A 144,179-nucleotide genomic window follows, 5' to 3' on the forward strand; every position below is an offset into this window, starting at 1 on the left:
AGAGCGTACCTCTAGCTTCTGAGTCTGGGGCGTAGGTAGTAGGCGAGAAGATGGGCACCTAGAGGGGCTGAGGCCAACGTCACCTGCTTTCCCAGGCCCGGGTCTGTTAACACTCTCAACTGCATTAGTGTTGGTAGTTTCTAGAAAGTTCTACAATCATGTATGCTACAAAATGTCTCACATCTTTTCTGGTCCCCTTTAAAGTGAAATGATAGTTATTTTTGCAACCCGTTCCAACTTTCTCAGGCCCTTTCTCGTGTTGCAAAGTAGAGAAAAGAAGAGACGGAAGACCAGGGCTGCAAGGACGTCTTTATTGTTCCTGGGAGGGAGCAGTATACAGAGCCACAGTGCAGTCACTGAGCTTGTTAAAAATATCTCAATAAATAAAACAAATAAGCAACATATACACTGAAACAGAAAAAAAAAAAAAAAAAAGGTTAGCTGAGCAAATCATGGAGAAAGAGAAAGGGGAGAAGTGAGAAGAATTCCAGGCTTCCTTGAGACAATCATGCAGGGGCTTGGGGGTGGGAAGGAAGCACGAGGTTCTTTTTCTGAGAGCCTTGGTCCAGTTTAAACAGAATTGTACAGGAAGGCATTTCTGGCTTATTTTTTAAAATATACACTAAAAAAAGGCACTTAGAGGGAAATACAAATCCAAAATCCTTGTAAAATGTGTTCCTGAATTTAGCGATTTTCAGAAAGAATAAATCCCCGCCCCCTCAAAACATTAAAAAAATAAAACCCAGGCCTGGGTCTGTTCCCACCCTCAAACAGTGGCGAGGATGGCAATGAACATGTCACCGGCAAGAAGGACCATGAGCGCCACTTCCTCTGCGGGGACCGTCTCGGGGAGGGGGCCGTGCGGTCCGGGGTCTGTCGCTGTGCCCTGGTCTAGGCACCGTGCTGGAGCACTGAGAGGGGGGGCTTCCCGGAGGTCATTCGGGTTTCAGAAGTTACAGACTCGGATGCACCCCAGTTCCACGTGCGCTCAGCTCCGCGGGACAGTCTGGAAAACAAGGTAGAGGGAGGTTGAGAAGCCGCTGCATGGCTCGGTGTCTGGGGACCGCCCTCCTTCAGGGGCCCCCAGACGGGACGGGGCAGGTGCGAGCCGCTCTGAACACCCGTCTCCTCCCTGTCCGCCCTGGCAGAAGCTGGACAGGTGAGCAGTAGTCAGGGCCACTGGGCACCTGCAGGCCGTTGCCCCCAGGGACCCAGGCCAGGCCTGGAGCTCCCCCTCCCCTCCCCACCTCCGCCCTCTCCGGCTGCACGCAGACCCAGAGGGCCGGATCTCCTGTCTCCTGTGCCCACCAAAGCCTTGCCCCCCAAGGTGCCCTGCAGGGCGGTGCTGCCCCCATGGGTGAGCCGCTCCCGAGTGGAGCTTCCACGGAGAAGAGCAGTCCCCCATGGAAGGGGAAGGGGTGCTGGGGTGAGGCGGCTGCAGGGCTTTGGGACAGCGGTGCGAGCAAAGCCAGCTGTGGAGGGCTGGGGGTGAGGACGCGGAGTAATGGGACGGCCGCTGGGCAGGAGCTGTCAGAGGGGATGAATTTCTACAGCTGTGCTTTTGAAAAAACTACAGATTCACAGACAAACGCAAAACAAAAATGTACAGGGAGGTCGCATGCACCTCTCACCTGGTTTCCCCCACTGGTATCACCTTGCACTAGTCTAGTGAAGCATCACAAACAGAAGAGGGACCTCGGCACAGTACGAGGGCTTATTCACACCTCACTCGTGTGTGTGTGTGTGTGTGTGTGTGTGTGTGTGTGTGTGTGTTGGGGTGGAAGGAGGTTGTACCAGTGGTGTGTGTGTGTGTGTGTGTGTGTGTGTTGGGGGTGGAAGGAGGTCATACCAGGTGTGTGTATGTGTGTGTGCGTGTGTGTGTCTGTGCGCCAGGCAATTTCATCACCTGTGGATTCTGGCACCCTCCACTGCGATCAAGATACACAACTGTCGAATCCCCAGCCCCACGAGGCCCCGGAGCTCATGGAATTGATCCATAAAGCGCAGGTGGGTCGATCAAAATGCAGCTCTGGGGCCAGCTTCCAGCCGCCGTCTCCAGAGCCCCTCACCCCCATCTCCACCACCTCCCGCAGGACCTGGCCAGTGAGGCTCCCAGGAAGCAATTCCAGCGACAAAGGCCACGCTCTACCAGAAACACCCCTGCCTTCCCACTGGGAGGTCTGGTCGAGGAGTGAAGCTTGCTGCTGACGGGGAGGAGGGGGACCAAGTGATGTGGCAGAGGGAGGGGCATGTGCCGGCGGACCCAGCGGGCAGGGCTCCTGCAACTCAGGACCTCACAGGCTGCCATCTGCGCCCACAGGCTTGCTGGAGAAAATGTGCTGGAGAGAAGATCCAGGCCAGGGTGTCCGACCACCAGACTACAGAGTGAGTGTCGCAGCCGCCGTAAGCCAAGGTCATAAGTCTCCGCAGTGGGGACGGTGGGAGGGCCCCGGGGATACCACTGGGCACGAGCACCTGGCCAAGGACCTCGCGCTGGAAAGGTCCCACGCGTGGATGCTGAAGGGCCTGGGGGCGAGCACAGTGGGCCCCTCACCTCACTCCAAGGAGGCAGCTCGTGGCTGGGGCAGCTGCTGGCCTGTCGCCTGCTGTTCTGGGGCCGTGGACTGCTGATTGCCCAATCCTGCAGGACCCAGTGCTACAGCACACCCAGCCAGCTTGCAGCCAATCCCGCATTTACAGCGTGTGTGCGTGTGTGTGTGGGTGTGTGTGGGTGTGTGGCCTGACGCCACTGGGCAGGGGCAGCTGGAGGTATGTGCCTTGACCTCCTGCGCCCCCAGCTGCCTCCCCGTGGAACCCTGAGCTCCACACTAAAGCCCAGCTGCTCAGGGAACTCTAGAAACCTTTACTGCATCAAGACAAAGCTCTGCAAAAGCGAAGACACATTTTCCCTAAAACTCCAGTGTGTGGAAACACACGTGCACTTCTTTGTTTTCCAAGTTCAGAGCACTCCAAATACGTAAGCCTTTTTAAGTGGTCCTGGGCAGAAAGTCAAAGGCTGCTCTCTCTTGGAGAACGTGGTTGTAATTAGACAATTAATAAGGGGGGCAGCTAGAGAAAGCTAAATGGAAGCCTTCCTCAGTGGGAGGAAATGATTACAGCAGTTTTTGATATATGAGCTGCGCCAGCCCTCCGGGGGGAAATACAGCACCATCCGTGGAAAGCCAGGAACGACAGGGCCGCCCCCAGGAGCGCAGGTTTCAGGGTTCACGCCACATGCCTGCGGGGCCCAGGGCTTGGGCAGGAGCGAGCGGCAGGTTCCTTAGTCTTTCTGACCGAGAGCCTTCGGGGCCGGCCGCCTTGATGTCACCCTGACCCCAGCTGTGTCTGCTGACATGGGCGGCGTTCTCAGCCACAAATGAAAAACAGCTGGGGCCCCGACAGCCTCCCGCGTGTGAGAGCCACCTGAAACCGTGTGCGTGTGTCCTGTACACAGTTCACTCTGCATCTGTCTGCCCGGCCAGGAAGGGGGGGCAGGCAGAGAGGCCGGGCAGCGGCTGGACTGAGAGGGTGGCCGTCCGCCTCTCTCACCCACACCGGACCATTGGGCACTGAGAAGCAACAGAGGGTCTTATTCGAATCTGTATCCCTAGGGTCTGACACAGGGAGGGGCACATCAACAAAGCTCTCCAGAAAGTGAGGTAGGGGCGGGCTTAAGAGGGAAGCATTCATTTTAAGGCCTTCCATCCATTCACTGATTCACCCACCCATCCATCCATCCACCCACCATCCTTCCATCTATCCCTCCATCCACCCTTCCTTCCTTCCTCCCTCCCTTCTTCTCTCCCTCCCTCCCTCCCTTCCTTCCCTCACTTCTTCCTTCTTTCTTTCCACCCATCCATCCATCCCTCCATCCACCATCCTTCCTCCCTCCCTCCCTTCTTCCCTTCCTTCTTTCTATTTACCCTCCATCCATCTACCCACCCTTCCTTCCATCTATCCCCCCCATCCACCCTTCCATCTATCCATCCATCCATCCATCCACCTATCCATCTATCTTCCCAACATGTACTGAGCATCTTTCATGTGCCAGGAATGCTGTTAGCTGTTTAAAAAGCCCAGAGGTGAATCAGAGAAATCTAGCAGGGGAGGAGTAACATGTTTATAAACAACTAGAGCTCAGGGTAGACAGTGACAACTTTTTTAGAGGAAGTGCAGCTAAGACTCTGCAACCAGAAGGGAAGGGGAAAAGTACCTTGGACTTGGTCGGGCTGCCAAAAGAAAGTAGGGTGAGCAATAAGGGTGGAGGGAGATGATCACAGATGTGAAATCTCTCCTAGTCAGATACAGCACACGCATGCACACATGCGCACACCTGAGGCTTTGCCAGTGGAGACTGGGGGGCAGAAGGGGCGGATCAGGAGGCCAGGAGCTGTTCACAGAAGCCCGGGGGCGTGGCCACGGTCCCCAGCACAGAGCAGACATCCAGGGCGCTGTGCCAGCTCTCACTGCCCCTTCAGCATGAAAAGTGGAGGCATCTTTGCCTCCACAGGCCCCTGGCACTGCCCAGCTCACTTGAAGGGGCTCTTCCTGTCAGGCTGCCCTTGCTGCCCCCTGCTGCCCCCTTCCTCCCGCTCACTACGCCTAAAACAAAGACCCTCGACACCTGGGCTCCCGGGTACACTGTGCAGGGGCGGGGGTGGAACGTGCCAGGGGGAGATGAGCAGTAATGGACCCAGGGGTGGAGAGCTGACAGTTGCCACCTTCCCTGGTGGGTCTCACCCATTCTGCACGGGCCAGCCCCCCTCCCTCTTGGGCATTTGTCCTGCACTGTTTTTCAACGGGGGCCCTCTGTCCCCTGGCCGAGCCTGCCCACAGCCTCCTGACCGTTTGAACACAGTTCCCAAGAATGGTTTGGAGGGACAGAACCAACTTCGTATCACCAACAAAACGTGCCGTAAATACGAGTAGAAAACAAGTGATGATTCGCGTCAGGCAACTGAGGACCACAGTGGGGAACCTGCCGAGCTAAGCACCACACAAACAGCCCAGTGAATGGGGATCCACCTTTCAAAACAGCAGAAATGATTATCTTGGGAGAAGCCAGAGGAGAGTGTGTGGATAAAATGAGAATGTGCTGTTTGGAAAGAGCATGAACAACCAGGAGATGGGAAAAGGGCTCTTGGAAATCACAAAAAGAATATTAGTAGACATTTTTTTTTAAATAATAGAAGCAAAATAGCAAAAGAGACACTGATGAAAAACCATTAATGAACTGGAGACTGACTCATGGAATCTCCCGGCATCTGAGCAAAAAGACAAGGTATGTGGAAAGGAGGAAGCGGACGCGGTCACAGGAGGGATATCGACGGAAGAGTCCCCACGCTCAAGAACGATCGAGGGTTTCAGATTAAAAGGAACACCGAGTTCTGGAAAGGAAACCCAACAAGACAAGCAACCGAGCCACATCACAAAGTTCTGGATTCTAAGACTACAGAAAACCTCCTACAGGCTTCCAGACATAAAAAGAAACAAAAAAGAACCAGACTGGGGTGACTTCCCCTGTGCTCATACCACCTGCTAACTGACAATCCCAGGACGCAAAGAGTTTCTATGGAGAAGAACGGCGTCCCCGGAGCTCTGTTCCCCAAGAATCCACGGACCCCGTGGGGAGGGAAAGAAACATGAGGCATTTAAGACCTCAGGAAATACACCTATCAGGTCCCGCTTCCGGGAAACACTACTAGGAAACGTCTTCCATCAGGTGAGAAGTAGCTTGGGCTCTGTCTCTGCAGGCATGGCAACAAATGATCTAACAACCCCCCCACCGCAAACCAGACAAACAGGTAAGACGCTTGTGGCCAGCGCTCTTTCTGTCCCAAGAGGGCAGGGCGCTATTCTTCCCCAGCTGGGTCCCCAGGGTCTGGAGCAGCGCCTGGCACACAGTAGGTGCTCAGTAAATACCTGCTGAAAGAGGGACGGCAATGAGGAGGTCAGACAGACAGCAGAGGTGAAGGTCAGCCAGGTGACCAGGAGCTCCAGGCTCCCTGTAGCGCCCGCGCTCGCTAACGCACTCGGTCTCCCGTGCGTTCTAAGCGTCTGCCCCTCAAGACCAGCAGGGTCGCCAACACACGGAAGCTTGTGAGAAACGCAGACGGCAGGACTCGCCCGGAACTGAGGAATCAGCACCTGCACTCTGGCAAAATCCCCGTTCTTCGGAGATGCCCCCCGAGCAGGAAGAAGTGGGTGATCGTGCGCAGCCTACATCATCCGCATCCCTGTTCAGAGACGTGAACCGCGGCTGAGATGGGCTGTGGCTGCCAGGGGCACGTGGCTGGAGAAACAAGGATTCCAGCTTCAGGATGCTCCCTGCTGGGGGCGGGGCCCCGCCGGCAGCCAGGCCCTGAGGCTGTGCCAGCCGCTACACTCCTGCCTGAGAGCCCCAGACACAGAGACCCCCCCGGGGCCCGCCCGGGACACGCAGTGGACACAGCTGTGCAGCCAGCCCGCGTCCAGCTCGTCTGGCTGCACCTCGGTGATCACCCACCTGAATGCGAGGGCAGCAGGGGTGCCAGCGACAGCCCCCGCAGGGAGTCTGGGAAGGATCACCCACTCAGCCGGACGGGTTTTCTTCTTCCCTCTGGGCAGGGGATTTGAAGAGACCACGGGGCACTGGGTGCAGGCAGGTGCTGGACGCCTCCCTGCTGCCTGCTGGCCTGGCCGGGATGGGCAGTGCCAGTGGGTGGCCAGAACAAAGCTCATTCCCCCAGAGCCGCTTGCCCCGAGGCTGTTTCTGTGACAAATGTTTGTGCAGGGACGGGAGGAAAGAGCGGTTTTGCTTTCGTTGGAGAGAAGGCGAAGCTTTGAGCAGCGAGCTCCAATCAGGCCTGGATAACGGGGAAAGCACGTCAACAGGACGCCCTCCCTTAGGGACCAGCGGCCGAGGCCTGCCGGGGCAGGTGCCAGGCTCACCTGGGCGATCGGAGAGGCGGGGGTCCAGCTGCCCCTGCACATGCGGGCCCTCTGTCGTCCCAGTTCAGGGCCCCTCCCTCCCTGTGGCCCCTGGGCACCTCTCCTGGCTGTGAGCCGGGCCTGGAAGCCCCGAGGGGCAGCAGGGTAGAGAACTGGCAATGCCAAACGACAAAATGGACCCCGTCCCAATGACTATTTGGGAATCCACTTCTAAAACCTAGAACGGCAGGAGGGAGCCCCGAGGGAGCCTGGAGCCATCCTCCCGTAGGCTGGACTCTATTAAGTGCAACTTGATTTTCAAAGGAGAAGTTTAAGGACATATCCCTGTGGGGCGAAGGAGGGACAGACAAAAGGCAAACTGCTTCCTCTCCCAGCAAATGTAAAGCAGAAAGCACTGGGCTTGTGAGATTGTTGCGTTTTTACAAGGTTCCTCCGGACGGCTGTCCCACCTCCCTCCCTCGCCCGGTCCTTCCCTCCCCCTTCGGAGTCCCTGCCCTTTAAGGGGCTGTAAGTGGTCCCTGAACCAAGCAGCGGCTGGGAAGGCAGGACACTCTGGCCTCTCTTTACAGGCCCCTGGGCCCTTTGTTAAAGAGTGGGACAGAAGCTGCAGCCATGTGAGTCTCATTAGGCCAGTGAGAGGCAAGGAGGTGGCAAATGGGGCCAGAGTTAAGACCCGGAGCTTCTCTGCCGGAGGTGGCCCGTCCCTCCTGGACAGTCCTGCTTTCCCAGGAACGGCTGGGTGGGAGGTATCCCACCACCATACCACAAGGCTCCCAGGACCCCCAGCGGGTGGAGGGGCTTCTGCTGCCCTGCGGGGATGCCTGAGCCACTGCCTGCTCCTCTCGGCTCTGCCGGGACCTCAAAGATTCCAGGACCTGCGCGTTCAGCTCGAGTGTGACATTCAGGACTGCTGCCCGGACACCGGCGCAGGCTGTGGGTTCCAGAGGGGCCGTTCCCGTCTGTGCTGGAGCCACCGACGCCCCCTGTGTGTGTCCCAGACAAGCCCCCTGCTTGCAGACGCCACCTGCCAGGGGCCCCTGCCCTGTTCAGGGTCTGGGGTCAGTGGAAGGGTGAGGAGGGTGGGGACAGGTGGCCCCTCTCTCCAGGCTCCGCGACTCAGACGTCTGACCCCAGCCAGCCCGCCATGTGTGAGAAAGCGGAATCCTCCTTGGAATGACCGCGTTTATGACGCCAGGACTTTTCTGTGGTTCCCTGGCGGCTTGCAGCGCAGCTGTTGGCCTCGCTCCTGCAGGGGACGGGGAACTTCACGTCCACTTAGAAGTGGAAACAGCGCTCTCTCCCCCTCCCTCCCTCCCTCTCTCTGTCTCTCCCCCGGCCCCGGCTTGCGCTTGGCTTCAGTGACTCAGGCTATGTCTGCAGTGACCTGTCTGCCATGGGGAAGTGGCCCTGAGAACAGGCTGGGAGGGGGCATGCTTGCCTCTGGGCGTCCAGGCGGGTCCCTCCTACTTGGTGCCTCCCAATGAATGTCACTGCCTGGAGACAGCGCCCTGCAGAGCCCACCCCCCGCAGCCCGAGACTCCCCAGGGCCCGCCCTGCTCAGTTCCCAGGGGAGCTGCGACAGGAAGGCCCGGGGTTCCCGCAGACCCATCCTCAGCCCTGCCGCGGAGGGAGACCGTCCCATTTCTTCTCCATGAGTCACGAGACACGAGACGCTGCAAAGGGTCCTCCCACGTTGCAGAGACAGTGAGGGCGAGCAGTCCCGAGTAACCAGAGACGAGGAGGATACAGCCTCTTCCGGGTCCACAGGCCTCCAAACCCGGGAACTAGTTTAACCGGTGAATTATGATTTCTCCAGATGTCACTACATTCAGCTTCCAAATAAAACTCCCGAGTGTTAGAGGGTGGCGTAAACAGTCACCCTGCAGGCGCCCCATTTCAGGCTGGAGGTGCAGGAAGTGCCTTTAAGGATGGCCCATCCAATGACATCATTTCGGAGGTGAGGAGACGGGGGCCTGGGGTTGGGGAAGACTTATCCCAAGTCACCAGGCAGGTGCAGATTCACCAGCAGAACTCAGGCCAGCTAAGCCCTGGGCCGGAAATCCCTCCTCTCCCACGACCGACTCCATGCCCACAACACCCTTCACTCGGGTCCAAACCTGGGGGCACCGAGTGAATAAATGTCTCTGCACATTTGACAAAGGAGTATCTGAAGACACAAGGGTCCCAGTGACGGCAGCACCAGCTCGAGAGGATATTAACTGAAGGTTTTCTGGCATCAGGCATCCTGCTGGACGTTGGCATGTAAGGATGAGGAGGACCTGCTCCCTTGTCCTCAACCAGTTCATAGTTCACTTGGGGACAGACAATAAAATAAATTATTACAACAAACATGCAATGTGTGCTAATGAATGTATAATATAGGTACGTAAAGGTCTACAATTATTTTACTTTAAAATACAAACAAATATTATAAATACAAATGATTATAGCAAAATATCAGAAATGTTACAATAAAAGTATTAAAAGGCACATAATAAAAGCACAGAGAATGTAATGATTAAGTTTCCAGGGCTTCGGGGAGCTCTTCACGGGATCAGGGGCTGGCGCTGGGTCTTCAAGGAGTGTGGTCCTGGGCGGGAAGGGGCAAGGGCCCCGTGGGCAGAGGCGAGGGGGCACAGGCACACGCGAGGTGGGCTGGAGGAAGGTGAGGATTTGGGGGTAATGGTGAAGGCAACTTTTGGGGGGGCCGAGATGGGCAGGACCCACAGAGCAGTGGGGAGGCAATGAAAGGGGTAATAAGGAGTGCACCGCACAATGAGCTGGGCTTTCCCGAGATAACGGTGGGGCGGCCCCAAGGATGCCAGGACGCGGAGACCGCGGCGGGGCCTGGGTGGGGCGGCCCCCCCTTGTGGTCCAGGAGGAAAGGGCTGAGGACCCTGGGGAGACGCAGCAGCGCTGGAGAATCAGCAAGAGGTGAGCGGTGACCGAGGGTCCAGCTCGGGCAACAGGAGGGGTCGTGACCCCAGGGACTAAATAGGGGTCACGAGAGAAGGTGCTTTTGTGGGGAAATAAGGCGAGTGCTGGTCGGGCTGAGTTCTCAGTGCTTTCGTGACACCATGAAGGCTAAGTTCACTCAGCAGGATGTGTGGCTTGGAACCCCAGAAGAGGGTTGGGGGCTTCAGATTTATGAGCAAGACTCTCCCCTTGGAAGGGATGAGGGTACCTTGCTGTGCTAGGATTTGGACCCAGGCCTCTGGATCCCAAACCTGGGCCTCATTCTCCATCTCTGAGCCTCCTGTCGGGGGCAGAACTGGGGGTTGCAGGCCTTTAGGGTCACACTTTCAGGGGAGGTGGGGAGGCTGAGCGGGGACCATCTAGAAGAGGCCGGAGGAGCTGGCCGGTAGCGCCCCATGCTGGCCGGAGGACTGCATCGCAGGGGAGAGCTCCGACCTGCCCCTGGCCATGGGGGCGGTCAGCAGGTGACCTTGGGGAGGGCAGGTCCAGTGCAGTGGGGACTGGGCTGGCTGCGAGCAGTCTTCTGCACGTTTGGAGCACAGAAAGCATGCCGGGAACTGGCTTCCTACATGGATTCTGCCCTCATTTCCACGTCTTCAACATAAACACACCCAGGCCTGGAGAGGCTGCAAACCCGTCGGGTCACAGAGCAGAGGAGCGAGAGCTGGGAATGAAACCCAGACTCCCGCTGTCTCCAGAGCGTGCCACCCCATCTCTCACGGGGGAGCACGGCCTGGAAAATGCGAAAGAACATTTCCCGCAAATGATGAAACATGGGGGATAGAAACACTGTTTCCAGGAATGCATCGGCGGTGAGGATGACCTCTGCCTGACTTCTGCCAGCTTTTAGTTCCCCGATTAATCTCAGAAAAGTAGGCAATTTTTAAAATGCAAAATGGTTTACAGAAATAACTGCACCTAAATCTATTTTATTGGGCCCTCTTTTTTCCAACCACCCAGAAAAAAAATATGCTACTTTTGAAATATTATGCATATAGGTGTGCACATCCAGAAGAATGCAAAAACCTTACTAAGAATCCTACTATGACCCAATCCCCGGTCCTGCCCATCTCTGGGAACCCTGATTTTGGCAGCCTCTTGAGATATGGGATTGATTTTGACAAACCAACAGCACCCAGGGGTCCCTGGCGGGAGGATGTTCTTCTAGGCACAGGGATATGCCAGCTTTCCGGAGACCAGCCAGGGGCTGGGCTAACCCACCCCTTCGGCAAGGCCTTTTGCTTCCCAAGCTCTGGATTCAGTTACTTTTAGCCCATTTCCTAGTCTCAAACCTCAGCACCACCTGAGTAAAACTTATCTCTGTTGGGAAACATCATACTCAGAAATTGACCAGCCCACACTCAAGCGTGGAAGGGCCTCAGGGGTTCGGGTAAAACTAGCTCATAGAAACAGGACGGGGTGAGTGAGCGACCCCCAGCTGGACCGGCCACACGGCTGTGAGCGGCCAGGGCTGAGGTGGGAAAGCACTGACCCTCCTGGTGGAGGCCAGCCCCGGGGTCCCGAGGAAAGGTGTGCGCAGTGGGCTTGGGGTGGGTTCCACGGGAGCAAGTCAACACCCCGGCACGTGGTGAAATCAAACTGAACGTGCGTGTTTAACGGCCGATGAGAGCTGAAGGGGAAGGGGAGTGAATGGACGGTCCACTTAGGAGGTAAATGGCAGAGAGACGGTAAGCGGTCCACGAACAAGCCCGGCTGTTAAACGTCACCTCTCGCACTTGCAGGAATCCAGCTCCTCCCGCACAGCCTGGCTCTCTGCCCCCAGCGGTCACCAACTCCAACCGAAGGACATCCGGTGGGCCCCAGGACAGGCGCTCAGGTGTCTCAGGGCAAACGCAGAGAGAACTCGGCGTTCCTAGACCGGCCACCCCTCCCAGGCAGCCCGCAGGCCCCGCCCGCCAGCTCCCGGCCCCAGCGAGAGGGCGACCCCCGGCCTGTGGCTCCTGTGTGTCTTCCCGCTGGGCTTCCACGTGCTGCCACAACCACGGCCTCCTGCTGGCGGGTGAAGCCGGCACCCTCCTCGCTCACCCCGTAGACCTGCCCGGGGAAGGACATCTGATGGACTCTCCTCTCGCCCCCAGCTGACACCTGGGGGCCCTCAAGCCCCAGGGGCAGCAGACACAGAAACAGAAGTCAAGTTCACGCCAGCAAGCCCCGAGGTAAGTCTGTGAAGAATCTCGTACAGATGCTCCGGCTCCTGGCAGCGAGGGAGTGGGGTCCCGGGGGCATTAACAGGGGGGTCTGCTGTCAGCCGAAGAGGATCAACCGGGGGTCCCCATCCACCGGATAAGGTCAATGTTACCCTGATGATCTTCAAAGCACCTGGAGTTGGTGTCGCCTCTGGAAAAAGTGTTAGATATTTCCTCCTAAAAAAGGCATCCATCACTCTCCTTCCAACGAAGAGCTGTAATTCCCAACCATTTGCTTTTGAGATTCAAACTTCTAATTTCGCAATACACAAATCTAAGGGCTCCTTTGTCTGCACTGAACCTAGAAGGACCTGTGAATGTGGGCGATAGACTCTGTTCTTTTTAATTGACATACAGTTGATTTACAATGTTCTGTTAGTTTCTGGTATACAGCAAACTGGTCATCCCATAATACACATATATATTCTTTATATATATATCTACTCTTTTTCAGATTCTTTTCCATTATAGGTTATTACAAGATACTGAATATCGTTCCTTGTGCTATGCAGTAGGTCCTTGTTTATCTATTTTATACATAGTAGTGCGTATCTGTTAATCCCAAACTCCTAATTTATCCCTCCTCCCCGACCCTGCTTGCCCCTTTGGTAACCGTAAGTTTGTTTTCTGTGTCTGTGAGTCTGTTTCTGTTTTGTAAATAAGTTCATTTGTCTCATTTGTTTTAGATTCCACATACAGGTGCTATCACATAATATTTGTCTTTCTCTGTCTGACTTCACTTACTATCTCTTATCAGCCCACTGGTAACCACCCCGTGCCGACTGACCCTGGGGACTGAGCAGTCCAGTCTGGGAAGGGCAGGTCTTGGGGGACAGGTGCTCTCAGGGGCCTCCTTGGCCTTGGCTTCCATGCGAGAGTTTAGAGTCACGCCCTCATCCCAGACGGCTCTCAGCCCCCAGGGCCAAGTAAAGAGATACACAAATACTTTCATTATTGCTCGATTTTTAAAAATCCAAATTTCCTGGATTGAAATCCCACATGTATAAATTATAGCAGGCTCAAATAAATTATAGCAGACTCAAATAAATCTTACGAAATGTATTGTGTTTTCAAACTGTTTTTGAGTAGGAAAAAAGAAAACCCTGAATTATTCTGTATTTTCCCACACAGCCACAGAAGATGGCACGAATGAGAAGTGACCGACCGTGTGTGTACGTGCATTTCTGGAAGCAAACCTCAGTGGGACCCCATGTCCTAGATGGTGCGGTGACACAATGTGTCCCCTCTTTTCTACAGGCTTCGTGGAACCACTGGCTCTTCGGAGCCCCCTCCTAAGCTGGGGGCTGCCGGAGCAAAGCATCTGAGAGCAAACAAAGCCCCTCCCTGGATGTCCGGACAGGGAGGCGCTGACCTCTGCCCCGGGGCTGTGACCAGGCCTGACGCTGGGACGTCCTGCAGAGGCGGTGCTGCCCAGCATCGCTGAGCCTGCAGCCTGGGCCCGTCTCCCCTGTCTATAAAGTGGGCTGGTTCTACCTGCCCCAGGTGAGTGAGCACCTGGCACGTAAGGGATGCTCCCCTTGTGCTGAGAAATCCATGGGGGGGACGTTACAAATGAGGCCACTGGCGCTCAGGGACGGAATCCTGTTCCGTGTCACACGTACCGGCTTCCCTGGGGTTTGGGATGACGGTGCACCGCAGGCTGAGAGACTCAAGTAGCCTGACTTTACGGTACAAATACAAACAGAGTTTTCTTTGAAATGCGGCCGCTCAACAACTAGCATCTATCGCGCACACAGCGTGCGTTGGAGCTCTGCTCTAGACCCGGCAGGCGGGATGGACGGGGCAGAGCAGGGCCGAGGGGCTTCAGGGCCTTTGGTACTTAGACAGTATGTGTGTTTGTGTGTATACACACATGCCATCATATCCCATATACCTGTGTATATATGTACCACATATACACACCCCCCCACACACATGTATGAATATCATGTACAAACACTCAGACGCACAACGCCGCACCCTTCTCTAAGGAGGGTCACCTCTGTCCTGAGTTCGCTGCAGTCGTTAACTACTGAATTCACAGTTTGGGGGTAGAGGTGATGCAGTCCCATTGGTCCAAACGGGCCCATCACACGGAAGTCGGCATGAATTCGGGGCAGAGTTCGATCAGACCCCGCTACTCTCCTGGGCGTGACTGCTCAGTGCAGCTCCACGGCTCCAGGAGTTCTGGGGACGGCTGAGCACTGGAGAGCAGATGCAGAAGAGCCTCTTTGCACCCTGGAACCTGCCCAAGGAGACAGGACTCCCTCTTCTTAAAAGAACGTTTTCAATCACTCAAGTGCCAAGACTTCCCTTCTCTTCCTTTCTGGAAGAATCAGCCTGACAGTCAGTCGTGCAAATCACAGATGCCCATGTGACAAGCAGAGCTGTGTATTTCCCAAATATCCCGCTGTATTTTTGCATTGATTGCAACAATACTCCTGAGTTTGAACGCCGGAAACGACTACTTTAATTAGAAAGATAACAGCGCTAAGACCCAGAGACAGGGGATGAGACCTTGGAGTTATGACCAAAGCAGGGTAGCTGAAGTCTGAATATTTGCTATCACATTTCTGACCAAAGCAAAGGCTACACTCCTTAAGCGGGAATCTCCCTTGCATAATCTGCCCATTTTTAATGCATTTATTTACCATTTGGTCTCCAGCTTAACATCCTATAGTAATTTCTTTTGCCGAGACAGACCCATGAACATGGAAAGCAGTGTTGATGTCAATGTTTATAAAGGGATTCGGCAGCTACTTTAAATCTTAGATCCAGCAATCCACCTTCCCTTCCAGACTCTCTTTAATCAGGCTTTGTCAATAAATAGGTGAGATACAGATGTTCTGTGTAGTTTTAAAGAATTCAGGTTGAATCCACTTTAAAATAAAACACTCTGGAAGCACATACAGAGGAGGAAAGTTAACAGACAGAAGAAAGCTTTAACAAAACCCCGAATGGAGGCAGGACTCTGCGAATCAGCGAATACACCTTGAACCAAAGATAAGAATTCGAATAATGCTTAGGGGAAGCACAGAACAACCCAAACGCTTTCAACATCGAACAGGAGTTACTTCAAGGAAATCTGGGGTATAGAGGCTCACGTTTGGCAAACAAATAAACGAAGCCATGGTTACACTCTGAAAAAGTTTTATATGTTAAAAACTTCAGTGAAAAGTGCCTTTAGAAATTGAGCTTCTCCCAAGATGAACCTGAAACAACTTAGTTTAGACAGTTTTCCCAATGCACACACCCATTTCGCAAAGCAGAGTAACCATGTCTGAGGCTCCAGGACACGAGAGAGACCCCTGCGGTGTCAGACTGTCTTCCCTCTCATCACAGGGCTGGTCCAGTGGGGGCGAGGGTGGCGAGGCTGCAACTGCAGACAAGGTCCCGCCTCTCCCGGGCTGACGTGTGGTCCCTGCTCATCCAGGCCAGCTGGGGCTCAGCTCCACAGGTCACTCAGGACTCGGGCTGGCAGGGTCTCCACCGTCTTGTAGCTGCACCGTTGCGGGCTTGTGGCCTTCCAGCCGCTCGGGCAGTGGAAGACAGACTGAAGTGTCCCCCACTTCCTTCTGGAGATGCTCCGGAAGCTCACCGGCTGGAGCCAGTCACCCTGCCCAACCGCAGGGTGCGGGGAGCGGGAGGGGGAGGGCCAAGCTTTGGTGGTGCCGCTGAGTCGGCCCCAAGGGCCAAGGCAAGGTTTTTGAACAAAGGTTTGTCCAAAACACAAAAAGTCGGTTGTAGATGGTCACTTGGAAAACCATCTGATCATATGATTACACTACTTTCTCCAAATGTGGGCGTCAGAGTCCTGAAGGTTGACGGGTAGCAGAATCACGGCTGGGGAAGCTCAGTGTTTTGGGGGGAAAGGTGCAGACAGCCAGATACTGAATGAATGTGTGAAAGAACTTAACTTTTACAAAAACGGTCATTAAGGTCAGCCGTAAGGGCAAAACACCAAGGCGAACATAATGACGTCAATCCACGTTAACTTGGTAGCAACGGGGTCTCACTCACGAGCTCACACCCTGTTTTATTGAGATGATGTGGCGGCTGGAAGGGTGGTGAGGTGAGTTGTTACTCGGCTTCGAGGTGCCGCCCCTGCTTTCCTCTCCTCCCTCCAAGTGACAGGCCACCTGGTCCTCAGGACAGGGGCAGGCGTCCTTGGTGTGAAGTTTCCGCCGGGACGGTGACTTCAGGAGGCTCGTCGTGCTGGAGGGACCCGCAGTGTCGCTGCTCGATGCCCCAGGGTTTTGTGAAGGGTCCTCGCTGAGCTCAGAAGAAAGCTCCACAGGGCTCGCGTGAGCTGGCCTTTCACTGAAGTCCTCTTGGCACTGCTGCCCTGGGGTGTCGTCCTCGTCCAAGCGTGTTCTTAGACGTTGCTAATGTATTTACTCCAAATTTGGTCTTTCAGGGCTGCCTGGACAAATGCCTCTCCTTCTCCTTCCCGGAAGTCACCCTGGTCATTTCACTTCCAGGACCAGGAGGTGTGGCTGGGAGACCAGCTCTGGACGTCCCTCACGGGGAAGCTTCTCCTGCTGGTGGGGCTCTGTGCTGAAAACAGGGTTCCCACTGACCAGACGCATGACTCTTCCACTGCCCCCACCTCGCCTCCCAGCCCGCTCACCCTGTTCAGCGCATGGGCATCACCCAGAACCGTACACAAAATGGCGGCCTGGGTGCCGTACACACACCCAACATCCCCCTGGCTCCAGAAAACAGCCTAAAAGTTGGCTCTCTCACATTCTGAGTGAGGTGAACTCAGGGTTGGATGAGGGATTACCGCGTACACTGTGCTCATCTTCAGAGCACCAGCAACCCTATGGCATCTTCTGGAAAGGAACTTGGATTCTCCCTCATACCTTGTACTGTGGACTAGAGAAGCAAAATCGAAGCTATTTAGTGAACCAGAAAGATGTGGAAGGAAACCACTTTCCCCGCCAATATAGTTTAGTTTGAGTTTCAGGAACTTTAATTGTTGAGTTGAAGGCATAATTAACACTAAGTAAAGCTGTGACCTTGGATATTTACAGGGGTTCAGGGGTTAATGTCATTTCACTAGCAGCTGGGGACTCAGATCCCAGGAGAGGGTCTAGGCAGGCGGGAAAGCATGGGAGCCGTGCTGTCGGTCTTTAGAATAAAGTTCACGGCACATTTTACGTCTTAGCGGGAAAACCATTAGCTTTTATAAGTTAAGACTGCAAGTTAAAATTACAAATATACTTTAAAAATGTAAAAACTACCTTGGATCCCTTTAGGAAATGACCCTACAGTGTTCAATAATATCCCCCCCACCCCATCTCCCCAGGGCTACGTGGCATTTACGATCTGGTTTGCAGGATTCTCGGAGATCTTGATGGCGAATTCTTATCATCACCCTCAAGATCGTCAAACGCAATCTCACCTGCTGGCTGGCGCCAACCCACAGGACATCGGGAAGGTACAGTCCCCAGACCCAGACGTCCTCTGCTGGGCTGTGGGCTGACACAGCAGACACTGAGGACACTGCGTAGCCACAGGGGCAGAGTCATGAATAAAATTCCTGGGCTGTATTCTTTCCTTGGACAAATGTGCACAATAAACGCACGAGAGGCCAGCTTTTCACCTTCTGCCACTTTGCCTGGATTAAATAAAACTGGCTGAACCAGGCAGCATGTATCAGGGCCTTGGCGGGTCACCCCGTGGGCACTGGGAGGGAGGTCGGGAAGAGTGGACCACGCCCAGAGGAGGGGCCCCTCCAGCGCCAAAGACGGGCCGAGAGCAAGGCGGGGACCCTCAGGACCAGGCAGCAGGGACCCGGAGCAGGAGATGGCACAGCTTTCCCCCATCTCCTGTTTGGGAGGGTCTGAGCACTGAAGGCGCGAGAAGCTGACCCTAAACCCTGAGCATCCCAGGGACGCGTCTTCGTGTGTATTCTACACTCTGCCATGTCTTCTTCCACAGATGACACTCAGTGGGTGACCCCTTGGCCCCTCTGCCTCCTTGCCCACCCCGCCCAGGGGAGGTGAAGCGGCGTGACCGGTGGATGGTGGAAGGGGAACTGAGTGCGCTCAGCGCAGGTCCTGGAACCCCCCTCCTGGAGCGGGAGCTGGCTGTTGGGAGGGCGCTTCCCATCCACCCTCCAGCAGCTCCCCCGACCCCCAGGCCCTGCGGGGAGGCCCACCTTGGTCCAGCTCTGCCGACACAGGGTTGAGTCTGCCTGACCCTGGGACCCATCATCTGTAAAGAGGCGGGACAGCCTACCCCAAGAGGAGTTTCAGAGCCTCCATGTTGGGACTTGCCTCAGGGCTCAGGCTGCTTCGCAAAGGAAGGTCCCATCAGGCCCCGCTAACCCCTCCAGTCTCCCCTTTGCCACCTGCTATCTGAGTGACCTTGGTCACGTCTTGTCCCCAGCTGCTGGACCTCACTTCTCCCAGGTGGAAGTGGCTGGAGGTCTCCACGGCCCTGGGGGTCTGGTGATTTTTGAGAATCTTGGGGACAGCTGAGAGCTCACTCGCACGTCCCCGCGGGGGCACGGCTGGCATCTGACAAATCTGTTTTAAGACCTGGTTAAAGCTGTGGACTCCTCTCTCTCCCCAGAAGATGCCCAATGCCGTGAGTACACGCATTGCCTTCTTGGGGAGGAGGCTGGTTTAACCGGAATATTTCTGAAGGGAAGGAGGCTAGAAGGAACCCAGATAAACACCGGGGGAATGGGGGGGAGGCGAATCGCATTTAAAGTTGTGGGTCCAGATGGACTGAAGCCAGACATGCCGCCCACGGACCCCTGGCTTCACGGAGCAACTCTGATCGGCCGTCGATTACTGACGTCTTGCAGATGCAAAAGGAGAGAAAAGCCAGTTCCGTACATCTTACAGCTGGGAAATCAGTAAAAACACAGCCCTTCAGCTTTCCATTCCTGAGAGCCACCTCCCTCTCCACAAGGCAGAGACCGCACCCCCCCCCAAAAAAAACCCCATCCGGTCCCCTCTGGACACCCCAGGAGCTGGGGTGCATCTGACCCACCTCCCCCCGGGCGTCAGAGTTCCTCCGTGGCCAGGCTTCTAGAAATCTCTTCTGCTCAAGCGCTGAATGTTTTCCCTGATCTGTCTTCAAAATCCCAATCCTTTTCTTTCTGCTGGAATTAAAAGCTGGTGAGCAGTGAAGGATGGGCTGGCCGTCACTCCTCCTGGGTCTCCTGTCCCTGCACTTCCGCTTTCTCTCCCTATTTCTCCTATTTAACGTGAGGAAAGCCAGCCCAGCTCCTCCGAGATGAGAAGCTGGAGGAGGGAGCGTGAGGTGGATTTTAAATCCGCAGAGAATTTAAGATGAGTGATGTGGCAACCCCACCGTCTGCACTCCCATGGGCCTGCCGCCCCACCTGTGCTCACAGGTCCCCGCTTCTGGGTGAGGACAGGCCACAGGGTGACGTCAGTGGTTGGGGGGGACAGTCCCCAGCCCCGCCTTCCCAGTAAGACAGGATTCGCACAAATGCCACGCTCTCCTCCAAGGGACATCAGGCACCACAGGCAGAAAATGGAGCCCCAGAAATGCAACAGCCTTGCTGAGGTCTCTAGAATTAGCAGAAAAAAACCGATGCTGGAGGGAAAGAATCATCAAAGAAACGTTCATGTCCATCTCGCCTCAAACCGCCCCTTCCCTGAGTCCCCTGGGGCCATGCTGACCAGAGGGCGTGCAGCCCCGTGTGAACACTCTCGGACTCAAGCTCTGAGGATGCGGCAGCCCTTTGCACGCCGGGCAGCTCCAACCGACCAGCGTCTCAGGTTCTGATCCCTGGGCCTCACCGGACAATGCCCTGGGCCCATCACACAGGAGGTTCCACTGTCAAACCCAGATGCCCTCGGATGCGTGTCCCCTGGGAGCCTGGCTCTCCCTGGGCGCACACCTGGACCAGTCTTCCTGTCCCCCCGCGGCCCTGGCTCTCAGCAGCTGGGACTGCCCTGGGTTTCTGCAGAGCCCCTCGGGAAGCATCCTTCTATTTTGTGAAAAGAAGCTCTGTCTTTGGAGAGCTCTTACGATTGAGTTATCACTTCTCAGCGATCCAAGCAGATTCGTTCCCTGAAAGCTCCCTCACATGGAACAAAATGAATCCGTGAGTTACAGACAAATTCGCTCCTCCCAAGGAGTTCTCCTCATGAATTTAAGTGCTTTTACAGATCATTAACTCCCTGGCCAAGAGGCCAGAGCAGGGAGGAGGCTGAGCTGGGTGTTGGTGGCTGCAGCCCCGAAGGCCAATCAGAGCTGGGCTGAGGGGCTCTGAAATGACACCAACAGGAGTCAATGTTCACCCAGATTAAATCTACACGTGCTTCTGAGCGCTGTCTGTTTCGTGAGGCCGGGCACCCTGGCACAGGGAGGGACACACGGCTTCTGCATTTCTGTTTGGGCCACAGCACAAAAGTGGAAAAAAGTCCTAATCTGTTTTCCAGCCACCGTCTGATTTCAGGTCCCGGCAGTTTGGAGAAGGCCGGTCAGTGCAGGTGGGCAGCAGCGCTGGTGCAGAAGGGCCGGGGCTCCAGCACTTCCAGGAGAACACAGAGCTGCCCAGTTTGTCCCACATGGTGCCCCGGGGTCGGAGGAACTGGGCTGCTGGGAGCAGAAGGTGAGAGCCGTCGGGAGGAGGAGGAGAGCAGGGCCCGGGGTGTGCACAGGGGCTCAGAGCCAGAGGCGCCTGGACTTAAATCCTGACTCTGTGTGCCTCTCTGAACAAGACAGTGTGAGAGAGAGAGAGACGAGACAGAGAGACAGAGAAGGGCGTTGCCTGACTCGTGGGGGTGGTGTGAGGCCTGCGGCGCATGTGGACGGGAGGCCCCAGTGCGCTCAGGTGGGCACCGTCTCCTCCCTCCAGCCCTGTGATGCCCAGGGTCCCCATCTGAAGGCTGAGCAGCTCCCCAGAAAGCACCCTGCACACAAACAAGTGCAGACAGAGCTCCCACGGGGACTTGCACAGAACTGCAGGCACCGGAGACGCTTAGGACGTACTTGCTGAACGGAGCTGAGCTGAGGCGGGGCAGAGGGTTCGCAGCCAGGGAGGCGAGCCCGTCCCAGCTCAGGGGCAGCGAGCGCACGCCGGGTGGGCACATCCTCCAAACCCAGCCCAGGTATGAGCCGCCGCAACCCTCCCTACGGTAGAGGCCGCTGCAGGCACGGGGGAGTGAGTGGGTCACGGGCTGCGTGAGGAGCACAGGGGTGGAGGGGCGCCGACCGTCCTCCGTGCCCCCATTAGACGGCACGAGTGCACGGGGCTTGCTGGCTGGACGGGTGAGCGTCCGCTGCTCGCTCAACACTAGCAACGACAGTAACAGTCACGCCCCTTTGCTCTGCCTGCCTGAATGTGTCAGCGGCCCCAGGGCTCTGTCTGAGGTCCTCCTCTGCCCACCGGGCATACGGGGGCTTCCCTCCCTCCCCGCCTGAGTCACTCCCCCCCTGGTGGCCTCCCTTCACCCCGTCTTGATCGCCAACGTGGAGACCTGCGCTGCCATGAGCAGGTGAACCGCAAACAAGAGCCCCGAGAAAGACCGCTGCTCCTCCCTTGTGGGGAGTGGCGTGTCCTCTGGCCTTGGGGTGCCTGGTCCAGGGCTGCCGGCCCTAGGAAGCCCTTCCCGACCACCCCCCGCCTCCCCTCCACGTGTCCAGCATGCTTCCCACCGGTGCAGCCTGACCAGGGGCCCCGGTCTGCACAGCTGTGATGTCCACAGCCCAGGGACCGGGGCTTGACTCAGGATGAGGCCCTGCTAACCCCCGTCTAGACGCCAGGTCCCTGGTTTCGGGGGTTGGAGGTAGCACATCAGGATGGCGGGGGAGTGATTTTCAGCACAGGCCTCCCTAGCTGGGCGCGCTGGAATGGGGAGGGGGCAGCAGGGCAGAGAGAGGACAGAGTACCGTAGAAAAATCTACAAACGATTCCAATGTACATCCCCCTCCCAGCATTGGAGAATGGCTCGGCATCCCCGGCAGGAGGCTGTGTGCGTGTGCGCGTGTGTGCGTGTGCGTGTGTGCGCGCGTGTGTGCGTGTGCGCGCGTGTGTGCATGCACGTGTGTGTGTGCGTGTGTGTGTGCGCGCATGTGTGTGCGTGTGTGTGTGTGCGTGCGTGTGTGTGCGTGTGTGTGTGCGCGTGTGTGTGCGCGCGTGCACGTGTGTGTGCGTGTGTGTGTGCGTGTGCGTGTGTGTGCGCGCGTGCACGTGTGTGTGTGCGTGTGTGTGTGTGTGTGTGTGTGTGTGCTGGACAGGATGACCACAGGGCACATCGGCTGAAGTGAGGCACTTCTGAGAATGACAGGGGCGCTGTTACTGATCACGCTTGGAGAACAGGAGTGAACCGAGATGGTCCTGGGGATGTGGGCAGGGACGGTCACCCTAGCAACAGGGCATCCACTGCTGACCCTCCACCTCCACTCAGTCCAGCGGAGCCCTGGTCACTGACCTCACCAGGACGGCACTAACCCCACACCTCTCCAGGTGCTCAGGTCCCCGCAAGACCACAAGCTCAACGGGGAGAGAGCTGTGTCCACCCACAGCAGTGACCCCTTCCTGCTTTCTGGCGCCTGCTGGGTTCTTCCTCTGCACGGAGCACACTGTGCCACTGATGTTATCCACTTAGAAGTCTTCTAAGAATTATGGTCTCCCTTTCATTACTGGGTGTCCCAGCACTTCTGTGCGATCACGTGTCCTCATGTGGTATGTTTCACAGACAAATTCTGACCACAGCCTCCAGAAGTAACATTGAATGCAACATAAAAGTGGGATCCTAAAGGTGGTGGGCACGTGGGTTTCCAGCTGAAAGCACCGACCCCACCCCGCCCAACCGTCGTCCTGTCCCCTCCATGAGATCTGTCCCCACGGCCACGTACAGCTTTCGGGCCATGATTAAGATGAAACCCACACAGTCCTGGGGACACGCTTCCGTTCTGTGTTATCTCCGGAAGGAAAAGACTCCACATGAAACTGGGGACCTCTACCTCACCTGGAAGACAGATCAACTTGGCCCTGCCACCTGCACTGTCATGAGAGGCATGGAGAGCAGCGCCCGCGTCCCTCTGGCCGGACCCTGACAATGGCCAGGACCTGGGAGGGCCCTGACGGGAGGAGCTCGGATGCCGGCGGGGTTGCCCCCTCTCTTTCTTCGCGCTGCCCTGGAGTTCGCAGTCTTTGGTTGCCCTCTGACTCCAGATCAGAACACTGGGGGAGACAGTCAAGTGCAACTGTGACTCCAAAGGCAAGAGTGGGCTGTCTGCAGGGGTTCCAGACGGGCTGCGACAAAAGGCCAGCTGTGGGGCCCAAGTCCCGCAGAGATCCCGGGGTTCACTGTTGAACCGCTGGCTCAAGGTGGGGTGTAGCCGGGGAGGAGGGCACCTCAAGAGCTGGGGGCCAAGGTCATTTGCAGAGAGCCTGGGTCTTCACAACCCCTGTGGCTATTCCTGCAAGACCTGGCAACCCCTCTTTTTTGGAATTACACTCTGAATAGTCCCCCCTCTACCTATACCTGGGGATGACAGAGATTTGGGGTGTTTCCGAGCTCTCTACGGCCCTACTGCATGCTGTTTTCTTCTGGTGCCCAGCCTGCCCCCGTGATTTTAGTACCAGAGCTCTGAAATCCCACATCTGGCCACCCAGCCTTCCTCCTCACGTTTCCTTGTCATAAATTTCTTCTTTCCGCTGTCTTTGTCTTCCCTGCGTCCCTGACAATAACTTTCTTGAATTAAAAATTACATTAAACACAGGAATTAATTTGAGAAAGAAATGGCACCTTCACAATCGTATGTATTTCCAAACAGCCTCACAGCAAGCAGAGATTCTCATTCAAAAACACACTGTGTTGGATTCCCCAGCTAAGAGATGTTCTTTCAAAAAAGTCCTTCACTTTTCTTGTTAAGGATATAGGAGGTGTTGTTCATTTTTTGTTTTTATGAATGGCATCTTTTTGTTTCATCATATAATCTAATTGGTTATTGCTAGCGTATATGAGGGTGTTCTTAAAATTTATCTTCACTTACTAATTGGCCTCCATCCTCAATGGCTTTCTTGGTTCTAATGGTTCTGAACGGATTTCTTTTTTTGGTGATGGAGAGGGGGGCAAGCTTCCAGGTAGATAATTGCTTTACCTCGGAATAATAACATCGTTGCCGTTCTGCTTTCTAGTCGTTCTGTCTCTATTTCTTTTTCTTGTTTTACAGAATCATTTAAATGTTCCAGGCAGTGTTACGACACAGAATGTTGGTAAGGATGCTCTTGACTTTCATGCCAAGGCAGTGACTGGCACATCAGCTTTCAAAATAGGTGCTCTCCACGAGGGTGAGGACAAATCGTTAGTGTAGCTTCTGGAGACTTTAAATACCAAAAAAAGAGATTTTAGTATCAGAAATGCATTACATTTTCTCAGATGCATTTTCAGCATCTATTGAGATGATGATATTTATTTTCTTTCTTGACTGTGGATGGGCTGAATGGCATGACTCGGGAGGATTAGGAACAATTTTGATGCTTCTGACACATATTGACAGTGTGTCAGCTAGTCTTCTACTCCATAAATAAAACCTCCTTGTCATGTGCTTTATTCTTTGGAAACCTTGCTGAATTTATTTTTCTTATAATTTACGTAGAATTTGATCTAAGTTCCTAATGAGACAGGCCTGTTTGTTTGTTTGTTTCTTTTCTCTTCGACAGGTTTTGGTTTATCATTATGACAAACACTGAGGTGTTTTCTCTTTTTCTGAACTAGTTTCTGCGTGATGTTCAAGACGGTCCCCGGCGGGGGAGGCTTTTCCTCAGTCCCCGGGGGAGCGGGCACACCAGGGCTGCTACTTCCTGCCTGAAGGACCCTTGAAAGTAGAAGGGAGTCCCCCGGACAGAGCCCACCTGAAGCCTGACGTTTCTGGAGGCACTTCATGAAACATTTGACGACCATTTTTTCCCAGGCTTTGCTCCTCCTGATTTCGAAATTCTTAGGAGGGAGGAAAGTTACAAGCCATTGAGAGCCCCTGGTCCCTGTGCGGGTCCTGCCTGGGGCCATCTTGGTTTCCCTCTAGTGAGGGCTCGGCCGCTGCTGCGTCTCCCAAGAGGCCCTGGTCACCCTCCACAGGCACCCAGGGGACCGAGGCAGGGGCGGGCGACAGGGATTTAGTTCTACCAGCCCCCTCGCCCACAGGCCTGGAGTGGATGGGGACTTGAACCCACCCCTCCAGGCATCCTGGTGCCTCCCTCCAGCCCTGCCAGATGGGGGACCCCCCCCCCAAGAAACTGGTTCCCTTGTCTTTTATTGACTTTTTTCTCTATTGCATCAGAATCTCCTGAGTAAACGTCCACTTGGGACTGAGATGTGAGAGTCCAGGGGTCTTTGCCAAGGATCGGTGAGGTAACCCTTCCATCTATTTATTTATTTTTTTGGTACTTGGGGACCGGGTAGAAATGCGCAGACACCCATGATCCCCAGAAACCGGGCCGAGGGAAACCAGGCCTCCTGGGAATTGGTCTGGCCTGATTTACGGCGTTCCTGTGACCCAGGTCAGGGAGCTGAAGTTCACAGCATTTTCCTGGAACCCACGTACTCCTAAATGTCCAGCTCACTGCAAGCCAGTCCCTCTTCCAAGGTGATGTGCAATTCTGCAGTTTCCTAACAAGCAACAAGTGCCAGCTACGTGAAAATAAAGCAACCGGGATGCACCCTGTGTTAGAACGCTTGGCCACCATCACATAGACCTTTTTTTTTTTTTTTTAACTCCTATTTATTATCTTTATTAGTTTCATGTTTGAAGTGCTTCAAAGCTTAATTCTACCTAAGTTAACCAGCTCCCCAGTATATACCTGCTTACAAAATTAGATTATGATTTACGCAAAGGCTGGGGAACGACAGCTTGGGCCTGGACCAGGTCCCCTGCTGGAGAGCAGGCAGCACATAGACCTTTACTTTTCCCTTCTTTGATCTGCTGAGTCGATTCATTTTTGTCCCATGCAGGAGGCTACTGGAGGAAGGGGAGTCTGTCCCAGCGGGTCACACCGTTGGAGGAGTCTTGGAAGTGGCCTTTTATCCTTGGCTAAGCCCTGCAGCTGGGCCTCCCCTCTCATCTGTCATCAGGGCTCCTTGAAGGGCCAAGTGTCCACCGTGTCTCACCCCAGAATGAAGAGACAGAGCTGGCTCCACTGTGGCCTGAAACCACGACGGCCTCCAGATGTCCCATCTCCCCAGCCAGGGTTTGCCCACTTGAGTCAAGCCATTTAAGAGCTGCGAAAGCCAATGAAAGTATTTCCTATTTTCTGCACTGTTTCCTGAGTCTTCCGGTAGTAAGAAAACAGATCACTTCTGGATGCCCTGCCATCCTTCATTCATTCATTCATCCTTCATTCATTCATAGAATGCCTTCATGCATTCTACACCAAGCCATGGAAAGAGCGTACATGAGTACTGGCACTCCACAGGGAGGGGTCCAGTGTGGCAGAGAGAGAGGAAATATATCGCAGTAACACAGGTTCACCTGCACCTGGAGGGCTCAGGAGTATGGGAGCCCAGGGCAGGTACCTCTCTACCTGCAGGCATCCGAACGATGATCACCTTGGCCTTGTCAGGGAGGAAGCCACTGTAGGTTCTCCAGGAGAGGAGAAAGGGGCCAGAATGTGTGTCTTCAGAAAAATACCTGCTGGCAGTTGGAAATGGACCAGGGTAGGGGTTGGTGCAGACTGGCACCCAGCAGGGAGAAAGTCAGTGGGCCAGTGTCCAACCATGACACAAATCATTGCAAAAGTTCAGCCTTTTGTTTAGAAGCATAGGGACACTGCAACGTCTCCTCGGGCTGCATCCTACCATTTTTTCCATTCTTTTGCAAAAGAAGAACATTAAATAACTAAATTGGACTTTTTAAGCCCCAGTAATGTGAGACTGAAGAGGAACACTGCACTTGCAATTAAGATAACCACAAGAGGAAAGGCGAGGGCTTTAAGCAAATGAGGTTTCCATTGTACTGGACTCGGTAACGCAGGAGGCGTTAACGAAAGTGCCTAGAGACAGCCGTGTCCTCACACTGTGGCTTCCCTTGAACAGTGGTGGCGGCTAACCGCCCCCCATCCACCCGGAGTTGCCAGCCTCGGTCCGCCATTCCTCAAGAAACCCGTCATTTGGGAAGATGTCCCCACCCATCATCATCTTGCCAGGGGCCCCACGTCTTCCAGAAGGGCTCCTAACTTCTCCAAGACACAGACCGAGTCCCAGCCTGGTGTAGAACTGCAAGTGAATTATGATTTTTTTCCCTGAAGAAATATGATCAGCAAGATTAGAGCGAGTTACAAAACAGCTTTGAGAGGATGCAGAGTCCCCAGGTTTGGGGATGGGGACAGTAGACCAGAGAAGCCCAGGCTTCCAGCCTCTCCCAAGTGAGAGCTGAAAAAACACACTTCGTTATTTTGTTTCTGGCGTTGAGATGTTCCAGAACATTCCTTACAGGCTCACTTATCAAATCTTTCAAAGATAAATGTGACTTTTGGTCGGGTTTGGCTTCTGTCTCCCCGGCGGGGTGACTTGGTAACACATAGTTGTGTAGGGGGACATGCAGGTGTGGATTTCTGCTGTCTTCCCAGCCTGCCGCCTCCAGCCAGCCCCACCCGTCCCCCACGCACACCCCACCCTCTGGGTGCTCTCAAGCTCCGTCCCCTCCACATGGGGCTCCTCTGGCCACTCCCTGCCCAGTCCTGCTAACCCTTGATCTTGGCAGGATCCCTCACTCCATTCAATCATCTGCTCAAGTCGCCTCTTCAGAGAAGCCTTAAGTGACCGCCGTGACACCAGCCTCCTGCCACCCCCCTCCCCGTCCCCGGCTTTATTTTCCTGGACAGCACCTGTGACTACTGACCTGACATCTGCTTCTTAGTGTGTTTCCTGCCTGCTGTCCCAGGCCAAGCTCCATGGTGGCGAGGACCATCTTTCTCTTCCCGGAATCCCAGCCTCTAACTTGGAGGCCAGCACACAGACAGAGCTCAATAAATTTCTGCCGAACGAAGGACCGAGTCCACCGAAGTGCCGCACCTTTGTCTGGCCTTCCCATGACGTCCAGGAGATAAATCCACCGCTTCTTTGTTTGCAAACCACTGTCACAGCACGCTGACATCCGGCATCATAACTGGTGGCTTACCTATCTGTCTCCCTGGCTGGGTGGGGCGGCGGGGGGCAACTCCTCCACAGGAGAGACCAAATCATGATCGCCTTTAGTCTCCAGCTCCAAATATAAGGGCTGCAAACAGTCAGTGCTCAACAAATGTGTGTGCAATGTGAAGTCAGGGCTCTGAAGAAACAACTGCATCGCATAATCCCCGCTATTCTGAACTACCCCACGCAGTGTGTGCTCTGGGCTGTATGTCTGCGACCTCAGATTTGCCACCTGCAGGAGGGGGGAGACACGGTCCAAAAGGTGAACTGCCGTCTGCCGGGCCCGACGTGCCCGCCTCCCCCACCCCCCAGGCATGTCTTATTTCATAATTCTCCATTCCAAGAACATCCAAGGCCTTTTGTTTGAATGACCTTAAAGATACATATCTGCATCAAAGTAATAGACATTGAATGCACTAAAAGAAACAGGATCCCACTTCCCTCCATCGGGTTGGCCAAAAAGTTACCAAATCTAAATGCAGATGAACAAAAAAGATGCCTGAGTCCTGGCCTTACAGCTCAGACCACTGTCAGTCCAGAATTCCTGCCCCTGGAAGGAAGGTAAAATGAGCAAACCAAATGGCTTTTGCCTGGGCCAGCCTCCAAGTCCAAGGGCCCAAAAGTTGGCCAAGACTAACCCAAGACTCTTAGCTAGGGACCCTCAGGAGGATTTGACAGCAGCAGATCGTGGAGGGAGCGGGCAAGGCAGGACCCTTGGTGGGGACCCACTGCCCAACACCTGTTCCTCTTTGCATCAATATGACAGAAACACCTCCTGAAAGTTTTTTTTTTTTAATAATTGTAGTAAAAAACACATAGCATAACATACTACTATAGATAACCAACAGGGACCTACTGTACAGCACAGGGAATTATACTCCATATTTTGTAATAACCTATAAGGGAAAAGAATCTGAATATATATATATTTACAATATCTTGTTAGTTCAGGTGTACGGCATAGTGATTCAGTTATACATACGAATATAGAATATATTCTACATATGTATAGAATCAGTGAATCACTGTGCTGTACACCTGAAACTAACAAGATACTGTAAATCAACTATATTTCAATTATTTTTAAATGTGAAAAAAAAATACAGAGCATAAAATTTACCATCTTTACCATTTTAAGTGTATATAGTTCAGTAGGGTTTAGAATATCTACACAGCTGTGAAATCAACCTCTAGAACGTTTTCATCTTGAAAATCTGAAACTCTATACCCATTAAACAACATCTCCCGTTTTCCCCTCTGCCCAGCCTCTGTCTTAGGAGTCTGACACTCTAGGGACCTCATATAAGTGGAATCAGACAGTATTTGTCTTTCTGTGTCTGGCATATTTCACTCAGCCTAATGTCCTCAAGGTTCATCCAAGTTGGATCCTGTGTCAGAATTTCCTTCCTTTTTAAGGCTGAATAGTATTCCATCATATGGATAAACTACATTTTGTTGGTCCATTCAACCCTCAGTGAATATTTAGGTTGCTCCCACCTTTTGGCTGTCGTAAATGATGCCGCTATGAATATGGTGTACAAATATCTCTTGAAAGACCCTGCTTTCAGTTCTTTTGGGTGTTTACCCAGAAGAGGAGTTGCTAGATCACCTGGTAATCCCACCTCTAAGTTGTTGAAGAACCTCCATACTGTTTTCCACGGCAGCGGCACCCTTTTACGTTCCCACCAATGGTGCACAAGGGCTCCAGTTTCTCTACCTCCTTGCCAACACTTGCTGCTTTTCTGCTCTGTGGCAGTAGCCATCCTAATGGGTGTGAGGTGGTACCTTACTGTGGATTTGATTTGCATTTATCTCATGATGAGTGACGTTGAGCATCTTTTCCTGTACTTGTTGGCCATTTGTATATCATCTTTGGAGAAACGTCTATTCAGGTATTTTGCCCATTTTTAAATCCGATCTTTATCGTCATTGTTGTCAAGTTTAGAAGTGCTTCATATATTCTGGACATTAACCCTCTCAGATACGCAATTTGCACATATATTCTCCCCTCCGTAGCTGCCTTTGCACTCTGTTCATTGTGTCCTTTCACGCACAGAAGAGTTTTAAGTGGATGGAGTCCCGTTTGTCTATTTTTGCTTGCGTTTGTCTGTCTCCTGAAAGTTTTACTGAGCGAGCCCAGATTGTTCTTTTTGGACGGATAAAATTCCATCTCCATGGGATAAACAAGCCGCAGCAGCGGCAGCCGGTGCCAGCACTTCTTGTGAAGTCCCTCGCGCTCTTGACTGATTTCCCTCCTGTGCCCTCGAGTCCACGGTGCCCCCTCCTCAAGTGAGCCACGCACTCGCTGCTGCCTCTCCGTGGAGTCCTCCCCGGGTTCTGCCTCTGCGCAAAACAACTTCACCTTCAGGCATCTGCATCCCCCATGCCCACTCCACATGATCTGATTGCCCACGGACACCACGGTCCACCCGCGCCGACCACGCGGCGTCCCCCCATCACCAGTGTCAGCGCGGGCAGGGCCCACAGCGCAGGGCGTATGGCTGCAGCCGTGCTGAGATATTGCATTTGTTCCTTCCTCATCCCCTGCCTCTCCACACCCCCACCCCATCGCCGGACTGTCTTCGGGACTTGGTGGGTACAAGCCCCGGCACACAGGGCTCCCCCAGTACTCTCCAAGCCATCAGACTACGTCCTGTCCATGCCGAGCCCGGATAGCCACATCTGCGTGTTGGGGGGGACAGAGGAGAGCATGGGGGCCCTGGTCCCAGAGAATCACCCGCTCAGAACACAGCGTATCTCACAGACAGAGCCACGGCCAGAGCCGCTTTGCTGCCCACCCCACCCCCCAGCATCTTCTGTCTTCTGAGGACCAGCTAGGGTTCCTGTGGTCCAGCCGCTGATGGCGTGATGGAGTGACGTTGAGGAGAGGAGACCCCAGTCCGGGCTGATCCTGCCCACAAGTTCTGTGTGACGTAGCACCCTCCCCTTGCTGAGACCCACTGCCTCACCTCTGAACCAACACCCACTGGGCTCGGGTTTTGCCCAGCGTGTACCAGCTCCGGGCAGGTGGCAGTTTTGGGGCTTGGAGCCCACCAGCTCTAGACCCCATCCCAGAGAAGGGCCCTGGGGCCTCGGCAGATGATGCCCAAGGGCCCTGGAGTCCTCCGGGAGCCTCGGGCTGGTGCAGCCAGAGGGGCCCCAGTGACTCGGGCTTACATCTGAGGGACTCATGTCTGGTCTATGTTGGTCTGTGTTTGTCAGGAGAGGTGGTCCAGCAGTGCCAGCCGCCTCCCCGGGCTTCCGTTAACTCCATTCCTTCTTTCAGCCAACCTTTCACTCCCTGTGAAGAGCCTCACTCGGCTGCGGGGGGGGCCGGCCTGGTGCCTCGGTCCTGCCGGGTGTCACGTCTGGCTCCTCCTCTTTCTGGCCCCCACCTGGCACATCCCTGCCCTTTGGTTCCCAGGTGTCCTCCTGCCCGCATCATCCAGGCCTTTGGGGATGCGCCCAGAGACCCCTGGGAGGGATGCTCTGCCCCCGGCCTCCCAGCCCGCCCATCAGCTTCTTTCTGGTGAGGACGCTGTTGCATTTCAGCCCTGGGTTCGAGGCGTTTCCCAGGGGCGGCAGGATGACGTTCAGCGCACAGCTGGCGGCTGTCCTGTCCACCCAGCGCTCAGCCTCCGGATGCCGTTTGCTGGCAACTAGCCCCGAGCAGGCAGGCCGGGCATTCCGCAGCCCTGCGGTAAATGCTCTCTTCTGTTTTCCCGAAGGGTACCCAGCCTCGACTCTCTCCCATCACAGCCCACCCGACCCCAGGAGCCGGGCTGGGGTTCTCCTTATTGCGCCCCTACCTTCAAAGCCACTGCATAAAGCCTGGTGAGAAATGGGTATTTTACTGAGTGTGTGTGTGTCTGTGCGTTTGTGTGTGCTGAGGGCAGAGGAGATAGCACATAGTGTACAGCACTTCAATCCTCCAATCACAAATCACAACCCCGCCCCCCCAGATCCAGATGTATCTCGTCCCGCTCTTCTCCCCTCTGCTAGGATGCTCTGAAGAAGCTTCTCTCCCTCTCTCTCTCTCTCTCCCCCCACTTCCCTCTTCACCCCCTCCTTCTGCAGAGAGTTCAGGAGCTGTGTTCCCTCCAATGTCACAGCCCGCTTCCGGCAAACTGCCACAGGCTTCTAGGATGGGAAGGCTCTTACAGGGAGAGGCCGACTCTGTTCTCAGCAAACTCAAGGTCCCCCAGCTGCCAGGAGCGTTCCCCTCAGAAGGCAGCGAGGGAACTATAAATCACCGACACTTTTTCCTGTCACAAGAGAAAATGTGCTTTTGTATCACAGACACAGCATAATTTCTTTGTGTACCTGGTAGGGAAACGGAGGGTCCTCCTGCAATCCCCTCCCCTGCATTTGTGCATCATACAAACACACCCTGTGTACAAACCACATGCCCGGCCTCGGGCTGGGCCAGGCGGGTGGAAGTACAAGCAAGACGTGGTCTCGGGGGCACTCGAGAGATACTGGGCAGTCAGACGCGCCTGGAGAGAGTTACAGCAACAGGGCCACTGTGAGGGGAGCATGGGGGTCACAACAAATGCCACAGTCCCCCCAGAGAAGGGGACATGGGACGGGGGTACCAGAGGGGCGGAGGCGGGGGCACGCTAGCACAGAGCATGAGGAGACGGGATGTTTTCAGGACGCAGCGCTAAGATTTGCTCATTCACTCCACCTGTTCCAACGGAACACCTGCTCCCGGCAGCTCCTCTGCAGGTGCAGAGCACCGCGTGAAAGGGACAGACCTGCCCCCCTGGTGGAGCTGATCGGGGAGAATGCCCGGGGCTAAAAGTGCGCAGAAGCTGCAGCCACGGGGGAACCCGGAGCAGCGCTGAGGGCAGGGGGTGGGGCGGCGGGATGGCTAAAGAATCGACATTCGACGGGGCCCAGGGGAGGCGGCACTTTGTGCGCCATGTTACGAATACTTCTCCATCAACCATGGAGGTGATTAGATGAGATCAGTGACTTGCAAACATGCCCTGGCTGACTAGGTGACGGATGTCCTGAACCAAAGGGTAACACTACACACCTACCAGGAGGGCCACAACCCAGACCGCTGACATCACCAAAGGCTGGTGAGGATGTGGAACCACAGGAACTCTTGGTCAGTGCTGGCGGGGTTGCAGAATGGTGCAGCCACTTTGGAAGAGAGTTTTATGGTTTCTTACCAAACCAAACCTATTCTTTCACCCTGTGATCCAGCAAACGTACTCCTTGGTATTTACCCAAAGGAGCTGAAAACTTATGTCCACACCAAAACCCACACGTGGATGTTTTTACAAGTTTTATTCATAATTGCCAAAAACTTGGAAGTAACCAAGATGTCCTTCAGTAGGTGAATGGATAAATAAACCGTGGCACATCAGACAATGGAATGTTATTCAACACTAAAAAGAAATGAGCTATCAAGCCCTGAAAAAACATGGGGGAACCTTAAATACACACCACTAAGAGAAAGAAGCCCATCTGAAAAAGCTCCATACTGTATGATTCCAACTGTATGACATTCTGGAAGAGATAAAGCTATGGAGACAGTAAAAAGATCAGGGGTTGCCAGGGGTTGGGGGAATGTAAGGGTGAAAAGACAGAGCACAGAGGATTTTTAGGGCAGTGAAACTGTTCTGTATGACCCTACAATGGTGGGCACACATCATTATACATTTGTCCAAACCCACAGGATGCACCACACCAAGAGTGAACCCCGATGTCAACCGTGGACTCTGGGGGATGATGGCGTGTCCGTGCAGGTCCATCAATTGTGACAAATGCTCCGCTCTGGTGGGAGAGGCTGCGTGTGGGGGGTGGCGGATGGTATATGGGAAATCTCTGTACTTCCCCCTCAATTTTGCTGTGAAAATTAAACTGCTCTTAAAAAGTAGTTGAGTAAAAAGGATAAATTAAATAAACAAAAATTTCTAAAAGAACGACCCTGAGAGAGCAGACTACAGGTCCTAAGACGGGCCCAGAAGAAGGGCCCCAACCATCCCCTGCCGGGCAGGGCACTGGGTGACAGGAAATGTTCCCTTACTGGGAACCACATGTGATCCACGCTGGCATTGCGTAGACAGTGGGGAGTCTTCCCTACTGACAGAGAGCATTACCTCTGCTTATTTATTTACACCACACATTTAAACAGGTAGCAGGGATTCTCTGGGTTAGAAAGAACGTGTTTCTAATACCACAGCAACAAAACAAGCTCCGGTGACAAGTCAAGGTTCACCTCGTCCCCGGGCTCTGTAAGTTCAGAGGCTTCACCTCTGGCTAGTGGGTTGATGCCCAGGAGGGTAACCTGGGTTGGGGAGGGGTGTAATCCATTTCTGGACCTGGGGCTCCCATGTTCAGGCTGAATCACGCCCAGCCTGCCTTGCCGAATCCTGACAGCACGGAAACAGAAACGCACAGGTGCGGCGACGAGAGCGGGGGGCGGCCGGAAACAGAATCACTCTCCCCCCTGCAGAGGGCTGCATGGGCTCCCGCAGGCAGTGGGCAGGGGCGCAGGAAATGCCACCGGTGCCCAGCCAGCATCCAGGTCCAGCCCTTGCTCCCTCCCCAGGGAGCGGCATGTGGGGGTCCCCACCTCGTCTGAAATAGAGATCCCCAGTGTGACCACCCATCCCAGGGACAGGAGGCGGGCCACACCTGACGTCGAGGGGGAGTCTCACGTTTCAGACCACCTGCTGAAGGCACAGACGGCGTGGGTGCAAACCTGGCTCCGCCCACTGCTGGCTAGATGGTCTCAGCTAAGGCCCCTCAGTTTCCCCATCGGGGCATCGGGAGTAAGAGCACCCACCTGACTGGGCCATTTTCAGGATTAAAATAACTCTACGTGCCAAGTGCCGGGACCCGTAAACGCTCCGCATCTCAGCCTCAGTGAACACCCTCACTGGTCTTCCTTTGCTCCCTGAGCTTCTCTGGGGCTGCGTGGCCCCTCTCTTTGTACCAGTCTGGGGGGAGGGAGGAGGGCCCTCACATCACCACGCGGCCAGGCCTGCGGTGGGAGGCACCCCTCCGAGCCACCCCCAAACCTCGGTGCCACCCAGCTGCACCTGGCGGGCTTCACAAACCCCCTTCCGGGGCACACAGGAGCTCAGAGAAGGGGGCTGCTTGAGGGGAGGTGTCCAACAGGCACTTCAGAAGGGGCCGAGCGCAGGGCACGGAACAATGTCCCTCCTATGCTCGTGCAGGCTGGGCAGGGTGCACCGAGGGGCGGGTGGACCCCAGGCAGGGGAGACCCTGAAAGCAGCCAAGGCCTGCACCCGCCTCCCCCAGACCCGTCTCGGCCCAGCTGTGCCCCATGGCACCAGCTTCCCTGCCCGGGTCCCAGCTGGTCTAGGCCCCGGCCTGGGTGCAGACCTCCTGCGCCCCTGTTCCCCTTGCCCAGGCTGACCCTCGGGAGCAGGGCGCTGCCTCCTGCCCTGTGCTCCTGGCGCCCCATTCGGGCCTTCCTGCTCTGTTTATTTGCACAGCCAGAAGACAAAAAGCCATCGCTCTGACTCACTCATGCTCCCCCGTCGGCTCTGATTCATGCAGGAGGCCCACGGCGGGGACTAACCCAGCCGTTGGCCTCCTGGTTTCTTTATGTCTCTACGGCAAAGGCAACTGCGGTTTCGGATTGAGAATTCAAGCACAGCTCACGTTGCACCCGCGAGCTCACGGGCGTACTGCAGAGGACAGACAGCCTGGAGGGAAGTGCCTGCCCAGGGCTCTCCCTCCTGGAGACCTCAGAGCCGCTTCACCCGGTGGTGATGGAAACTTACAAACATTTCCGTCGTCCTTCTGAAAAGGATTTGGCCATCTGGCAAGGGTGGTCCCAGAATGTGCCAGAAGTATGCATCCGACGCAGCCCAGGGTGTGAAAGAAGACAGCCTCAGAGCAAATTAGATTATGGTTTAGAACTGGAAAGGAAATGTGAGACTCAGAGCTGGGGGCTCAGCCCAGGGACACTAGGTTGGGAGGTGCAGGTGTGATTCAGATAGTAGACAAGGCTGCAAACCACCAGGGTCCAGGCTTCTAGAGAACCTGACTTGTCAGGATGGGAGGGGGCGTAAACCCACCGGCACCGCCAGCTTCTCCTTCAGTCCTGCACGTGTGCCGTTCATCCCCGAAGGCCAGGAGCCCGGGGTGATTGATCTGAACCTTGGATTCCAGTGACTGGTGAACACAAGTGCCTCCAGAAGGTAAGGAGGCTTCTTTCTTGGGGCTCCTCTCAATCTGGATTCGGGGAACAGTCAGTTCACTGTATTTTCTCCACTTGCTTCCACAAATCTGAAGTGCTTTATGATTAAGAGCATATATCCCCCAATACAGAGAGAATAATAATAAAAGAAAGACAAATGAGGATGCTGAAACCAAACAGAGGGTGGGGTGACCACAGGGGAAGAGGATGAGCTAATTCCTGTAATTAAGCGCTTATGCCGATCTGCCCGGCAGATAAGGGCAGAAAGCAGAAAGATACATGGTCCCCCCCACCCCGCCCCGCCCACCAGAAGCCGGCCTGGGGTCCCAGTAGGGAGCCCAGCTGGGCCAAGTTGATGGGTTCTGGAAGAAGACATCAAATGATCCCAGCATTAAAGGCACTCTGAGAAAACAGTGGACAGGGGACAGGGTAGTGACAGTGGAGTACAGAAGATACCAAAAAAAATATATTTCGCATGTTACTTCAGAAGGAACCAAAGTTGTGACGTGGAGTGAAAGTTCCAGCGAGGGCGGATCTGCAGGAGGGCAGGAAGCTGTCTTGCGGGAGCCCTGCTTTACCAGCGTGGGCCTGGGGGTAGGAGGGTAAACCAGAGTCCAGAGGAAGGGATGCTTGGTCAGAGCCTTCCACTCTCCCTCTCAAAAGTCCTGGTTGGTTTCCTCAAATCGCATAAGTGATACATGGCATTTGCGGAACATTTGGAAAATAAAAAAAAGCAATAAAAATAAGAAGGAAAGGAAGATTTTCCACTAACGTTCTGGTCTAGAGACATTTGTCCTTACCTTTCTCACTCTCTCTCTGGACGAACACACCCATGCAAGCACACTCTGAGTTTTCAACCTGGGATCATATGTTCTGTTCCATTGTATAACCGTTTCCCTCACATTATTAAATACTTGCTTACGGCACAAAATCTGCTGACCGTATAGTGTTCCAGAATATGGCTAAACTGCAGTTTATTCAAGCAATTCATTCAGGACATTTTAAACATTTCCCTCATATTAACAAAGCTGATATGAATGTCTCTGCTCCTAGGCAGAGCCACCGTGATTCACTCGAAGATAACTCCTAAAAGTGTATTTGCTCCATCCAAGCCTATTTCTAATTTTTCAATCTTTTTTTTACCTACTGTCAAAACCTCTTTAGAAAGATTTTACAATTTATCCTCTCCCTAGCAGGGACAAGAGGACCTGTCTCCTCACACTTTCCTCAATAATGGGAATTATCATTATCTCTCTATACTTTCCACTTCAGTAAAAAAAATAGTATCCTCCTGTTTTATTTTGAATTTCTGGGCTACTGTTGAAGTTCAACACTTTTATATGTGTATCGACCAACTGAATTTCTTCTCTTGTAAATTCATATATTTTGCCCTTATTTTCTACTGGGTAATTGTCTTTTCTCCTATGGACTTTTAAGGGCTCTTTGTCTCGTAAGAATATTGATCCATTATAAAACACAGTGTAAATATTTCCTTCCCAGTTCATTTGAAAATTCTGGATATCCTAGTTTTTTGGTATTTGGAAGTTTAATTGTTTAATTGAGTTGCAGTTATTCCTTTTCTTTGTGACTTGCGTCTGCTACTCCTCAAATGACCAGCTTCAGGGGCCAGGCCCCATCCACATCAGCACCATCATTTCCGTTCCCTCCGTGTCCACCGTCAGGCTCTGCGGCGCCCCTGCTGCGCCCCACCCGGTGGGCTGGGGGTGGGCACACATGTCAGTGACCCCCGCCGGACAGAGCCACGGACCTTGACGGGACGAAACGACATTCATTTTGTCCGCCAGGATTCACCAGGAGGCCTGATTTTCTATTAGCTCTGACGGCCGATGTTTTCATGGAGAGGTTGGGTGGGTGGACATTGTGACACCCGACTGGCTGCAGGGACAGTGAGAAGGACGGGGTAGGTGGGAGGGGGCACCCTGTGTGTGTGCGCCCAAGGGTGCCGACTTCGTTCCCGTCACCCGGACGGTTATATGAAAACCAGCTGCAGGAAGGATGGAGCCCAACCGCCCAACATGGCACCGCCCTACCCCGGGTGCTGGCGCAGTGTCCACAGTGTGTGGCACCCGGGGGGATATGGCGAGCCCCCGGTTCGGTTACTCAGAGCAGAGGTGGCCGGAGAGAGGAGCAGTATCCCCAGGCACAGCAGCGCTGGGTGGCACTCGTGCATCAAAGAGCTTGCCCTCTGCACCTGCACTCCATCCTCGCACCTGCGCTCCGTCCTCGCAGCTGCGCTCCGTCCTCGCACCTGCGACCCGTCCCCGCAGCTGCGGGAGGAACCACGCGGCAGTGATGCATTGGGGCCCCGGCACAAGATGCGTCTGGCTTGCAGGGGTGACCCGGCTTCTTGTCAGGCGGCGACACAACTTAACTAGGGGGCCGGCAGGCAACCTGAGTCCTGTCCTCCTGCCTCGATCTGAGTTCTCTCTCTCAGCAGCTTGAGGGAATCTGTCTGCCTCTCTTCTTCCCTCCCTGGTGCTTTTCTTTTGGGGGGAGGGGTGCACAGAGGACCAGGAAGGGGGGAAGAGCAGCAGCAAATTTGCTTTCAGCCACTCACCCCTGCTGGCGAGATTCTTTCAGACCTGCTTCGCGTTCTCCTGAGCCCTCCTGTCTGGATTCTCAAAACACAGTCCATGAGCCCAACACTATCTCTGGGGTTTCTGCGAGTGTCTCAAAGTGCTGACTGCGTGACACCACGAAGGTGACGGTGTTTTCAGAAACGGAACTGAATCACGGCGGAGGAAGCACCAGGTGGACCACTCTCCCACCCGTCTCCCTTGGTGGGTCCCTGGGGCACAGTGGCTCAGGGAGCAGGCGAGGAGTTAACCCGGCAGTGGGGGAAGGAGAGAAAAAAGATCAAAGGAGAAAAAACCGCCCAACTGGCCCTGAAGGATGGCGTGCCACCCCTTTCCCCATGTCCCTCTCTCTGGGCGCGGTCCCCACCATGCTGGTCACATGTCCACTCTGCACTGGGCTAGGGTCCCAGCCCTTAGAAGGCGGCACTGGAGAAAGAGAGGGATTTACCCAAAAGAGCAGCGCAGGGCCAGAGACCCCCCTTCTCAGGGATCACCAGCTCGGGGTGGCCACGGCGTCCCCTCTGAGGGTCTCTGAGCCTGCGAACCAGACTGAAATCGGCTCACTCGTGCACAGGCCCTGGGTTTCAGGGAGCCCACTGCTGGATGCGATGGGTCCAAACGCTCCTGGGCCACCCCTGCAACAGGTGCGGAAGATGATCCCCCTCTTGTCTGTGGGGTCGATGGCTGGCAGTGCAGAACCTTGGGGCCACTCCCGCCCCTGCGCCCCTCCCCCCGTCCCCCAGTCCACCGTGGAGAGGCTTCCAGAGGTACAATCAACAGGCCACTAAGTGTGTTATCAGAATTGTTTGAGGGACTTTTTTTATGAACACATTAGGAAAGAGATTTCAAAAGGAAAATGCTTTTAGGCAACACAACTTGACCAGATGAGAAGCATCTGATAAGCGCTGAATCAAGTGGATAAACTGGATTACGTCTCTGGAAAGTGGAGAAAAGGTAAAGGTCTAGCACACCTCCACCCCCAAGTCCCATCAAGTCACCAGAGAGGCCCACAGTCGGACTCAGGATTTTTTTTTTTTTTTTTTTTTTTGCTGGTAAAATACACAATTTACCATTTTAAAGTATACAATTCAGGAGAATTTTACACTGCTGTGCAAACATCATCGCTATCTAGTTCCAGACCTTCTTCATCACCCCAAACAGAAATCCCACACCCATTAAGCAATTCTGTCCCATTCTGCCTCCCCGCCAGTCCCTGGCAACCACGAATCTACTTTTGCCTCTTCTGGATATTTCATGTAAATGGAGTCGTACACTATTTGGTCTTTTGTGTCTGACTTCTTTAACTCAGTAATGTTTTCACGATTCACCCATGCTCTTGCATGGGCCAGAGCATCATGCCCTCTGGCTGAGTAGCTTTCCACTGTATGGAGAGACCGCACTGTACAGACCCCTTCCTCAGCTGATGGACATCTGTATTGTTTTCACCTTTGGCTATTGTACATGGCACTGTTATGAACATGAGTGTGCACTTTTGTATGAACACCTGCTTTCAATTCTTTGGTGTATATACCCAGGAGGGAATGGCTGGGTCCTACTGGCTCTTGGAATTTTGATAACCGCAGGACTATGAGAAACTTAGCCCATCATTTTACAGGCAGGAAAACTGAGTCCCAGCGAAGCTATGACACGCCTCAGCCCAAAAATGTAGGGCTGAGAGCAGGAAAGTGATGTCCACCGCATGTTCAAATTCAGGAAAAGTCCTATTTGGATTCTCAATCCCCTGGACCCAAGACAATAGGTTTTTCCCAACAGATTCACTTGGGGACCTAGCCTGCCCCTGCAAGAGCAACTGCCTTTGCTTTCTGTCTAATTAAAATTTCCCCAAATAGAAAAAATACCACATCAGAGAAATTCACTAAGGGAAAGAATTACATATGATTTGTTCTGGAAACGGTGATTTCACTGAAGAGCAAAATCCATTGGGGAGACGCACGTTGACCACATATAGCCGCGAACATTTAAAACCTCCAGAATTTACATTGTGGAGAGGCAAGCAGGAGAGAGCACAGTGGGTGCCGGGAGCCAGAAACACACCAGCTTTGCTCTTTGTGTCCTCACTTCCCCTTTGCCTCTTTCTGGTTAGCAAAAGCGAAATTACGTAATTAACACTGAATGATACTTGCTGTAACTTTCAAAACATACACAACACAAGCTGATTATCCAAGAGCTTGTTTCATAAAATCTGCACATTGACACGCTTCTGAGGAACGAGCCAGGAGGATGAAATCTGTCATCTGTGCAAATAACGCTTTATCACCATTCAGAGAGCTCGGCCGCTCCAGCAGAAGGATGCTTCACGAGGTGGCCAGCACGGTGAGTTGGCTTCTCTCAGCTAAGCCAGGCGCGTCCTGCCTGCTTCCCCTGTGAACCTCAGAGGTGGGCGGGTGTCATCTCCTAGAAGTCTACTGTCTTTGGACGAGCGAAAGCTTCAAAGTGAAATTTGACAGTGGGGTTATCTACAGGAGGAGGAAACCAGTGCTGAGTTCCCACGTCTTCTCGTTAACCCTGGCCGAGGCTGAGCCACACTGGCTCACGCTCAGGCGTCCGTCCGCGTGACCTGAGGGCAGATCAGCAGCAGCTCCGAGGCCGGTCCAGCCCAGCTGAGCACCCGCCTCCTGGGCTCCCCACGCCTCTGCAGGGTGGCCACCTCAGCCACCGAGCTCTCAGGGACCTCTGCTTTCTCTGGCACCTGGGGCACCCGGTAACTCTGGCAGGGTCCTGCAAGTCGGGCACCACCTCTGGGACGTCTCTGATGGCCCTCTCGGGGTGATGCGGATGGCCGGGAGCAGGTGGCAGGCGAAGGCTCTGCAGGTCCTTGTTAAGTCACGCGGCCCCGCAGCCTCCCGCCTGGGGCGTCATCACAGCAGCGCTGAGGCAGCCCTACTGGATTTTACAAAGTGTCCCTTTTCTGGAAAGGCCGGGAGGGTGTTTGTTCTGATAAACCACTGTCTTCTGGGTTTCTCAGGGACCCTTGGGGAGACGCGATGGGTCTTCAGGGACCAGCAGAGGGAGGTCCGCGCCCGCACACACACCTGATCCTTCTGTTTCCTTATTCAGGGGCCCCGATCCCCTCAATCGCCCTATTCCGTGTGAAATTCTCCACACATCACTTTTCCCTTTCAGATCTTCAATTTCTCTTTTACTTTGCCATTCCTGAAAAAGTTACCTTTGTCACACATAAATCATAAATGATCGATTCATGTTTCCAGAATCACTGGAGACGCGTAAGATTAAATTACTCAACAGTGAAATTATGTGAAATCGTTCATTTTTGAAATGTAATAAAACAAAAGTGGATGTCGCAGAATAGTGATCTCTGAAACGAGCAGATAAATATATCACAGTTCACGCTTTTTGCTTATTGTTTAATTAAAAGAAAATCTCTATCCTCAAAAAATCGTCTAAAAGAGAGTTCCGGAACCGGCAGTCATTTAACATCCGGCAAAATAGCCTTGAGTTAATTCTGCCCTTAAAATACTTGACTGTGTGGACTCTTTACACAAGAGGGGTGTGCGTGGAGATCCCGTGCAGCCCCACCACGGACACCATGAAATATCAGCCCAGAAGCCCCCGCCGGTGGAGTCACCACATGGTTTCATGCAGTTCTAGGTGGTTGAAGCAGGTCATTTTGTATAAGAAAAATCAACAAAACAGGACACACCAGGCTTTCTAGGGCGCAGATATCCATTAGGGGCACTTCTGTTCTAGTATCAGTGGAACAATTTTCTTAGAAAAGAGTCACGATAGCCAACGAAGGAGAGGGAGTCACCCAGCACACAGTTTGGGGGACGGGCGGTCTGGCGGCACATCTATTACTGAGCTGCACTGAATTTCCAGAACACCCAGGACTGCTCTACTGAGAGAACCTGAGACGGGGTGTTTATTCCCCACTCCTGTTTGTGCTGTCGCTGCGGCCTGATGATGGGCTTTTTGTTCATCCTTTATCACTTACTAAGATATGAACGCTTTCGTGGACTTCAGTTATTAATCATGATAGATCTCAGCTAAAGAATAAGCACAAGAGAGGATGCAGGGTTGTAGGGTCGGGGCGGGGGAGGAACTGAGGAAGAAAGGCTCACCAGACAGAAAAAATGCACGAAGGATCAAGTCTTTCTGAGGTTCCCGCCGACGCGTACAGATATCATGAAAAAGGACAACAAGGTGGCCATGTGTATTCTGAAGACTTTGATTAGTTACGACCCAATGTATACGTAGTATGCAATTTGGGATGATTTAAACTCAGGAAAATTAATCTTCAGTAAGGATGCTGTTCATCAGTCAAACCCAATTATATGAATAGAGACGTGGCGACACTCTCAATTCAAGAAAGAAAATAAAGCCCTTTCCAACCCCCCCCCCCCCCGCCGCCCCTTTCCTCTCCAATTTGCAGTCATTTTAGGCATTTCCCAAAGAAATGATAAGCACCTGTGTATTGATCAAGGCAATCTCATTAGGAATGGGATTTTCAATGTACACAGCCTTCCGGAAGTGACCCGGTAAGCACAGATCTTCCTAATCCTGCAGGCTAGCTCTCCTTGTTACTCTTCCCGAGTTAACAGTCTGAGTTATGGAGGCAGACGACTAGGTAGCAGGCACTTTCGCACCCACAGGGCCAGAAAGTCAAACAAGGCAAATGGCTTTTGACTTCTGATCCCACTACACTCCCTGCAAACAAATCTACTTAAGGAGCTGAGATTAATGAAAGGAAATAGCAGCTCAATGTTCATTTCTAGATCTCGTGATTGAAAGAACATGCTGCCTGCTTGCATTCTGACTTCCAGAATGTTAAATCAAAGTCGAACACACACAGAAATCCACCACGGCCGCAGAGGCAGAGACTAGAAACTATTGGCCTGTGTTTTCTTTCAGGGAGTTTGTTTATTTTACAAGCTGTTCCTCAAGGAGCCCTCACTTGTCTCTGGAGCAGGCAAAAATCTCTTGCATCTCTAAGAAGAGGGACATACTCAGAGAGAATTGAACAGAAAGGCCAGTGTGGTATTTCATTTGTGCAGCAATAGAAAAACATCATGAACAACAAAAGTTGGGGCATTTGTTCTCCGTGGGGAGTCGGACAAAGGACCCCCACACCTCCCCTCCCCAAGCACAAGGCTAAACACCCACCGCCGGTTTCCCTTCTGCGTTGCTCTCCCTGACGCTCCGGAGAGGCCCTGGCTGGGACCCCAGCACAAGCCTCAGCCCTGGGGTTGGGGTTGGATGTTTGGTCTCCATCGCAGTGTTAATAAAATTAGGGTTTTTGCCCAAATCTTTCCCATCAGTCACACACCAGATCTGCACGTCCCGAAAAACAAATGTGAACCCTCCATCACAAACAGCAAGGAAAAGGAATCTAATGGCAGACAACATAATTTACCATTGCCCCCCAAAGATGCAGGTGGCTATTTTTAAGGTCGAACATGAGCTAAAAAGAAAGGAGTATTTTTCAGAATAACCGAATTTGATAACTTAAAGCTCGTTGGGCTCAACCCTGGCCTTCATTCAATGGATGGGGAAATTCTGGTCTAAAGAAAGGAGGGATGTGCCCAGTTTTAGAGGCATTGCTCTTAGGATGTGAGAAGTGAAATTACCATTCTACAGGAGACATCACGAGAAGCTGGGTCATCTAAATCTTCCCCGATCAAATAAATAACAGAGGAAAACGATATTATGGGAAGAAATTGAGCAACAGCAACCTCCACAGACACCACGCCTCGCTCTCTCAACCCCGTTCCCTCCTACACATAATCTCAGGATCACATTATTCTAAACAAGAGAGTTGTAGATAAAATAATACAGATATTCAAAGCACGTAAGACATTGTTTTGATTCAAAATGACTCTATTTTCAACTAACCACGAAACATTTCTCAGGTCGGAATAAAGTTACGTGCTGGCTTTTCCAGTGTCTGATTTGAGTCTCCTTTTAGCATGACAACTGTTAGCAATCACTGAAGAAAAATCCCACCATGCCTTAGTTGACATCAGCATGGAAATCGCAGCGTTAATGTCACTGTATCTCACTCCAAAATAAACATTAAATTAAGGCACATTTAATATAACTAAATTGCGGTCAAAGACTTACCCAAACGCAAAATACGTTCCTATTAAAAACAAACAAATATTAATTTAAAATAACCATGACTCAGTTTACGATTTGATATCTCTGTCAGTCTCTCTCTCTCTCTCTGTGTCTCTCTGTCTCTCTCTCTCCCCACCCCCCAACTGTGTACTAAGACTTCAATCTCTACACTTCTTGGATGAATAATTCTGATAAATCATCGGCTTTAGAACAGTGTGTGTGGGGGATATGTAAGTCAATATAGACTTAGTATCTTAAAAGCAAATGTTGTGTCAGTTTCAGGTGAATATTTCCTAAAATTCCTTTGAAAAATATATTCCTTATTAGCAAAGGGATAAATGTATTGATTGGTATTTCTCCTCTAAATTTCTGGGATTCTACTCTTTGTTTTAGAATTATAAGGAACCACTTCTAATTCATTATATATTGCAAATATGAGAAATGCCTAAAATTCTGAAAAGTGCAATAATGCAAATGATATCAGGGAAAAACGTGGATTTTTGCTCAAAGCACATTTTTTTGGTTTATTACTCTGAGATAGGCATAATCATTCCTTATATAATTTGCCCATTTGAATATAGAAATTTTAAAAATTCCTGTGGAATATCTTTTCTTTCAAACTTTTTATTTTGAGATAATGGTAGAGTCACAGAAAGTTGTAAGGAACAGTACACAGAGATTCCCTTACACTCTTCACTCGGTTTCCCCCAGTGGTAACATCTCAAAAAACTATAATACAATATCACAACCAGGAAACTCACACTGATACACTCTCCAGACCTTATTCAGATGTCGCCAGTTTTACATGCACCCCTGTGTGTGTGTGTGTGTGTGTATGTGTGTGTGTGTTTCATTCTATACAGTTTTATCACATGTGTAGACTCAGGTGACCATGTGAAATATGTTTTTAAGCATTTTCTGCTTTTAGTGTTTCATCTTGGCTTTACCTTTGGATGCATCCATGTCTGTATCTCTTAGATTCTATGTCTTCTTTATGGCTTTGCTTCTTGGCTACACTAACGTATTCATCTCTTCTTTGAATTTTATTGCCTCATCCGTGAATTCTTTGCTAGCAGAAAGCTTTGTATTTGGTTTGCTTTTTGCAGCACATTTATCCTTTCCCAGGACAAGACACAAACATAAACAGACTTTCCAGCATACATTCACAGGGTTTTTAAAGACACCAGTGAGAACAGATTAATATAAATACTAAGCTTAAAAACTGTCATAAAAGTTCAGCCTTTAAAACTGGCTTATTAAAATATTTGTTTTTTTTTAAAGCCCAGATTTAAACTACAGTTATGAGTTATGGTGCTCTGCTCAGAAAGAGTTTACTTTATGATCTTTTCACCAGGCGAAAGGAATCTGGCATCTGTGCCGTCTATCCAAAATACAGTGAAGCAAGGAGGATGAAAACTCAATTCTTTCAGGTTCAAGACTTGTCTGAAAATAGTACAGCTTTCAGAAAACCTCAGTAAAGTACTACATTTCAAATGACCTCAAACAGCTACTCTCCAAGTCCCAAGCCTCCAGCTCCCACTCTGGCCAGATGGGTAGCAAGACCTGCTTCCTGCAAGATTTAAAGAGTAACTACAAATATTTAAGGAAACAATACCCACATAACAGAGGTCAGCCCCTACATCAGATCTTTTCAGTGGGCATTTTATAACAAAACATTACTTATATTTCAAGTAGCTGGGCCATTCATTCTACTTCTTCCCCTGACCAATCAAAAGCTCTCCAAGGATTCTGCATTTCCATTCACCATAGGGAATTCATTTTCTTTCACGACCAGCTAGCATTCTGAATTTAGCCATTAACGAACACTTCCAAAAAGTCCATTTTCAGGAGAGAGGAAAAGGCTTACACATACTGGATGGTTAGAGGGTCCTACTCTGTTCTCCAAAGTAACTAAAAGTTCTTAGGGAAAAAAAGGTAGTATTTTGAGGATGGGAACCTACTGAAAATCTATGCAGATTGCAGAAGTTAGAGAGATATCATCTTTAACCACAAAGCAGAGAACACGAAAAATGTCTGATAAGTAATCATCACCTCCCCATACCCTCCCAGTCAGGTGCCCCGCCAACCCTGCACCGAAGACTCAGGCATTTAACGAGAAAACTGAAAACTCCTTTGGAGATTTTCAGATTAGATGAACCCTGCTGACTGTCCAAAGACACCTGATTTATTGTGTAGTTGTATTTTTAAATACCAGGCCAAAGGAAAAAGTCAGGATAAACATTAGCACCAGCAGTACTCTGATTTTCCCTGTGTTTCTCTTTATATCAAGGGACAATTTCGGCGTTTAATGTGGTTGCTGCTCGTCTAGACACAGCTTTTCTCATATATCTCAATAGACACTAAAATCACATACAATTTATGGAAAGGTCTAGAAATTCCTTACTAATACATATACCTAATGCGTCTTAAAAATGTTACAAATAAATAACAAATGCCACGGAGCAACATTTTCAGGAAATCAAACCAATTATAACTGTATTTATACTCATACAGACTAACAGCTTAAAAACAGAAAGAATACAAAAGTTTGTCGAACATGCCTGATAAGTAAAAGCAAAGTGCGCCCAGGATCATCAGTGTGTCAAAGATTTTCACATTTCCCTTCTCTTTCTGTACAGAGTGGGTATCTATCCACCTAAGGAAACTGGTTTATCAGACCTAGTCAGTTATATTCAAGTACAGAAAAATAAAAATAAATGGGCTCCATGGAGATCATGTGCTCTCCAGCTGAATGTGTTTCTCTTACATTTCAGGGACTTTTTTCCAAAAAAACTCTTAATGCTTTTCATGTATTCATTATAAGTAATATCTTTTATTTTTATATAACATTAACTGTGCTCTATGTCTGATTCTCTGTTTTAGGAATGCGATTCTTTTCAAATGAATTTTAAAAGATACTACGAAATTCTTGCATTAAGGTAATAACCTCTTGCTTTTGTTTTCAATAATTTTCTGGAGGGAAGTCTTAATGATAATTCTGTTGACTTTTTCCTTAAACAAAGCTATATATGTGTACGTTTTAAAAAGATGACATTCCTCATCTGTTTGTTCTTATTTCAGATGTGCTATAAACTATGTGTGGTAGAAAGGGTACATGGAATTAACTAATGGAAGCTCATAATTTAGGCAGCAAAAACCAGAATTAATGTATTATCCCACTGTAGCATTTTAGTACTCGGCCAATCCAAACTTTCTTTCCTAGGGAAATATGTGATTGAGACACTTTCCATCTGCTTTTGACAAAGATAGGAGAAGATCCCCGTAAGTTACTCTCTGCTAAAAATTCTTTTTAAAAAGCCTATAAAATGATTATTGTCTTAGGGGCCTATTTCACCCAAAGAATTTTCAGTGGCACAGAAATAAAAACTAAAAAAATAAAATAAAATCCACCTGTGCTAGATCAGCCTTTCGTAGCCACAGCAAAAACATTTGCAGATATTATAAAACACACAGGAAAGAAATGGATATGCTTGGGAGAATGGGCGGCTGCACGCTCTTGATTAATCTAAATTCCTTCTCTGTGAAGTGGAGACGTGAATAAAAACACTGCAAGATGAGCGAGAAACTAAAACATACCAAGTACGAAGGATTTTTAACCCGGCTCTCTCTCCACCAAAAATCCTCCACCCTTCACTCCATCGTCTGAGACAGGCATGGTCACAGAGCCTTCTGGAAAGGCCAGGACAGCGTCTCCGCAGTTAGACATTGGCTAAGGGACTTCCAAGGTGTCTGGTGGAAAGAGGCCGGTGCAGGACGCCCTGAGCGCTCTACTAGAGGAATCCAGAACTCCCAGTGCTCTCCGCAGCCGTGTCCCTTTGCCTTCTCCGGCGCCGGGCCCTGTCGCACCGCCTCCCTTTCCCCGCAAACCTGTTTCCCAGCCTGGACCCCTCGCGCTCTCCTGCGGGGCCGAACGCTCGGACGTAGCGCGGGCAGAGCCCCCTCCCGGACTCTCGAGGTTCAAGGCTGGGGCCAGAGGCTCCCAGCTCCGAGGTCCACTCCACCTGCCTGCGGGCAGCCGGGGTTCCCAGCGGCGGTGTCCGCGCTCCGATCTCCGCGCCTCTCAGCCTCGGCCCTGTCCTCCGCGCTCGGGGCGCGGATGGTCCCCGGCTTTCGGGCTGCACCGGCCCCGGAGCCGCCAGCACAGGGCAGCGTCCTCCCGCCTTCCCCAGGCAAACCCAGGCGCCGCCGGTCCGCACCTCTGCGCCCACCGGGCGGGCCAGGGCGCCGACGGCCGGGTCCCCGAGGCGCGGGCCGGGACGCCCTGCAAGAACAGTCGAGGAGAACTGGGTGTCCGCACGACGAGCGCGCTCTGCCACTCCCCGGGAACGGGGCGAAGCCACAGCCTGGCACGGCCCGGCCCAGGCAGCTTCCCGGGCGGCCTCCGCTCCGAGGAACGCAGTGGGTAGCTGGTCCTCAGATCTGTCCCGGCCGGCTCCGGGCAGTTCTTCTGATGCCCACTCCCCCGACAGTCACCCACAGACCCCCACCTCCACAGCAGCAAGGACGGAAAATACCACTGTCACCAGTCGGCACGTTCCCGACTGACACACTGCCTGGGAGATTGCACAAAACCACAGGGGTGCCCCGGCACCTGGAAGCTTCCCGATCGACCCCCGTCTGTTGCTAGGAGGAAAAGCGCACCCCATCCTGGCCGCCGCGGCCCGCCCGCTGAGGAGGGCGCCCGTCGCACGCGCAGCACCTACCCTGGCGCGCCGGTCCGGACGTGGGTGGCGCGGCGCTAGTGGGAGGCGGACATGGACCACGCGCCCTCCATGCGCCACACGGAGAAAGCGTAGCTGAGGCGCTCGTGGGCCACGTAGCTGCAGCTGGTCATCTTATTGTCCATCTCGTCGCTCTGCAGGACCTGGTAGAGGAAGTCTATGTACCTGGCGGCCAGCTTGAGCGTCTGGATCTTGCTGAGCTTGTCCGAGGGCAGCGTGGGGATGATCTTGCGCAGCGCAGCGAAGGCCTCGTTGAGCGACTGGGTGCGTTGGCGCTCGCGCACGTTGGCCAGGATGCGCTGGCTCTGCAGCTCCTCGAAGGACTGCGCGCTCGGGCTGCCCTTCTTGCCGCGCTTGCCGGGGGTCGGGCTGCCATCTTCGCTCGACTTCTTACTGTAGCGCCGTTTCCGGCCGAAGCGCTTGGGCTGCCGCTCGAGCTCCTCCTCGCTGGTGCCCAGGCTGTCTACGGGGGACACGGGCGAGCTGGAGCCCTCCTCCATGGCGCCCGCCCGGCGCGCGTGGGGCTGGGGGCGCCGGGCGCCGAGCGCGCGCCGCTGGCCAAGCCCGCGGTCGCCGAGCACACGCTCTCCGAGCTGCTCGAAAGGCTCTGATTTCAAGGCCGGCTTGTGCAAAACCGAGGTCTCCGGGAGAGGAAGTTATTCTAACTTTTTTGGAAACCCTAGCCGGGCTGGGTTGCTAAATAGTTGTCAGGAGCGAGGGCGGCGCGCTGATTGGCCGCCGCGCCCGGGGGCAGGACAAGTTCTGGGGCCTTCGCTGGCCGCCCCCGCCCCCCGGCGCGGCACTTTCAGTTTTGCCTCCCCCTCCGGCCCCGGCCGCGGCGGGCACCCGGGAGTGCCGGGCCCTCGCGCGCCGCTCGCGCCTCCATCCCGGGCTCTGACCGCTCTCCGGCCGCGCCGCGCCCTGGGCTCAGCCGACCCGGCTTTGTCTGCTCCTTAACTGGAGATCGAAACCCGCCGGGCTGCGGGGTCTCTCCCGCGCCGCGAGGGGTGCGGGTGGCGAGTCCTACCCTGGATGCGCTCCCAGGAGGTGAGGACGCGGCGGGGAGCCCCCGGGGGCGCCCGGGCCAGTGTGCGCCTTGCCTGCTCCCGGGCGCAGAGCGAGTTCGCGCCGTGGCCCGCACGTTCGGCCAGGGGTGGGGGACGTGCGGGGCCAATAGCCCCGGCGCCCAGACCGCGGGCGTACGGACACGCGGGTGCCCTTGGAGACGCCGCTCTCCGCGCACGCGCCGCGGGGATCCGTGGGGACGCGGCCTGCTCTGCCCAGCAGTTGTATGGGGGAGTTTCTCACCCCAACTTGCTGGGGAGCCCCGGCCCCGACGGCCTCTGTAGGCCGTCCTTCTAAGTGCGTTAAAACCTCAGCGCCACCGCGCGCCTCCGCGGGAGCGCCCGGCGCCCACCGCGCCCACCTGCCTGGCCCCGCCGGGGGTGCGGGAGCGGGTCGGGGGCGCCCGCTAGGCCGCGGTGCCGGGCCCCAGCCTCGGGGCCCACCCTCTGTTTCGCAAATCGGCTGTGGACAGAGGGCGGTCTGGGGAGCCGCGCGGCCTCCCCTGCGCTGGGCGCCCGCGGGGCAGCCCGGGCGGCCGCAGAGCGGGGGCCCGGCCTCGGCGGGCGACACCGGGGACGTCGGCCCCGCGCCATCTGGACGCCGAGCGCGGGCGCGTTTGAAGTGGTTCGGGGGCTCTTTGTTCGCCAGGCCGTTCTGGCTCGGGGCCTGGAGGTGGTTTACGGCCTGGATGCCTTTGAACTTATTCCCAGGTGACCCGGGCTCAATTAGACCCGGGCCTGAGCGGGCTGTCAGGCGAAACGCGTGATCAAGGGCGGGCTGGGCCCTTTTATTGCACTTGAACTCGGGGCCGGCGTGGCTGGGCCTCGGCTGCTCCGCGGGGCCAGGCCGCGCCCACCGCGTTAGGAAACCCGAGGGCGAGCGGCTGCGTGTGCAGCCCGGGCGGCCCAGAGGGACGTTTCCCACCCCCGCAGTTAGCGATGGGAGACAGAGCTGGGGGGAGAGGCCCGCGCACAATGTGGCTGCGTCAGAGCGCTGTTGGTTTGCAGTTTCTTCCCCACCCGCGGGCTTCACGATCTGAAAACTACAGGATCCTAAGACTACGGGGTCCTGGGAGTCGCCGCGCCCAGCCCGCCGCGCCTGACCACCCCCTTCTCCAGCTCTGGTATGGCGCTCAGATTATCCGGCGCAGCAAAATAGCTTTCCGTGTCTCTTTAAAAAATCTAAAATAAAAACTTAAGGAACAAAAGAGAGAGCGAGAGGGGCCTGGGGAGCGTCCTGGCCTCGCTGGGGCCCAGCCTTCCCGAGGCTTTGGGCGTCCGAAGGGCCTGCGCCTTATGGGAACAGCAGCGACTTGCTGCTCATTACCAACTCCGTCTGTCACTCAGTTTGCGGAGACCGAGGGCCCAGACCCTCGTTTCCCGCCCAGCTTACATAAGCCCAGAGACATCCCTCCCCCTCCCCCTGCCCTTGAACCCAGAGAGCGTGTAAGGAGGAGAGAAGCCTGCCTTGTAGGCTGCTCCAGCCCACTCTGTCTGCCCTACTGCCCATGGGCATGAGGACAAGTTCTGGAAGTCCCCTCTAAGAGCCGATCACCTGCCTGAGCCACAGCAACAGGGTGGAGTTGGGCTTACAAGGGGCTGACACCTGATATCCCAGGCACAGATCACCTACAGGTAAGATTCTCCTGTAGGAAAATCCCCTTTAGAAATTTACCTTTGAAAAATCGCTCAAGAGGGCATAGGACAAGACCTCATTAATAACAGTTAGACCCTTGCCTTGCACGTCTAATGTTACCACGACAAGGCTTAAAAGGATGGTTCCTCCAGTGTGCAGTTGTATATGGTGGACGGGTGCCCACTCTCCTTTCCATCCTTCTTCTACAGATCCTTCCTGAATTGCAGGAGTTGAAAAGCTACAAATGACCTTTCTCAGACTTTGGCAGCCCTGGTCTGCAAGAGGCAGTCCTGTGGGATGTGGAAGGGAAGAAGGCCATGGCTCTGCCCCGTCCTTGTTAAGTCCAGGGGTGGAGATGTTTGGTTGCTCCCGGCACTGCAGTGTCTGGTCACATCTAGAGGCAGGGGGAAAAGCAGTCCTTTTCTGGAGTGGAAACCAGCAAGCCTGGGAGCTGGCAGCCGGGGCAGGAGCAGTAGCTCCTTGATTCCAGGCTGGTTCTGGAATCACTGTTTTCCTGGTACAGTGAGGCAGTGGCTCCAAGCCTGCAGTATGGTTTGCAAGTCGGTCGCAAAAGCTCTAGCTAGAGTCTGTTTATCAGCTCCATTGCAATTCTGTCATATTTCCTAATAAGTTGTTTCCTGCATAAACTAGCCAGTGTGGGCCCTGTTCTCTGCCAAAGAACTCTGAGACACCCCGACTGTGGACCATAGTGTAGAAGATGAACGCTAGGGCTCTTCCCAGGGTGCCTTGCTTTCTTGACATCTCTCACTTGTAATGTGGGAATAACGTGGGACTTTGCCACACATTTATTAATGCCTTTAAGATCAAATCGGCAACAAACTCATGCTATGATTTTTTTTTTCACATGGAATATATACCAATTTCAGTTTTAAATCAACACCAGGGAGCTTCCCTGGTGGCACAGTGGTTAAGAATCCGCCTGCCAATGCAGGGGACACGGGTTCGAGCCCTGGTCCGGGAAGATCCCATATGCTGCAGAGCAACTAAGCCCGTGCGCCACAACTACTGAAGCCTGCGCACCTAGAGCCCGTGTGCCACAACTACTGAAGCCCACGCACCTAGAGCCCGTGCTCTGCAGCAAGAGAAGCCACCGCAATGAGAAGCCCACGCACCGCAATGAGGAGTAGCCCCCGCTCACCGCAACCAGAGAAAGCCCGCGCGCAGCAACGAAGACCAAATGCAGCCAAAAATAAATAAATAAATTTTTAAAAATAAAAATGAAAAATAAATAAAAATAAAAACAACACCAGAAGGATCAACCATGGCCTAAAAAGAATGGGAGAGAGAGAGAACAAGGTGTAGGGGTCTGGGACAGAAGCCAGGCTCCTCTGCATAAACCTTGTTTTGTAGATTTGACTTTGAAACCATATAAATGTTTCACATAATTATTTAAAAATTAAACCAAAATGAGAAAAAAATAGAAATCCCTAAAAAGTCAAAAGCAAAATCAGACAGATGTACCTAATTTTGTATCATCTTGGTGGCTTAACCATGCAGACAGAAATAATTTAAGATCACTTTAAACGCTGTGATTTGACTGTATCCATCCCTAGAGGGATAGACTGTAAAGGAGAGAGAAAAGAACCGCATAAAGGCTTAATCTGTTTTCAGTATTCATAGTTCTAGTAACAGTATTGCTGCTGTCATTCTGAAACTGTGAGCTAAAGCAAGTTATTATGTTTACATCTTTGGGAATCGAGATTTCCACCCTAAAAGAAAAGAGATACAAATATAAAATGAAAGAAGTTAGGTAAGAGCATGGCTTTCTAAATCTGTTGGAAACATCAGTATGAGCTCATAATGTATTTCCTCTTCAACAATGTATTTCTTGACCCTGACCATCGAAAAAGCACAGAAGCATTGAGTGACACAGGGGCAGTGCACACCACTGGTGTCCATATGGCGGTCTCTCCTTGAAGAAATGGCTGACTTAAGGTCTGGGGCAAGACGTGTACAAGATAAACGCGGTGCATCTTTTTACATCAGAGAGCAAGGAAGCTTTCAGGGACTCCTGGTCCTGCTGGGATCGTGTTACTGCCCAGGAGTTTCCCACCACGGTGGATTGGGAGAGGCTGTCATTCACTATGGTTCTAGGAGTAGCTGGATTTAATTTAGCTTGACTTGAATTCATGACTCAGGAAGGCTTGTTTTCTCTCCCCAGGCCCCCACTCCTTTCAGATAGTTCCTTTAAGTTCTCACTGTCCTGTCTTGTTTGTTTTTAATCTTAAAATCTGTCACTTACATCTTCCGCCCTGTCCTTCCCTCCCCCACTGCTCTTCAAACTTTGCACTTTCCAGTGGAGCCCAGCAGATCCTGTTGACTCTGATGGGTGGAGAGATAAGAGGACTTATGGTTACACTCTAATAAAAACACGCACTTTATTGTACACTGGAGGGAGGAATTAATGGAAGACAGAAGAGTATTAGTGCAGGCCTTTTCATTATCACTGACTGTGTGGTTCATGCCATGCTAAGCAGTGGGGTAGGACCCAGGCAGCAGAGACTTCGCAATGCAGCACATTGAGGGGTGTAGTGGAGTGTGCTGGACCCGGGCTGAGGGAAGGCTGAGAAGGGAGAGCCTGGCAGGTCTGGGGTGCTGGGAAAGACATCAGCAAAGGGGGAGCAAGTCTACCAGGAGAGATGAGAATGTGTCGAGATCCACGGGGTGAAAGAGTCATGGGTGTCCCCACAATGGGTGGGTCCCTGCACCTGGGAGCTCAGGGGATCAGTGGCCAGCACTCTCTTGGTTGCTGATGATACAAACACAATCTGTACCTGCTTAACAGAAAAGGAATTTCTTCACTACTTGCGAAGCTCAGGCTCTGGCTGGCTTCAGGCTTAGCTGGATCCAGGAGTTTCAATGATGTTGTGTCTCTCTTTTCCCTCTCCACCCTGCAGCTCTGCTTGCCTCTATATGTGAGCCTCACTCTGTCTTAGTACAAGCCTCACTCTGCCCTCCCCCTTGTGCCTGAGGATGACAGGCATGACACTTCAGGGTCATATTATCCTGGGATGGCAACACTAATTAAACAGTTTTCTCCTCTTGCTCCAGCAGAGAAGGTAAGCATGGAACCCTGACTGGCTGGACTTCCACCATGTGGCTGGGGGCCTGGGGGCCCTGAGATTGGGGAGGTTCCCCCTGGAAGAGATGCTGGGCCCATGAGCAAGGCGTGTACATTGCGGTGGCACCGGGGAGGAATGTTGGGGCCAGGCTCTCATAGGACCAATGACCGAGTTTGGATTTCATTCTGAAGGCAATGGGAACCGAAGGAGGGTTCTAAGGAAAGATGTGATGACCGACTTTTACTTTGAGAGAAGTTGGAAAGTGACAGCCAGCTGGGGAGGTTGCATTCACCCATTTTTCCTCTTGGCTGTATCTAGTTATGTTTTCACTTTTAGGTTTACCAGTTGGGAACAGGAAGACATGCAATTTAAACACTGCTCCATCTTGTAAGAAAAAAAGGTAAAACCCAGCCATGTCCAGTCTGTGCAGGGGCAGAAAAAGAACAGGATGAGGAGGAATGAGGGTTCAGTGTTCTGTGACTGACCAGAGGATGAGCTTGGCTTAGTCCCTTCGTCTCAGCGGGACTCAGTTTCCCCTCTGTGAAATAATGGGTTGGAGTGAAAGTTGCGTGAGGTTCCCTTAACACGACAAGGTCTAGGTTCTGTTTTCAGAAACTGATATCCGGGTTGGGGAACTTAAGCTTCGTGTCACACTTGGACACGTTGTGGCATTTTAGAAAGACCGGGGCCAGGGTGGGTACTTCCAGAACCTGGGGACCGTGATTTCCTTTAATCTGTCTAAGTAATGTGCACGGGAGCCTTGGTGACCACACATGCCCTGACCCCTCATAAAGCCCCTGTCCTGTTGTGGCCTGGTCATAAACTTTCCTGAAAAGGTCATGTGAATTTATCGTTCCCCAATACTTTATAATTAGAAATTATGCTCTCTCTTCCATGTGACACTTGAGTTTTAGCAGATCTTAAAACTGTATACATGTTTTAAAATATTCTTCAGAAAACTTTAATTGCACAAGTTGAAAATTTGACTGAAAAAGTCCTGAACACTTATCTAAATAAACATACAGATTTGACCTCAAATGTTTCAAAGAATAAATTTGGAATTAAACGTGCGTGTGTTAAAACTCTGGTTATATCTTAAGTATAAAAGCTCATCAAAGAAGTCTTCTGGGGGAAACACTTCAGGGTGTATGGCAAATTTCTCTTTTATAGAGGTCACCAGAGCGGTGGGGAAGTGGGCACAGAGCTCTCCCAAGTGACCGGGACACAGAGCGATTGGCTGTCCTTGTTTAAAGAAGAAAATGTGAGTGTGTGTGTTTACGTAGGGATAAGGGGTGAGATGTAACTTCTCCAGGCTACACATTATTTAGAAGGTTTTTAATTATTTTGCTTGACTCCATTTTCCTACTTCATTTCTTCATCTTCTACTTTAGGGAAGATGGATGAATAACAACCCAGGTGTACCTCAGTTTCCCCTCATCACGGGTGAAAGTGCCGGGGAGGGCGCTGGGCTCCCTCGGGCTGGAAGCCAATGGGGGCCGTGAGGCCTGCTGGCTCCAGGCTTCTCCCTCCGATTCTGCCTTCCCTCTTCCGGCCCTGCTGACTTTTCCTTACCCCTCTTCAAAAAGGGCCTCACACCCAACTCCAAGGAGACGCTATCTGAACTCTGAATATAAAGGGAAACTAGCTTTATTTTAGTTTTTTGACGGATACTTTTTTCCCCCTGGAGGAAAAGTTAATGAACACTAGTATCAAAGGATGCAAGTGTCACCTTTATTTCCCTGGGTCACACAGGAAATATTTTATAGGTATGTGGTCCATCTTTTGGGTGGGACTCCTGTACCCTGGGTCCATTCTGAAACCCTGCTAACTCATGGCTGAGCAGCTTGGATCACAATCGCTCATATTTTGGCTGTAGAGAGGTTTGCAATTTAAGAGGAAGAAAATGTTTTTACTCATTTTCCATTTTTAAAGCCGTGTAAAAAATCTGGAATATTGTTATTTTTTAAATTCCGCGAGTAAAATTTTGGTATATAATCAATAACAATGCACATGATGGGAACCTTCAAATAACTAGATGTTTTCTTTATGCTCAAAGTGAAGGAAAATGGTCAACTCAATGAAGAGGAAGGTGAAGGAGGAGGAGAGAAGGTGATGAAGGAGCTGATTACACCAAGTAACAAACCCAAGAAACAGAAAACAGCCTTGTGCTTGCTTCTGGGGTGGGTGGAGAAGTGGCCCAGCTTCCCTCACCACCACGCCACCCTCTTGACTCCCTTGTTGTATGTCTTGAGACACTGAGATCCCCAGCCAGCAAGCAAGTATATTCCCTATACAAAGGCAGGAAAGCGGATCTAAGTAGGGGATGGAGAACTGGGTCCCTATCTCCTTTTTTGAAGGTATAACATACCTGCAATAAACTGCACCCATTTTAAGTTTAAAATGTGATACCTTTTGACAACTGTGCAAAACATTTCCATCACTCCAAAAAGTTCCCCTGTGCCTTTTGCAGTCCGTCACCTCCCCCTCCCCAGCCACTGGCACCCACAGATCTAATTTATGTTCCTGTTTTGCCTTTTCCAGAAAGTCATAAAAACGAAGTTGTACAGGACATAGCCCTTTGTGTCTGGCTTTTTACACTTAGAATAATGCTTTTTAGATTCGTCCACACTGTTGCATACATCTATAGTTTGTTTCTTTCTATTGCTGAGTATTCCTTTGTGTGGAGACACTACAATTTGTTTATCCATCTGTCAGTTGATGGACATTGGGGTTGTTTCCAGCTTTCAGTGATTATGAATAAAGCTGCATTCAAGTCATTGTTTAGACATGCTTTCGTCTCTCTCAGGTAAATACCTAGGAGTGGGGTTGTTGAGTCCTATGTAAGTGTATGCTTAACTTCAGAAGAAACTGCCCAACTGTTTTACAATGGCTGGACCATTTTGCATTCCCACCAACAATGTATAAAAGACCAGCTGCAGATGGCTATAATAATAAAAAACAAAATAAACAAACAAACAAAAAACAGAAAACTAGCAAGTATTGGTAAGGATGTGGAGAAATTTGGTGATTTCTTAATAAGTTAATTATAGAATGATCACATGACCCAGCAATGCCACCCTTGGGTATATACTCCAAAGAATTGAAAACAGGTGTTCAAACAAAACTTGTACACAAATGTTCATAACAGAGTTATTCACAATTGCCAAAATATGGAAACAACACAAATGTCCATCGATGGATAAATGGATAAACAAAACATGGTATAGCCATACAATGGAATATTATTTAGTCTTAAAGAAGAATGAAGTACTTGTTTGATATCACTTATATATGGAATCTAAAAAATACAACAAACTAGTGAATATAACAAAAAAGAAGCAGGCTACAGGAATATAGGCGTGGGTGAGTGGGAGGTACAAACTACTGGCATAAGAGAGGCGCAAGGACGCATTGTACGACTTGAGGAATGTAGCTAATATTTGGTCATAACTGTAAACAGAAAGTAACCTTTCAAAATTGTATAAAAAAGTTTTTTAAAATAAGGAATGAAATACTGATGTTTGCTACAACATGGATGGACCTTGACAACGTTATGCAAAACAAAAGAAGCCAGAAAAAGGGGTCACATATTGTATGGTTCCATTTATGTGAAATATCCAGAAGAGGCAAATCCATAGAGACAGAAATCAGATTAGTAGTTGCCAAGGGTTAGGAGGAGGGGGTGTATTAATCATGTGTTCTATTTTCTGTATTTTATGATGCTTTGACATCTTGGGGCCTTGTGGACCCAGAGAGGGATTGCCCCTCCCAGAGTCAGTGGATTCTTGGAGATAGCAAACAGCTTGCCTGAGGACATCCCTTTGATATGCAAACCAACCAATCCTGAGTGCAAACCCCAACCCTACTCATTTTATCAGCCTGGAACATAGTCCCTGCCCTAAATCACCCCAGGACCAGTTGCCAACAACTAGTGACCACCTCTACAGCCCCGGCTGCTCCAAGTGTTTCACTATCTAACCTGAAGTTGGCTCAGCTTGCTTACCCTGCCCTGCCCTGCCTGTCCCACACAAACCACAATAAAGGCTCCCGTCCACATTTCCCCCTCTCTTCTGCCTCTTAACCACCCCTGGTACTTCCCCATGTGGCCCTGCCTCCTGTTTCTATGGATCTGTGGGTATAAAAACTTCATCCTTCATGACAGTCATATCTATTTCTGTGTGTCTTCCCATACCTAATTGAAACAAATCCCAGGTACATTTTAAAACAGAGGAGAATAGGAAGTGTTTAATATGTATACAGTTGCCATTTGGGCTGATAAAAATATTCTGGAATTAGGTTGCGGTAATGGCTGCACAACATTGTGAATGTGCTAATTGTCTCTAATGGTAAATTTTATTCTGTATTTCTGTATTTTGCATTTCTACATAGACAATCATGTCTGTGAATAAAAAGTTTTCATTCATTCTTTTCTATTATGTGCCTTTTATTGCTTTTTCTTGCCTTATTGCACTGGGTAGGACCTCCATACAATGCCAAAAAGAAAAAAAAAATGCTGAGAGCAGAACCCCTTGCCTTTTTCCCAATCGGAGGAAAACATTCAGATTCTTGCCATCAAGTATGATGTTAGATGTAAGTTTTTCATAGATTCTCTTTATCAAGTTGAGGAAATGTCCTTCTATTTTTAGTTTAGAGTTTTTATAATGAATAGGTGTTGAATTTTGCCAAATCCTCTTTCTACATCATTGAGTTGATCATATTGTTTTCTCTTTTTTAGTCTGTTGATATGGCAAATTACATTCACTGATTTTTAGATGTTGAACCAACTTTGCAATTCTGGGGTGAATCCTACTTAAACATGATATATCATCCTTTATATGTATTGCTGGATTTAATTTGCTAATATTTTGTTAAGAGTTTTTAATGTCTAATGTGTTTTTTTTTATTCTTTGTAACATCTTTCCTTGGTTTGGGTATCAAGATAATATTGGCCTCATAAAATAAGTTGGCAAGTGTTCCCTCCACTTGTATTTTCTAGAAGACATTGTATAGAATTGATATTATTTCTTTCTTAAATGTTTGATAATATAAGCCTATGAAGCCATCTGTGTCTGTACTTTCCCGTGTAGAATCCAAAGAAGTTCAATTCACTGTAAGTTCAATTTCTCTAATAGAGGTAGGGTTATTCAGGTTGTCTGTTTCTTCTTGGGAGAATTTTGACAGCCTGTGTCTTTAAAGGAATTGTTTCATTTCATCTACCTTGTAAACTTTATTGCTGTGAAGTTGTTAATAACATTCTCTAACTGTTCCTTTAATTTCTGTAGTATCTGCTTTATTCTTTTTTTTTAACTAATTTATTTATTTATCTATTTTTGGCTGTGTTGGGTCTTCGTTGCTGTGCACGGGCTTTCTCCAGTTGCGGCGAGCAGGGGCTACTCTTCATTGTGGTGCATGGGCTTCTCGTTGCAGTGTCTTCTTCTTGTGGAGCACGGGCTCTAGGCGCTCAGGCTTCAGTAGTTGTGGCTCACAGGCTTAGCTGCTCCACGGTATGTGGGATCTTCCCGGACCAGGGCTCAAACCCAGGTCCCCTGCATTGGCAGGCGAAGTCTTAACCACTGCGCCACCAGGGAAGCCCTGCTTTATTTTTAATATATGTACTTTATGTATTCTCTCTTTTTTTTCTTATTCAGTCTGTATAAATGGTAATCAACTTAATGCTTTCATTGATTTTTTTCTATTGTTTTTCTGTTTCTATGTTGTTTACTTCTGGTCTTATCTTTGTATTCTTCCTTCTACTTGCTGTGGGTTTAATTTCCTTCTTTTTGTAGTTTATTAAGTTGGAAGCTTAGGTAGTTGATTTGGGAACTTTCCTCTTTTCTAATATAAGAAGTTAATAACATAAATTTCCCTTGATGCACTGCTGTACTTGCATGCTACAAATTTTGATATATTGTATTTTCCCCTCTTTAACTCCAATTTTTTTCTAATTTGTCTTGTACATCTTCTTTGACTGGATTACTTATTGTTTAATAACCAAATATTGGGAGGTCCCAGATATTGTCCTGTTGTTGATTTCTGGGTTAGTTACATTGCACTTGAAAAATATACTTTGTACTACTTCAATCTTTTAAATTTTGTTGTGACTGGTTTTATGGCTCAGAATATGTTCTATCTTGGTGAATATTCAGTATACACTTGAAAATAACATTGGGTGTAGTGTTCTAAAGCATGTCAATTAGGTCAAATTGGTTGATCTTTTAAAATCCTCTACAGCCTTATTAATTTTTTGTAAATTTTTTTGGTATCAACTACTGAGAGAGGTGTGTTGAAATCTCCTGCTACCATTGTGGATTTGTCCATTTCTCATTTTAGTTCTCTCAGCTTTTGCTTTATGTATGTTGAGGCTCCCTTAGTGGGGACAAACACAAGTAAGATTGTTATGCCTTCTTGATGAATTGGCTAATGTATCAATTTATGAGGTCCCTCTTTTTCTTTGTAATATTCCTTGTTCTAAATTTTAGTCTTTCTGATATTAATATAGCCACTTCAGCTTTCTTTTGACTAGTGTTTGCATGATATATATTTTTTCTATCTCTTTACTTTTAATCTTTCTATGTCAATATACTTAAAGGTTTTTTTTTTTAAGTATATAGTTGAGTCTCGCTTTCTTTCTAATTTTACAATCAATCTGTCTTTTAAATGGAGAATTTACATTTAAAATAACCATTTACATAGCTGAATTTAAATCTATGTCTTGCTTGTTTTCGATTTATTCTGTCAGTACTTTGTTCCTATTTTTGTCCTCTTTCCGATTAATTAAATGATTTTGTGTATTCAGTTCTACCTTAAATTGGCTTATTTCTTCTTCTCCCACCGCTTTCTCTCTGTTGTTGCCCTAGGCTTTACAATATGCATCTTTAACTTATCACAATCTATCTTCAAATACTATTTTTCACTTCACATACTACTGCATGAAACTTACAATAGTATATTTTCATTTTTTCCTCTTATTCATTGTACTTTTGTTATCATACCTTTTGATTCCACATACGTTTTAAGTCCTACCATATCATTACTTTTTGTGTTTTAGGCAGTTGATTATGTTTGAAAGAGATTCAAATATGATTTTACTTTTACTCATTTTTACCTGTTGTGGCATTCTTCATTCATTTGTGTAGACTCAGATATACATCTGGCATCATTGTATCATACTTTTTCTGCCTGAAGAACTTTCTTTAATATTTTTTGTAGTGAAAGCAGATGAGGAATGAATTAACTCAGTTGTTATTGGTCTTAAAAAAAAGTCTCTGTTTTGCTTTCTCTTTTGAAAGACATTTCCATTGTTTATAGAATTCAGGTTGGACAGCAACTTTTGCCTTCAGTCTTTCAAAAAAATATCTCTCTGTTTTCATTTGGCTTACAAGGTCTCTGACAAGGAGTCTTCTGTAATCTTACCTTTGTTCCTCTGTATACAATGTATATTTTTTTCTCCAGTTTCTTTCAAGATCTTATCTTTATCTTTGGTTTTTAAATATTTGACTATGATGTATCTTGATGTGTCATTACTTGTTTTTATTCTGCTTGAGATACTTTGAGCTTCTTTGATTTTTAGTTTGTTGTTTTTCTTTAATTTTGTCTATTATCAACTACTGACATACAAATCTTTCTCCTGCCCAATTCTCTTGCTCCCTCCCTTCTCATTTTGGGACTAAAATTACATATGTTATTTGCTTCATATTTCCCCACAGTTCATGGATGCTCAGTTCTATTTTTTGAGGGTTTTTTTTTTTCCTGCTTTTTCTTTTTTTTCTTTGTGTCTCAGCTTGGATGATTTCTATTGACCTAACTTCAAGTTCAGTGACAGTTTTTTTAATCTGCTGTGTCCACATTTCTGATAAGCTTGTTGAAGGAATTCTTCAACTCTGATATGATAGGTTAAAAAAATTTTTTTTCCTTGCATTTCCATTTGACTCCTTTTTATGGTTTTATTTCTCTGCTGAAATTTCTCATGTGTTCTGACACATTGTTTACCTTCTCCTCCATCTTATTTATTATATTAAACAAGTTACTTATTATATTAACTACAGTTATTTTAAATCCCTGTCTGATAGTTCCAACATCTAAATCATCTCTGGGTCTGGTTTTTCTGATTATTTATCTCTTGACAATGAGTCATCTCTTATAGTCTTTCTGTGTATCTCAAAAAAAAAGAAAAATTTTTTTTTTTTAAATTTGGGACACTGTATGCAAAAGAACAGCAGAGACTGAGCCAAATAGTATTTATGCCTGGAAATGGGCATGCATCTTCTGACAGACTGTTGTTGTGGGATTTGAGTCATTCTGTTCCATAGTTGAGTTGGGTGTGGAGTTTTTGTTGCTAGGGCTCCCGTTAGTGACTATGGACTTTGAATTTCTTCCTTGGAGGAGTGCTTCTTCCCTGTCTTTACTTTGGGCCTGGAGTGCTGTAGGCTTTTCCTCCATGTTCCTGCTTCACCCTCAGCTCTGTTTTCCCTGTACTTCTACACCATAAAGAGGAGATTTCCCCATATTCTTGACCCTCTGCCAGTGGTTGTCTGGGATGCACACATTGTGGCAGGGTCCAGAGAATTTTCTCAGTTCTCTTGCTCTAGTCTCAGCCTTGGCTGTGCATCTAGGTCTCAGGAATGAGGCTGTCTCTACATTCCTGCCCTTCCCTCATGACAGCCAAACCCTGCTTTCTTAGTTGGGGGGGGGGGGAGAGTCTTAGGTGGGAGAGAGTTTCCTCATCCTCCTCCTGCCCTGAGAAGCAGACTTCTGCCTGAGGTGCAGCACCCTGCTTGAGCTGGGTTCAGCTCCTCCTACGAGGGAGATAGCCTTGGCTTCTTTCTTTTCTCAGAGGTAGAGCATGTTTTCTGGGCCCTGGGGGCTGGCCCTCCCCCAGCTTGGCTTTGGCTCCATAATAAAGAAGGAAGCAAGCAGGGTCTCATGCCTGTGCGCCACTGAGACAGACCCTCTGAGGTCTCCTCCCCTGCCCTCCATCTTTCTTGAAAGTACTTGGGAAAGGCCCATGGAAAAACGTTGGGTGCAGACTCCCCTTGTGTCTAGAATTGCCAAGGATGCTGAGCTGTCGTGTAAGCCCACTGTGTTAGCTGATTAGGGCTGCCGTAACGAACTACCTCACACTTGGTGGTTTAAAACAACAGAAGTGGGCTTCCCTGGTGGCGCAGTGGTTGAGAGTCTGCCTGCCAATGCAGGGGACACGGGTTCGAGCCCTGGTCTGGGAAGATCCCACATGCCGCGGAGCAAATGGGCCCGTGAGCCACAATTACTGAGCCTGTGCATCTGGAGCCTGTGCTCCGCAACAAGAGAGGCCGCGATAATGAGAGGCCCGTGCACCGTGATGAAGATTGGCCCCCGCTTGCCGCAACTAGAGAAAGCCCTCGCACAGAAACGAAGACCCAACACAGCCATAAATAAAATAAATTTAAAAAAAAAAAAAGCAAAACCTTTAAAAAAAAACCAAACAAACAGAAGTGTATTCTCTCACAGTTCTGGAGGACAGAAGTCCTCCTTAGAGAGGCCCTAGGGGAGATTTTGTCTCTTCGCCTCTTCCAGCTTCTACGGTTGCTGGCATCCTTGGCTTGTGGTTGCCTCGCATCACTTCTGCCTCTGTGTCTGTCTTCTCTGTGTATCTCTTATAGGAAAACCTGTCATTAGATTTAGGACTCACTGGAATAATCTGGGCTGATTTCATCTCAAGATCCTTAACATCTGCAGAAACCCCTTTTCCGAGTAAGGTAACAGGTTCCCGGGATTGGGACTTGGACATAGCTTTTGAGGATCACCATTCAATCTAATGCACCCATATTCAGCATGTGAGAGATCATTAACTTTCAGCTGTTTCTTTTTGCCTGCTTGTATGGTAACTACCCCTTTTTATGCTCCACCAAACATGGGGTAATTCATGTGGTCCCCCTCTCCTCAGAGGGTTTGTCACACTTGGAATCTAGTTTCTCTGTGGCCTTGTGACTTCAGTTCTTTAGGAACTAAAGGAACATAATGATCTTGTAGATTTTCCAGCTCCTTCTCATGGTCAGAAGAGGAGCAATGGTCCCCGGCAGATTTTTACAACCTAAGCAGAAGCAGAACTCCCCTCAAAGCCTTTCCCAGTGATGTCTCCTGGCTGCTGTTCCCCCGCTGGTCACTGTTCTAGACATATAAACACATGCAGCGTGGTGGCCTCGCCAGTTCATGGCTGTTTGTGGTCAGGAGAAGTGTCTAGCTTGTCCTTCACATCACTTATTACCAGAGCTTATACTCAACTTGCATCTCATGAATCTCTTTGTCAGAATAATTCTGATAGTCTTCCAAGGCTTAGGGGGAACTAATTTGTAAATTCTCAAAGGTAGGACTCCTGGAGTTTTCCCAGTGAAAATTCTTCCCCATGTGGAATCTAACATCATCATATCTGTGCACCCTTTGTCCTATCCAGGACCCACATGGACGAGTCATGTCTCTCTCTGCCTGTGTGGTAGGTGAGACAGGCACATCCAGAGAGGTCCCCAGTGCTGACATTGACCTCCCCTTCCACCCACAGCACGCATCACAGCGGGTGCGAATCACACATCCCAGTGTGCCTATTAGAGCACTCTCTTTCACTCTCAATAGTGTCACTTTTTGGACAGTAAATTAAACAGGCACCTTTCTCCTAGGGGATCAGGTGACCCAGCTCAGCCATGCATCTTGCCCCCCGCACTGCTCCTGTGTCCTCCAAACCCCCAACCGCTTGCTTGGTCCCATCCTCACCCTGAGCAATGACTGCTCAGCGCTGACCCTCACCCTCCTTGGCCATGACGCTTTTCTTGGAAGCAGCCTTGGGGAAGGGTCCTACTTGGTCCACCCTGTCTCAAGGTACCTTCCTGGGGGCTGACTCAAGTGGCCCGGCTTCTCCTGGACCTGAGCATGGGCTACCTCAGCACTGCCACGATGAAGCCAGAGCCCAGAGAAGCAGAACTTTCACATGTAGAGTCTGCATTGAATGGGACAGCTGGCCCACACATTTGAGGATTTATCCTGAAATCCATACTTGTTGGATGTCAAGGGTGGCTGTGAGTTGGGGCTCTGTACAGACCCAGGAGCCATGGAGCATCTTTACTTCTTTCCAGATGAACAGAGAGGGGTGCTTAGTGCTGGTCACATGACAACTCACGCTTATCCTTTGGCTCCTTCCTTCTCTTCATTCCGGCATTCCTTATCTTTTTGGATCATAAAAATGTTTCATACGATGTACATTTTCCTTTGACTCTTTTGTTCAGTGGAGTTGTGTTCCCCCCTCCTCTTCTCTGTAGGGAAGGGAGCCCCAGAGCCCTGAACTTTTGGAAGGACATCCTACCATATTAGAGCACGCACACACACAACCTTTGATCCTTTCTCTGACACATGGCACATTAATCATACTTTACAGACTTGCATTGTCTGGGGCTTACATCATGAAGCATGGTCCTGTGAAGAGACTGGATCTGAAGAACACATGAAACAGCAAATGCGTATTGTCAAACTGATTTAAACTTAGAGGAATCAGCAGGAAATTGTTGGCATCATGAATCATGGGCGAAAGATCTTTGCATCCCAGGCAAAGTGCTTCATTCCAGTATCTGAGGGTCTGAACCTGAAGACTCCTTCCAGTAAGGACTTTCCATTGGAAAGCAATAATGAAAAATGAAAGGATGCTTTCACAATTCTTTTATTTTGTAAGTTTATTTTTTAGAGCAGTTTTAGGCTCACAACAAAATTGAGAGGAAGAGAATTACCATATACCTTCTGCCCACCACACGCACAGCCTCCCCCATTATCCACATTCCCCACCAGAGTGGCACACGTGCTACAACTGATGGACCTACAGGGGCACATCATAATTACCCAAAGGTCCATACTTTACATAAGGTTCACTTTCGGTGCTGTGCATTCCACGGGTTTGGACAAGAGTATAATGACATGTATCCATCATTATAGTATCATACAGAGTATTTTCACTGCCCTAAAGATCATCTGTGTTCCCCCTACTCACCCCTCCCCCACCCCCAGCAACCACTGATCCTTTTATTGTCTCCATAGTTTTGCTTTTTTTCCAGAATAGCATAAGTTGGAATCATACAGTATGTAGTCTTCTCAGATTAGCTTCTTTTGTTTAGTAATACACATTTAAGTTTCCTCCATGTCATTTCATTGCTTGAAAGCTCATTTCTTTTTTATTTGTCCCCTCACCTACTGAAGGACTTTTTGGCAATTATGAATAAAGCTGCTATAAACATCTGTGTGCAGGTTTTTGCATGAACGTGTTTTCAGCCCCTCTGAGTAAATGCCAAGGAGTGTGTTTGCTGGATCCTGTGGTTAGAGTATGCTTAGTTTTTAAAGAAACTGTCAAACTGTCTTCAAAAGCGGCTGTACTGTTTTGCATTCCCGCCAGCAATGAATGAGAGTTCCCGTTGCTCCACATCCTTAGCCACATTTGGTGTTGTCAGAGTTCCAGATTTTGGCCATAGGTGTGTAGTGGTATCTCATTGTTGTTTAAATTTGCATTTCCCAGATGACCTGTGTAGGGAGCATCTCTACTTATTTGTCACCAGTACATGTTTAGTGAGGTGTCTGTTAAGATCTTGGTCCATTTTTTAATCAGGTTGACTTTTTTCTTAGTGTTGAATTTTAAGAGTTCTTTGGGCATTTTGGATAACAGTCCTTTATCAGATGTTTCTTTTGCAAATATTTTCTTCAAGTCTGTGGTTTGTCTTCTCATTCTTTTAACATTGTCTTTTGTAGGGCAGAAGTTTTTAATTTCAATTAAGTCCAGCATGTCAATTCTTTTTTTCATGGATGGTGCTTTTGGTGTTGTACCTAAAAAGTCATCACCATACCCAAGGTCATCTAGGTTTTATCCTATTTTATCTCCTAGGAGTTTCATAGTTTTACATTTTACATTTAGGTCTATGATCTACTTCGAGTTAATTTTTGTGAAGGGTATAAGCCCTGTGCCTAGGTCCAGTTTTTTTTGCCTGTGGATGTTCAATTGTCCTAGCACCGTTTACTGAAAGGACTATCTTTGCTCCATCATATTGGTACTGCCTTTACCCCTCTATCAGAGATCAGTTGACTATATTTATGGAGACTCTCTGTGCTCCCCCTTCTATTCCATTGATCTATCTGTCTATTCTTTTGCCAGTAAGACACTGTCTTGATTCCTATAGCCTTATAGTAAGTCTTGAAATTGAGTAATGTCAGCCCTCCAACTTTGTCCTTCTTCAATATTGTGCTGGCTATTCTGGGTTTTTTGCCTCTGCATATAAACTTTAAAATCAGTTGTTAATAAGCACCAAATAACTTGCTGAGATTTTCATTAGGATTGCTTTGAATCCATAGATCAACTTGGGAAGAATTGACGTCATCACCATATTGAGTCTTCCTATTTATGAACATGCACTATCTCTCCATTTATTTAGTTCTTAGATTTCTGTTATCAAAGTTTTCTTCATATAGATCTTGTACATATTTTGTTAGATTTATACCTAAGTATTTCATATTTGGGGGTGCTAATGTAAATGGTATTGTGTTTTCAATTTAAAATTCCACTTGTTCAATGGTGGGTGTATAGGAAAGTGATTGACTTCCTTGTATCCTACAACCTCGTTATAATTAATCAATGATTGGTTCCAAGAGGGTTTTTTTTTTTTTTTTGTAGATTCTTTTGGATTTTCTACATTGACATTCATGTCATTTGCAAACAAAGACAGATTTCTCTCTTCCCTCCCATACTATATACTTTTTATTTCCTTTTCTTGTCTTATTGCATTAGATAGGGCTTCTGCTTTCATGATTCCAATATATTTAAAGTCACCAAAAAAGAGGAAAATGAGCATTCAGGCCTCAATTTGTATTCAGACTCCACCACTTATGACAGATGTACACAGAGTTGTGATCTTGGACAAGTAACTTAACATTTTGTAGCCTCAATTTCCTTTTCTGTAAATTGGGATGATAATGGTATATACTCCAATAAGCTGTTGTAATGATTAAGAAAAATAATGCAAAAGAGTGAAGCATGATGTAGGTGTTAGATATTGTTCCATTTTCATTCTCACATGTACTACCTTGAGATTTCCAGGCTGTTCCATTAATGACCTTGTTCCCTCTCCACAAGTGATCCCAGGTGGGTCCCATGGCTAACACAGAACTTTACTTCCCATGATTCCGCTCCCAGAAGGAATGTCACCCCCTCCTCTGGCTTAGAACACGGTTCCTACAGAAGCAGAATAATGGCCCCCTAACACGTCCACGTTGTAATCCCCAGAACCAGTGAATACTTGGCCTTCTGTGGCAAAAGGGATTTTGCAGATGTGATTAAGTCAAGGGTCTTGTGATGGGGAAATTAGCCAGGATTATTTTGGTGGGTCCAGTATAATCACAGAGCTCCTTATGACAGGGAGGCAGGATGGTCTGAGTCAGAGAGGTGGAAATGGGAGAACAGAAGCCGAGGCTGGGTGATGCAATGTGGCCATGAGCCAAGGAACGCAGGCAGCCTCTAGAAGTTGGAAAAGACAAAGAAATGGATTCTCCGCTGGAGTCTCCAGAAGGAAGAGCACCCTGCTGACACCTTGATTTTAGCCACATGAGACCCGTTTCAGACTTCCTGCTTCTAGAACTATAAGGTGATACAACTGTGCTATTTAAAGCCTGTACACTTGTGGTAACTGGTTACAGCAGCCATGGGAAACTACTACAGCTCCCTTCTGGATTAATCACCTAGGATAAGTCCAAAGTGCTGGGGCTGAATGGCTTGGTGTTTGCAGCTTCATTAATGTTGTTTGCTTTTCTGGTTGAAGTCTGGCCTGGGGAGCCCCTGTCCCACGAGGCAATTGGCTTTGCTTAATTGCTGTATTTGCTTCATTTTCCTTCTAAGAGTCACCCTAGCCAGGCCCCCATGGGAGGCCTCTGACCAAATATGACAATGGTTTTGATGGACTGTCGTAAAGCCTCATTAAGATCAATAATTATTCTTTCACTATCAAAATCTACTCCAAAAAGATCTGGTTGGGCTTGTCCTTGATGCCCTGGATTTATATCAGCAGTGGTTCTACAGGGCACGAGGGGTGCAGAGAAACTCCATTCCACAACCTTCCGATGCTGTTTACATATTTGCCCTAGAGCCATTTCTTCAATATACCAACCTCCAGGCACATTAGAGAAATAATTTAGGAAATAGTTACTAGGACATTGTAGGACCTGGGGTAAAGGAAGCTGTGACATTTCTTGCCACAGAGAAATCTAACTGGTTTATTGTTCATTTAAAAATTACTCTGTCTTGCTCTAGCTTTGACATTCAGAGCTGCTGTCTGCTGTGTAAAACGGAGGAATATGACAAAATAAACCTTGCTAACTTTAGGAGGAGTTGACGGTTCATTTAGAATAATAACAGAGGTGAACTGGGCATGAAAACCTGTCTCACTTGGGGTATTGGTGCAAGAGAGATGGGTCTTGCCAAAACCTGACATGATTCGGTGGCTGCTGGCCAGTGATTCTCAAGCTGCATGGGCCTTTAGGAGGCTCAGGTGCACTCCTGTCACCGTGCAGCACCGTGTGACCTCCCAGCAGGCGGTCAGCCCTCTTTAAGCTGCAAAGGCAGATGCGGACCAAGCGATGCAGAGTCTGAGACAAGAGCGCTGAGTCAGGCAACCTCAGGCCCAGTGTCGGAGCTGCTTCCAGGCTCCGGATGACGTTCGACGTCTTTTCGGTCACCGTCAAGTCAGGATTGGCCCCTTCCAAGGGCACTGCACGCAAGCGAAGTCTCTCGGACGGTAATTCACATTTGTTGATCGAGTCCCGAGTGCCAGGCATCGCGTGAGCCTGGGAAAATGCCTCGGACAGAAACTCGGATGCAGTTCGTGTCCAATCAGTATAGGCTACTGTTATGATTAAGATCATTACGATTACTACTGATACTCAAATGTGAGGTAGTCTTGTCTCTGAAACGAGATGGATCCTCCCTAAAGAGGGAAAACGTCTTACACAGGTACCACACATGCTCCACACCCCCCACCAAATGCACCAAATGCTCTCCCTCCATAGATGCTCACTAAACTGTCCTTGACTTGAAATGATGTCCGATGTACATTCTTTTTTAAAGTCTAATGATACGGAACCAAAAGTGTTTTTGTAGAATTAAATGACAGAGGTTCTGCCAACGTCCACTGGCTATTAGTGAACATGTGTGTGTTTCACGGGCTTTGTTACCAAGGAGTTAGTTTATCCTCCCCTGAACCTAAAGTGAAATCACAGCTCTGGCCTAAATGAGATCATTTTTTCTATTTTGGGCAAATAAAGATGTTCAAAAAAATGTTCTCTTCAAAGTCTGCTTTGAAGAGCCAGTGAGAGAGTTTGATAGCAGAGCAGGAGGGAATCAGAAGTAAATTGTGACTTCCTGCTTTCCTTTTTCAAGTTCTGATGAGCCTTCTTTTGTGGGAGTCTTGGTTATTAATACGACACCTTGTAGATAGAAACACTGGATCCCTGGAGATGAAAGAGTGTCAGAGGCCAGGGTGGGCACGTTGCCCGCATTCCCTCTCACGCTATCCCTTCCCCAAGTCACCACTCAGCATCATAACATTTAAGAGCAGATGGGCTGGTCTAGATCCTTTCATTGAAAGGTCTCGAGAGATCCAGCTATTTTCCCAAGCTCACGAAGCCAATAAGAGCTGGAATCAGTTTGAACCGAGGGCTCCCAACTACCAAACTTCTCCCGCAATTTTGAATGAAAAAGTATATATGTCCGGATCAATCTCTGGAGCTTTTGAATAAGAAAACTTTGGACCTGAGAGTTACAAATCACCCTGTCCCTTGTCCCCTCAGTAGAGCATCTGTCCTCTGCTTCTCTCCCTGGGTCACCATTTCTCCTTGGAGGGTATGTCACGTGGTTAGAACAGTTCTCATGCCTTGAACCTGGTGGCCTCACCGTGGCATCAGGACAGGGTGCCTGGAGCTTGTGGGAAACACCAAGCCTCCCAGCTGGTCTGACCTGAGTGAGCAAGATGTGTTTGCTGTGAATTGGGGAAAGCTGGGACATGGGTACACTTTGATGGTGGCTCTTGCATGAAACTCTAGTTAATATGAATAGAACCACATCACAGCACGAATTGTACTCAGTATAATTAATCCCAAATTAGCCATATTAATTCCCAGCCACTGTAACTCAATTCAGTTTATCATTTAAGCCTAGATCAGCTACATATAGACTGGAAATAAGTCCATTATCTCCAGTATAAACCAATAAAATTTGTTTACTAGATACCGTTATGTGTAGAATACAAAACTAACTAAGACCCAGATTTTAAATATAGCCTTTTTACACAGAAGATCAAAAGATGGAGTAGAGAGGAGAAAGTGTGTAAAATGCCAAGTCAACTATGAACTCCAGAGCAAAACAACTAGAAGAAATGGAAACAATCTAGAGAACAACCATAACCTAAAAAAATAACTTGTGTCTTCAGAGTGAGGAGATGTTTTTATCTTTGAAACAAGACAAGATGATTTGAAAAAGGAACAGAAAATGAAAGTGAGCCCTTAAACTCTTTTTTAAAATGTATTGAACAACATGGGGAATATAGCCAGTATTTTGTAATAACTGTAAATGGAAAGTAAGCTTTAGGAATTGTATAAAAATAAAATTATTTTTTAGATTTTAAAAAATAAAATAAATGATAAATAAAAATTTAAAAATACTGCAAAAAATAAATGTATGAATGATTAAATTAAAAAACTAGTCACAACACGTCATTACTGAAATAAACATTTCAACAGAATATTTGGAAGATAAAAGTCAAGAAAATCTCAAAGAAAAATAGAACAATATGACAAAGAAACAAAGAAACAAGCAGATGAGAGCCCAGATTCTTCCAGGTTGTCCTGGATTAGTTCCACCTGAGTGAGGGCACCACCAGCCTTAGCCTGACTTGCCGACCTCAGCCCCATTCTTGGGAGCACTTCTCTGATGGATAACTGCTCAACACCGCAATTATCAGTTAAACCCCAAACAGATGAAGTCATCTTTTTTCATGGTGGTTGGCTCACTTTGCCAGTGAGTTTTACCTAAAGTCTGAGTCTTTTTCCTTAAACCCCAAGAACGATTCACCGTTTCCACACATAATCTCGTGCAGCCCACCCTGTACTTCCATCTCTCACTGTATCTCACTTCATGTCATCAGATTCCCAGCTGACCCTGGGGCCAAGAGCACGCGGGATCTCTCTGGTTCACCTCTTTGGAAGAGAAACCCACATCTAGTTGGGGACAGTAGTGGTCCAGACGATGGCCGAGCAGGAGCTGGAGAGATGGGCCAGGAGGAAGCACTCCAAATCAGCAGATCAGCATCATCAAAGATGAGCGCGTGGCCTCCGGGGCTGCCTGAGCGCATGTGAGGTGCCCGCGCCAGCTGGGCAGCACCAGGCACAGAGCAAGCACCCAATAGTCACTCGCTCCACTTTCACAAGGTTTCACCACTGTGAAGTGCCCCCAGCAAGAGCAGCTGATTCTATTTCCCCCAGAGGAAGGAAGGATGCTGACTTGGCCTGAAGCTTGCTCAGGGCTCTTGCCAAGGATGTGCTGTAACCTCCAAGAGACTGTGAACTCTGAGAGTAGGAGGGAGGCAAGAACCAAGACCACCCCCACGGGCTTGTCCTTCCCACGAAGCTTCAGCTCGCTGTGCTCTGCTTCCTTCCACTCTCACTGCACCCTTCAAGGCAGGGTTGATATTCTCTCTGTTTGCAGGCGAGGAAAGGGAAGCAACGGTGTAGCTGCATTGGTTACCCAAGGACCACGCAGAGAGTAAGAGGCAGGGCCAGTGTTTGAACCAGGCATCTTCCCAGAGAGGTTAGTAAGTGCTCAGTAAATGGAGTGGAGAAGACTTCCTGCTCTGGTTGGACATAGGGTGCTGGGGGTGGAGGTGCAGACCCCCTCATGTGAGCCCTATCCCTCCAGTTCAGGGAAACCCAGAGAACACAGAAGGCTCTGGAAGCACAGTTTAGAGTCTCCAGGATAGGCAGAAGGAAGGGTGAGCATCCTAGAAAGTGGTCCCCATACATCAGGAAGGACACCAATGGAGGGCAGCAAGGCTGAGCTGTGTTGCTAAGGACCCCAAGGGCAGAATGGTAAGAGAAGGGTCTAACTATTCAAAGAACACACTGAGAAATGGCTATGGGGAGACAGAGAAGGAGGGCACACACCCTGACCTCAGCAAGGCTCAGACTAAGTGGAGATAAAAGACAGAGCATCACACAGGACCCCTGATGTGGCACAGAAGTGACGTGGGGTGGGGGTGGATGCCGGGAGCCCCTCGTGTCCCGGAGTGCTGGGGGAGACACCTGCAGAGGTGGGCACGCACTGATTCTCCGGGGGTGGGCAGGATGGGAGTGGGAGGAGGGCACATGGGAAAGTCCTCCAGGAGTTGGGCAGGTAGTGGTTTCTCATTTCGGACCAGACGCATGATGGAATGGGCAGGAGAGTTCTCCGAGGGCTAAAGAGTAGAATGATCTCTTTAGGAAGGAAAGCTGGTATTGGGAGCTGAAGGGAAGAAGCCAGGATGTGGGAAGGGGTCAGACTGAGGAGGGCTGGGGGCTGGGCCAAGGCTTTGAGCTTGATTGCTTAAAGATCTCGAGAAGGAATTGCTTCTGGCGACAATGGATGGAGGATTTAGACCAGGAAGACTGGAAACAGGGGTGTTGGCCATAAAGGTACAAGGATAGCCTGGGGGAGAGGGAGGTTGTGTGATCCTAAATGAGACCAGGATGCAGGGGCAGAGGAAAGAAAGAGAAGGACGAGTGGGAGAGGAAAGAGAGGAAGGCTTGGTCCAAACCCTGGTTATTATCAACTCTCCAGCACAAACTGCCTAGCTGCTGTGAGCCGCAGCTTTCTCGTCTTTAAAATGCGGATCTCCTCCCTCTCCTCGCCCTCCTTCTCACCCTCCTCATCATCATCTTCCTCCTCCCCATCATCATTTCGTCCTGCGGAAGTGTGTGTGCCAAGGGCTTTATGAGAAGCTGTAGGTAAAGGGCCCAGCACGGTAGCTGGCACACGGCACTGAATGAAACGGCAGAGATGGCCACTGGTGTCCGTATCCGGGAGGCCGCAGTGTGACCAGTGAATCATTGGCTGTGAGGCTGAAAGAAGGGGTCACAATGGATGCATATATGCCATGTTTACAGGAACCAAGGACAAACCTAGGGATGGTTTGTACTCACCCAGGTAAGTACCAGGAGGTGTGACTTCCTGCCACCGCCTGAAGGGAGAGAGAGTCTGTTGATCACCAATGTAAGCTCCCTCCCACCCACTTCACCTCCCAAATGTCCAGCTCTCCCCATCTGCTCTGACATCTCTCTAAAGGAAAGAACTTGGAGAGCTGGTCCACATGCCACACACCCACAGCTGCCCCTCCAGAGAGCTGTCTCCTTTTGGAGGTTCCTTATTCAGGCTTTCAAACACGAACAAACACGTTACAAGCAAGAACCCTCTGTCTGGGGCTGTTTGCTCGGAGCCCCTGGCCTCCGGAAAGGTGGTTCCTGGTACAAGAATGAGGAACAGAGAAACGGCAAGCACTCTCAGGTCTGTGGTACTTTCTACCTGCACTCAGACAGGCGTGGCTGAGATGAAGATACAAGAAAGGCATCAGAAAGGGCGATGCTGTCTAAGACGCCAAAGAGCTGAAATGGGAAGTGAAAAAAATACCTTCGTGGCTTCTTTGGCCATACGGAATCACCACTTGCATCGTTTCCATTAAAAACCTTACAAAAATTGTATTCAGCAAGACCATTTACATATTTAGGTTTAACCTGGGATTAACTTAATCTGAATTGTGGCATGTCCATCTGTTTCCTTTTCTGTTTGATCCTTAGACATTCTAATGTAATCAACATTGTTTTTGGAGTTAATTCTGAAGTTGAGGATGGAGGGGAGGAAAAAGTATATTTAAAAATGAACGTGGGCCAGGATAACGCTGATTCAATCCTGACAAAAGGAGGAAGAGTGAACACAAGGCCCGGGTCTGCACCGGAGGCTGCAGAGCTGAAATGGACACGTCCATTGCCGGGGCTTTGACCGCCTGCCATCAGCTTGTCTACGTTTCCTCTGTGTCTGTGTGTCACACTCTTGGTGTCTCATGTTTTCCTTCCACCCCATATTCAGAAATATTTGAGAAGAGTCAACAGATGTGGTTCTATCTCTATGGCTCTTTGTTATTCAAATTAGGGAGGAAAGCAAAATTTTAGGGAAATGGTTTTAATTAGCAAATGAAATAACAAATGTCTTCCACTAGGGCGGACCAGTATATCTGAAATTGATTTGCAAATAGGAGTTCTGTTAATCCTTTCAATGTTTCCTAAGATATGGTTGTGGAAAATGTTATTCTGCTTTTACACAGAGAAGCTGGGCTCTGTGAGAAGCAAGTGGCCGTATATTAAAGAGAACCCTTTGAGAGGCAACCGCTTTAAACTCCTTGTAAACATCACTTGAAATGAAAACCAGAACTAGGCTGGTTCTTCATGAATCACTCGCACCCAGATGTGGCAGAGTTAAGTTGAGAACTTTCTTGTTCTGATTTCCAGATGACTTTTAAAAAAAAAAACAACGTTTTTATCATTGGGGTGTATCATATCAGCCTTAGGAGATGGTGAAAACTTCCTGCTACACAGGGGGACTGTCAGAATGAAACAGGCCATCGTTCCTGCCTGTGGGCCTTTTGCTATTGTTCTTGGAAGGGGCCTGGAACAAACTAAACCATGAACATGTAATTCCAGAGAAGAGAGGACCGTCCTGGGAGGAGCCGCTTCAGAGCTGACATTCCAGTTCCAGAGGTCGAGTGGGAGCAGATTCCGCTCTTCTGCATGATTGGGCCTTGGAGTAGGTGGGATGGTGGTCCCCATGTCCTAACCCCTGGAACCTGTGAATGTGACCATACTTGGAAAAGGGGACTTTTTGCAGATTAAGATAAAGATTTCAAGATGAGACGACCCTAGATTATTCAGGTGGACCCTAAATCCAATGACGAGTGTCCTTATAAGAAACAGAAGAAGAGAGACACAGAGAGAGGAGAGGCCGTGTGAAGACAGAGATGGAGGCTGGAGCGATTCAGCCAAAAACTGAGGAACACTTGGAGCCACCGGAAGCTGGAAGAGGCAGGAAGAAGCCTCCCCTGGAGCCTTCAGAGGGAGCATGGCCCCGCTGACACCTTGACTTTGGGGTTTTGGCCTCTAGAACTGTGAGCGAATAGATTTCTTTTGGACTGACCCATTCTTGACCTCTACCCTGATGTCCTTCTGGGGTGTGTTGAAGGTCAGCGACTGCAGTGGCCAAGAATGAGTGGCCTCATTCTTGTAGAGGCAGATGGCAAGTGCCAATTTTTAGTTGGCATTTGAAACTACGAAGTTTGTGATACTTAGTTATGGCAGCCCTAGGAAACTTATTACAGGCTCTAACACAGAGAATACAGATGAGCTGGGCAAAGAAACCATTGGGGTCACCTTCCAGTCTCTTAGACCCACTGGAGGCGAAGAGGGAGGGGCTGGGGCATAGAGTGGGTGGAGGCGGCCAGAGCTTTGATACAGCAGAGAGGTGGAGAGGACTGTTCTGACCACCTGCCTGCTGGTCCAGATGGAGAGGACCAGCAAGTTCATCAGTGGGGCTCAGCAGAGGCCAAGTTCACAGCCTAGACCAGGTGGGCCCGGGGCCTCAGCCTCCCCAGAGAGCAGACCCCAGGCTTGTCAGACTTAGCACCCCAGAAGTTGGGGTCTGGACCCCTGGCCAGTGTGGCTGAGGCTCCTGGGTTGTCCCCAGGCACACGTGACCTACAGACCCTTTAAAAAGTCACAGCTCGAGATCAATCACACTCTAGTTCAAATTGGGGTGTTTGAGCTTGAATTCAAGCTCCTGCATTTAAGTCACGATGCATCAGCCACTTTTACGTTAAGACCCACAGGCTTCAACTAAAGTAGGGAGACTGGCAACTGATGGAGGTTTGTCTTGTTTGTTGTCGGAGGGAGGCACCCAGACCCTAAAATGGGTTTTCCCAGGACCCCAGGCTCTACCTTTAGGAGGCTTAAATTAGAATCAACCCTAGTAATAGGGAGGAAGACCTCAGGGCTGATCTGATCGCCAGGCGGACATCAAGCCCTGCAGCAGGAAGATTCGTGTCTGAGCAGAAGCTCCCGAAGGCTCACTGCATGGAAGTCATGGATGGAGTGAGCTCTGGATGTGGGGCCCCCTCTCTACAGGGTGGACCACCCCTTCTGAATTTACGGGATTTCTGGAGGTCTGGTTTTGTAGCTTTAAAAGTGCACAGTGTTTCACTGAAAGGCATTTCTCCCTTAGGTAAGGTTTGCAATATGGGCTAGAAGGACATGGAGAGAAATACACCAGTTCAAAAGTCATATATAACCTATTTAAAATAAAGATATGATCCAAGACAATGGATGCTTGAAAAATACAACAACTGAAAGAGTAAAATTAGAAACTCTGTGGATGGACTCAAGAGCACAATGGAGGTGAAGAAGAAAGAGTCAGTGAACTTGAAGAGAGAACAATAGAAATTACCCCAGTCTGAACAACGGAGAAAAAAATAGACCAAAAAAAAAGTGCCTCAGGACCTGCAAGATTACAACAAAAGATCAAAATTTGTGTCCCTGAACTCCCAGGAGGAGAGAAGAGAGAGGAGAGCCCTAAAAGTATTCAAAGAAATAATGGCTGAATAATTCCCCAAATTTGGCAAAAGACATAAACCTTCAGATTCAAGAAGTTGAGAAAACCCCAAACAAGAAAATTCAAAGAACCCCATGCCAACACTCATTACAACCAAACTTTAGAAAGCTAAAGACAAAGCAAAATCTTGAAATCAGTGAGAGAGAAATGATGTTTACCCAGGGAAAAAGAGTTTGAATGACATTGGGTGTCTGGACAGAATTCATGGAAGCCAGAACGACAGGGCGCAATGTTTTTCAAGTGCTGAAATAAAAAGAACTGTCAACCCCGAATTCCATATCTGGCAAAATTACCCTTTAGGAATGAAGGGGAAAAAGACATGCTCAGACAAAGGAACACTAAAGGGATTTATTGCCAGCAACCCTGCTCTGAAAGAAAGGCTAAAAGGAGTCCTCTAAACAGAAAGAGTTGAAAGACTCCTGGAGCATCAGGAAGGGAGAGAGAACAACTGAAAAAGCAAAAATATGGATCATGGTATTTTGGAGCCCTGAGCCAGCAAGTTTAAGGATCTGACTACTCTGAAACTGCTGTGCAGAGAGACACGTGGAGATGGAAAGCTGAAGTAGGGAAACTCTGGTATGGCCTCCATGCTTGTGTTAGCCCCGTCTCCTGCAAACGGGCGAGGCCATCATCCTGGATGGCCTGACCTAATCAGGTGGTCCCTGTAAACGATGTTCCAGAGGTCAAGGATGTTCCTGCTGACCTTGGAGAAGCTCTTGTGAAGTGCTGGGTGCTGAGCGCTCAGTCCCACCACTGCAAGGAGCTGAATTCCGCCAGCAACTTGGAGGAGCTGGGAAGAGGGCTCAGCACTCCCGCTGAGAATGCAGCTCAACCAAGAGACCCCAGCTAAGCTGTGCCTGACCCACAGGAACCAGGAGGTAACAAATGGATGCTGGGTTAAACCACAAAAGGCATATCTAGGCTATTGAAAATAGAGATATGATTCAAGTCAATGGTATTAGGTATCTGTAATCATTTTGCATCAATAAAGACAAAAGATTTACCTGAATATCAAAAGTTTTATAAAAGCCAACATATTCAGTGATATAAACTCAGTGGAAATCTTATATTTATCAGCTCTTTCACAAGGAATTAGAATTTGCAATGACATGTATATTAACAGCAAAACAGTTTAGTTATATCAACGCCCTTGTCATTGCTCCAATCTGGTACCTACTCAAATGTCCATTAATGTCTATATTGAGAACACTACACACCATGATGAAATTAATGTCTATACTGTGATATATTCACACAAGAGAGTACTACACAGCCATGAGAAAGAATAATCTACCCCTACACGTTGACAAATCCCACAAATACAATGTTAGGTGAATAAAGCTAGACACAAAAGCATACATGCTCCATGATTTCACTTATACAAAGAACAAAAACAGAACTGCGGCCACACTAACCTATGTGATTAACAGTTATGATTGTGGACATTGGGGGCGGAGGGTAATGTCTGGAAGGGGGCACCATGGGGGACTTCTGGGTGCTGGTAATTCTGGTGGCTGGTTTCCTAGGTGTGTTTAGCTTGTAAATATTTACATATGTACTCTTCTGTATGTACACTGTGTTTCATTCAAGTTTTAAATGACAAAGAAAGGTCTTTCAATAATTAAAAATAAGTGAATTTTGTTTTTCTGGGGAATCTCATTGCTCTGCCCAGACTGAAGATTCGCCTTCTAAGAAGTGTGCCGTGGCACCAACTACATCTTTAAAACGCAATGCCACACAATCCGTAGAGTGTGAATGGGGCTGTGACATCAATGGTACATGAGAGGTCACATCATCACTCTATGGGGTGCACTATGACAACAGCTGGTGTTTAAACGTGCAGATAAATCAACTTCTTGATTTAAAAGCACCAGCGAATGCCTACTTCTACCTCCAAACGAATTGCTCAATAACTCTCCAGAGTAGCTGGCTTTAACTTAGCAAATGCCCTACGTGGCCCTTTCGGTGTCAGGTAGGTCCCCCAGCCCCGGCACAGGGTGGAAAGGGGACTGTGGAAGCGTAAGCTAAGTCACTCCAGGCAAGAAGCGAAGAGGGGCCGGGGGTGGCGGTGCCTTTCCTTGGCCCTGAGTGGGGTCCCGCCATGCCTCTGCCCGGCTCCGACCAGCAGCACCCCGGGAGCTTCAGTGCCCCGCCTGCTCCCGGTCAGAGGCTGGAGTCCGGGGGAGTGGGAGGGAGGGAGGAGCCAGAGCCGTCCCACAGCAGCAGCTGTGTCAGCCCCCACAGATCTCTGGGCATCAGTGAACTCTGGAGCATTTACTGAAATCTAAAAGCTTGGGGGGACGGCTCAAACTCGGGCTGATTATCTGCAACACTGTTGCCCTTTTGCTTATTCCCTGGACCTGACTGGGGGTCAACTTTGTGCCATGGTCCTGAGATTTATGAGGCTCTCCCACCCCTAAAGGCTGGTTTCATCCCTAATGTGGACCCGTGCTCCTTCATCCATATAAGTGCATCAGACTTGGATTTTTGGAAAATTTTTACTGGGGTGTGGGATGGAGGTGTCTTATATGCTACTAAAGTATTAACTCAGAACGTGCGTCATGTATAAATCTGTTTAATTTGGAGTCTCCCAGGTTGCCTTTCTGTCCAGGGCTCAGAAGAGAGCTCAGGGCTCCAGAACGCTCCAGCCCCTGGAAGGTTAAGACGTCACGTCCCACAGATGTCAATGGCCCTCTCCGCCGCTGAGCGGCTCGCCTGACCCTGCCTGGGCACTCCAGGAAAGCCCATCTTCATGGACCTCGACGGTCTGTTCAAAGAGTCCACGCCACGCTCCGCGGGTCTGCAGAATCACAGCCACGGGGTGGGCGGGGCTTCAACGGGCCACGCCCCCAGAGCACCTGCCTCTCCCAGGACAGGTAGCTCAAAGGTCATTCTTCCTCCCCTAAATGAATAGAGAACCCAAGGGGGATTGCTTTCAGCCAAGGTGACTCTTCATTACAAAATATTCACAACCAAGTTTTCAAGCAGCTGTCTCTTTTAATTCCTTCATCATTTTTTAGATAAGATTCTGCTTATAATAATAACCACCACAAAATGATTAGCAACTGTTCGGAGACATGGCTAATACAGAAAATGAGTTAGACATGCATGTGCATTTTGGAAGGCAGGTGAGCAAAAGTAAAAGAGGAAGGGTCTCTCCCAGGCATGTGCTTTGTTTGGCTTGGGGGTGAAATGCACCAATACAAGAGCAGATTATCCTTTTTCAATCACCTAAGCTAATTGACTTGTTTCCCTGAAAACTGAGGTTAAATATTTACTGGCTTACCATCCTTGTTCATTCTTTCAGACTTTTAGATTTTTCTAGTCTGTTTCAAATCACAAGGCTACTCTATGTTTGAAGCCCCTTTTATTTTCTTTTTTAATGCAACAAAGGTCGCACACACCAGCTTTTAAGGTTTGTAGGGGACTCGCCATATTTATTTTCTCAAGTTATTGGATCTGATCCCATGCCCTGAGAGATACAGTGGAGAACGAGTCTGTTCCATGAGGCATGTTTGCATCAGTATTAAAAGTCCTCGCTGTGGAGCTGATTAATAGAGTATGTTTGAATTAACTAATCATTTCGTGCTTCCTCTAAATACGTTTTATTTGAAAAGGCAATACCATTGGTATGAGGGGACTTCTGAAAACTTCTAGGGGAAGCTGATATGTGATTGCGCAGGAAAAATACCCTTCTAAATTCTTAAAATAACAAAGTTAACTTTAAATCTCAAAACATGTTAGGTAATCTATTTCTCTCTCTGGTACTTTAATTTCAGGACTGAGGAGGCAGTAGTTATTTCTGAGGGCGTAAAATAGACCATTCTCTTTTCAATTAGCTCAGAAATACTTTATTTTATAATTACTTGTTTCATCAGCTACTACCCCACTGGTTTTTAAGGTATGAGTTTGGGTTGTTTTTCTTTTTAAATATTTACCTTAATGCTAATAATGGCAGATCCAGTGACAGGTGAGGAAATATTGTGAGAAGAAATCACTGTACATTTTCAAACTCCCGATTGTCCCCCAAAGTGATGGGGTGGCCCATCTGTTCCGTGCAGGGGTGTGTTGGAACGTTCTAAGAACCCTCTTAAAGGGACACACATTTGTTGGAGAGGTCGCGAGCACTGTTGGGGAGGTGGGTTTCTCACTATTAACTCTTCATGATCTCTGAGACAACCACATTCAGGAAAGCGGCTGGTGAATCGGATGTGGTGGGGTAAAGATTCGGGAGAGCTTTGGTGCTGCAGCAGAGAGGCTGGGGATAACTAGGGCAAATGATGGCGGCCGTAAGCTTTTAATAGGAAAATACATCACTCTGGCCTTATTTTTCCTTTCAAAAGTGCTTCCCATAAATGATGGAGATCCTGTAAATATCCCCTTCGCAGATACGTTGCAGGAAGACGCAGCGGTGAGGAGTTAGTGTAGTTTGTGGTGGAGTGAATTCTTTGACCTAATTCAGAACCAGACTCTTTGGGATCCTTCTGCTTTAAAGCGGTCCCGGCACGGGGCTCCTGAAGCATCCGCGGCCAGTGCCAAGCCGATTATCTCTGCTTTTTATCTGCAGACGGAAATGGGAGCAATACATGCAAAATTAGCTCCATAAATAAATGCTGAGGTCTAATTGCCCAGTCGGCCCCAGCCCAGGAGGCTGTGGGACGTTCTCTTGTCTCTTTCATCTCTGGTTGTGGCTGCCCAGGGCGGACAAAACCGTGTGTTTTCTGCCTTCGGAGGAGAGCTCTGGTGGCCTCCATCCATTTTCCTAGTGGAGAAATGTTTACTTTGCACTAATTGGTCTCCCGCCTGGCAGCCTCCTGCAATAGCCACAATTTTTTGAGCGGAGCGTGGGTCCTGTGTGGAAAGGAGAGAAGGTGACAGGAGGCATAGGTAAAGGGCAGAGACCTAACGGATAACGGCACTTAACTATTCTAGAACCTTCTCACCAAAAGGTGGGTTCCAGAATGAGGACTGTCCTCAAAGTCACACGGCATCCTTTCTCCCCAGAGAAAGGTTTCTGACACCAGCGACCCAGGGTCCTAAGCAAAGCAACATTCCTAGCCATTCTTCAGGTCAAAGGGATTTTCTTTCTATCAGGGGCTTTAATTTTCTTAAACATTCATTATTTTCCTGTGCTTATAAAGCAGCCATATGGTAGAAAACGTGGAAAATGCAGAAAAGTGTAATGAGGAGAAAAGAAGTCTTCAACAATTTACCGCTCAGAGATAACCACCAAAAATAAATATTGTGCAGCTGCGTGCTTAAAGATGCTGTGATCGTTTTTTATGTGCAGTAACATAACCTGCTTTTTTTCACTTAGTATTATTACCCCATGTACATTTTCTGTTATTAAAAACTCTTAGGAAACAGTTTATACTGTGTCATGTTTCATCACTTAATTTTCCATGAGTTATTTGAAGACACATCTCTGATGATGGACACTGTGGTTATTTTCAGACTTCATTATTATAAATGAGGTGGTGACGAACATCTTCGTGCATAAATCATTGTCTCCATTTTTGATTATTTCTTTAAAGTAAATGACTCAGCATGGCATTATGGGGTCAAAGACAATGGACATTTGATCATTGTTAATAGGTACTTCCAAATCCCTTTCCAAAAGTGTTCTATCAGTTTGAAACCCCGCCCCTGCCAAAACCTAGGAAAGTACCTAGGCGTTCCACCCACCCTGCCGCAGCACTGGACACTAACATTTTAAAAACATCTTTGAGTATGATAACTTATTGCTTTGATCTGCATTTCTTTGACCATCAGCAAAGTTAAACACATTTTTAACTGATTCATACCACATTTTGTGCTGTTGCTATTTTTAAAATTAACTCCTTAATCTTAATGATGGCGACCATGTAAGGCAGACATACAGCGTGTTTTTCTACATAGCTCACTAGTTATATGAACAATTATTGACTAATCCTCCCAGTCTTCAGTGCTCTGTGATGCCTTCTTTGTCAAATAGTCACGTCTCTTCTCGCTTTCTGGGTTATCTGTTCCGTTCCTTCATCTGTCTGTCCTGGATCAGTCGACCAATGTAACGATTAGGGATATTATTTCACTGTGTTCTGACATCTGGTCTACTAATGAGATATGCACAACTGTCTCACTGTTATTCCTTCACTGAGTGTCTGTCTTTTTATCCCTGGTAGCTTTTCAGGTTTTTTCCTTCTCCTTGATATTTGACAGTTTGCTGTGTTCTGTCCTCATGTGAATTTGCTTTTATTTATCCTGTCTAGGACTTGAGGATATTTTAAAATTGCAGCACTCATGTCTTCCTTCTATTCTGGAAAAATTCAGGCATTATCTCTACAGATATCACCTGTGCCCAAGTTTCAACATTCTCTCTTTCTAGAACTCTTATTGGATGCATTTAAGCATCTTATTTTATTCTCTACGTCTGTCAATTTCTCATTTATATGTCGACTTCTTTATCTTTCTGTGCTGTGTGCCAATGAGTTTTCATACATTTTTTCAGTTCATTATTTCTCTCTTCAGCTACATCATGTCTAGTATTGGAGCTTTTTAAAAATATGCACTAACCTAAGGTTTCTACTTAATTGTATTTCAAATTTGTTTATTTTTGTTTCATAATGCCTACCCTTGTTTCAAACATTCTTACCTTCCTTTGATTCTTTGAATATTTAAAATATTTTTGGTTTAGAGTTTCGTTCAGATTATTCTGTTAAGTCTAATCTTTGGGTGTGAATTCTTCCATTTGGGGGAGTGGATTCTGTGATCCACCTCAGTTGACACTGGACTTACCTGTAGTCAGTTCTCACCTGTGACTTGGTTTTCAGCATGGTGTTTCATACCCCAAGAGAAGACATGTGAATTTAGGTTTCACACCTGTGCACAGCACAGGCTGAGTTTCTTCTCAATTCACAGCTTGTTAAAGGAAGTTTTCTTCTAGGCCATGACCTGGGGCCAGAACACAGAGATTTTTCTGCTCTCTGTTCATGCATGGTGACAAACTTTCCAATTTCCCATCTCTTAGATTCAGATAAGAAGAGCAATTCCAGATTCTTGGGGCTCAGGGTCACGTGTAGCCTCTATTGCTGTAAAAACTCCAGCCCACACCCACTTTGGAGCATGAAGCCAAAACTCCTGCTTTAGCTGAGATTTTCCTCTTTATTTCTGGGAACTGGAGATTTGCCTTTCTTGCTTTTATCTTGGCTCAATATTTTAAGTTTAAATCAGCAGTTCTAAGTGTCTGGAACAGGCATCAACAAATCTCATGACTGCTGGGTCCTTTGTAACGACCAGAAATCTGCTTAATTATCGTAGATTGAAAATTGCTATAAGATCCTCTTTCTTCTCTTCCCTTCCCATTCTTAACTTTCTTTTTCCTTCTTTTCCTTCCTTTTTGTCCATTTTCACATGACTTTTTCCAGAGGCACCTATTTCTGTGAAGTTAGAGAAATCCTGTAGGAATTTGAATTTGAATTAATTTAGGAGGAATTTTTATTTATATGATACTTAGTCTTCTTATTTAGAAACATGGTATAATCAATTCTAAGTTTCATGTTCATTATTTTGTTGTTTACTATTACACTTTCTGTTTTCTTCAAAATGTTCATTCGAGTGTAAGCAACATTCCTGGTAACAAGTTGATGAATCTTCTTGATTTGCATATTCAGGTATTTTCAAATAGCCTAGGAAAGTTCTCTTCTCATAACTTTGATTTGCCTTTTGTATTTTCTCTTTTTTTTAACATGCGTTTGGGTTTCATGGATCTACATTCTCTCTCTTCTTTGTCTATCATTTTCTCTCTCATAATTTACTTATTTTTATCTGCATTTTGAGATGACATTTCAAAAGCTTACGTTCTTCACTACAAATCCACCTTTCCGCAGGTGAGCTCGGTCTCCGCTACATCCACTGCAGCTTTCGTGCAGCCTCCTCTCCTCTCCCTGTGCTCGGCAGCTGGTCCTTGTCTTGTCATCCCAGCGTCTCCTCCCTGAGACTCCACTTCCACACGATTGGTGCAGACCCAGAGCTATGCATAAGCGGGCCAACTGTGTGGACGGATGACTTTCCACCCTCTTACTCCATCACGCCCACTCTCTTCTGAGAGAAAGCATGCTTTGATCATCCTTTTTGTTTCTCAGTCCACCTTCCCTGTCACCATAGTTGTTAGAGGTTCCACCTTATTCCGACATACCCTGTCCATCACACCCGTACCGCCATTGCTTTGGACCAGATCTGAGGACCCAGGCAGGACTGGGCAGGGCCCTGCTGGGACTCTTTCTCTGGTCCTTATTTCTCCTGGTGCATGAGTTCCATCTCCCTCACCTGTATCTTGTCTCCTGTCACCTGGCAAGGGCTTTGGCCACCAAGAGTTTGCTGGTCCACAGCTGTGGCTGAACCCTCCAGGAAGACCAGCCCTCACCCCCCACCTCCAGGGGAAACATTTTTTTTTTCCTTGTTGGTTATTTATTTTAAATATAGCAGTGTGTACATGTCAATCCCTAACTCTCTAACTAACCCCCCACCACCCTTCTCCAGGGGAAACATTTTGACTGGCTCCGCAGGGTCTTATGCCCAACCCCATGGCCTGAGGGCAGGCTGCTCTGATGGTCAGCCCCTCTAGAACCACTGGTTCACATAGGGAAGGATGAGCTCCCCAGAAGGAGGGAGTATGGACCCCAGAAGAGGAAGGAGAACTGAAAAGACAAAAAGAGTGTGCACTCCCAGCCTGGTCTGTATTTAGAATTGGACATTGGTCCTTTCCAAGGTTTCAGAATAACCACTGAGTCAGTCAATGAAATGAAAAAATGTTGCCAATAGATTGTTGATGTCCTGTGGCTGAAATATCTGTCAAATCCATTGAATTCTTCATTTTATAACCTATTGTTTTTTCCGTTTTTTTATTAAGGCATAGTTTACTCAGTAAAATTAATCCTTTTTGATTTTGACAAATGTATATAGCTGTGTAACCACCAGCACAATCAAGATATAAAACAATTCCATCACCTTCCAAAATTCCTAACCTATTTTTGAATCAAGAAGATATAACCAGTGGTGCATCAGAAAATGAGACTTCATTTTAAAATATTTAATATGTAAAGATATATTCATGATTACCCTCCATCACATTTATATTGAACTTGTTTAGATCTGGGGCTAGTAGAATGAATGTGTGTGTGTGTTTGTTTGCATGCGCGCATGGGTTTAATGCCAGCAATACTAATTCAACAAAATTGCCTTCAAAAGCCACCCAAGAGCTCTCTCTCCTGCCAACGTGCATTTCACAGCCCCACGTCCTTGAAATGCCCACCCAGGTTGAGCTGCAAGTCCCTTTTCAGAAATTAGAGCAGAGTGGGAGTTATGCTCAGAGGGAAACAGACAAGGCGTCCGGAGGAAGGGAGGCGAGAATTCTACTGTTGAACCACCAATGCCTTAAGCATCCAGAGAAAGGTTACAGAGAGATAGGAGAGGAGCAGGAGAGACTTGGCGAGAAGCTGGCACAGAGCAAGGCTGGGGCCAACCAGAAGCGGTTAAGGGACAGAGAGAGGGCAGAAGATGCCGAGGAGCTGAGCAGGCATGGGACTGGGCTGAGGGCACCAGCAGATCCTGTGATGTTGGTGGGAGCAGTGACCAGCTATCCGCCCACTGCCCGGGCAGAGCTGGCCAGCGTGGGGGTCTGAGTAAAGCGTTCCAGAGATGAAGACAGGGCCACCAGGAGAGCTCTTTGCCAACTTATTTCTGTCTCTCTCCAACACACATGCGTGATCACACAGGTGACTCTTCTCTGCAAAAGTCCTTCCCGTAAAGCAAAAGTGCAATTACAAAGGCTTCCAGAACCTAACTGCTGCACCAGAGACCCCTCAGGTTAAGTTAGTTTGAACTGAGCCAGAGTGAGATGATACTTTTTTAATCTCAGAGAAAGGTAGTATGTAAAGGTAGAAGAGGTGAGCCTCTGAGTTCAGTGACAGGACTCGGCATTAAGGCGGGCAGGAGGATGCAGCCTCCCAGCTCTCCGGCAGGTGTTTGCTCCAAGTCAGACTTGCAGAGCTAGCTCCTCGGACCCAGGAAAGCCCAGCCTGGAATCTCTGCCACCAGCACGTGGAATCCTCAACAGGCTCACGTCTTCCCAGGACCGACGATGCTGGTTGGGTACATGCTGATATTTCCACATCTCCAAGGTGAAGGTCTCTTACCAAGCAAACAGCACAATAAATGTCATTAAATGCCTTCAAACTAAAACAAACCCAAAAAAGTTCATGCAAATTCAGGGAAATTGTGTAACCTATTTTTTATTAAAGCACAGTTTGCATTCAGTAAAAGTCATCCTTTTTAATTTTGACAAATATATAGTAATGTAACCACCACCACAATCAAGGTATAAATTCTGGTTTGTCACAGAGTGCAATTCAAGGTCAGGACAAGCTATTACCCCCGCAGGGCTGCGTAAGGATATGGCTCTGATATCCTGTGGCTCTTAGTTTCACATCCTGGTCCTGCCCCCTGAAGCCGAGTGACTTTGGATAAGTAACTTGATCTTCCTAAGGTTTCCCAGCTACAGATGGAGAGGACAGCATTGCCCACCTAACAGGGGGTCATGTAAGGATGGGACGAGTTGCTGGGAAATGCGTAGGCAGCTCTGGGCATGTGTCGCCGTGAGCACCTGTCAACGATGGAGGTGGGAGTCAGAGGTTCTCATCGGTCAGCACACCCAGGAGTCTGCCTTCTGCCTGAGATTCTGGTTTGTCTTTCAACTAAAACTGAGACCCACTGTGCAGAATAAGGGACACAGCAACAAACAGACGGCAAGCAGCACAGGTAACTCTCCCACGCCGTTTCCTGTGCTCCGAGTAGGGTTCCGAGTATTTCACATACACTGACTTGTTTAATCCACACAACGTACGTGGTGAGCATGCAAAATCTCCATTCTACACATGAGGAAACTGATGTAGAGAGAAGGCCATTTGCTCAGGAATTCATTCACAGCTGGTAAGGCATGGGGTGGGGTCTGCGTTTTTCACCACTACACGACCCCCTGTTCCAAGAGCGAGGGCACAGTGGGGAAGCAGAAAAACAGGTCGGACACTATGAACATAGATGTTCATTCATCTACAAGGAAAGATGGTCCCCATATATAAGGTGAGAAGAGCCCTCTATAAATCTAGGTACATCAAAAAACAAAGAATTCAATTTAAAATGGGCTAAAGACTTAAATAGATGTTTCTCCAAAGAAGATATACAAATGGCCAGAAGCACACGAAAAGAAGCTCAAAATCACTGATCATTCGGGAAATGCAAATCTTCATATCTTTCACTTCATATCTACTAGGATGGCTATTATAAACAAACACACAAGTGTTGGCCAGAAAGTGGAAATTGGAACCCTTGTGCATTCCTGGTGAGAATGTAAAATGGTGCAGCTCCTGTGGAAAACAATATGGCCGTTCCTCAAAAAATTAAATAGAGAATTACCATAAGATCCAGCAATTCCACTTACGGGTGTAAACCAAAAGTATTTAAAATGGGGATTTAAACAGATATGTGTGCACCCATGTTCGTAGCAGCATTATTCACTCTAGTCAAGAGGTGGAAGCAACCCAAAATCCATCAACAGATGAATGGATGGATAAATAAAATGTGGTCTATCCACACAATAGAATATCATTCAGCATTAAAAAGGAAGGAAATTTTGACGCGGGCTGCAACATGGATAAACCTTGAGGACATTATGCTGAGTGAAAGAAGCCAGTCACAAAAGGACAAATACTGTCTGATTCCGCTTATACGAAGTACATAAAATAGTCAAATTTATGGAGACAGAAAGTAGAATGGTGGTCGGCAGCGGCCAGGGAAGGGGGGAGGGATGGGGAGTTAGTGCTTAATGCGAGCAGAGTTTCAGTTTGGGAAGATGAGAAAGTTCTGGAGACAGATGGTGGTGACGGTTGCACAACAATGTGAATGTACTCAGTGCCACTGAATAAAGGGAGAGGGAAGGAAGGAGAGAGATTATCAAATGCTGTCTCTGGTGTTCGCTCAGTTTAGGAGTTACCTTTCTTTTCTCCTTTACATTTTTCCATACTTTTTAAAGTACTTTTACGACAACTATAGGCCATTTACTGAAATCCCCTACTTCTCTCCTCCCCTCCCTCCCCCCATCCGAACATGCCTTTGTGCTGTTCCTTGATTGCTTGTCCCTGGAGGTGGCAAAATACAATTAGACCCATTTTGCAGACAACAAAGTAAAGATTATGAGAGGCAACATAGTCACCCAAGGTCACCAGGTAGGTGGGGAAGTCTGGAATCCAGTCGGCCCTGCGGGGGACACAAGAGCACCCCCATCTGCCTCCCTCCAAGAGGCTGATCCCCGAAGCCCCGGTCATCATCTCTACGGGGAATATGTTTGTTTTCAGAGGCTGGAGCCTGTGCCTGTCAGAGGCCTGGTGAAATACAGGCGGTGGCAGTTAGGTCTGGGCCGTGGCCAGGTGCGCGCTCGGCGCCGCAGGGGGAAGCATCCAGAACAGCGACCCTCTCTGACTTTGTTATCCAGGGGACTGGCGGCCGACACCTCGCTTCCCACGTGGGTTGACTTGGTTGGGACCAGAGGTGGGGGACCGGCCTCTGTGGTTTTCCCCGGAGGCCTCGGTGCCTTTTCCCCCACTGTGGCCGCCCCTCAACCTTCCCCTGTGACCCTGCAGAGGCCCCAGGCCGGGTGTTGGGCTCCCACCACAGGGCGGGGCCAGGGCTGCCCTCACGGCCCTCTGATGCCAGCACCCACTGATTCAGACGACTGGCTACCACTGGACTTTTGCTTTTCCCTTTCAGAATGGTCTTCGGGAGGGGGAGGCTATTATAAAGTTCAGTTTCTACTGTGTTTGAATTAGCCCCATTTATAAATCTGTTATCTTTTTTTTCCTCCCTCAGATACAACCACAAATCGCACTGGCTTACAGTCATTTTTACGCTGCACTCACTTGTTTATTATTTGGATCCTAGGAGATTTCTGTGCTAATAGAAGCTGTTTCTACACATTCAGCGTCAGGAGCCACGAACCGACCGCTGGCTGCCCTTGGCCGGGCTCTGCGTGACTCTGAGACGTGCACGGGCCAGGCCGCCAGGGACCTCAGCCCCGGTCTCCAGGCGGCCTTCGGAGATGCTGCGCGGTCCAGCTGGGAGACGTGGGAGCGGGGTGGGCAGGAGGGGACAGGCGGGGCAGCCCCCAGCCGAGGACACTTCCTGACTAGTCACTGGCTTCTTTCCCAAGCTCTGCTCCTTCTTGGAGGTTAGGCAGTCACAGCGGCTCCGTCTTCGATGGAAAAGGCCAGGATCTGCACTTTTTTTTTTAGCAACTGTCCTTTCCAGCTCACATCGTGCAGACTCAGGCTGTGTTTATTTGGATCTTTCCGAGGAACCCTCTAACCGTATCCATTTCTGTAGACAGAGTTGGCAGAGTGATGGAGCTTTCCTATTCTTCTTTTTTTTAAGTTGCAAATGCTTAAAATTCTGCTGGCCCTTAAGCTCCCAAGGGGACCCCCAGCCTCAGCCCCCCTGTGCCGTTGCCATGGCGATCTCCCCTTCCCTTTAAAGTCTGGAATGCCACATTCCATAAGATTTGCACAGAAAGTCGCTTGATCATACGCAAAGCCCTGGCTGTCGATCTCGAACATTCTGTATCAATAAACACGCTCGAGACCCTCTCTCTGCCTTGCTGTAAGAAATCAAAGTTGGAGACTCATTTAGGAGACTCTGGAGGAGTCCAGATAATAGACGCCCCAGCCCGGGTATAGCACGAATTATCTCCTGATTCTGTCCCTCAGCAGGCTAGCGTTTTAAACTATTATTACACAAACAATAGCCTGCATTACAGAGCAGTGGTAAAATTATATGTGTAGTCGAACCCAACACCGACCAGGCTCAAAATACTGAATTTTACACAGACACTAAGGCCATTTAAAATGTTAAAGCAAATTTAAATCCTTAAATAAATAACTTTAATTACATAAAGAACTAGATTTCAAGGAAATTATGGTTATTTGCTAGAGGAAAATAACCTTTAAGTTGTCTTAATGGTTAGTAATTTTTGAAGGAATATTCTCTTCTCTAAGCCTATGTGTTCAACCATTTTCTGAAACAGGAACAGGACTAATTGCTCTTGAGTAAAAGATTGTTCCCTATTTTGTGTCAGATCAGAGGGACGAAAATAAACAAAAGATACAATGTTTCTTTGTACAGAGAAATTGCTTTGTCAAAAGGAAGACTTTCCACCATCAAAATAAAGCATCAGGAATAGAATTGTTATTTTGTTACAATAAGACAGAATTCCTCTGTATTGAATAATGATGGATTTTATGTTTGTTACTAAGCAGAGGGGTTTTTTAAAATTACTATTTCAGGAGTGTGTCCTTCCTTGTATGCAATTGTGCTTGCGGTGATATTAAACAGCAAGGTGTTAGCAACTGATTAAAGCAGCAAAAGAAAGCCCTGCCAATCATATGGAGACCTGGGAATCGGTTTCTCTAGCTGCACTAGATGACAGTCAACACACCTGCAGAGTTTTACAAGCAGGAGCAGTGCTGGGACTGAACTCAGGCAGTCAACTATTGTAATGAATCCAGAAAAAAAGTACACAACTTGTTTTCCCTCAAAGATAGAGGTGATGTGGCAGCGTTTTCAGATGTGCTTGGTAAGGCGGTGCTGGGGGCGGGCGGTGGGGAGCAGTCCCTGCAGGTGTGTCCACTGCCATAAATCTGTTAGGAGCACTTGCATGATAAAATAAGAGAGTGTATCGCTTGCTTCAAGAAGACAGCTCCAGGAAATTGCAAAGACAGAATAATGCACGTGAATCTGAGCAGGCAGGCTGGCTTACTTGTGCTTAGACAAAGGGGCAATCAATTCTTCTCCAAACATCTAGGACCACTTAAATGCAGAGTTTAGGCTGGATGGGGTTGAATCTGCATTTTACCCTAAACAGAGAATACCTATTGGAATATTGCATCAAATTAGCTTCAGTAAACTTTCCACTCCTGTTATATTGTTTTCTCATTATAAGATATACTTTCTATGGCAAGGCTCAGTAAAGAACCAATAATCCGAAGCCCAATTTTTTTTTTTACAAAGTCTTTACTATATAACAAGTCAATGAGTCAAAAGCATTCATTTTTAAACACTGTGGGCACATATTTTAGAAAAATGTTCTATTCTGCAATGATTGAGTTTGTGTAAATGTGGGCACACATGTTGTAAACGAATTATATGTTCCAGAATTACAGAAATGAAATAATTCTCAATTTTAGAAATGTTTGGAGACAGAGAATGTGATTTCCATTGCTAATTTAATGCAGGTTTTTAAAAATGCCTTATAACTTCAAAAAATTACAGATGGAAAATATTTTTGTCCTTCTCTTTTATCTAGACAAATTCAGGAAAACCCAGAGGTTTGGTATGACATTTTCATCAAAAAAAAATCACCGTGCTGTGTCAGAAACACTCCTATGAAAATAGGAAGATAGAATTTAAAGCCTTTTTCCTTCGAGGAAACCCCTTCAGGGAGATACACTCAGAATTACCAACATTCCTACCAAAATATAAAGTGTAAAGAAAGCCTTCAATTAAACCAGAGTTTTTTTTTTTTTAAAGAAAGCTGTATGATTTAAATGTTATCTTTTCCTGCATAATTTAAAATTACTTTTTATTTTTAATTAGATGTGACATTGTTTGCTAAGGTCTTGGTACCTTCTGAACTGTTATAAAGAAGAAATTCATTTAAGCTTCAATTTAGCAACCTGCAGTTTTCCAAGAGCTCAAATAAGTGAAAATTAAAGGGTAATATTCAAAAGACTCCATTAACTACAAAAGGGTCTATATTGAGTTTATTACAAATGAATGAGTTGCTATGAGAACACATTTCTGGTTTTAAAAATTAGTTTTAAAAGACTTAAGCAGAATATCATGTAGGTAGTAAAACTGGAAGTTTGTTTTTTAAAAAAATATCCTGTCATCATTAACTGAGGCTGTAGCTTCAAACGTCTTCAAAACCTGAAGTCACAGAAACAGCTTCTTCCTCCGGAAGATTTCTAAGTGACCATTACACATAGAACATCCCTAGCTTTCCGTGGAAATATGTCTTTTACGGCACTTTCATTTTCTGAAGCGATTTGCCGGAGTTCACAAAGAGAAGAACGGCTTTATGGTTCCCTGTGAGGATCTTACTTAACTTTACGTAACTTTACCTCATTGCACTTCTTTGCTATTTGAGCAGCTCGTCTGAGCTTTAGGTCACCCCCTAATGCTTTGCCTGTTAGTTTCTGGGGACCTGAAATCACCGGTGCCTGCAACCTGAGGGGAGGGGGCCGAGGGCGCCTGGGGGCTGCTGTCAGGGTTGGCTGGGCTGTCCCCATACTGGGACACAAGCACTCGGCCAGTGCGGGTCTGCTGGGCCTCTACCCTTTTCTGGACCAAGGATGTTCAGCAGAAACAAAGGAAAGCCGACCTTGACCTCTCTCTCCTGAGCTTTTAATGATCTGGAAGGAATAGTAGGTCTGATTTCATAGAAAAGGGGGAGCCTGTTGCAGGATTTGAAAAGAGAAGTTTGCTAAGAGCCAGGAAGTGTGGAAGAATTGCAGCAAGGGCGACACCGTATTTAATTTGGCCTCGTGCGGTAATTCTGATCTGGGGAGGCGGCCTGGCTTTGGCATGAAGCCTGCCGCGGGGAGCAGCCCTCGGGTGTCAGTGGAGATGCAGAAGCAGGGTGGCCACAGATGCACACAGAAAGCAAACGATTAACGTGAGAGATTTGTGACAGTGCCTTCCCTGCTTTGCGTTTACATTCAGGAAGAACGGGCAGTGAGAGGTAAGAGAAAGCACACATTCAGGAGGGTTTTCGTTGGAAGGAGAGGTTCAAGGCCGTGGTGAGAGCACCTGGAATGTGTCACACGCCTTGGCGAGCTTCTGGGCAGGGCAGGAGCAGAGCCATTGCGCCCCCCACCCACCCACCACTGCACCTACTCCCATTGCTGACCTCTGTCTGATGCGTCTGGTAATTAATTGCTCACTGGAGAACTACCTTTTCAGCGAACCAACATGTTTTCCATGTTTTCAGATCAAATGAAAGGACATTTCTTTTCAGGTTCTGGATCCTTCTGAATCCAATTCCAAATTTCAAACAGCATGTGATCCCGGGCTGCAGCCTGAGCCGGGCCAGAGGTCGGGAGAGCTCCCTGGCAGGAAGGAAGGAATCCAGGCTGCCTGGGACACCTGTAACCTTGGGGGAGGGCCTCCTGGATGCCCGGCTGGGAGGGGACACACACCCCCTCGTGGAGGAAGATGTGTCCTGTCGCCGTGAGCCCATGTGATGGAGGCTCTCCTGCCAGGCGTCAATAAAACCGCATGAACTGTGGAAACAGCCCACGTGTCCATCAGCAGATGAATGCAAAAGCAAAATGCGGTCCATCCATATGGTGGAATATTATACAGCCTTAAAAAGGAAGGGCATTTGGACACAGGCTATGACTCAGAACCTTGAGGACATTATGCTCAGTGTAATAGAACAGTTACTAAAGGACAAATACCGCATGATTCTGAGGAGTTCCCTAGAGTAAGTAGTCAAATTCATAGAGGTGGAAAGTAAAATGAGGGTTATGAGGGAGAATAGGGAGTTAGTGTTCAATGGGGACAGAGTTTCAGTTTGGGAAGATGAAAGGTGTTCTAGAGAAGGATGGTGGTGATGGTTGTACAACAGTGTGAATATGCTTGATGCCGTTGGACCGTCGTGCACTTAAAGATGGTTAAGAGGATATATTTTATGGTACTTATATTCTACCACAACTTAAAAATATATATATTTAAACACCAAGCTAAAAAAACCCACCAAAACTCATGAACTGCTGCTTCCTGAGGCCACAGAGTAGCCGCCACTGGCCCTGTCTGATCGGGGAGAATTAGCCAGAGAAGCTAAGAGAAAACATCGTGAGCAAGGCCGGGGTCCTGGGTCCCGGTGTCCTTTGTCAGGGCACGCCTCCCACAAGCCTCTCCTGTCTGGTCCTGGCACACAGGCTCTGAGCTAGGCTGGGGGAAGAGATGGTCCCAGCTCAGGAAAGGGCTGGACACAGATGAGAGAAGTGACCCACCTGCCCACGGGACCACTCAGAGCTGAGACGGCATCAGAGCCCAGCCCTCAGTGCCCTCTGCCTGGCCCTCATCTCTGGACCTCACTGCCCTTGCATCTCCTGCTGCGGCAGATGAAAGGACCAGGCTGTCTGATTGCTGGAACCACTCTCGGGCTCCGATCCCCCAAACGTCAGCAATTCACTGTGTGATCGTAGGCAAGACACTCACATCTCTGGGCTTTAAACTCCCTAATTTTTACAAAGGGGAAGGATTTGAACAAGATGGTCTCAGAAATTCCGCCTAGCCTGGATTTTGGACAGCCAGAGTGATGATCTACAGTTCTGAAATTAAAAAATCTAATGTTCATGCTATTTCTTTTTGACAGAGAAAGGTAATCCTGATGTGACATCTCTCTCGCTTACACTTGTGTGTGTGTAAACAACGTGGGAAAAAAGGGTGCCCGGCGATGCTTTCCCCAACACAGAACATGTTTCCGTCGTGCAAACCCACAGCCTCCTCCTAACTTGCCTTGGAAGTTTTTCATCTGCTGCGTGACCACAAGGGGGCGATGAGGGCAGTGGATTCTGTCAGCACATGTCGGATCCAGGGTTGCTGCTTGTTCTCTCCTGGAGCCTTTCAGGGTCTCGCTGGGGCTCAGCGCCTGCCACAGCTTCTTTTTTTTTTTTCGAGGAAAAATATACAGTTTATTTTCATTAGATTTCTATATTACATATTATTTTGTGTTTAGCAAATGTACTTTTCCAATGGTAATTTTGGTTTGGATTTTTTTTTTTTTAACATCTTTATTGGAGTATAATTGCTTTACAATGTTGTGTTAGTTTCTGCTTTATAACAAAGTGAATCAGTTATACATATACATACATTCCCATATCTCTTCCCTCTTGCATCTCCCTCCCTCCTACCCTCCCTATCCCACCCCTCTAGGTGGTCACAAAGCACAGAGCTGATCTCCCTGTGCTATGCTGCTGCTTCCCACTAGCTATCCATTTCACATTTGGTAGTGTATATATGTCCATGCCACTCTCTCACTTGGTCACAGCTTACCCTTCCCCCTCCCCATATCCTCAAGTCCATTCTCTAGCAGGTCTGTGTCTTTATTCCCGTCTTACCATTAGGTTCTTCATGACCTTTTTTCAAGGGACTGAGAACAGATATGGAGGTAGCGAAAGAGCTGAGACTGTTTAAAAATAGAGTATCTCATAATCACCAAGTAGAATTCATTTAACAATAAAACTAGCTATAAAATATTTTAGCGTCAGGTATTGGTTTCATTGCAAAGTAACCTAGGAAGCGCCCAGAGCTTAAAACTCAAATGTCATACACCCGCCCCACTCCCCCGGCTTGCAGGCTCTGGGGTGATGTTTCCAAACCTCGGCGGCGGTCAGGCTGGGTGGCCAGGCTCTTCCTGCCCACCATGCTGTCGTGAGCTTGGCTTTGTCCCAGTGTGACCTAAGGACCATCTGAGACACAGTGCTAGTGAACTGATTCTGGCACCAGCCTGGGAATGGGCAAAACTAGTCCGTAAGGGGAGATACATTGAAAAGTTCCCTCCGCAAGCAGGCCACTCTCCCATCTTTGTGGTCTCCTCGTTGGTCCAGCCAGAGCGGTTATTTGCATCCCATGCCCCAGGCTACCATCCACTGACTGAAAGGTGCAGCCGCCCCTCTGGTTGGGAATGTATACCGCGTCCTGCTGGCCAATCATGACCGCGCCCTTCGAGGCCGACACCTGCTCCTCCACACCTCCTCCTGGACCCAAGCTGCTTTGAAGCCCCTGCTTTCAGCCTGGTCACGTCTCCTGCGTGAAAGAATGTCCCTATGGGCTTCCCTGGTGGCGCAGTGGTTGAGAATCTGCCTGCCGATGCAGGGGACACGGGTTCGAGCCCTGGTCTGGGAAGATCCCACATGCCACGGAGCAACTAGGCCCGTGAGCCACAGCTACTGAGCCTGCGCGTCTGGAGCCTGTGCTCCGCAACGAGAGAGGCCGCGATAGTGAGAGGCCCGCGCACCGCGATGAAGAGTGGCCCCCGCTTGCCGCAGCTGGAGAGAGCCCTTGCACAGAAATGAAGACCCAACACAGCCAAAAATAAATAAATTAATTAATTTTTTAAAAAAAGAAAAAAAAAAAGAATGTCCCTGAGATGAATGAGTTCCTTCCAAAAGGCTGGGCCTGTAGTAACTGATTAATTGTTTTCTTTTTTTATTGGAATCTAGTTGATTTACAATGCTGTGTTAGTTTCAGGTGTACAGCAAAGTGAATCAGTTATACATACACATATATCCACTCTTTTTTAGGTTCTTTTCCCATATATGTCATTACAGAGTACTGAGTAGAGTTCCCTGTGCTACACAGTAGGTCCTTATTAGTTACCTATTTTATACATAGTAGCGTGTATATGTCAATCCCAGTCTCCCAATTCAGGGTGATCTCCTGAGCAGTGACTACCCGCCAGGCACTGTCCTAGGTTTCCCATTTGTGGAGACTCACCTCTGTTTTCCAATAGACTTGCATTATAATTTTATTTGTGACTGATTTCCAATGGCAGCTAGCATTTCTGCTTTCACTTTCTCTAGTCCTGGCTCTTTCCATCCCAAAACAATCTGAGAACCTTGAAAAGCCTAAGACATCACATATGAAAGTTACTGCTGCAGTGGACCGCTGCACCTTTCAAGTCACCCTTTTGTCACGGATGGATACAGACTGGTATTGTGATGGCACAGTGCCAGGCAGAGAATACAGACACAGCGCTGGGACTTCCCTAGTGGTCCAGTGGTTAAGAGTTCACCTTCCAGTGTAGGGGGTGCAGGTTCGATCCCTGGTCAGGGAGCTAAGTTCCTGCATGCCTCATGGCCAAAAAACCAAAACATAAAACAGAAGCAATATTGTAACAAATTCAGTAAAGACTTTAAAAATGGTTCACATCAAAAAAATCTTAAAAAAAATAAAAGAAAGACACAGTGCTGTCAGGCTTAAGTACAAATTTGTGGTACCTGTACCTCAACCCAAATTTGTTTACACACATGTGTAAATGTCTCCTGTTTGTTTTTTCATTGACCAAATATTTATTAAAAGCCTAAGGTACACAAGACAAAGTTGTTCAGTTCTAAGGATAAGAATAAATTCAACAGGGTCCTTGGCTTCAAGATTTGCATCAAGAAGAAACAAGACTCATACACACAAAAGTGTACACGGTAGCGTTTGCCCTCCTTAGACTTGTGAAACATGCCTTCCACTTGCTTTGTTACTCTCTGGTTAAGTTCACATCCTCATGTATTCATGTACTTAACATGTGTTCAGTCCCCAGCGAGTGCTGGGCACTGATGCAGACCCTGGGGTGCTGAAGATGAAATCATGCGGATGGAGAGGAGCCTAAATACAACAGAAGACCTCGCCACTTCCTTCCACCTGAAATAAAAATAAACAGAAACTAGACGAAATATAGGAAACAAGCTTGGGCTTTTAGGCCACAGCATAGGAAGGGGGCACCAGCCAGGGCCCAGCAGACTCCCTGAGCTGAGAAGATAGGATTGAGAGTTTGGGGAAACCAATGTAACTACATTTTGCAGGGCGTAGTACCAGAGAGGAGAACGCTGGAGGTCTGCAGAAGCTTGCCCTGAAGTGTTAAGCTGATTTCTGATCAGCAGATGTGTGTGAGGAATACTATCCAAGGCCAGGAGAAAATGTGTCAGAGGGACAGTGCCCAGGATACACACATGTCTGGGAATCGTGCCTGTCCCAGCCAGCCGGGAAAACCTCTGGGGGCTCTGGGTACCGGCACCTGCCTTAGTAATGGAGAATAAGTACCCTGGATTAAATGAAGCTCTGGTCCCGCCAACACCAAGACTCAAGAGGATCAAACTGCTTTCAAGAAATTCAATTGCATCCCAGAATAAAGTTCAAGAATATTTACAGGAATACAAAACACCCAGCACCCAAGATGAAATTCACAATATCTGACATCCAATCAAAGGTTATCAGGCAGGCAACAACCAAATAGAATCTATAATGAGGAGAAAAATCAATAAACTGAAATAGGCCCAGGCCTGACACAGTGTTAGAATTAGCAGACAAAGAAATTAAAACATTTATCAAAACTGCATTCCATATGTTCCAAAAGTTAAGAAAAGACATGAAAGATATAAAAATATTTGAAGAAAGATGGAAATAATAATCCAAAAACTTCCAAATTTGATGTGAAAACTATAAACTCAAAGACCCAAGAAACTCACTGAACCTCAGTCATGAGGAATATATGAAGAAAGTTACACCAAGTTAATCAAATTGCTCAATGTCAGTAAAGGAGAGGAAAATCTAAAACATGGCCAAAGATAGACGGCATCTTATATAGAGAAACAAAGATAAGACAAGAACAGATTTCTCATCAGAAACAACGTGAGTGGGAAGATGGTAAAGCAACATATTTAAATTACAAAAACAAAAAAGCTGTCGGCCTGAAATTTCATACCCAACTATAATATATTCCCAAAATGAAAGTAAAACAAAGACTTTTATTAAAAAAAAAAGAAAGAAAAAGCTAAAAGAAGTGGAGAAATGGAGGTGCATTACTACAGGGTTCATCTACTCTGCCTGGTATGGTACAGTACCCCCGGAAAATAGACTGTGATAACTTAAAGTTGTACAGTATAAACCCTGAGGCAACCACTCAAATAACCAAACAAGGAACTATAGCTAAGAAGCCTTATAAGGGGATAAAATGGAATCATAAAAGCTACTCAGTTAACCCCAAAGAGGGCAAAATGGGAGAATAAAGAACAGATGGGGCAAATAGAAAATAAATATTAAGAAAATAGTCTTACAATTGAACCATGTCAGTAATCATGTTAAATGTAAATTGCCTAAATGCCTCAATTAAAAGGCAGGTGTTGCCATATTGGATAAGCAAGACCCAAACTCTATGCTGCTTACAAAAAATCCACTTTAAATATAAAGACACAAACAGGTTAAAGGTAAAAGGATAGGAAGAAGATATACCATGCTATGCTGATGCTAATTCACATAAAGTTAGGATGGTGATATTGCTATCTGACAAAGGAGATTTCAAAGCAAAGAATATCACCAGAGATAAAGTTATTTCCTAATGATAAAGCCATCAATTCATCAAGAGGACTTAACCATCCTACATATTAAAGATATTAAAAGAATAAAGGATTTTATGAAACTTTATGCCAATAAATTCATGGTCTTTGATGAAATGGACCATTGCTTGAAAAACACAGGCTATCAAAGCTCACTCAAGAATTCTTTTCCAACAATAAACACAGCTGGTGTTGAAGGAAAAAGACCCCTTTATGTGAAGAAATGAATTCTGTGCCCGTAGAGAAGGACCCTGCTTGGCTGCAGCTGGAGTTTGAAGTTTTCCGTTGGCTACTTCTGGAAAAGGAACCACAGATAATGTGAGCTCGAATCTGGATTAAGGACAGATGAAACCCTTTGCCCAAAGTCAGAGAACCAGGCTGCAGAAACAGGAAGTCCCCACTCAACTCGGAAACTCTGCGAGGTCAAGGCCTCCTGGGACCCAGGGTTTCTGGAAAGGGCTGTAGCACATCCACCAGCCCTGAACTTCAGATTCCAGATGATCAACTGATGGAAAACGACCAGGGCTTCGTAATCATGGAGGTTCAGAAAAGACCGGCCAGCAGAACAGAAGGAGAAAAGACCAAGATGTGAAGCAAAAACATGCCTCTGGAAACAATTTACTCTAGGAAGCATCAGTTAATGTCAGGAAGTGTCCTCTGCAGTCTCATCATAATCCAGGAAAATAGAGTCTCCATTAGCAAGGGATGAATAAGTCGGTAACAGACAAGTGCTATCCCTGCCTGTGGCTCGTCCCCAGCCCCAGCCAACGCCTACCCCATCTCCTGTTCCATCCAACCTTGAACTCTGACCTTGGCTTTGTCTTCTCCAGTTGCACTGCTGTTCTGCCAGGTCTGTCCAACCAGACCATGGTGCTGTCTGCTCCCGGCTCAACCTATGGCCACCAAAGACCTGTGGCCGGACCACCCGCCTCTGGGTTCATTGTCCACAGCACACGGGTGTATTTCCCCTTCCTCGGTCTTGTTCAGGCCACTTCTTCTGCCTGCAGCGGCCTCCTGACTCGTCCCTGGAGTTCAAAGGCCCAGCGAGCCTGCCTTGAGTCACAGCAATGTCCCCACTCCTCTCAGCCCACGGTCAGGGCTTCATCTGACACGTGACTAGATCAGGCCATCCGGCTGCACCCACGCTCAGGGGCATCTGCCGGCCCGAGTCTGAAGCCTGACCTTTCACCCTCAGCTCCAGCGGTCCTTTCACCAAAAGGGCTGCCGTCTTTGGTGCCTGTGGGAGGGGCAGAACCCATCTTCAGCCCCCATAACTCTGAGACCCGCTCCCTTGCCCTCCCGCCCAGGCGGGGCCCTGGGGCAGGTGCCGGCTGGTAAGCGAATGAGGCCGTGGCTGTGAGCCGGGCGGGACTGGCCGTGAAATGAGACCCGGGCTCTTTCAGGGGTTGTGCTTGAGAAGCATGACTGAGCCAAGCCGCAGCAGGCCCGGGGCGGCCGTGCGGGTTACTCCTAGAGGGCCGGCCTGGGCTGCTGCTTGAGGCCCCGCCCCCGTGCAGACACGTGGGACTTGCCGGGCCGAGCAGACCCCCCCCCGCCACCCCGGTCCTGCTCTCCGCCGCGAGGGCGGCAGGGGCGCAGCTCAGGCCCGTCTAAGGCACAGGAGAACAAGAGGGGTCGAGGGGCAGAGGGTCTCAGGTGAAGCGGGAAGCTGGGGACAGCCGTCCCGCGTCACGCTGGGTCTTCTGCGGGGCTCCCTCGGGGAGGTTGTGCTAATGGCTCCCTTCTCTCTTGGACCCTCCTCGGCCAGCGCTCCCGGTGTGCTGGGGGCGGCCAGGCCTGGGCCCGCTCCCCCTCCATGTAGCAAAACCCTCTGTTAATTATTAAAGGGCGCCCCTTCCTTCTCATGCTCACAGGAGACCCCAGGGCGGCCCCGGGCCCCAGGGTGGTGGGAACCACTTGGGCTGATTTGTCTTGGCAGGAAACCAAATTAGCCGGAAACACCGGGTGTGTTTCTCATTAACCGGGTGGTGCCGGCCGGACGCCCAAGGTGGGCTCTGGAACCAGAGCCGGGCCTTTCCCACATGGGGGCTGCCCTCTCCCTCCTCTCTTCTGCGGAAAGTGGCTGGTGAAAGGGACACATTTCCTAAAAACAAGGCAACCTGCTGACATGTAACTGCCAAAAGCAAAAGCTCTTTTCATGGCTGAGAGGCCAGAGAAAGGGTGACAAGTGTGCCCGACCCTCTGGGATGTTTACGCCACCTCAGGCTCGGATTGATCCCCAATCCCAGCATGGCCGGGGACTGGAAAGCTTGAGGCAGGCGTCAGGTTCAAGGCTCAGAGGCTCCAAGTGTCCGGGTCTGTCTTCGGAGGCTGCAGAGACCAAGGGAAGTTGGCCTTCTCGGACATTAGCAGAACAGGAGAATCATGACCATGATTGCACACGTGGATATGCATTTCATAGCTCACATGCAGCTTCAGGGTCAAATGACATCTCTGCCAGACTCTCTTCCTCTGTCGTCTGAGGGGCTGAACACACCCCCCACCCACTGCCCCGCCAGGGGTCCAAGCATCAGAAGCAAAGCTGGACTTGGGTCCTGGTTCTTGGGGAGGAAAAGCCGGCTTTGGGGGTGTCACTCTCGGTGGGCCCTGGGCTCACCCCACACCAGACAACAGGCCAGTCTGCAGCCAGATTGGGGTGCTGTGGCATCAACAACCCTTCTGGTCACGCCGGCCACTGCCCAGCTTCCCTCCACCTCTGGTGGCTCCTCCTCTCAACACCCACTGCCCCGGGGCGGTCCTAGCCCCCAGCTCCAGTCTCACGCGTCCCTCTGTCGGTTCGGCATCTCCGCTCACATAGACCAGACGCATCTCAAGTCAAGTGCCCGTGACTCTGTCGCTTTAAATGGTCCTCTATCCATCCAGCCACTTGTCACAGAACCAAAGGGACCTGGATTTCTCCTTCTCCCTCCCATCGTGTCCAGTCAGTACCAACCCTGTCAGTTCCTCACCACAGGAGCTCCTGGGTCTCTTTGCCTCTCTCCACACCCTGCCCCTGAGCCTCAGACAACAGCAGTTTCTGACTGTGCTTCCGCTGGTCTCGGGCCACATCCATGGTGGCCAGGACAACTTAAACACACAGACGGCATCCATCGCTTGTGTGTTTCAGACGGCCCAGCGGCACCCTGCACATTTAGAATGAACCCCGAAATCTCCTCACTGGCAGGAACTGACCCCCATCCCTTCCCTCTCCGGCTCCCTGGGACACCCACACCTCCCAAACTCCAGGTCTCTGCTCCTCTGGATGCCCTCTGTGACCCCCATCTCAAGAGGAGCTCCCCCGCCATTTTTCCTGGTCACAAGGCCATTTGTTTCTACTAGTTACTTCTGTAATAACTGGGCTTGGTCTCTTCTTACAAGACCATGAGCCCCACAAGATCAGGGCTGGTCTACTTCCTCTACCCCAGCTGTGGCAATCTACCCTCATGCATTCAACGCAACAAAGACTTATTGATCAAGTGAATTAGTCATGTTTATGCAAATCTCTTCCCATGATTCTCTGCCCATTGGAATTCTTAAAGATCACCCCCCAGCCAGAAGTCTTGCAGGATGTCCTCTGGTCGTTGATTGCTCGCTCACGCCACTTCCCCTGATCTTCAGTTGAGCACGGGACATGGAAATCCTTGTCTTTTTGAGTTCTCACTGGACATGCAGCACCTGAGTTGGTGAATCCAGCGACACGTCTGTCTGGGGCCTGGGGAGACTTCAGCTGAGAAGCTGGCTCTTTGCTAATGCCTGTTGCATGGAAAAGACTGTCTCTGGATTTCCCAGACCCTGGAGGCTGTGACTACCTCAGTCATTGGGCCATCAAACTGTGCTGAGGAAGCAGACTGGACCTTGCTGCCCTGAGTGGTGGCAGTCATGCCAACACCGTCCAAGTCTTGAAAACATGTGCCCACTGAGGCTTGGGTGGGGGGTTTGGATATGCAGGACACAAAGGCAAGAGCTAGGGAAGCAGGGAAGGAGCCGCATGCCACACCCCACCGGGCTGCAATGTCCCAGGACCGGAGCTCGCTGGTAAACTTGGCTGTTGGGATCATTCACATGTGATGTTTTTAACCCAAAGGCTCTCCATCTGGCTTCTTGATTGGCTGTGATTTCTTCTGAAAACATTTATGGTCCTTTGAAGTATTTATAATTGTGTGGGGGGCAGGGTGAGGGATCCCTTTTGGCAGTGTTTAGCAGTTTCCGTGGCTGAAAATAGAATTTGGCCCGATAGCCGGGTGGGCGGGGTTGAGGGCCAGAGGTCAAATTCCACTTGTTCCGTAATGAGCACTAATGAAGTGATGGGTTGGGGGAGCTCTGTGTTACGGGAGGGAGCTGCGGGCTTGGTGCGGGGAGGACACTGGGCTGTGTGGAAAGAGGCTGAGTGAGAAGTGCTGTGTGCCCACAGGTGACCCCCAGCTCCTTGGGGTCCAGTGCCCGAGAAAGGTGTGAGGCTGTGAGTCATACTGTTTTCATTTGCTCAGAAGAGGTAGGTGACCTGTGGAAATCATGGAGCGAATGGGGTCTATTTTTAAAGCATGGGAAAATCTTCCAGTCCCTTCATCCTTTCTTTAAAGAGATTAAGTGATGGAAGGAGCTCTTGAGGCAGTAACATCACGTGACAGAGCTTGTTTTCCAGAGGGAGCTGGTGCTGAGGCAGGTTCAGTGAGTGTGTCCCAGTGCCCTGACACCTGCCCCCTGGCCTGGTACCTGCAGCCTTTGTCCCAGCCTGCTTCGTGGGGAGCTGGGGGGGATGGGAAAGAAGGAAACCCCAGGACAGCTTGTTCCTGGGCCAGAAACAACACTTGTTATGGATTGAACTGTATCCCCTCAAAATTCACATGTTGAAGCCCAAACTGCCAGGACATCAGAATGTGACCTCATTTGGAAGTAGGGTCATTGCAGATGTAATTAGTTAATATGAAGTCATATCAGTGTAAGGTGGGCCCCCATCTAATATGATGGGTGTAAGGGGAAATTTGGACACAGACATGCCCACAGGGAGAACACCATGTGAAGATGGAGACAGGGACTGGGGTGACACATGCACAAGCCAAGGGATGCCAGAGGTTACAGCGGCTGCCAGAAGTACGGGAGAGATCCTGGGACAGAGTCTCCCTCACAGCCTCAGAAGGATCCAGCCCTGCCGACACCTTGAACTTGGGCTCTGGCCTCCAGACTGGGAGACCGTACATCTCTGCTGTTTAAGCTGCCCAGGGTATGGTACTTTGTTATTGCAGCCCCAGGACACCAACCCACCCCCTAAAAGGCCCATGTCTGAGAGAAAAGTGCTCTCTCATGGTCTCCCCAGCTGATAAAGAGGACAGTCCAGTCCCAGGGCTGCTCAGGTGGGCTCATGTTGAGAACAGCTGCCCCAGGAGTGGCATGTTTATAAACATGGAATACATATTGATTTACAATTTATTGTTCCTGCAAGTTTTAACTCTAAATTTTTAAAATAAGTGTCCCAGATGTTCAGGCAAAAGGAAAATGATAACAAGTCGAGATCAAACTATTCAAAAAGAAATGGGGAGTGTCAAAAATAGCACTATGTGGGTAAATACACAATAGTCTTTTTTCTTGTTATTTTAACGTCTTTAAAATGGTTTAATGTTGTTAAATGTTTTCATGTTTAATGCTTTAAATGTTTTAATGTCATTGAAATCAATGAACTATATTGTGGGTTTGTAATAAATGTAGAAGTAAAATGAATGACAACAATAGCACCAAGTCTGGGGAAGGAGGAATGCATGTCAGCTTATGCTGGACGTGAGGGTGAGGAATAGTATCACCTAAAGGTGGAGTCTGATAAAACAATCTGTACCATAAATAGCAACATAGATTTACAGCAAATAAGCCATCAAGGCAGATAAGATGGAATTGTGTTCAATATAGAAGGAGAGAAGTCAGGTACAGTTACATGGTAGTTGGGGTGCTGGGGCATGTGGATGTTCTCATCTGGTTGCTTCTATTTTCTCAAGAAATAGAAGCAGGGTCATCAGTGGAGAGTGAACATTCATTCATTCGTCCATCACATAAATGCTATGACTCGTGCCCAGGACTGGTCTAAGAACTGGGGGAACAGCAATGAATAAAATGCCCTCGTTGAGTGTACATTCTAGGGGTGTAGACCGGCAAACAATCGCAAGTCTTTGGTGCTATGAAGGCACATGAAGCTGGCCACAGTGACGGGGAGTGCCAGGGCCCATGCCTCGCTCCTCGAGGATTGGGGAGCAGAGTCAGGGCTGCAGGTGGCCTGGGCTCCTGGGCTCCTCAAGTGGCTGAGGAAGCAGGCGAGCAGAGCATCCTGGGGCTAATCCTGGTGGCCTGGTAGATGGAGGTGGTCAAAGCTGTGGCAGAGGTAGGAGGTAGGAGAAGATGGAGGAAGAGACGAGGGGGTGGGCCTGGCCGGGGTCTCGCAGAACTCTGGACCCCTCCTCACTCCTGCCAATCATGTGTGGAGGCCTTCAGGAGTCTTATCCGGACCCGTGGAGCGTCTGGGCTCTCTGGACTCCTGCTGTGGAGAGGGCTGGGGCTGGGAGGGGTAGTGACATCTGAGAAAGCAGAGGAGGAACAGGTGAGTTCAGGGAGCAGGGGAGCGACTAGAGCCCCGGGGCCCACCTAGCATTGGTGGGGACCCATGCAGAGGGACAGGTCAGCATGTCATGCCTTTTACTTGGATACGTGCTTCTGCGGCCAGACCAGGTGAGGGGGTGATGACAGTTGGCTTGGAAAGTGAGGAGAGTGACAGGAGTTTTATTTGGAGCAGAATTAGGACGATAGCCCAGGAGACAGCATTTCAGATAGCTCTGAGAAACTGCTCCAAGGAGGTGGGGGGGGGGGTAGTATATATGTGATTTTAGTGAAGGGGGACGTGCAGTGAAGCACACACGTTGGTAGAGACTTGCTGCTCGTCACGAGGAGCAGATGTCACTGTAAATGATTTTAGTGCTTTTCTAGATACGAGGAGATGCAAGAATTGGACTCATAAAATCTTCTCCTGAAAATATCTAACCATCTGAAGAACTGTTCTGTAAGTCTTTCCCAGAGCACAGAGGGCCTCCTTCCTGATCTCCACCCTGAACTCCTTTCAGGGGGTGTTGAAAGTCAGCAGCTGCAGCGGCTCATGATTTAATCCTTGTTGAGACAGATGGCAATTGCCAATTTGTAGGTGACAGTGGTGATGGACAGGGAAAGCGAGGCTGGAGGGGGGGGGGGTGGCAGTGAGGACAGGGGAGAGCGAGGGACCAGGAAAAGTTCTCCTAAAGGCACCTGACTGAGGGCAAGATGAGAACTTGAGTTACTCAATCTCTGCAACTGCCATCCAATAAAAGTCTTATTATCTGTCTCTCGGGAGTGCTAGGAGGAAGTTCAAGTTAGAAAAACACCAGTGACATTGTTTCAGATATGAAAGAAATGTACAACTCCAAAGAGAAGATGCTGCCCTGTGGTGAGCTTATGGAAATGAGGCCCATCCAGAGAGCGAGAGAGGAAAGGAAACTGAAAAACGAAGAAGCCAATTGTGTCTCCTCCAAATCTGGATGCTCTTGCAGCTGCCCAGAGCCTCGGCCCCGCCCTGGGTCGGGCGCTCCCGGGAGCAGGGAGCATGTGACAGCTCTGCTCTCACACAGCATCTTGCTGCTTCACAGTTTCTTTAATCCCATCTTATCCAGGACAGACAGGTGGGGTTGTCAGATCTACAGGATGAAAGGATTTGGAGGAAAAACAAATAGGAACTTGACTAAACAGAGCAAAGATACATAAATATACGATCTTAATGACACAAAATTGGATGCTTAGTTGTGTAGAAACACAAACGAAAATTAGAAGGACCCGTCAAACTGTAAACTGCTCGTGATTACGGATGACTTTGTTGTTTGCTTCTTGTGCTTTTCGGTTTCCTATTAGGGACATGTTAACTTTTAAGAAATAAATGTTACTGTAAAAATCTTTTTAAAATGGCTTCATTGAAATGTTTTCAATGATAATTTAACAAGTCAACTGAGCATTGCTCTGAAAAGCACTAGCCCAAAGAATTTAATGCATTACTTTAATCTCCATGCAAACTGACCACAAACAATCATTTAACTAACGTCTAGCTGGAAGGAGATATCCACACTTTTTTTGTTCTTCTGAAAACCATTTATTTACAAAACCAATTGGTATGGGCAGCTGAGATCCTAGAAAGTGGAATAATGAATCACGGAATGTCAGCATATTCAAACATTCCACTGTGCTTTTCTGGCTACTGTTCTCTGCTAACAAATCTAAATAGCCAGTTAATTCGTGTACATTGTTGCTTTTCCTAAAGCAAGTTATCTCATCTCTCTTAAGAGATCTCTAAAACGTCCCAACCTTTGCTCTCTTATTTTTCTTTTCTCTCTCCTTTTTAAATCAAAATCATTTAATGAATGAATTATAACTTTGTGTGGCTCCATATAGTATTCATAAGAATAATCATCGGACAACTTCTCCTATAATTAGAATTTTCATCTCTTACACAGCTCAAAATTTCCAATGCCTACTGTAATACGTTTTTGGTAGATGAATGTAACTCATTTTGGCACCATTAAAACTGATGAAAATTCAAAGAAGAAAGCCACAAGACCATCTACACTGAAATATATACTGTTAATCTGTGTTTGAATTGTAAAGACCTTTCAAATCCAAATTTATAAAGTCCATAAAAAAGCAAAGATAAATACCAGTTATTTTTCATAGCCCTCAAATTAATGACTTACAATTGCCTTCTAATAATTTATAAAATACATTGATTTAAATGTTCATTTAGGGGCTTCCCTGGTGGTGCAGTGGTTGAGAATCTGCCTGCCAGTGCAGGGGACACGGGTTCGTGCCCCGTTCCGGGAGGATCCCACATGCCGCGGAGCAGCTACGCCCGTGAGCCACAACTACTGAGCCTGCGCGTCTGGAGCCTGTGCTCCGCAACAAGAGAGGCCGCGATAGTGAGAGGCCCGCGCACCGCGATGAAGAGTGGCGCCCACTTGCCGCAACTAGAGAAAGCCCTCGCACAGAAACGAAGACCCAACACAGCCAAAAATAAATAAATTAATTAAATTAAATGTTCATTTAATATGATTTATTAGTACACCCCTCCGTGGGATATTATTTTGAAATAACATTTAAATTGTCTCCATCGTTAGTTTGAAGGGTTAAATTCCTGCATCGCAGCATCTATTTACATGATGTTGGCTGACATTTATGGACCCGCATCTCCCCTTTCATCTTCCAGATGGCATTCTTCTGAAACTTGCGATCATTTTTCACACGCTCATCTGTGTGTGATCTGGGGTCAGAGCCTGAGATAAGAATGTCACTGACTAAGGCAACCCAGGCAGTGGAGGAGCAGATGGTGTGGATTTTCATATGGAAATGTCGGAACGTGACATCTCAGCTCGCAGAAGGCGGAGATGATGCTGAGCGCTGCTTCCTCTCCTTGAGGTTGGCCGCGGACTCTGCACCTTGGCAGGGAGGGAGGCACCACCTTCTGAAGCCGGCTGGGGGGCTGCCATTCTGCAGAGGGGCCCACAGGGAGCTGTCCTCTTCAGCACTACTCTCCAGCAGCGAGACCTGGCCACCCAGACCTGGACGGCAACTTGACCCTCAGAAGAGGTGGGCAGACAAGGGTGTGCCAAGGGTCCCATCCATCCACCCCAGATGGGGAACCAAAGGGAAAGCTGTCCCCCTAATATGGCCCCTCAGAGGTTCAAGACTGGCCCCAGAAATCAAACTTAAAGAGGTCTTGCTCAAAATCATAGGTGGATTATCCATGACTTGTTACCTTAATGACCTCAACTGCCTGCCTCGTTGGAGAGGCTCTATCACTGGTTGGCATCAGCAAGACAGCATAGAGCAGCCTGTGAGACGAAGAGATGCGCGGCACGGGCTTTGAGAGTGACGGGCTCAGCAGACGGGAGCCACTGCCTTCACATGGGATCAGGGCACCCGCTCCTTGCTTTGCCAGTGGTGACCCCCAGTGAAGGGCAGAGGATAGAATGAAAGGATTGATTTTAATCAGCCTTCAATCGAAAGGTGTATTGAAGTCACCCGTCACCAGGTTTAACTTCCAGCTAAAATTCACAGGAGGAATATCATGAAGATGCTCATAGGTTTCAGTGTTTGGGGGTGAAGGGAGAGAGGAGTGAAAAAGAATAATGCCATGGAATGATAAGAGATACAGTTTGCCGTAGACTGGGAAACAGCATGCAATTAACACACTGCCAGAACCACATGACGGGCAGTCAGATTTCTTCTTATCCTACTCCCCTTGGCAATAAGGGTACAGCTTTGAAAAACAGCATAGGAGTGCCCACTCCATGCAGGACCTGAGAACACCCTGTGCCTCTCCCCACACAGCCTCTGCCCATCGTGGAAGCACCAGGAAAATCTGTAATGTCAAGGGACCCCCATGAGCACAGATTCTAACAAGTTCTCTGAACCATATCCCATAGTCAAGCGTGGTTTAGATCCTAAGATAGGGTCACTCTGAACTGCCAACTACTCTCTCCCCTACCACCCTGTCTTAATCTCAGAAAAAGAACTGAAAATTTTATTATATTTCAAGAACTGTCAGTTGACAGCTCCCTGTCAACTATATAGGTAACTGGGAACTCTTAAGGTATAAAATGTCTTACAGTTCACATGGCAGGTTCACACACACACACACACACACACACACACACACACACAACCATCCAGTCTTGGCCTCCTTGAGTCTTTCTCAACACAGCAGCCAGAAGGATTCTTTCAAAACTAAGTCAGATCACATCACTTTTCTGTTCAAAACCATGTTATTTGAGAGGAAAAACTGAGGCTCTTACAATGACCTGCCTGGTGCCCACGGGCCCTCTGCCTGCACCTGCAGCCGCTCTGTGCCTGGTCCCTTTCCTGCAGCCACACCGGCCCCCTCGCCGGTCCTCAGACACACCCGTCCCCTCCCAGCTCAGAACCCTCGAGCTTACCATCCTTCTGGAATAATCTCTCAGATATCCACGTGGCTCCCTCAAGTCATGGTTCAGTGTTTGTGTGCTTTTCCTGAGAATCCTATTTAAAAGTTCTCCTCAGGAAAGACCTTCAAGATGCGGAGGAGTAAGACATGGAGATCACCTTCCTCCCCACAGATGCATCAGAACTACATCTACACGTGGAACAACTCCTACAGAACACCTACTGAATGCTGGCAGAAGACCTCAGACTTCCCAAAAGGCAAGAAACTCCCCACGTACCTGGGTAAGGCAAAAGAAAAAAGAAAAAACAGAGACAAAAGAATAGGGACGGGACCTGCCCCTCTGGGAGGGAGCTGTGAAGGAGGAAAGGTGTCCACACACTAGGAGCCCCTTCACGGGCAGAGACTGTGGGTGGCGGAGGGGGGAAGCTTCGGAGCCACGAAGGAGAGCGCAGCCACAGGGGTGCGGAGGGCAAAGCGGAGAGATTCCCGCACGGAGGCTCGGCGCCGACCAGCACTCACCAGCCTGAGAGGCTTGTCTGCTCCTCCACCGGGGCAGGCGGGGCTGGGAGCTGAGGCTCGGGCATCGGAGGTCGGATCCCAGGGAGAGGACTGGGGTTGGCAGCGTGAACACAGCCTGAAGGGGCTAGTGCGCCACAGCTAGCCGGGAGGGAGTCCGGGAAAAGGTCTGCAGCTGCCGAAGAGGCAAGAGACCACTGTTTCGGGGTGCGTGAGGAGAGGGGATTCAGAGCACCGCCTAAACGAGCTCTAGAGATGGGCGCGCGCCGCAGCTACCAGCGCAGACCCCAGAGATGGGCATGAGGCGCTAAGGCTGCTGCTGCCGCCACCAAGAAGCCTGTGTGCGAGCACAGGTCACTCTCCACACCGCCCCTCCCGGGAGCCTGTGCAGCCCGCCACAGCCAGTCTCCCGTGATCCGGGGACAACTTCCCCGGGAGAACGCACGGCGCGCCTCAGGCTGGTGCAACGTCACGCCGGCCTCTGCCGCCGCAGGGTCGCCCTACATCCATACCCCTCCCTCCCCCCGGCCTGAGCGAGCCAGAGCCCCCGAAGCAGCGGCTCCTTTAACCCCGTCCTGTCTGAGTGAAGAACAGACACCCTCAGGCGACCTACACTCAGAGGCGGGTCCAAATCCAAAGCTGAACCCCAGGAGCTGTGTGAGCAAAGAAGAGAAAGGGAAATTTCTCCATGCAGCCTCGGGAGCTGTGGACTAAATCCCCACTATCAGCTTGATGTACCTGCATCTGTGGAATACCTGAATAGACAACGAATCATCCCAAAATTGAGGTGGTGGACTTTGGGAGCAACTGTAGACTTGGGGTTTGCTGTATGTGACTGATTAGTTTCTGATTTTTATGTTTATCTTAGTATAGTTTTTAGCGCTTGTTATCATTGGGGGATTTGTTTATTGGTTTGGTTGCTCTCTGTTTTTATTACTTTTAAAATATTTTTATTTTAATAATTTTTTTATTTGTTATTTTCATAACTTTCTTTTTTTTTTCTTTTTTTTCTCCCTTTTCTTCTGAGCTGTGTGGCTCACAGGGTCTTGGTGCTCCAGCCAGGTGTCAGGCCTGAGCCTCTGAGGTGGGAGAGCCAGGTTCAGGACATTGGACCACCAGAGACCTCCCAGCCCCATGTAATATCAATTGGTGAGAACTCTTGCAGAGATCTCCATCTCAACGCTAAGACCCAGCTCCACCCAACAGCCAGCAAGCTCCAGTGCTGGATGCCCCATGCCAAACAACTAGCAAGACAGGAACACAACCCCACCCATTAGCAGAGAGGCTGCCTAAAATCATACTAAGTTCACAGACACCCCAAAACACACCAGTAGACGTGGTCCTGCCCACCAGAAAGACAAGACCAGCCTCATCCACCAGGACACAGGCACCAGTCCCCTCCACCAGGAAGACTACACAGCGCACTGAACCAACCTTACCCACTAGGGGCAGACACCAAAAACAATGGGAACTATGAACCTGCAACTGCAAAAAGGATACCCCAAACACAGTAAGCTAAGCAAAAAGACAAGACAGAGAAATATGCAGCAGATGAAGGAGCAAAGTAAAAACCCACCAGCCCAAACAAATGAAAAGGAAATAAGCAGTCTACCTGAAAAAGAATTCAGAGTAATGATAGTAAAGATGATCCAAAATCTTGGAAATAGAATGGAAAAAATACAAGAAACGTTTAAAAAAGACCTAGAAGAATTAAAGAACAAACAAACAGAAATGAACAATACAATAACTGAAATGAAAAATACACTAGAAAGAATCAATAGCAGAATAACTGAGGCAGAAGAACACACAAGTGACCTGGAAGACAGAATGGTGGAATTCACTCCCGTGGAACAGTATAAAGAAAACAGAATGAAAAGAAATGAAGACGGCCTAAGAGAGCTCTGGGACAACATTAAACACACCAACATTTGCATTATAGGGGTCCCAGAAGGAGAAAAGAGAGAGAAAGGACCCGAGAAAATATTAGAAGAGATTATAGTTGAAAACTTCCCTAATATGGGAAAGGAAATAGTCAATCAAGTCCAGGAAGCACAGAGAGTCCCATACAGGATAAATCCAAGGAGAAACATGCCAAGACACATATTAATCAAACTATCAAAAAATAAATACAAAGAAAAATATTAAAAGCAGCAAGGGAAAAGCAAAAAATAACATACAAGGGAATCCCCATAAGGTTAATAGCTGATCTTTCAGCAGAAACTCTGCAAGCCAAAAGGGAGTGGCAGGACATATTCAAAGTGATGAAAGGGAAAAACCTACAGCCAAGATTACTCTACCCAGCAAGGATCTCATTCAGATTCAACAGAAAGATTAAAACCTTTACAGACAAGCAAAAGCTAAGAGAATTCAGCACCACCAAACCAGCTTTACAACAAATGCTAAAGGAACTTCTCTAGGCAGGAAACACAAGAGAAGGAAAAGACCTACAAAAACAAACCCAAAACAATTAAGAAAATGGTAACAGGAACATACATTTTGATAATTACCCCAAATGTAAATGGATTCAATGCTCCAATCAAAAGACACAGACTGGCTGAATGGATACAAAAACAAGACCCATATATATGCTGTCTACAAAAGACCCACTTCAGTCCTAGGGACACATACAGACTGAAAGTGAGGGGATGGAAAAAGATATTCCATGCAAATGGAAATCAAAAGAAAGCTGGAGTAGGAATTCTCATATCAGACAAAATAGACTTTAAAATAAAGACTATTACAAGAGACAAAGAAGGACACTACATAATGATCAAGGGATCAATTCAAGAAGAAGATATAACAATTGTAAATATTTATGCACCCAACATAGGAGCACCTCAATGCATAAGGCAAATGCTAACAGCCATGGAAGGGGAAATCGACAGTAACACAAAAATAGGGGACTTTAACACCCCGCTTTCACCGATGGACAGGTCATCCAAAATGAAAATAATAAGGAAACACAAGCTTTAAATGACACATTAAACAAGGTGGAATTAATTGATATTTATAGGACATTCCATCCAAAAACAATAGAATACACTTTCTTCTCAAGTGCTCATGGAACATTCTCCAGTATAGATCATATCTTGGGTCACAAATGAAGCCTTGGTAAATTTAAGAAAACTAAAATCGTATCAAGTATCTTTTCCAACCACAACACTATGAGACTAGATATCAATTACAGGAAAAAATCAGTAAAAAATACAAACACATGGAGTCTAAACAATACACTACTTAATAACCAAGAGATCACTGAAGAAATCAAAGAGGAAATCAAAAAATACCTAGAAAGAAATGACAATGAAAACACGACTACCCAAAACTTATGGGATGCAGCAAAAGCAGTTCTAAGAGGGAAGTTCATAGCAATACAATCCTACCTCAAGGAACAAGAAACATCTCAAATAAACAACCTAACCTTACACCTAAAGCAAATAGAGATAGAAGAAAAAAAAAACCCCAAAGTTAGCAGAAGGAAAGAAATCATAAAGATCAGATCAGAAATAAATGAAAAAGAAATGAAGGAAATGATAGCAAAGATCAATAAAACTAAAAGCTGGTTCTTTGAGAAGATAAACAAAATTGATAAACCATTAGCTAGACTCATCAAGAAAAAAAGGGAGAAGACTCAAATCAACAGAATTAGAAATGAAAAAGGAGAAGTAACAACTGACACTGCAGAAATACAAAGGATAATGAGAGATTACTACAAACAACTCTATGCCAATAAAATGGACAACCTGGAAGAAATGGGCAAATTCTTAGAAAAGCACAACCTTCCCAGACTGAACCAGGAAGAAATAGAAAATGTAAACAGACCAATCACAAGCACTGAAATTGAAACTGTGATTAAAAATCTTCCAACAAACAAAAGCACAGGACCAGATGGCTTCATGGGTGAATTCCATCAAACATGTAGAGAAGAGCTAACACCTATCCTTCTCAAACTCTTCCAAAATATTGCAGAGGGAGGAACACTTCCAAACTCACTCTATGAGGCCACCATCACCCTGAAACCAAAAGCAGACAAAGTGGTCACAAAAAAATAAAACTACAGGCCAATATCACTGATGAACATAGATGCAAAAATCCTCAACAAAATACTAGCAAACAGAATCAAACAGCACGTTAAAAGGATCATACACCATGATCAAGTGGGGTTTATCCCAGGAATGCAAAGATTCTTCAATATATGCAAATCAATCAATGTGATACACCGTATTAACAAATTGAGGGATAAAAACCATATGATAATCTCAATAGATGCAGAAAAAGCTTTTGACAAAATTCAACACCCACTTATGCTAAAAATCCTCCAGAAAGTAGGCAGAGAGGGAACTTACCTCAACATAATAAAGGCCATATATGACAAACCCACAGCCAACATCATTCTCAATGGTGAAAAACTGAAACCAATTCCTCTAAGATCAGGAATAAGACAAGGCTGCCCACCACTATTATTCAACAAAGTTTTGGAAGTTTTAGCCACAGCAATCAGAGACAAAAAAGAAATAAAAGGAATCCAATTCGGAAAAGAAGAAGTAAAACTGTCACTGTTTGCAGATGACATGATACTATACATAGAGAATCCTAAAGATGCTACCAGAAAACTACTAAAGCTAATCAATGAATTTGGTAAAGTAGCAGAATACAAAATTAATCCACAGAAATCTATTGCATTCTTTTATACTAATGATGAAAAATCTGCAAGAGAAATTAAGGAAAAACTCCAATTTACCATTGCAACTAAAAGAATAAAATACCTAGGAAAACCTACCTAAGAAGACAAAAGAACTGTATGCAGAAAACTATAAGACACTGATGAAAGAAATAAAAAATGACACAGATGGAGAGATCTACCATGGTCTTGGATTGGAAGAATCAATATTGTGAAAATGACTATACTACCCAAAGCAATCTACAGATTCAATGCAATCCCTATCAAACTACCAATGGCATTTTTCACGGAACTAGAATAAAAAATTTCACAATTTGTATGAAAACACAAAGGACCCCTAATAGCCAAAGCAATCTTGAGAAAGAAAAATGGAGCTGGAGGAATCAGGCTCCCTGACTTCAGACTATACTACAAAGCTACAGTAATCAAGACAGTACGGTACTGGCACAAAAACAGAAATACAGATCAATGGAACAGGATAGAAAGCCCAGAGATATACCCACACACATATGGTCACCTTATCTTTGATAAAGGAGGCAAGAATATACAATGGAGAAAAGACAGCCTCTTCAATAAGTGGTGCTGGGACAACTGGACAGCTACATGTAAAAGAGTGAAATTAGAACACTCCTTAACACCATACACAAACATAAACTCAAAATGGATTAAAGACCTAAATGTAAGGCCAGACATTATAAAACTCTTAGAGGAAAACATAGGCAGAACACTCTATGACATATATCACAGCAAGATCCTTTTTGACCCACCTCCTAGAGAAATGGAAATAAAAACAAAAATAAACAAATGGGACCTAATGAAACTTAAAAGCTTTTGCACAGCAAAGGAAACCATAAACAAGATGAAAAGACAACCCTCAGAATGGGAGAAAATATTTGCAAATGAAGCAACTGACAAAGGATTAATCTCCAAAATATACAAGCAGCTCATGCAGCTCAATATCATAAAAACAAACAGTTGATTCAAAAAATGGGCAGAAGACCTAAATAGACATTTCTCCAAAGAAGACATACAGATTGCCAACAAATCCATGAAAGGTTGCTCAACATCACTAATCATTAGAGAAATGCAAAGCAAAAGTACAATGAGGTATCACCTCACACCAGTCAGAATGGCCATCATCAAAAAATCTGCAAACAATAAATGTTGGAGAGGGTGTGGAGAAAAGGGAACCCTCTTGCACTGTTGGTGGGAATGTAAATTGATACAGCCACTATGGAGAACAATATGGAGGTTCCTTAAAAAACTAAAAATAGAACTACCATACGACCCAGCAATCCTACTCACTACTGGGCATATACCCTGAGAAAACCATAATTCAAAAAGAGTCATGTACCACAATGTTCATTGCAGCACTGTTTACAATAGCCAGGACATGGAAGCAACCTAAGGATCCATCGACAGATGAATGGAGAAAGAAGATGTGGCACATATGTACAATGGAATATTACTCAGCCATGAAAAGAAATGAAATTGAGTTATTTGTAGTGAGGTGGGTGGGCCTAGAGTCTGTCATACAGAGTGAAGTAAGTCAGAAAGAGAAAAGCAAATACCGTATGCTAACACATATATATGGAATCTAAAAAAGAAAAAGAAAGGTTCTGAGGAACCTAGGGGCAGGACAGGAATAAAGACGCAGATGTAGAGAATGGACTTGAGGACATGGTTGGGGGAAGGGTAAGCTGGGGCGAAGTGAGAGAGTGGCATGGACATATATACACTACCAAATGAAAAATAGCTAGCTAGTGGGAAGCAGCCACATAGCACAGGGAGATCAGCTCGGTGCTTTGTGACCACCTAGAGGGGTTGGATAAGGAAGGTGGGAGGGAGACTCAAGAAGAAGGGGATATGGGGATATATGTATACATATAGCAGATTCACTTTGTTATACAGCAGAAACTAACGCAACATTGTAAAGCAATTATAGTCCGATAAAGATGTTTTAAAAAAATAAAATAAAGACAATGGCAAAAAAAAAAAGTTCCCCTGGGAACCACTTACATCCCTTCCCTGTCTTGTTTTTATCCGTTGTACTTGTCACCTAATTAAATATGCAAGCATTTACTGTTTCCTGTCTCTCTCCTCTGTCTTGAATATAAATTCTATGAGGACATGACTTGTTTGATGTATACGTACACACACAGAAAGACATGGAGCTGGCACCTAGGACAGTAATACTTAGCAATAATGAGCACATATAAACATCTATTGAATGAATGAATGAAAAGATATAATTTGTAAGGAAAGGCAAGATCATCCTTGTGTATCTTTCTATCTTCATTTAATACCACGTCAGGAGAATGTTCTCACGTTGTTCAATATTCTTCAAAATTAAAATTTTCAGTGTTTGTAATCTGTTCCATCATACAGATGTAGGTAATTAACCATTTCCCTACTTTGGAGAATTTGGATTGCTTCACACTCACAAGTTATTCTGCAAACAGTATGCACCCATTCATTTACTATGTATTGATTGAGTGTTGAGTATATGCTATGTGCTGTGCTTCGTCTTGAGGCTGTGAGAGCAGCTAGGATCTGGTCCTTAGGCAGGTAGAAGAGAAGAGTGTGGTTTACGTGTGGTGAGAACCAAGAATGCACACTGGAAACAGCTGTTCAGGGATTTATTATACCCACAGGTCACTGAGCTCTGTTCACTCTTCTGTATTTTTTCTCTTTACTCTTCAGATGGAATCATTTCTGTTTACCTATCTTCAAGTTCATGAACCTTTATTCTGCTGACTCCAACCTGCTGGTAAGACCATCCAGGGAAGTTTTTATTTCAGATGCTGTACTTTTCAGTTCTCAGAGTTGTGTTGTTTTATATACTCTCTTGCCAATTGGATCAAACCTAGCTACTGCTGTAATAAAAACCTGAATACATTACTGATTAGTTGGCTGGCAGGCATGAAAAGCAGAAGAAAAGAGTGAAATTGGTCAGACACTCCCCATCTTCCACTGAATAATAAAAAAGAGGAGGGTAAGATGGAGATAAATGTAAAGACGGTACTGTGCTGCTGGTTCACGGGACTGTTTCACTCTGCAGAGCAACCTATCTGATATGGAAGGCTGGCAGAAACCATAATGAAATCTAGCTAAAAAATGGGATTGCAATCTATGGATTAAGTGGAGGTCATTGCCTGGTAAATCTCCATAGCTCGATTGATCAACAATAAGACTTTCATCAATAAGTTTCAATCCAGTGCAGGGATCTCATCCTGGGGCTATTCTGATAATGGGCCTAAAATGCAATGCTTCTTGTTTTAATGAAACTGACAGAATCTCTCAAAAACAAGTTATGACATATTTTTATGTATTTTATAATAAACAATATACTAAGGAAGAGAATACATTGATAATGGCTTAGCTTGCACTTTGGATATTCAGTACAAATACTTCTAGACTCTACAGTTGCAATGCAAAGCATGATCAGAAGACATAAAATATACAGAAACCTGCATATGTAAAAGCAAAAAAGAGTGCTACTTCCAGTAAAACACTGACTTAAGAATAATATTAAATCAGCTACCATTCTTCACTCTGAGTGAGATTTTTTCTGAGATTCCCTTCTTCTCTGAGATATTCTCTGAGATTTCCATTCAAAATTAGTTTTTTAATCCAAAAAGTTCTTGCTTATTCTTATAACAATAATCAAGACCCCATGCTGAAGGCTTCAGGATTGACTTTTACCTCAAAGCCAAAACAGAATGAAGCTTCCTCCTTGTGTAGCCCACAGGCCCACAATAGCCCTTCAGGGCTGGCTGGTAAATTGAGGAGTAGTCATGAGGGCCAGACCTTCTCAGTTCCAGGTTAGACTATTGTCACATATTTTCTCCTTCCAGATAATTCGACACAAAACTATCTCAACATTCCTTGCCTCTGTCCATTTGGATCCCAAGCTTCTTAAATGGTATCTGTATCTTTATTAAGATAAAACTGAAAGAGTATGGGTGGTTTTCAAGACACGGGAAGGAACACACTTATTCTATTTCCAAGGGGCTAATATTAATTGGCCACCAAATCTCCCCCAAAGAATAAAAATGCCTTTGAGGATATGAATGTGTTAGAATTCCCTCAAAAGAAAGACGGGTGAGAGTGACATTTCCCTCTTCTATTGTTTAAAGAACAGAATATGTTTCTTTTTATCCTAATATAAAAGTTAATGCAATAGCATAATAAAAAGCAGAGATGGAATTTCTTCTGTAAGGGAATTTCAAAGAGATACAATCTCCATTTGAAAAGCTGAAATGACTTCTAAGTGAAATCTGCTCGATACATAGGGTGAGCTGGTTTTTACCCACACCCGGCACAAGTTATCATTCACCTGACAGCTACATGATTTGTCCATATTAGAGAGTATGGTGTGGATCTGTGAGGTTACTTTTGCCAGTATGAGAACTATGAGAAAAATTCATCTTTAAGAGTTTTCGTTTTACTACTTAAAAAAGAACTTGGCCAGTTCAGTCCCCCTTCTTCTACATTCAGGGCTCCATAAATTAATTCCAGTCTTTTTCGAGGTGCAAGAAATTTCTCTGATAAAAAGTCATTGATGTTTTCACATTTTTCATCATCTTTTTAAAAAACTGTACCACAACATTTTATAAAGCCTAATTTAATGGAATGTCATGTTCTTTGTTTTACAGTGTGGATCTGAGAACAGCCTGGCTTTTTTTGATAATGAAAAGCAGAGTTTTAAACATGGAAAAAAATAAGAAAAAAGCAATACGTTATGGAATATTAGTGTTATGGTATATTGATGCAATTATTTTTAAAAAAGAAAAATAAAGTGATCGGGTTTTTCAGACGAAGCGTATATGGATTCATTTAAGGAAAAACCACTTTTATGGATGTCCAGCATTTTATATTATTTTTGTTACAATGGCACTTGAATAGGCATTAACATAAGCCAAAGTATTGACCCTTTATAATAGCTTTTATGCAACAAATAATGGAAAGAAATATGCATAATAAGAACAGATAAAATGAAACCATTGAGATCCTTATTTACAGCATCAGCTTAATGAACGGATGATGTTATTTTGCTGAGATTCGTCTGTCTCTTAAAGATGATGTTATCCTAGGAGACAAGGGCCTGTTCCTGTGGCTCTGCACACCCCCAGGTCCACATGCTCTGTGAAAAGCTGCTTTTCTCACAACTGTTTACTCCCTGAGCCTGGAATCCTTCTGCTCTCAGCTGGTGTGAATGCATTGCTTAGTCACAGACCGCCTTTGTTCTTTCTCTCTAACTTTGAGCAATTACACGCCTGCTCCTCTCCACCACGAACACAGTGCAGACTTGGTGCTGAAATCACGTGGCTTGGTTGGTTCTAAGCTGGCCGTCTAGTCGATCCAGAAAACGAAGGCAGCATTTTAAAATTCTGCTAGAAAGGGAATTCTCTGGCAGTCCCGTAGTTAGGACTAGGCGCTCTCACTGCCGGGGCCCTGGGTTCGATCCCTGGTCGGGGAAATAAGATCCCGCAAGCCAAAAAAATAAAATAAAACAAAATTCTGCTGGAGAATACTTCTGCAGACCCCAGCGGGATTGTCACTGATGCCCTTGCTAGCCCCTGGCTGAGGAATAAACGGTTTAAACACGTATCGTTGTGAAATCAGTTTTTCATCTTTCTCCTTGGTTCTTCCTTCTTTGCAACAAGTTCTTCTCATTTGTGGCCTAGAAAACTGCTAGTCACCCTGCAGTACCCCCCCACGAATGTCACTCTTCTGCAAAGTCTGTAACAGCATAGGTGTGTGTACACACACACACACACACACACACACACACGCACACACACACCAGGTGAGGTCAACCTTCATAGTCTGCATGTCCACAGGCCCAGGGGCAGCACTTCTCATTCCTGACCATCCCTGTTTCTATCTCCCCCACCCCCTCAGTCTGTCCATAAACTCAAGAAGAAGGAGCCCTGTTTCTCTGTCTTCATCTTACTAGAGCCAGTTGACAGGCCCTCAGGAAATGCTGAATGAATGAACTGTCATGGGATGGTTAATTTTATGCCTCAACTTAGCTAAGGGAAGCCCAGATAGATGGTCAGACATCATTTCTGGGTGTGTCTGGGAGGGTATTTCTGGAAGAGATTAGCATTTGAGTCTGTAGACTGAGTAAAGAAGATCCACCCCACCGGTGTGGGTGGTCACCATCTAATCCGCTGAGGGATCGAATAGAACAAAAAGGCAGAGGAAAGGCAAATTCTCGTTTTCTTCTTGAGTTGGTACATCCATCTTCTGGCCTAGAACATGGGAGCTCCTGGTTCTCAGGCCTTCGGACTCAGGGACTTACAGCAGCGGCCACTGCAATTCTCAGGCCTTTGCGCTCAGACTGAGTTGCAACAACAGTTCTTCTGGGTCTCGAGCCTGCAGCTGGCAGGTCACATGACTTCCCTGCCTCCATGATCACATGACGCCTGTTCTCCTAATAAATCTCCTCTTATACATCTGTATATCCTATTGGTCTCTTTCTCTGGAGAACCCTAACACACATCAGAATACACACCTGCTTGTAAAACTCGAAATGCAACCAGTAAATAATCAAAATTCAAAGGAACCAGGGGATGCATGCTGTGTATTCGTGGTCCCTCCCCATCCCTGCGTAGACTGGGAAGATGTGGTCTACAACCATGGCCGGGGATGTGGAAATATTTTCTTCTGTTTTCAACAGATGTTTCAGGGTGGTTATTGCAGTCATGCACTTTGCTGTCGGGCAGAAGCTCCCACCACGCATCTCCAATAAATCACTTATAAACTGTAGCTTGGGAGCAGGAAACCTTGCCGTGCAGTTGTTTTGCCTCCAGGCCTGGGGTGAAGATGGGGTGTGCTGCTTTCCCGGGGGGAGCAGGCCGCACAGCTGCTCCTCATGCACCGCCTCGGGACAGCCTGCTGAGACCTCCACCCGTGGGGAGGGGGGCCTGAAAGGAAGCAGGGGGTGGGCTGATTGCTCCCAGGCTCCGGGGTGGCTTCAGGTCTGAGCGCTAATGCCCAGGGAGACCTGCCTGGGAACCACAGAAGAACAAGAAGGAAACATGGCCACATTTTTAGTCTCAGAAACGTTGATTGACATTTGTTGAGTGAATATATGGCATTCGTGGAGAAGACGTCTCTAAGCAGGGTGATGGTGGGGAGGCGTTCTAGGGCGAGAGGCCTGCAGGTCACCCAGGCCAGCCTGGTGCCCCAAGTCACCTCTGGCCCAGCAGTAGACGCGATGGTTGCACCTGGTCTCCTCAGCCTGCCAGGTCAACCGGCAAGTCTGGGCTGGAATCAGTCACAGGTTCACAGATACAGTATCTTTGTGTTATTGATTTATAACTTAATACGGTTAAATAACATGGTCTATGGGATGCTAATTCTTTGAACTTTGTTGGGACAAGCTTTGTTGGGCTTAATAGATGGTCAGTTTTTGGAAATGCCCCATGTGTTTTTGAAAGAATGGGTACTCTCCAGCTGCTGGGTGCAACGTTTTACGGATGCCCGTGGGACCCAGACCTTGAATTATGTTGTTTCAATCTTGTCTGCCCTTTCTGAGTGTCATCTTTTCCCTCTATCAATTACTAGGAGTGGTATGTTAAAACACAGGTTAGTTTGATGATTTGGGCAATCTCTCTTAGTGATTCTGTCCATTTTCATCTTATACCTTTTGAAGCTATGTATTAGGTCACATAAGGCTAAAATTGTCATATTTCCCTGGTAAAATTCATCATTTTATCAATATATGTTGACTCTATTTCTAGTAAAGTCTGTGTCTTAGCCTTTATTTGCTCTAAAATTAATATAGTTATAATAGCTTTCCTTGGGTATTTGCCTTTTTCTGTCCCTGTATTTCCCAACTTTCTTTAACTTAAATTCTGAAAGCAATATTTTTACCTGTCTCCCTAAAAACAAAAAGGACTTTTGAATGCTTTAACTCTGACCATCCCTTCCCAATTTATATGCTATTGTTTTCATTAATGTGTGAATATCCTGCTTTTCCTTCATCCATAGATTACACGTTATTATTAGTGTTTCTACCTTCAGTGTCCGAACTTACCATGGGCTTACTCTTGTTTCACAAACTGTTTCCTCATGAATCTCAGACCTTCCTTCTGGAACTATTCTCCTTCCTAAAGCATATCCTTTAGAAGTTCCTTCCAAAGAGTCTGTCTGTTGTGAATTCTCTCCATTTTTGTTAACCTGAGGAATATTTATTTCACCCTCATTTTTGGAAGATAGACATTCTGAGCATAGAATTTTAGATTGTTAATTGTTTTCTCAAAATATTTTGAAGATATTCTTCTACTGTCTTCCGGGTTCTGCTGCTGTTGAAATGTCAGTGCTCAGACTGTTCTCCATCATCAGGGGATCCGTTTTCTCTCTGTTTTTAGGTGCTCTCTCTGTGTTTGGTGTCCCTCAATTCACTATGTTGCTTCTAGAGTGATTTTCTTTTTATTTATTCTGCTTTGTGTTCACGAGTTTCTTAATCTGAACATTAGAGCCTTTCAACAGTTATGGAAAATTCTCTCTGTCTTTTCAAATATTGTCTCTTTCCCATTTTCTCCACCTTCATCTTTTTATCTTTCATAACTTCCATCCCTTTCACATTTTACATTCCATGTAAATTATTCAGATTTATCTTTTAATTGACTTAGTCTCTCTTCAGCTTTATTTAATCTGTTGTTTACCCCATCTACTGAGTTTCTGATTTTAGCTATATCTTTCATATTTTGCACTTTTATTGGTCTGTTTTGTATCTACTTTTTCATTTCATTGATAGTTTCCTGTTATAATACTTTCAAAATCTTTTATTTCTTGAAATAGATAAAAGAAGTGTATTTTAGGGACTTCCCTGGCTGTCCAGTGGTTAAGACTCCTCACTTCCAATGCAGGGGGCACAGGTTTGATCCCTGGTCAGGGAACTAAGATCCCGCATGCCACGTGGCATGGCCAAAAAAATAAAATAAATAAAAATTAAAAAAAAAAGAAGTGTATTTTATGTTCTAGCCTCTGATAAGGATGACATCATCTTTGTGGGTCACATTCTGCAATTTGTAGTTTCTCACTCTTGGTGGCTTGTTTCTTTGTGTGAATTGGCTATTTGATAGTGAATTCTATAGCCCATAGGATTTTATTTGTTGAGGCCCAAGTTTAAAGTTTAGTCCTCCAAATTTGCATCTTTTAGGTGCCTGGGGAATTGACCCACTTGCGACTTCTTTAAACTAAAATTTCAGCTCCTTTTCCCCATTCAAAGAGTGGTATAGTGTGAAACCCATTCCCAACATCCTGTGAATATGGGCTTTATGTTATGAATTCTTTGAGGATTCTTTTCCTTTATTCAGATCCACCCAGAGTAAGACCATCTCTTTCAGCAGGGCAAGTTGTTTTGCTTTTCCCCCAAATTTTGCCTACTGAAGAGGCACACTTTAGGGGATCTGGATTTACTTAAGGTTCTCTGCTTTGACTCCCAGCCAGGCTCAAGCCCCCAGGTTTGTGCTCTGTCCCTGAATCAAGTGGTTTATTAAATCCAGGCTGTAAGTCACCAGGGACGGGCAGATACACCCAGGAAAGTACCATCTCCAGAGACTAGACTATTTCTCCAGATTCATGCTTGTTTCAAGCTCTGACAATTTCCTCTCCTTCTCCACTAACACAGTCATGCATATTAAAAGCAGTTTTCTCTTTATACTCTATCCAAAGTTTTGGGTATTCCATAGTGGGGATTTCTCCAGTCATGGTAGGGAACAGAGGAATCACTGCTTCTGCATTTCAATATTTTTTAAAACCTTACTGCTAGGTAGAGACTGGCACTGTAAACTATTTTTCCATTCTGAAGATTTCTCCTTCTTCGGTTTCTGTGACAATATTCTCTTGCCTTCTTTTTCTGTCTCTTCAAGAAAGATCACACTGTTTATTCAGTTCATCAAGCAAGCTAGAAACCTGGGAGCCATCCTCAACTTCTCCTCGCCCCGCATATCTAGTTGGAGCTGAAATCAAACTGCACTTTCCTCCTTATCTACCTGTCCCCACGACTCCTCCATCTCACCTGTCGCTAGATGGGTTTCAACGGCTTCTGAGCCGTCCTCACACCTCCAGCTTTTCATCCCCTACGGTCTTCAGGTGAAGTATTTCTGCATCCTTCCCCTTGCAGACAGTGGCTTCGATATATTGCCTGCATATCAGGCTGTTAGAGGGTGGCTCCTCCCCGTGTACAGAGAGGTGAGTCCCTGACCCTTGTGGGCCACCCTCAGGGGCACCGGATGACACTGAGCCACTGCTCCACAGGCGGTGATGGCCAGAGTGATGGCCCTTCATCTCACACACTCGCTCATTTCTAACGACCCTGAATTTGACAACTATGCTCCCACCTGTTCAACCATAAAATTGAGAAAAATTCATTTCACTCAGTGATACCTTCCTCTTGTTCCTCTCTGATGAGCCCCTGGATGTACAGCCCTGGCTTGGAGCCTGAGAAGACTCCTGAAGGGGGCGTGGCCAGTTTCAGGGCTATAAGCCAGAAAGATTGGAGAGGCTGAAAGGATTTCAGAAATTGACAGTACCTCCAAGTAAAATAATCAATTGCCAAGGGAAGGATTTTAAAGAGTCGTACTGTTTCATACATCATTCCTACCCTCCGTAATCACTGATTAAGTGTTGAAGGGGTTTGTTAGGCTGCAGCCATATTGTGAAGTCTGTCTGATAAACACATGCCACCTGCAGGGGGTGCACTGGAATAGCCTGCCCTGCCACCGTCCTTTTATGTCAATTTGGACACTTGGTTAAACCTCATTTTCTTCGCTTGGATAATGTGGAATCGATACCTCTTTCAAAGAGTAGCTATGAGTATTAAATGAGGTAACACTGGTAAGGAATGGTGGAGGCCGTGGAGCTCTGGCACATAGTAGGTACTCAGACAAAACAACTTCCTCTCATTTCCCTCTGCTTTCCTTCTATGAACACTATCTAATAAGTGTTTCCTAAAATCACCTATTCAATGCCCAAATATCTAATATAAAATTCCAAACTGGAGAAAACCATGTCTTAATGGCATCTCATTCATGCCAATGTCTGGATTTCCCAGTCACATGTCCCACTTTTTAATTTTCTATTCTAGCGTCGGGTGGATGCAGGTCATGAAGGAAATTCTGGAAGGGAATGAGTTCACTGTCCCTGGAATAATCTGGCAAGGCCTGGAATCCCATGTGTGTTTGTATGTGTGTGTGTGTGTGTGTGTGCATGCACGTGATGTGTGTTCATGCCTGTGTGTGCACATGTGAGTGCATGTGCATGTATGTGATGTGTGTGCAGGCCCACCTGTGTGTGCATGTGTGCATGTATATGTGTGAGTGTGTATGCACATGTGAGTGTGTGTGCATGCATTCTCACTGATGTTTGTTCTCTGGTCCTTCCTCCCTCACCCCTCCCTTTTCCTTCCTGCACAGCCCCTGGCCCCATCAATCACAGAGATGGCACCTCGTAAACCTGCCGGCCCCTCCCAACTCACCAGATTGTCATGCAGATTTATGGAGTGACTCTGGGTGACGGCTGCTTTCCAGGCAGCAGATGTTCACACGAGAACCAGAGCAGCAGCCTGGCAGATGTCTGTGCCAGCACTCGGGGCTGTGCCATTATGTGGAACCAACTCTTCGTTCCAGTAAGACAGGGAGGCAGGATGCTTTGTGCTTCATCACCTTGGTCCTGTGGCCCTTTTACTTTGTCTGAAGAATTGTTTATAAGAATTAACCAAAAGAGGAGAGATTGGTTCAAGATGGCAGAGTAGAAGGACGTGCGCTCACTCCCTCCTGCAAGACCACTGGAATCACATCTAACTGCTGAACAATCATCGACAGGAAGAAACTGGAACTCACCAAAAGAGTTACCCCACATCCAAAGACAAAGGAGAAGGCACAATGAGATGGTAGGAGGAGCACCGTCACAATAAAATCAAATCCCATAACTGCTGGGTGAGTGATGCACAAACTGGAGAACAATTATACCACAGAAGTCCACCCACTGGAGTGAAGGTTCTGAGCCTCACGTCAGGCTTCCCAACCTGGGGGTCTGGCAACGGGAGGAGGAATTCCCAGAGAATCAGACTTTGAAGGCTAGAGGAACTTGATTGCAGGACTTTGACAGGACTGGGGGAAACAGAGACTCCACTCTTGGAGGGCACACACAAAGTAGTGTGTACCTCAAGATACAAGGGGAAGGAGAGTGACCCCATGGGATACTGAACAAGACCTACCTGCTAGTGTTGGTGGGTCTCCTGCAGAGGCAGGGGGTGGCTCTGGCTCACCAAGGGACAAGGACACTGGCAGCAGAAGTTCTGGGAAGTACTCCTTGATGTGAGACTTCCTGGAGTCCGCCAATAGCCCCATCAAAGAGCCGGGTAGGCTCCAGTGCTGGGTCGCCTCAGGCCAAACAACCAACAGGGAGGGAACTCAGCCCCAACCATCAGCAGACAAGCAGATTAAAGTTTTACTGAGCTCTGCCCATCAGAGCAACACCCAGCTCTACCCACCACCAGTCCCTCCCATCAGGAAACTTGCACAAGCCTCTAAGATAGCCTCATTCACCAGAGGGTAGACAGCAGAAGCAAGAAGAACTACAAACCTGCAACCTGTGGAATGAAAAGCACATACACAGAAAGATAGACAAGATGAAAAGGCAGAGGGCTAGGTACCAGATGAAGGAACAAGATAAAACCCCAGAAAAACAACTAAATGAAGTGGAGATAGGCAACCTTCCAGAAAAAGAATTCAGAATAATGATAGTGAAGATGATCCAGGACCTAGGAAAAAGAATGGAGGCAAAGATCGAGAAGATGTAAGAAATGTTTAACAAAGACCTAGAAGTATTAAAGAACAAACAAACAGAGAAGAACAATACAATAACTGAAATGAAGAATACACTAGAAAGAATCAATAGCAGAATAACTGAGGCAGAAGAACCCACAAGTGACCTGGAAGACAGAATGGTGGAATTCACTCCCGTGGAACAGAATAAAGAAAAAAGAATGAAAAGAAATGAAGACAGCCTAAGAGACTTCTGGGACAACATTAAACGCACCAACATTTGTATTATAGGGGTCCCAGAAGGAGAAGAGAGAGAGAAAGGACCCAAGAAAATATTAGAAGAGTTTATAGTTGAAAACTTCCCTAACATGGGAAAGGAAATAACCACCCAAGACCAGGAAGCACAGAGAGTCCCAGGCAGGATAAACCCAAAGAGAAACATACTGAGACAAATAATAATAATGTTGACAAAAATTAAAGACAAAGAAAAATTACTTAAAGCAACAAGGAAAAACAACAAATGACATACAAGGGAACTCCCATAAGGTTAACAGCTGATTTCTCAGCAGAAACCCTACAAGCCAGAAGGGAGCAGTATGATATATTTAAAGTGATGAAAAGGAAGAACCTACAACCAAGATTACTCTACCTGGCAAGGATCTCATTCAGATTCAATGGAGAAATCAAAAACTTTACAGACAAGCAAAAGCTAAGAGAATTCACCATCGTCAAACCAGCTTTACAACAAATGCTAAAGGAACTTCTCTAAGTGGGAAACAAAAGAGAAGAAAAGGACCTACAAAAACAAACCCAAAACAATTAAGAAAGTGGCAATAGAAACATACATATCGATAATTATCTTAAATGTGAATGGATTAAATGCTCCAACCAAAAGACACAGGCTCACTGAATGGATACAAAAACAAGACCCATATATAAGCTGTCTACAAGAAACCCACTTCAGACTTAGGGACACATACAGACTGAAAGTGAGGGATGGAAAAAGATATTCCATGCAAATGGAAATCAAAAGAAAGCTGGAGTAGCGATTCTCATATCAGACAAAATAGACTTTAAAATAAAGAATGTTACAACAGACAAGGAAGGACAATACACAAAGATCAAGGGATCAATCCAAGAAGAAGATATAACAATTATAAATATATATGCACCCAACATAGGAGCACCTCAATACATAAGGAAAATGCTAACAGCTATAAAACAGGAAATCAACAGTAACACAGTAGTAGTGGGGGACTTTAACACCTCACTGACACCAATGGACAGATCATCCAGACAGAAAATTAATAAGGAAACACAAGCTTTAAATGAGACAATAGACCAGATAGATTTAACTGATATTTATAGGACATTCCATCCAAAAACAGCAGATTACACCTTCTTCTCAAGTGCACACGGAATATTCTCCAGGATAGATCACATCTTAGGTCACAAATCAAGCCTCAGTAAATTAAAGAAAACTGAAATCATATCAAGCATCTTTTCTGACCACAACACTAGGAGATTAGAAATCAATTATGGGGAAAACAATGTAAAAAACACAAACACATGGAGGCTAAACAATGCGTTACTAAATAACAAAGAGATCACTAAAGAAATCAAAGAGGAAATCAAAAAATACCTAGAGACAAATGACAATGAAAACACGATGATCCAAAACCTATGGGATGCAGCAAAGGCAGTTCTTAGAGGGAAGTTTATAGCAATACAATCCTACCTCAAAAAACAAGGAAAATCTCAAATAAACAATCTAACCTTACACCTAAAGGAAGTAGAGAAAGAAGAACAAAGCCCAAAGTTAGTAGAAGGAAAGAAATGATAAAGATCAGAGCAGAAATAAATGAAATAGAAACAAAGAAAACAAAAGCAAAGATCAATAAAACTAAAAGCTGGTTCTTTGAGAAGATAAACAGAATTCATCAACCTTTAGCCAGACCCATCAAGAAAAAGACAGAGAGGACTCAAATAAATAAAATTAGAAATGAAAAAGGAGAAGTTACAATGGACACTGCAGAAATACAAAGCATCATAAGAGACTACTACAAACAACTCTATGCCAATAAAATGGACAACCTGGAAGAAATGGACAAATTCTTAGAAAGGTATAACCTTCCAAGACTGAACCAGGAAGAAATAGAAAATACGAACAGACCAATCACAAGTAATGAAATTGAAACTGTGATTAAAAATCTTCCAACAAACAAAAGTCCAGGACCAGATGGCTTCACAGGTGAAGTCTATCAAACATTTAGAGAAGAGCTAACACCCGTCCTTCTCAAACTCTTCCAAAAAATTACAGAGGAAGGAACACTCCCAAACTGATTCTAGGAGACCACCATCACCCTGATACTGAAACCAGGCAAAGATACTACAAAAAAAGAAATTTACAGACCAATATCACTGATGAATATAGATGCAAAAATCCTCAACAAAATACTAGCAAACAGAATCCAACAACACATTAAAAGGATCATACACCATGATCAAGTGGGATTTATCCCAGGCATGCAAAGATTCTTCAATATATGCAAATCAATCAATGTGATACACCATATTAACAAATTGAAGAATAAAAACCATATGATCATCTCAATAGACGCAGAAAAAGCTTTTGAAAAAATTCAACACCTATTTATGATAAAATCTCTCCAGAAAGTAGGCAAAAGGGAACCTACCTCAACATGATAAAGGCCATATACGACAAACCCACAGCAAACATCATTCTAATGGTGAAAAACTGAAAGCATTTCCTCTAAGATCAGGAAGGAGACAAGGATGTCCACTCTCGCCACTATTTTTCAACTTAGTTTTGGAACTCCTAGCCATGGCAATCAGAGAAGAAAAATAAATAAAAGGGGACTTCTCTGGTGATGCAATGGTTGAGAATCCGCCTGCCAATGCAGGGGACACGGGTTCGAGCTCTGGTCCGGGAAGATTTCACATGCCTCAGAGCAACTAAACCCGTGCGTCACAACTAGTAAGCCTGCACTCTAGAGCATGCATGCCACAACTACTGAAGCCCGCACACCTAGAGCCCATGCTCTGCAACAAGAGAAACCACCACAGTGAGACGCCAACACCACAATGAAGAGTAGCCCCTGCTCACCACAGCTAGAGAAAGCCCATGCACAGCAATGAAGAACCAATGCAGCCAATAAATAAATAAATAAATAAATAAATAAATAAATAAAAAGAAATAAAAGGACTACAATTGGGAAAAGAAGAAGTAACACGGTCACTGTTTGCAGATGACATGATACTCTACATAGATAGTCCTAAAGATGCCATCAGAAAACTACTAGAGCTAATCAATGAATTTGGTAAAGTTGCAGGATACAAAATTAATGCACAGAAATCACTTGCATTCCTATACATGAACAGTGAAAGATCAGAAAGAGAAATTAAGAACCCAGTCCCATTCACCATTGCATCAAAAAAAATAAAGTACCTAGGGATAAACCTACCTAAGGAGGTAAAAGACCTGTACTCAGAAAACTATAAGTCACTGATAAGAGAAATCAAAAATGACACAAACAGATGGAGAAATCTACCATGTTCTTGGATTGGAAGAATCAATATTGTGAAAATGACTATGCTACCCAAAGCAATCTACAGATTCAATGCAACCCCTATCAAATTACCAATGGCATTTTTTACAGAACTAGAACAAAAAATCTTAAAATATGTATGGAGACACAAAAGACCCTGAATAGTCAAAACAATTTTGAGGGAAAAAAATGGAGCTGGAGGAATCAGACTCCCCGACTTCAGACTATACTACAAAGCTACAGTAATGAAGACAATATGGTACTGGCACAAAAACAGAAATACAGTTCAATGGAACAGGATAGGAAGCCCAGAGATAAACCCACACACCCATGGTTAACCAATCTATGAGAAAGGAGGCAAGGATATACAACGGAGAAAAGACAGCCTCTCAATAAATGGTGCTGGGAAAACTGGATAGCTACATGTAAAAGAATGAAATTAGAACACTCCTTAACAAACACAATACACAAACATAAACTCAAAATGGATTAAAGACCTAAAAGTAAGGCCAGACACTATAAAACTCTTAGAGGAAAACATAGGAAGAACACTCTTTGACATAAATTACAGCAAGACCTTTTTTGACCCACCTCCTAGAGTAATGGAAATAAAAACAAAAATAAACAAATGGAACCTAATGAAACTTAAAAGCTTTTGCACAGCAAAGGAAACTATAAACAAGACCAAAGACAACCCTCAGAATGGGAGAAAATATTTGCAAACGAATCAACTGACAAAGGATTAATCTCCAAAATATAAACAGCTCATGCAGCTCAATATTAAAAAAACAAACAACCCAATCAAAAAATGGGCAGAAGACCTAAATAGACATTTCTCCAAAGAGGACATACAGATGGCCAAGAGGCACATGAAAAGCTGCTCAACATCACTAATTATTAGAGAAATGCAAATCAAAACTACAATGAGTATCACCTCACACTGGTTAGAATGGGCACCATCAGAAAATCTACAAACAACAAATGCTGGAGAGGGTGCGGAGAAAAGGGAACCCTCTTGCACTGTTGGTGGGAATGTAAATTAATACAGCCACTATGGAGAACAGTATGGAGGTTCATTAAAAAAACTAAAAATAGAATTACCATATGACCCAGCAATCCCACTACTGGGCATATACCCAGAGTAAACCATAATTCATAAAACCACATGCACCCCAGTGTTCATTGCAGCACTATTTACTATAACCAAATAATGGAAGCAACCTAAATGCCCATCAATAGACAAATGGATAAAGAAGATATGGTACATACATACAATGCAATATTACTCAGCCAAAGAAAGGAATGAAATTGGGTCATTTGTAGAGACGTGTAGAGACTGTCATACAGAGTGAAGTATGTCAGAACGAGAAAAACAAATATCGTATATTAATGCATATGTGTGGAATCTAGAAAAATGGTACAGATGAACCAGTTTGCAGGGCAGAAACTGAGACACAGATGTAGAGAACAAACGTATGGACACAAAGGGGGGAAAGCAGTGGGGGGGTGTGGGATGAATTGGGAGATTGGGATTGACATGTATACACTGATATGTATAAAATGGATGACTAATAAGAACCTGCTGTATAAAAAAATAAATAAATAAAATTCAAAAAAAAAAGAATTAACCAAAAGACAGTCAATGGAAGTGGTATATATTTAAGAGGTAAAAAGCACGACAGTCATGCTTGCAGAGGTCATGAACGGAAGCCCGGACGTCATCATGGGGTGTCACCCCAAGAACCTGGGTTACCCTTTGGGTACAATGTTACAAACTCCAGACCTCCTGGGGCTGCACGGTCCCTGCTCCTGCCCTTGGCCGTTCCATCCTTGGCCTCCAGGTTGCTCCTGACCCTGAGGCTCCCAGGATGCTGTCGCATCAGCATTTCTGGTGTCCGGTGACCCTCAAAGCACCTGCGCGGGACAAAGCCTGATTACCATCCCTGTCTGCAGATGGAGAGACTGAGGCACAGAGAGAAGGAAGTAGACCTATAAAGGGGAAGGATCAGGATGGAATCTTGCTTTTTGGCTCGTGGCTTAGAACGCTTTGCCCCACTCTGCTGTGGCTCAGAGACACCTGCAGAAGATGAACAACTTCACGCATTGATTTACCACCCGCCTTGTCCCACAGACCCCACCGGCCAACCAAGCAGAGCAGAACCTGGTTGAGACCTCCCGTGGCCTCTCAGCATGGCCTTCGGGGAGCTCTCAGGGGACAGTGGCAGCATCAGAAGTCCCGAGGAGGGTGCCTGCCAGCTCCATGGTGTAGGTCATATCCTGGACGCCCATCCGTTTGCCCATCGGGGCTCAGCTCCCTGCTTCCGGGGTCAGGGAGGGCCCTGGCCTCCTGCACCTGCACGGCTCCAAGCTCAGCTCCTGTGTGGCTGGTGCACTGTCTGCTGCTCGTGGAGCTGCAACAGGAAAGCCAGCAGGAGAAGGCGGAGGTCCCGTGTGTGCACCAGGCCCTCACCCTGGGGGGGGTGGCGCACAAGCTGCCTCTGCCGGTGTGCAGACCCCCTCCAAAGACAGGCTACTCCTGCCCTGGGAGCCCAGGGTCCAGTGTCGCGGGGGACACATGGGGGACACGTGCTACATAAGCACAGTGGCTGTTGTGTGCTGTGGCGGGAGGGCGGGGCACTGTGGGGGGGACGAGCAGGGACCTCAGTCAATTGTTGGGGGTGAGGGAGGTTCCAGAAGGAGCGAGGGCCAACCTGAGATCTGAGGGCCGGGGACAGCTGCCCACCGAAGAAGGAGCAGAGCCAGGAGAGTGTTGGCTCGGATGTGGGCACAGGAGCCAGGGCCATGTTGGGGGAAGTGAGGCTGAGAGCTGGGCCAAGCGGGGGTGGTGGAGGAGGAGGCCGCCCCCGCCAGGGGCACGGGAAGGGGTGGGGGAGCAGGGAGGGCCTATCTCATGTTCAGAAGAATCATCGGGGCACAGTGAAGGGCACGAATTGGAGGGCAGGACAGGGCTTCAGGTCAGCAAGGACACCGCTGGGACAGTGCAGGCAAGATGGGCCAGCTCAGAGGCTAGTGAGCAGTTTGAGGGAAATTTAGGAGGGGGGCTCGACAGCCATGGAGGGGGGCTTGGAGGGGGAGAAGGACAGGCTCCCACACACCTGGCCACAGCAATGGTGGAAGGGATACCCCAGAGACAGGGTCTTCCGAGGCTGAGCCCCAGGCCCTGACCCCACAGGTGGGTCTCAGCCCACTCAGCACAAGCGTGGTGGTCGTGAGCATGGGCCCCGGCGACTGGCTGCAGGGTCTCCATCCTATGGCCAGCACAGGTCACCTACAAGCCCTGTGACTCAGTTTGACCATTTGTACAGTGAGGACCAGTCCCTTCCTCCTCAGGATGCTGTATCACGTGAAGACACATAACAGCTCTGGACCAGCCCTGGGACCTGAGAAGCTCCCCTTGTTTTGGCTCATTTAGAATGTTGGAAGCAGGCATGCTCCCCTTCCTGCCCCCTAAGAAAGATCACCGTGGAACTGGACCCGCGGCCATTGAGTCCCTTGATTGCAGCTGTAGGATCTGAACGTAGGAACCAGTGTGTTTTGGCTCCTGTCTCCTCCCTCGTTCCCAGGGCCGCCATCCGAGAGCTCTTGCTGGCGCTCCTGACCCTGCCTTAACCAAGCTCAGCCAAGACTGCACGGTGAGGATGAGACGTGCATCCACGGAGGAGGAGGCCCTCCAGGGAGGAGGAGGTCCTTGAGAGGAATCCTAAGGAGGCCGAGGCTCATGGTGGAGGAGGTGTCGGGGTGCAGCAGCCCCCATGGCGGTGGGGATGGTAGGCAGCACAGGGAGAGCCCCAGGGGAGTGCCAAGCACCAGGGAAGCGGCTGAGTTCAGGTGGGCTCAGGGTCTGTGCAGGGACGGTGGAGGGTGGGCAGTGCCCAACGGTGGGCCTCAGAGGCCAGGGGCCAGGGAGCCACACAGCACCACTGAGCAGGGCATGGAGGGAGCGGCCCTGCCCTCGGGGAAGCTCTGGAAGCAGGGAGGTCACGGGGCTACTTCCCTGTCCCAGGGCGAGGAGAGCAGGGCCCACAGCGGGCGGTGGCCGAAGGGAACAGGAGATCAAGTGTGAGAAGCGGGCAGAAGGAGAATGGCCGAGGCCTTGCAGCTGACAGGGCTGTGAGTGGTGGCTCAGGGCCCAAGAGGCTCGAAGGTCAGGGCCCTGGGAGCTGGGAGCGGGCTGTAGGCTGCGGACCCATGGACACCCAGCTGGAGGGAAGGAGGAGGCTGGCAACGGCCCTTGGTTCCATTATCAGGACCTTCTGGAAATGCACTGGCCAGCTGCGCACAGGGTTGTGCTGGTCTCTGAAATCCTTTGACATTCCCAGAAAAAGCACTTTGTAATCACAAGGTGGTTTTGTCAGTGTTTTCAGTTTTGAGTTCACCAGTCTATGAACTTCTTCTAGAAGTCCAGGACAAGTGGCACGTCGTGGGTGCCCACCAAAGTCTTCTCGAATAAGCAGCACCAATGACTGTTTCCTCACACTCACGTCGAAGAGGGGGCTTTTATCAACACGTGCAGGACTTTCCTGCCTGCTCCTTGTTTCATTCCTTGATGCCCACTGTTGCCCTATGGCCCCCAACCCGCCAGTGGCCACCTGCACTTTGCATTAGCCGGTGTCACTCTCCTCCGGCCTATTAATCAATCTTAAATACAGGACTTAACACCACACCAAGCCGTTTATCTGTGAGGCCCGGACTTCGGGCTCCTCCGTTTCCTCCTTGGCCGTTGAGGAAATCGTTAAAACGTACCAGCACGCAGCCCAGCTCAGTCTTCTGCTTTGAATGTTAGTCAGACAGCCCGGGCCCAGTGTCTGCTCCCCCAGCGCCCACCTTCCCACTGCGGACATAGAGGGACCCACTCACCCACCTGAGGCTTCGAAGGCACATCTTTCTTGGTCATCAGCAAGTGTCTGGCAGCGTGGCCCAGTGCCCTCTTCAAGCCCCACTCACGTCCGTGCCCTGGAAGACACCTCTGATGCCCGTCCGAAGAGCTGGCAGCTGTGTCTGCACGAGCAATTAGCCCACTGGCCGGTGCGCACCCACTGAATGTCCCCAGAGGGGTCTCCATTTGGTCCTGTCCCCAGTTTCAGTTGCGAATCGGAAGCCCCAGGAGAATAAGTGGCTGGGCAAGTGTCACAACTCTCAGCCGCTCTCCCGACCCCAGATCCAGGCGTTTTCACAGCAGCCTCCCCGGGCGTGGGGTGTGGCTGGTCCCCTCCTGGGCAGTAGGTGGGGCTTCTCAGCTTCCCCACAGGGTTCAGCCCCAGGCTCCATCTGATTCTACCCCAGCTGCATCTTCCCAGTAAGAACTGTGCAGCTCAGCCTTGACCACCCCGCGGACCACGAGAGACCATGCCAGCTTGTCCTTTTAAGTCACTACGTCTCCGGGTGGCTTGTGACACAGGAATAGATACCCGAAGCAACCTGGGGGCTGTGCCAGCAACTGTAGAAATGTCGTGAGGATCCTGGGTGCCTGGTGTAGATGAGGCCAGGCTGAGCCGGAACTAGTTCTTGTCTGGCTCTGCCACCGGCCAGCTGCGTGACCCTGAACGAGTCACTTTTCCTGAGTCTCAGTGTCCTCATCTGTCCGGTGGGAATTTCCACTCCTTCTGTATTGTTTCTGCCTGACTATGGTCATTTGTTTATATCAGCTGATAGAACCAGGTTAGTGATGTAATTCTGAGGTTGGCTAATTTTGCTCTGTTCTGTGGCCTCATCTGTATTCTCAGCCCAGCTGTGATTATGGGTTTCTGGAATTCCTCCTTTCCGGGCTCCTGGTACGAGCATCTGGTACAAAAGGTGCTCAGATCTTGTGATGGTCAAAGATTCCCTTCCTTTTGCTTCCAATTCCTCAAGACTGCTGCCTTTCTGGTTGGGCAGAACTCTCATTTCACTCCCTTTCGTTGGAGAGGCAGCAGCAAGAGAGAGAGAGAGATGTCCATGGAAGAGGGTCCAGAGACAGAGGTCTCTTCCTGGCTCTGTCCTCAGTCCTCAGAGGAACTTGATCTGTAAAGTGAGGGGTTGCAGGGAGTCTGACGACCTGGGATGCTCCACACACCCATTAGTTCATCCACTCAGCAAATATTTATCAAGCACTGACTGCCTTTGTGCCAAGCCCTCTGCTGGAAGCTGAGGATTCAGTGGTGGGAAAGAAAGACGCCATCCCCGCCCACCTGGAGCCTTACAGTCTACAGGAAGACCAGCATTAAATAACTTCCTACACGTGTAATCAGTCTACAAAGGCGGGGTGGGGGTGGGAAGGAGCTAAGGGAGCAATAAGAGATTGTCCTGACCCAGTTGGGAAGGGTGCTGATCCAAGAACACAAGGTGATCTCTAGAATGGGAAAGTCTGGGCCCCTTCTACAGAATAGGGTAGGAAAGGCAATCCAGGGAGAAGAAGCGGCATACGCAAAGGTCCTGAGGTCTGGAGTGACTGGAGAACAAGAGGAAGAGAGACGCAGGTGAGGTGGGCAGGAAGAGTCACACCAGTTAGGGTCTGGTGTGGCCAAGCAGCCGATTTGGGATTTTATTCCAAGACCAACTTGAAGCCCTGGAGGTTATTCCCAGACGAGGTTAGATAAACACATTATCCTAGACAAGGTGTGGACCGGGTTAGGAGGGGGTAAGAGTCTAGAGCAGTTCAGAGGCCTTGGCAAAGGTCCAGAAAAGAGGATCAGTGTGCAGGTAAAAGAAAGAGATGGAGGGACTTCCCTGGTGGCACAGTGGTTAAGAATCTGCCTGCTAATGCAGGGGACACGGGTTCGAGCCCTGGTCCGGGAAGATCCCACATGCTATGGAGCAACTAAGCCCGTGCGCCACAACTACTGAGCCTGCGCCTTAGCGCCCACAAGCCACAACTACTGAGCCTGCCTGCCACAACTACTGAAGCCCACGCTCCTAGAACCTGTGCTCTGCAACAAAGAGGAGCCACCGCAATGAGAAGCACGTGCACTGCAAAGAACAGTAGCCCCCGCTCACTGCAACTAAAAAGAAAGCCCGCGCGCAGCAACAAAGACCCAAAGCAGCCAAAAATAAATAATTAAATTTATATTTTAAAAAAAAGAAAGAAAGAGACGGAGCAGTGAGACCGGAGTTTTCAGCTCGGCCATCCACCTGCTCACCATATGGTTTTGAGCAGATCTTACTCGTTATGGTCCCTTTCTTGGTAGCCCGGCAATAACCACCATACCGCTGAGCTCACTGGGGCGCTGGCTTAAGGCAGACAGAGTGAGCAGGCTGTCAAGGTTCGCCCTGACGAGGATAGACCGTGATGGACCAGAGAGAGGGATGCAGGCGGCAGTGGCAGGGACGGTGCCCAGGCTTCGGCTGGGTTAGCTAGGCGGTGGTACCGACAGTCTCCGAGATGCAGACTAGAGGCGTTGGGACTTGAGCTCAGCTGCAGGTGTGTCGAGTCCACACCGCTTGTGAGGACCCCAGGTGGGGATGAAGTTTTGAGCAGCCTGGCAGGATCCCCTGATGATGGATGGAGAGGGTGGTCACTGCTGGGCTGGCAGCATCCCCTGCCCAGGAACCTGCACTTTCCACGAACGCAACACCTGCTACGCTCCTGGGCGACTCATCAGCTGCCGAAAGCAGGACACAGGTTCATAGGAGACAATGACATTGGTGTGCTCACACATGGGAAGTCTCCGTGGAATTCTGCTTCCCCTGAGAGACTTGAGAACCGTGGACCTCTCTGCCGACTAACGCACAGCAGGGATGCTGGGGTCTTTTCTCAGTGCAGGGAAGATGGCATCTCTGTAGAAGATCAACTCTGTTTTTGTTTCATTTATTCTATGTGTCAGTGGGTAGAATATGGTGTACTGAGATAAAAGAAAAAAGAAGTAGACCTCCATGTCCCTTCCTGTGAAAAAAAAAATAGCTCTTTCCTATTTCATCCATCAGATGAGGTGCTTTAACCAGAGTCTGTGGGGCTCACAGAGATGACCTGGTTACATGAGAGCTCAGAGCTCTGCCTCCAGGTCCACCTGCAGGAGGTGGTGCCATCCGGCCCGCTTTCCACCTGGTTCAGGAGGACACCTGCTCTGTCGTCCATTTCAATGAAGCTTTTCCAAATAGAGTGCTGAGCTGGAAACAGGGAGACCCGGGCCCCACCCCAAGTCCCCCTGGAGCCCACTGCTTGGCCTTGGACCCACCCAGTCTCTGCATCTCAGCTCCACGGAGCAGGGTGGTGGGGGTCGATGCCTGTGGATTCAATGGAAAGTGAAGGGAGGTCCAGGAGGAGGGTTGGAAGGTGGTACCTTATGTAATCTTTGATGTCACACAGAGTTATGAACTTTTATGTGTTTCTAATTCTTTTGTATTTGTTAAATAACCTTTTAATTAAAGAATAACATATATACAAAAAGGCAGACAAGTTATAGGAGTGCCTTTTACTGGATCACAGAGCAAACACAGCCATGTTACTGGCACACAGAACAAAAAGCAGACAGACACAGCAGGGACCCAGGAGCCCCGCTGCACCTCTCACAGCCCCCCACCCAGGGTGACAACATAATCCTGACCTCTGACCCCACAGCTGGATTTTCATATATATGTGTATACGTGTATATTTAATATTTGTATTTAACGTACTATAAAATTCACCCTTTGGAGCATACAAGTCCATGTGTTTTGACATGTGCAGAGTCAGGTACCCCTGTGAGTCAAGGTAGAACAGTTCCATCACCCCAAAAATTTCCTCCCCTACCCCTAACTGCTGCTCACCACTAAATTGTTCTCTGCCCTATAGTTTTGCCATTTCTAGAACGTGGAATAAAGAGAATCGCACAGTGTGTAGCCTTCTGGGTCTGGCTTCTTTCCCCCAGCACAATGTGTTTGAGATGCACCCATGCTGTCACATGAGTCAATCTTTCGTTCCTTTTTATCGCTGAGCGGTGTCCGTTGTTTGGATGGACCATAGCTCGTTCACCCGCTCGCCAGCTGAAGGATGTTTCGGTTGTACCTAGTTCTTGGCTGTCATGATTAAAGCTGCTGTGTCCATTCACATACAGGCTTTTGTGTGCTCATCAGTTTTCCTGTCTCCTGGGCGAGTATCTTGGAGTGAGACAG

General features: G+C 48.0%; 1 protein-coding gene and 1 long non-coding RNA gene across 5 annotated transcripts; one reads left to right on the forward strand and one right to left on the reverse strand.

The window, feature by feature from the left end:
• Positions 1-297: 297 nt before the first annotated feature.
• Positions 298-50,582, reverse strand: TWIST2 (twist family bHLH transcription factor 2). 3 transcript variants are annotated; one of them, XR_014245588.1, is made up of 3 exons: positions 49,852-50,582; positions 7,806-9,242; positions 298-1,006 (listed from the first exon to the last, which is right to left on the reverse strand). XR_014245588.1 is itself a non-coding variant. In XM_082395384.1 (2 exons), the coding sequence occupies exon 1, from the start codon at positions 50,367-50,369 to the stop codon at positions 49,887-49,889; it is 483 nt and encodes a 160-aa protein (XP_082251510.1). In that variant the 5' UTR covers positions 50,370-50,561; the 3' UTR covers positions 298-1,006; positions 49,852-49,886. The 3 variants fall into 3 exon arrangements, 2 of the variants coding, with proteins under 2 accessions (XP_082251510.1, XP_082251511.1); XM_082395384.1 differs by lacking the exon at positions 7,806-9,242 and having other exon boundaries at positions 49,852-50,561; XM_082395385.1 differs by lacking the exons at positions 298-1,006; positions 7,806-9,242 and adding an exon at positions 12,069-16,670.
• An 852-nt stretch (positions 50,583-51,434) lies between these two features.
• On the forward strand, positions 51,435-65,094 carry LOC309630304. 2 transcript variants are annotated; one of them, XR_014245590.1, is made up of 3 exons: positions 51,435-56,052; positions 56,823-56,913; positions 57,709-65,094. It is a non-coding gene; the product is annotated as an uncharacterized lncRNA (long non-coding RNA). The 2 variants fall into 2 exon arrangements; XR_014245589.1 differs by having other exon boundaries at positions 51,435-56,913.
• The last annotated feature ends 79,085 nt before the right edge of the window (positions 65,095-144,179 follow it).

This window comes from Balaenoptera borealis (genome assembly GCF_965194805.1).
Source record: "Balaenoptera borealis genome assembly, chromosome: 6".
Taxonomy (NCBI): domain Eukaryota; kingdom Metazoa; phylum Chordata; class Mammalia; order Artiodactyla; family Balaenopteridae; genus Balaenoptera; species Balaenoptera borealis.

Coding starts and splice junctions, on each gene's coding strand:
- TWIST2 (XM_082395384.1), bottom strand. CDS start 50,369: ATGGAGGAGGGCTCCAGCTCGCCCGTGTCCCCCGTAGACAGCCTGGGC.